The sequence below is a fragment of the Pelodiscus sinensis genome, chromosome 9 (genome assembly GCF_049634645.1).
Source record: "Pelodiscus sinensis isolate JC-2024 chromosome 9, ASM4963464v1, whole genome shotgun sequence".
In the NCBI taxonomy this organism is placed as follows: Eukaryota; Metazoa; Chordata; order Testudines; family Trionychidae; genus Pelodiscus; species Pelodiscus sinensis.
In genome coordinates, this window is record NC_134719.1 from 63,823,720 (window position 1) to 63,939,363 (window position 115,644).

General features: G+C 51.8%; 3 protein-coding genes across 11 annotated transcripts; all 3 read left to right on the top strand.

The window, feature by feature from the left end:
* Nucleotides 1-10,242: 10,242 nt before the first annotated feature.
* LOC102445713 (flavin-containing monooxygenase 5) lies at nt 10,243-71,345 on the top strand. Of its 8 annotated transcripts, none has more exons than XM_075937039.1 (12): nt 10,243-12,556; nt 13,135-13,448; nt 38,960-39,065; nt 43,430-43,567; nt 47,236-47,424; nt 49,866-50,028; nt 54,792-54,934; nt 55,346-55,545; nt 57,379-57,734; nt 58,516-58,588; nt 70,581-70,821; nt 70,980-71,345. In XM_075937039.1, exons 4-12 carry the CDS (start codon nt 43,436-43,438, stop codon nt 71,022-71,024), a joined length of 1,542 nt encoding a protein of 513 aa, XP_075793154.1. In that variant the 5' UTR covers nt 10,243-12,556; nt 13,135-13,448; nt 38,960-39,065; nt 43,430-43,435; the 3' UTR covers nt 71,025-71,345. The 8 variants fall into 8 exon arrangements, with proteins under 8 accessions (XP_075793154.1, XP_075793156.1, XP_075793155.1 ...); XM_075937041.1 differs by having other exon boundaries at nt 70,632-70,821; XM_075937040.1 differs by having other exon boundaries at nt 10,244-12,556; nt 71,040-71,345.
* Nucleotides 71,346-75,540: 4,195 nt separating this feature from the next.
* Nucleotides 75,541-92,504, top strand: LOC142818180 (flavin-containing monooxygenase 3-like). Of its 2 annotated transcripts, XM_075937042.1 has the most exons (9): nt 75,541-75,912; nt 76,263-76,400; nt 83,088-83,276; nt 85,082-85,244; nt 86,771-86,913; nt 88,181-88,380; nt 89,239-89,597; nt 89,882-89,954; nt 90,841-92,504. In XM_075937042.1, the coding sequence occupies exons 2-9, from the start codon at nt 76,269-76,271 to the stop codon at nt 91,178-91,180; spliced, it is 1,599 nt and encodes a 532-aa protein (XP_075793157.1). In that variant the 5' UTR covers nt 75,541-75,912; nt 76,263-76,268; the 3' UTR covers nt 91,181-92,504. The 2 variants fall into 2 exon arrangements, with proteins under 2 accessions (XP_075793157.1, XP_075793158.1); XM_075937043.1 differs by lacking the exon at nt 75,541-75,912 and having other exon boundaries at nt 76,151-76,400.
* Nucleotides 92,505-97,872: 5,368 nt separating this feature from the next.
* LOC102455575 (dimethylaniline monooxygenase [N-oxide-forming] 2) lies at nt 97,873-113,501 on the top strand. Its single transcript, XM_006128795.4, has 8 exons — nt 97,873-98,007; nt 101,292-101,480; nt 102,858-103,020; nt 104,877-105,019; nt 105,696-105,895; nt 107,740-108,095; nt 109,919-109,991; nt 110,441-113,501. Exons 1-8 carry the CDS (start codon nt 97,876-97,878, stop codon nt 110,787-110,789), a joined length of 1,605 nt encoding a protein of 534 aa, XP_006128857.2. The 5' UTR covers nt 97,873-97,875; the 3' UTR covers nt 110,790-113,501.
* The last annotated feature ends 2,143 nt before the right edge of the window (nt 113,502-115,644 follow it).

Genomic DNA, 115,644 nt, shown 5'->3' on the forward strand with positions numbered 1-115,644 from the left:
CCAGCACAAGTCTGCAGATACAGCATCAAAGGGGAATGGAGCAAATGTACAAGAAAGCATCAATACTGGAAAGCATTTCATGTTGTCGACCACTTTCAGGAGTTTTAGCAGAGCACTGCGAGTCACGACGCCTGGGTTGCGTTGCTGCTCCGCCACCGGCTCACTGTGTGTCCCTGGTCCTGTTATTTCACCTCTCCGTACCTGGCTCTCCTCCACAGAGCGATGGGGTGACTTGTACTTACCCACCTCTCCCTGGGGATGTAAGGCGTCATTGATGGAGCTGTTCAGACGAAAGGAGGTGGTGCTTTAAGCAATGAATTTGGAGTTGCCTTTCCCAGCAGAGAGATTGCTTCCAAGCAGAGCAGGAGGGACTCCCCGTCTAAATTAGAACCAAGAGCCATAGCTTCTGAGGCTGTACACTGGCATGAGTTGGAGGAAGTCACCAGAGGACAAATGCTAGCTGAGAATCAGGACCAAAGTTTTCAGCCAATGAAGGCTGCATGTTGGGGGCTTCCTTGCCCTTCCCCGCTTTTTGATACACCACGAGGCAGTGCTGGCAGGCAGAACCCGCCCAGAGTGTCAGGTTGGCTATGCCAGCAAAGGGATCCATTTCTCACGCGGGCAGGAAAACAGCGTAGAAAGGAGGAATGCGCCGACTCCTGGAACCAGTTTCCCACTTGGAGCTTCCTGAATTGTTGTGACTTTTTAACTGAAATATGCCTGTGAATCCTGGAACCTAACGAAGGCCCCGATCCTGCAAACTCTTATGCACATGCTTAACTTCACTCATGACATTGCATTACATGCCAGTGACGTTATGCACGTGTGTTAGTATATGAGGTAATGGAGCCACAGAAACGTCTCCACAGCCGGCGTCTTTATTCAGGTTGCGACCGATTGGTAAATTTCCATCGCTTCAGCATGGGAATATCCCAACAAGGACCAGACGCAAAACCACCACCTCCTAAAAACACACCCAGCACCCTCCACCTTTCGTAATAAGAGCCCAGGGACAAAGCTTACCGACTGCAGGTTTGCATTGCTGACGACCTCAGCCATCGAGCAAGTTTCTATTCCTCCATGCAACAAAAGCACAATCGTCTGAGCACACGTGTTTATTCTGCATTTCATACAATTGTGGCACCTTCCAGCGTAACAGATTGATTTGGGTATAAGCTTTTAGGAGTAAAAAACACTTCGTCAGATGCATGAGAGGAAAACAAAAACACTTTGGCTGCGTCTAGATTGGCATGATTTTGCGCATCTTGTCGCCTGTCTACACTGGCCGCGAGTATTTGTGCAAGAACACTGACTTTGTAATGTACAAAATCAGTGGTTCTTGCACAAATACTCTGACGCTTCCGCTCAGGGATAAGCCCTCTTGCACAAGTATTCTTGCGCAAGAGGGCCAGTGTAGACAGCCATGTTAATTTCTTGCGCAAGAAAGCCCGATGGCTAAAATGGCCATCGGAGCTTTCTTGCGCAAGAGAACGTCTACACTGGCACGGATGTTTTTGCGCAAAAGCAAATCTTTTGCACAAAGGCTCATACCCGTATAGACACTCTCCTGCGCAAATACTTTTAACGGAAAATCTTTTCCGTTAAAAGTATTTGCGCAAAATCGTGCCAGTCTAGACGCAGCCTTTGTCCGATGCATGAGGGGGGAAAAAACACTTTGTCAGACGTGTGAGGGGAAAACAAAAACACTTCATCAGATGCACGAGGGGTAAAAACCCACTTCGGCAGACGCATGCATCCGACAAAGTGGTTTTTACCCACGAAAGCTTCTGCCCAAACAAATCTGTTAGTCCCTAAGGTGCCGCAGGATTCCTCATTATTTTTGCAGATACAGACTAACCCAGAGACCTGTATGAGACATCGAAATATATATGCACATGGAGGGCCTGATTGTGAAGCCATGAAACACTCCAAAGCTTTCGTAGAAGTTCCAGGTGCCGGGAGTAGATGTCGGGTGTTTCCTGGTTAAATCTTTGGGGTCACAAAGTTTGGGGACCCTTAAGGTAGAACTTGTTCCTGCAGCTTCTCCTGCTGTTTGCTGTGCAAATCCCCATCTTTGGTCTGTCCAGAAACAGGGTGCTCGTGGACTATACAGAATTTTAAAGGGGGAAGGGATAAATCACGTGGGGAAGCCGATGAATTTGCTACAAACCAGGGGTCTGAGATCTTGGGGGGATCTGTTCTGCACAGAGTGTCTTGCTTTGTGATGTAACCTAGACGATCGGTGCGCTGGCCTCGAAATGGTCATTTCCCCACGCCCTACCCGCCGGTGGTCGGGCATCTTTGTCTGGAGAGAGCAGCGGGGCCGGGGTGCTGCGGGCGCGGCTGCCACACCAGCGTCCAGTGTCGCTTGTCTTCCCTGCTGGAGTCTGCAGCCTGCTCTAGTTTTACACACTGGATTGGCCGAGGGACATTGGCAGCAGGGCCGACAGCCTTGCTGGGTCCCTGGGCAAGAGGGAGGGGGCTGCTCTGTGGCCCCAGAGAGGGCGGGGCCTTGGGCAGAAGGGGCGGGGCTCAGTGTTGCCCGGGGTGCCACACTGCCATTTAAAAGGCCTGAAGCTCCAGGCTGCTGTCCCCGTAGTGGTGGCGTCCAGGAAGGCCGGGCCCCTGTGTAGGGCCGGGCCTCGGACTGTTGCCCCTTTTGCCCCCCGCCCCCCGTCAGTGGGCCTGCACCTCCGTCAGGGCAGTGCAAAGGCCGTGCCTGAGGGCCCGTGTAGACGCGGCGAGGCCAAAGCAAGCGCTCCTGTAGGCGCAGTGGCTTAGCTACAGCAAGAGAAGCAACTTCTCCTGTGGGCGGAGGAGTCCTCTTGGCCCAGACTGGCCGGCCCTCTGAGGCAAGCTGGGCTCAGCCTTCGGCCTGCCCTCGCAGCCCTCAGCCATGGCCAGGAGCTGGCTCATGAGTGACCCCAGCTGGGGGTGATGAGGCCTAGGGAGAGAGACCCCCCTCCCAGCTGTGGGAGGCAGCAGGGAGCAGCTACTTCAACAGAGCCAGGACGTCAGAGAGGGGGAGCCCCGGAGGGAGGAACAAGGGGAGACACACACAGCCCGGGGGCAGCGCGAGGAAGTCAGGAGCAAGAGGCCCCCGGGGTGCACAGCCGGCTGGTGGGGGGAGCCCGGAGCTAGGGCCTGTGGCAGGAGCAAGAGGCCCCCGGGGTGCACAGCCGGCTGGTGGGGGGGAGCCCAGAGCTAGGGCCCGTGGCAGGAGCAAGAGGCCCCCGGGGTGCACAGCCGGCTGGTGGGGGGAGCCCGGAGCTAGGGCCTGTGGCAGGAGCAAGAGGCCCCCGGGGTGCACAGCCGGCTGGTGGGGGGAGCCCAGAGCTAGGGCCCGTGGCAGGAGCAAGAGGCCCCCGGGGTGCACAGCCGGCTGGTGGGGGGGAGCCCAGAGCTAGGGCCCGTGGCAGGAGCAAGAGGCCCCCGGGGTGCACAGCCGGCTGGTGGGGGGAGCCCGGAGCTAGGGCCTGTGGCAGGAGCAAGAGGCCCCCGGGGTGCACAGCCGGCTGCTGGGGGGAGCCCGGAGCTAGGGCCTGTGGCAGGAGCAAGAGGCCCCCGGGGTGCACAGCCGGCTGGTGGGGGGGAGCCCAGAGCTAGGGCCTGTGGCAGGAGCAAGAGGCCCCCGGGGTGCACAGCCGGCTGGTGGGGGGGAGCCCAGAGCTAGGGCCCGTGGCAGGAGCAAGAGGCCCCCGGGGTGCACAGCCGGCTGGTGGGGGGGAGCCCGGAGCTAGGGCCTGTGGCAGGAGCAAGAGGCCCCCGGGGTGCACAGCCGGCTGCTGGGGGGGAGCCCAGAGCTAGGGCCCGTGGCAGGAGCAAGAGGCCCCCGGGGTGCACAGCCGGCTGGTGGGGGGGAGCCCGGAGCTAGGGCCTGTGGCAGGAGCAAGAGGCCCCCGGGGTGCACAGCCGGCTGGTGGGGGGAGCCCGGAGCTAGGGCCTGTGGCAGGAGCAAGAGGCCCCCGGGGTGCACAGCCGGCTGGTGGGGGGGAGCCCAGAGCTAGGGCCTGTGGCAGGAGCAAGAGGCCCCCGGGGTGCACAGCCGGCTGGTGGGGGGGAGCCCAGAGCTAGGGCCCGTGGCAGGAGCAAGAGGCCCCCGGGGTGCACAGCCGGCTGGTGGGGGGGAGCCCGGAGCTAGGGCCTGTGGCAGGAGCAAGAGGCCCCCGGGGTGCACAGCCGGCTGCTGGGGGGGAGCCCAGAGCTAGGGCCCGTGGCAGGAGCAAGAGGCCCCCGGGGTGCACAGCCGGCTGGTGGGGGGGAGCCCGGAGCTAGGGCCTGTGGCAGGAGCAAGAGGCCCCCGGGGTGCACAGCCGGCTGGTGGGGGGGAGCCCGGAGCTAGGGCCTGTGGCAGGAGCAAGAGGCCCCCGGGGTGCACAGCTGGCTGGTGGGGGGAGCCCGGAGCTAGGGCCTGTGGCAGGAGCAAGAGGCCCCCGGGGTGCACAGCTGGCTGGTGGGGGGAGCCCGGAGCTAGGGCCTGTGGCAGGAGCAAGAGGCCCCCGGGGTGCACAGCTGGCTGGTGGGGGGAGCCCGGAGCTAGGGCCCGTGGCAGGCACTGGGGGAGCCCCAGAATGAACCTGCTGGAGGCCTGGCTGACGGGAAGCCCCGGGGGAAGCAGCAGGAGAAGAGAAGCTCTGTGGGGGCTAAAAAGTGGGGGGCAAGTGGGGGGGAAGCCTCCAGCCAGCACTTTGCTGCTCTGCTGTTTCCCCAAAAGTAGGGGGGGCAGGTGGAGGGGCAGTGGCAATGCATGGAGTTACTTCCTCCGCCCTTCTCCCCCGAGAGAGTCCTTGGGTCGGATCCAGCCCCAGGTTTGCCTGACTTGGGTCCCCCCCCACTCCAGCCCCGTGAGGGAAGGGTTCGGGGGGCTACAGGGCTGGAGCACCAGCATTGGCTCCCCGACACTGAGCCTTTCCACAGCAGCCCATTGGAGGTAGGTGCTCGAATCTGATTGGCTCGGAGCGCGTCTCTAACTCCCTGAGGCCACTTTGAAAAGCCTCAGACCAGGAAAAGCGAGTGTGGAAAGGCACGTCCAGAGCCTGAGGCACATTCAATGGGGCAGAGTTAATCTGGGGAAGGGGGGGGGGTGACATTTTCTCAGGCTCCTGCAGGGCTAAATCCAGGCCTTTAATTCAGCGTTACCAGGCGTCAGCGGGGTTTCAATGGGAACGCTTAATCGGAAACACATGTGCACATGTACCGGGAGGCGGCAACATGAGACTTTTGCTTATGCAGCCTCTGCCCAGTAAGAGAATCCGACAGTCCCGGAAACACTCCGGAGAAACGTGCAAACAGAGCCCCTCCCGGACAAGGCGTTCTGATTACACAGGTAAAACCTACGCAACGGGCCGAGGGAGTCCCCACACACAGGGCAGATGCTACACAACAGGGCTGAACGGCACATCTGTCCCGAGAGGGGGCGTTTCACCACATGCTCCTCCCATCTGATCCCCTCGAACTTTTGGCTTCTCCCGGAAAAGGGGGAAAAAACGGAGACAGATCCGTGTGTTGCCTGTTCAGGCACATGACGCCACTTTGTGACACGGGGCATAAGCACGGCCAGACGGGGTCAGACCAAAGGTCCACCCAGCCCAGTGTCCTGTCTGCCAATCATCAAGCGTTCCCTCCCCTGTCACCCATTCCCAACTTCTAGCAAACAGGCGAGGAACACCATCCCTACCCATCCTGTCTCATAGCCGTTAATGGACCTGCCCTCCATGAATTTATCCAGCTCTCTTTTGAACCCTGATACAGTCTTGGCCTCACAACATCCTCTGGCAAGGAGTTCCACAGGTTGATTGTGTGCTGGGTGAAGAAATATTGTTACGGCCAATGACTTCCCCGGGCAGGTCATGTTTTAGAAAGCCAAGAGGCCACATTGCTAGCTAGTATAATTCCTCTGGCGTTGGTGGCGTTACTCCAACGGAGAACTTAGCCCCAAGGCACCTCCATATCTGGCTTGCTCTGGCAGACCCCTGGAATGCATGTGAGAGCGCCAGTGTTTCTGGGCGGGCCATGTGTAGCAGGGGGTGGGGAGAATGTCACCTTCTCCAATTTCCTGGCACTACCACTGGCTTCCAGGAAAGCTTTGAAGAGCTGCAGCTGCGTTCAGCAGTTCTCTGCCAGCTCCTCTTGGCTGGGAGGCGCCCTGTCCCGGCCTGTCCCACAGATGGTATTTCCCTCTGATCGTGGTGCACGCAGGCGGGCTGGGAAGAGGCCGGTCTTGGTTTCCCAGAACTGGTCGCCTGCCAGGTTCACAAAAGACAGTGGGTGGCACTTTCAAAAGTCGGATCCGTACACCTTAGTCATCAGAGGAACGGCTGCCTGGCATCCGGTCGCTGGATACCCCACGAGAACCCGCCGCTTGGCTGCAGCTAGAATTCCCCCCATGCACACACTTATCTTGGAAAGAGGGGGAGGCGCGGAGGACGTCTCCTCTGGCGTCTCCTGCTTGGCTTCTCTCCTTCCAGGTGGAGATTCAAGCCAAAGGAGGCACTTTTGCGTTTGGAGGCAGGGGAAAGCGTTACAGACCTGTCCTGGTTTCTCCCTAGACGGGGTGTGTGGCAAAAGGGCTCCTTTCTGAACCCCATCCTGACCGCCCAAGAAGTCAGAAGGGGACCCCAAGATGTCCCTCTCCACGGGAGGAACAAGCAACACAGTGGCCCATTGGGGAGGACTCTGATTGGGGTTGGAGAAGCCGACGAGCAAGGAGCTGGCAAGGTCATTCTGGCGGGCACATCGGGCCTGTCTGTGACGGAGACGCTGGCCCCGTGGATGTAAGACAGCGGCCGCTGCTTCGGGATTCCTGTTAAGGCGGGCAGGCCTGGGAAGAACGAGAGCAAAGGAGAAACAGACCCGTTCCAGACTCAGAGGAGGGTCGGTGTGTTTGGAGGCTCGGCGCGGTGGTTGGGTTTTGTAGCCCGGCGGCTGGCGCGTGGCCGTACTCTGCAGTGACGCTGTGCTGGTGGGAAAGCACAGCCCTCTGAAAACAGCCATCAAGGAGCTCGAAAGCCCTATTAGCTTAGGAAAACACTAAGCAAACATGCCCAGGGTCGCTTGACGTTGGGCTGAGCTTGCCGTCAGCTGCGCGGCGCTCTGCTGTGGACATGAAGGAGGCCTCAGCCGCAGCTTGGTTTCCGAAGGGGTTTTCGGCGGACGCCACAGGATTTGAACTCCGGGTGTGGGGGGTTTGAAAGTCGGTCACAGGGTCGCTGGGCCTCTCAGGGGAGCCAGGGCCAGCCCCGGGCGTGGCACCGGTAGCTCACCTCCCCAGGTGGAGAAAACACGCCAAGTCACACGACTGGGAGGCCTTCCCGGGTGGAGTTTAGGCCGACGCTTGTGAGGAGCTAAGAGAGCCTGCAGGCCGGACGCCTGGAGTTGCGGGGAGCCCTTTGAAGGAGCTGAGGAGAGATTCTCCGAAAGGAGGGGTGAGGCCGACCTTGGACTCCGCTGTGTCTGGTTTGGACGTGGAAGGGTTGGACTGGAACCACTTCGGCAGAGAGTCACATCCGGCCGCTACCCAGCAGCCAGCTCGCGTGAGGGGAAAATGGCGCCAGGCCTAACCTGACGCAGACCAGGTCGGCGGCGCGGCTCCTGGCTCCTCAGGGCACGTCCACACGGCACTACCAGACCTGCCACTGGCCTGCGTCAAGGGGGATGGGGTGGGTCTCAGGGCCCAGGGTCCCGACCAAGCCCTAACATCTATGCTGCAGTTTTTAACCCCTCAACCCCAGTTGTGGCTCTGAGACTCGGTGTCCGGGTTTTTTATTGCCGCGTAGCCTCCACCCTGTGCGTCTAAGCCACTTGTGCCATGAGGATTTAGGCTTCTAAATCAGATAGGTGCTTTGGGGAGTTTTAGCTGCGCAGAGACTGCTGGAAAAACCCGTCCTAGGCTTTGCCACGGAAGTAGCCCAAGGGCTGAGCTCTTCTGCCATCCAGACACCGCAGGTCAGATCTCCTTCATACTGCGTCTGCTTCCCTGTGCTTGGTCTCCAGAGCGGTAGCCCGGTCTACAGCCCCGCATGCCTCCATCCCCCTTGGATGCAACCCTGCGGTTCAATCACGAGTCCCCCTCGCTCTTCGTACCGCGGCAGCTCCTGCCCAGGGAGTGTTTGAGCAACAGAGCAGCACGGGAGGTGCTTTCTGGACCCGAGGAAGGAGTTCTCCCACTGAGGTCCCACACCGCGCCGGTCAGGGAAGAGCTGCCCAGAAATCCCGCCTGCCTGGAGAACTCTCGCCCACACGCGCCCGACCCCATTCGCGAGCCGCCGGCGCAGCGAGCACGCTCTGACCTTCCATAGCTTTGAGCGTCGCCCCTACGCTGGCACAATGCCTCGTGTATCTTCAGCGCCCTGAAGGAGCCGCCGTCTTCCAAGGGCTGCGTCTTTCCCTGTGTCTATTTAGGGCTTGCTCACTTCTCTTACGAGGCATCATTTTTGCCTGGTCCGAATCTTAGATGCTTGTCTCACCCCCATTCCCAGAGTATCACAGTTGATTCAGCTGTAGCTTGTGGCCTGCTACGACCCCTCGCTCTGTTTGTGCAGGGCCCCTTCCTAGACGGTCGCTTCCCAATCTGTGTGTGTGACACGGTTTGTTCCTTCCTAAGCGGAACACTTAGCACTTGTCCTTATTGACCGTCCTCCTACTGACCTCAGGCCACGGCTGGGTTTGAATTATGACCCATCCTCCCAAAGCGCTTGCAACCCCTCCCAGCGTGGTAGTATCTGCAAGCTTCAGACATGGACTCGATGCCACTATCTAAATCCATGGGGCTCAGACTTTCTGGCTCATGGCCCCCGCCCCCCGCTCAAGGCAAACCTTTCCACAGACCACCAGCCAACCGCCCATGATTGGGGGTTCTGTCCAGGCGGCTGGCTCCAGGAGAAGGCTGAGGGTTGGGGGGAGGAGGTGATTACAGGGGTGATGGGGCTGGGAGGAAGGGATGGTACAGAAGCGGGGAGGGGGGAGTTGGGAGGACTAGGAGTCTGGACATGAGGAGGATGGGGGGGTGTTTACCAGGCTCTGTGCCTCCCATGTCCCAGGCTCCGCTGCCCTGCTGCTCCCATTGGCCATGATTCCGGCCAATAGGAGCAGTGGGGAAAGCCCCCGGTCGACAGGTTCCTGGGCTGCTGTTCCCGCAGCGGGAGGCAGGGGGAGTAGCAGTGCACAGAGCCACCTCCTTCCCCGCAAGCTGGGCCCGGCCCACGCGACTCAAATTTCCTCCCCAGCAGCGGAAATCCCAACCTCATGGGGGAGGGGGGGTGTCGCAGGCGGAAGGGGGAGCCCTGAGCCCACCTGCAAGATGGTCGTGGACCACTAGAGCTCCAGAGACCACACTCTGAGAGCCACGGACCGACATCGTGGATGAAGATAGTGAGCAGAACCAGACCCAGAACTGACTCCGTGGATCATGACTCTTGGGGGAGGGTCTCCTGGAAGCCCCAGCTCCCGGATTCAGGTGATTCTTCCCTTCTCCACTTTCTTGTCAGAAGAAATTGAGTTTCTAGGACGAACGGTTGTGAGGCACAGTGTGAAAACGGGACCCCCCTAGAGAACCAGACACAAGAAGGCAAAAAAAGGATCCCACAAGTGACTGACATGGAAATCTCAGGCTATTTAAACCCATGTTATGATCTGGGAGGGGGGCAGGGACCCCTGACTCAGGATATTCGAATGCCTGAGGATTGTCAACCTGTGGAACTCCTTGCCAGAGGAGGCTGTGAAGGCTAGGACTAGAACAGAGTTTATAGAGAAGCTAGATAATTTCCTAGTGGTTAGGTCCATAAAAGGCTATTAGCCAGGGGATAGAAATGGTGCCCTTGGCCTCTGTTTGTCAGAGGCTGGAGAGGGATGGCAGGAGACAAATCGCTTGATCATTGTCTTCGGTCCACCCTCTCTGGGGCACCTGGTACTGGCCACTGTTGGCAGACAGGATACTGGGCTAGATGGACCTTTGGTCTGACCCAGTACGGCCGTTCTTATGTTCTTATGTACCATAAAGCCGTCTCCTAGCATGTGTCCTTGTACAGAGATTGTGAAATGCGGGAAGCTCTGCGCTATGACTCACTCACCCCCTGCCATCCCTGGCTGGCAAACCTGCTGCTTTTGGGGGGCAGCATTTATGGGGACCGCTGATTGTCATTCCCTCGTCTTGCCGGGGAGAGTTCGGCTCTGCAGACTTGGCAGCTTCAAACAGAAAAAGAATCTGTCTTTAATTTTCCACGTTGGGGGGGGGGGGGTGTTTCTTGCGCGACAAATAGATCCATTTCCAAAGGACTGGCGGAGAAGCCAGTGGGAGCAGGGGGGGCTCTGCAGTGGTTTATGGGTTTAATCGTGGCATAAGCAGAAGAGACAGCCCAGAGAGGAGCTATCCGCCGACAGGCAATCTTCCCGTGGTGCCACGCAGCTTACGGCCTATGAGGAATGTATTTTGGTTGGACTCAAAGGAGCAATAGCTCAGTCCACTCCATGCTCATTTACTTTTAAATGCATCGCTGACAGTGGTCATGTGATTGGAGTGTTAATTTCGCCAGTGTCGCTCTCATAACAGCCTGGAATCCCCTTTGGCGTCACTCAAGGGCCCCAGGGTGCTCTGGAAATGGGAGTGAGGGGAAGTCGATGGTGTGAGTGTCGTTCTCCTCTTTGGAAATGGAGACGGGTGCAGGGTTCTGCGCCCGCCAACGGGGAGTGAAAGGCAGGGACAGCAGAGGGACGCGGAGATGAAGAAGGGCCAACCCGTTACAGGCAAAGAGCCAGAATAGTTGCGCATATAGCGCAAAGAGCCAGGGAGGAAAAGTTGTCAAAAAAAAAAAAAAGGACTGTCCCTTTAAGAAACAGGATTAAAGGCTTTTTGGCCACATCAGGCTCCCGTCAGCCGCCGCTATCTTGAAGATGCCATTTTGAATGGCCGTGCCGAACAGCACAGAGAGCCACACTTTCGGGGGGGGAAGAGCCGCATGCGGCTCACGAGCTGCGGGTTGGCCACGGCTGGCATAGGCCAAAGACCTGGAGCTCCGCCAGTGATTCCCAGCATGCTTTGCACAAGTCTCATCTGGGCTGATCCTGCTAAGTGCATGGAGGAGATAGACCAGCCCTGGGCAACCTAGGCCAGAGAGTGGGCTGCATGAATGGCCCTTCTTCATCTCCGCGGGCCTCGAGATTACCATCACCAAGACGGTTTTCGTGCAGGTCACTTTTGGAATAGAAAAAAAATGACGCAGATGGAAACCAGCAGAATCTGGCAACCCTGCACCCGGGCAACAGTTAACATCTCGTGGCTCCCACAGAGAACCCTGATGGGCCACGGGGTGCCCACCACTGAAATAGACACAAGGAGACGCGTCTCGTAAATATCACTACGCCTGGGCGATCCGAATGCAAAGAGCTCCTGCAATGCCGAAATAGCAACACGTGGTGTTTTGCAAAGTCCTCCTTGCAAGCTACTGCGGGCCAGTGTTTAAACTGCCACATCATTCCCCCAAGGTCCTCCCAACACCATCAACGTGCGGGAGAACAGTTTAAAATAGCAGCATGCGTGTGCCTGAAAATATGCTCTCATGTGTGACTCTGGCTTCGGCCACTGTAGTGAAACAAAATTTTTCCCAGCGAGAGTCAGTAGCATCCAAGTGTGGCTCAGGATGTACCGTGGGTTGCAATAGAAGCCAGGATGCACCACGGAAGAGAAAAGTCAGCAGCGTGATTATTTTTTTAATTAAAAGAAAATATATTTGAATATTAGTAATACCCGTGCACTGTTTGCTTTCATTCCAACAAATTAGCTCCTCTTTTAACAGACCAGTGCTTATCCAGGACACGCATCTCCCCACTCCATACTCTCACACAACTGCATGCCCAGAACAGTGTTCCCTCTAATTTGTTTCCCATTCATGTGCGGAATAAATTTTGTTACCTGCACAGAGGCATGTATGGCTGTGCACCATCTGCTAATCAGCTGGTCAGAACCAAAATCTCTCCTGGGTTGCCATCTAAGTGCTCAGCTTGCTGGGAATGCTGGTACAGTCACACATGTGCAAAGGCCACCACTAAAACAACCACACATGCATGTGCATTCACACACACACACACACACACACACACACAAAATCTTACACATATACATAAACACACATCCTGACTGAGGAAAAGCATCACTGTTTAAGACCGGGGCAGGCAATAATTTTTGATGGGGAACCGCCCCAAGATTTTGGTAAGTGGTCAAAGGCAGCACTTTTCTAGGGAGGGGATACGGGGTCTGGGATGGAGCGTGCTGGTTTTTCCATGTGGTTCTCCACCCTGCAGGGATGGGGGAGGCTTCCAGGTTTTGGCCAATAGGAGCCTCCCCCATTCCCCCCACAATGCAGAGAGCCACAAGGAGCAACTAGCCACTTTGAGAAGTGCTGTTCTGTGCCATAGGAGAGGGCGGGCTGGATTGAAAGGCTTGGTGGGTGAGATCTAGCCTGTGGGCCGGATGCTGCCTGCCTCTGGTTTAAGGACAGCATTTGATTATATGCTTAACTTTCAACTTGTGTTTGTCTCATTAAACCAGAGCACGGGCGAAGAGGTAAGCATGGATTTACGTTCTTTCCTAAGCAGAGATGCACTTAAGCATGTGCTTAAGCGCTTTTGTGCATTATGGCCTTATTTTGTAAATGCAAGAATCAAAAACAAAGAAATAAAACTCCGTTTTGTTCTGCGTAAATCTCTATCCATACAAAAGCAGGTAACATTTTCAAACGCACATATGGCCCAATTTAAAAAATGGCTTCAGTACTCAGGAGTAAAGCTGGAAAAAAATCAGGCAAAATTTTTTTTTTTTTTTGGACTGAAAAATGTAGACTCGGCCTCACCAAACATTTCATGAATCCAAATTGTTTCAGCTGGGGAAAAAAAGATCTCTAAGAAAATCAGAGAAAATCAAAAGATTTGGATTTGGATTTTTTTGTTTCAAACTTTCTTTGAAGTGTATGAAAACACTCACAAATGGTTTTAAATGGACAAAACCAAAATGAAACATCTAGATTTTGTCCAAACAAAATGATTCATCCGACACATTTTTTTTTTTAACATTTTGAGTTACTGAAAAAAATGTAAGAAATTGCTTTATGGTTTGACCCAAAATGTTTTCCCCTTCTCCCATAGACAATCCTGGAACTGCTAGCAAACCAAATAATCCATCATTTGCCTGGATAGGTGTTGATAGTGGGTAGCTGGGCCTCTCAAGGATTCACCTGAGAGTGGTTAACTGGGATGCAGCTAATGAGGCAGGGAGGAACCTGACCATGATCAAAGGCTAAGGAGCTCAGTTAGTAGGAGAAGCCTGAGAAGGAAAGCAGCTGTCAGAGAGATAGGATTCCTCCAGCAGACAGCATCAAAACTGCCTGAAAAGCCAGCACTCCAAAGAGGGAGAAGAGATAAGAGGAGATCACCCAAAGAGCAGGAAGACACTGAAAAAGGTTGGTTCTGTCTGTTCCAAACAAGGACTCTGAGCTGGAACCTAGCTCTCTGCCAACACTTCTCCTTCCTTCTCCCAGACATGTCCTATTCCTTCTAGGGTGTAATGAGTATTTACAGTGAAAGCCAACAAAAGCCTGAACCTTCTCCATGGAGAGGTTGGTACTTCCTGCATGTTTTGTACAGCAGCACTTCACTTTACTTAGGACTTACAATGGCGCAAGGGACGCTTTCCACAAGGCAAACAGCTGTGTGGATTCACAGATCTTCACAGTGGAACTTGGTGGGGGAAGGTTGTGAAGGCTCAAACTATAACTGAGTTCAAAAAAGAATTCGAGAAGTTCCTGAGGACAGGTCTATCAGTGGCTATTAGCCAAGCTGAGCTCTCGCAATGCTCAGGGCGTCCTTTCTTTGCCAGCAGCACCTGGCGCCAGAGCACTGGGCTAGCAGGTGTGGGAGAAAAATCAAATAACTCCAATTGTGTCTAAAGGGGGGACTGTGCAGGAAATCAAAACTCTCTAAAAGAAAACTGTTGTAAGGGTTAAAAAGTTTTCCAGGCCTCTCTCCCTGTAACAGAGAGAAATCAAATTAACTCTAATCAAGACCCTTACAATGCCTCCTATCTCAAGTTCAGAGATACTCCTAGTCTGTCACAATTTGTCATGTAAACCCTTATCTTTGTTACAGTTTGCCTTGTAAACTTCTCCACTCAAGTTCTCATATGGCTTTGTTCTGTAAAACTTACTTCTAGCACTCCTGGGGTGAACAGAAACATCTCAGAGTACTTCTGCTGAGACTTTGATATGTTAAAGAAAACAATCAACAACTGAACTGTCTAAGCATTCTGTATAAAGGATCCCTAAACCTGTATCTCAGGGCTGCTTTCACTCTTGGAAGTGACAGCCTGCATTCATCATAAAGTTTTTCCTTCTAGATTTCTCTCCTGCCTCACTGATTTGACCTCCGGCCTCGGACCCTTCTGGGGGCTCTTTACCCCAGGGGAATGAGATTTGCCCCACACAGGCTCAATGGACCTTTGATCTGAAAACATAGACCACAGGGGGAGAAAACACTGGGATTGGACTTCTTGCGGTACCAGTGACCTTCCACCTGGCAGCCATGTTTGCAGTCTGTTTAACTTGCTTCTTCCTACCCAGCTCCTTTTGCGCCCCTCCGTGTGTGATGAGCCACCGTGCAAACAAAGCAGGCTGTGACTCGTGTTTGGTAACTTGGAATGGTTTAGCTAACTTTGGTGGGGAGGGAGAAAGTGGTTTATACATAGGCAAAGGATCCTAGAACTGGAAGGGACCTCGAGAGGTCATCAAGACCAGTCCCCTGCCCTCATGGCAGGACCCAGCACCAATTAGATCATCCCTGACGGATGTCTGTCCAACCTGTTCTTCAATATCTCCAGAGATGGGGATTCCACAACCTCCCTGGGCAATTTATTCCAGTGTTTTACCACCCTGACAGTTAGGAAGTTTTTCCTAACGTCCAACTAAACCTCCCTGGCTGAAGTTTAGGCCCATTGCTTCTTGTTCTATCATTAGGAGTTAAGGAAAATATTTTCCCCCTCCTCGTAACAACCTTTTGGGTACTTGAAAAGCTGCTAGCATGGCCCCTCTTACTTTTTTCTTTTCCAAACTAAACAAACTCAGTTCTTTGAGTCTTTCCTCCTAGGTCAGGCTTTCTAGATCTTTAATCATTTTTTGTAATTTGTCTCTGGACCTTCTCCAATTTGTCCACGAGATTCTTGCCTAGACAGTTGTAGTTTCTGCAGCTGGGAAGGGGAATGCCTGACCTTCCCTGAGCCATGGGGCCTTCGCCAAATAACGTCTATGATGTGCATTGTTTTCTTCTTGTCTTCGTAGGTGGAGCCTATTTTGGGATCAAGAGAAGTGGGATGGCTTTGAGGGCAATACGGTCTCATTGGTTATTAATCCGTTAAGGCATATCAGCCCATGTATTCCTTACAAGAAATTGGGATTGAATCCCAGACTTCGAAATCTAAAACCTCCTCTGACCAAAAAGTCCTCACGCGAGGCTCTAACTCAGCCACTAGGTGGGGCCAGAGAACCACACTGGGTAAGTGGGAGGTGCACAAACACGAAAGAATCGATTGTCTGTCTCCGATTTGTAGTTCTCAATCTGCTCAACAGTTTTGGCTTTGGCAAACTAGCCTGTCAAACTCACAGAAACGGAAGACAGAAGGAGAGGGAAGCCTTTGAAAATGCAAGTGTGAATCTGCTGGATTTTTTTCCCCCAGTCCTGTCCAGCTCTAGCCGTAGGCAATATAAAAGAGGCTGTGTTGGGGTGGTGTGTTTTTATGGGAGGAGGCAAATCATGTGTGTGTGGCCCTCAACTGATTTTTTTTTTTCTGTGGATCAGTGGCCCCCAGCCCAAAAAAAGGTCCCCTACCCCTGTTGTAAAGGATACTGTAAATAAGGAGGGGAAAGACACAACCATTCCTTTTCCTCGTGGCCACGGCCTTTTTGAGCCTATGACTGTTTTCTTCAAAAAGTTTCGGTTCAACTGGCCTTTTTCACTCTTTGATCACAATGTTCATTTGGGGTGGATTTTTTTTCCTTCCTCTCTTTTTTTTTTAAATTCAGCTTCTCCCCTTTTTCCAAAGGAAAACAATCTGAAAAAGCAAGAGCAAATGACGCTTCCCTCCCCCCCCCCCCCCCCCCGCACGCAAACTGAAATCATTCACCGCAAAAGTGAAAACTTGAAAAGCCAGGGGGAGAAAAATCCCCAACTTTTTTCATTAAATCCGCTCACTTCTTTTCCACCTGCTCGAAGCGGCAGTTTTATTTTAGATTGTGCAAATGTGTAGTTACGCTGTCCTGAACGAGCATGGTGTGTCCTTAGAGAAATGCTTCTTGAGACTAGGAACCAAGGGCAGTTCTCCAACTTGCCCCCTTGCTAAGCATCCTATGACTTACGCCAGCTGGCAATCTGACCTGTGTTCATACAACAGACAGAGTTTTTCCTTCTACCCATACAGACCTTGTCTGACAACTCCTGGGCTTCGCTTGGTTCAGAGGTGTCTATGCTATAAAACGGCTCTGAATAATCTTGCACAGGTCAGCTCTGAAGGGATTAGTGAAGCCAGGGGAGCATCTGAGTGCCCCTTTTAATCAGGCTGGACAAAACATGTTTAAAGTCCATGTAAGGGTTGCCAGATACCTTTACAAAAAATCCTGAACAGGCAGGAAAAAATTGGTTGAGCAGAAAAAAAAAAAAAAAGAGGTCACTGCGCCTTTAAATTACCTTGCTCCTCGCTCCCTCCATCCTCGCAGATGCTGCCGGCCTTCTGTCTGAGGAAAACAAAAAATACCAGACATTTTACATGTCCGGTATTCTCTGTTGTTTTTCTTTACCGGACGGAAGGCCAAAATACTGAACTGTCCAGGCGAAAACCAGACACCTGGCAACCCTAGTCCATGTTGTTGTGAAAGGTGAAATATTGGGGGTGCCGTGCTCTGGATCGTGGGGTACCCACTGCCTTTCAGGAGAAACAGTTTTTCCCCTGCCATGAATCAGCCCTGACGTGACACGAGAAGAGACACCTTTGTCTTAAGTGTGTGCCAAACTCAGCAGACAAAATAGCTGCCTGACAATGCCTGTTTTTTTCCATGAGAGAGGCTGAAGAAGACCACGGTGTGCCTTGAGGTAGGTTTGACCACAGTGGGTTCTCTCCCCCATGATGTAGGTGAGGCAGGACTTGACCTGGGGGAGGCAGGACTTGAACCAAGGACCCTGTCCCCCCTAAGTCCCTGCCAAAATGTTAATTGCTGAATGGGGTGTCCCCTCGTGCCTCCTCTCTGCCCCCTCCCAGGCACCAGTCCTCTCCGCCCTGTCTCCTTCTTCTCTTTCTGCTCATTAACAAAGTGGCTCCCGCGAATCGGGAAGGATGGCGACACGTTGCAAAGCCAAGCCCCTATTTCAATCCTTGTGTTTATTTTTATTAATGAAAAACATTAGCAGGGCGATACGTTAGCAAGTCGAAAATGTTCCAACGCTCCGTGGGCCACCTCCCCTGCCAGCAATAACAAATGCGTCTCCAAGCGTCTCTCCGGCAGCGTCTCCTGGAAGTCTACCTCTGATGGGCGGGATAACTTGGTCTTGGATGGCTGGCAACTGCAGGCATGGCTCTGGGTGCAGCCTCGCTGCTCACCCAGCGTTATTGCATTAGTGCGGCATAAAACCCACGCCCGCGCCGAGAAATGTCTGCGGCTGTTGATTCAACCAAGTCAAGGCAGATACTTCAACTAGTCCCAAACATCTGTTTATTAAAATATGGACATGAAGCATGCAAACGGCACCCCTCGGAGATGGAATAGGAGCAGCCGTTTGCATAGCAGGGTGCTGGTTCTGCTTTGGGAGACCAGAGATGTTTCAGGTATTGACAGGGAAGAGGGGACTTTGGAGGTGTCATTTTGCACCACACCCCAACGTTCAGCTGCCAACCTAGCTGTAATGCAATTGCCAACTTCCCCATGAGAAGGCAGCGTAGTTCTGTGACCCGCATCAGGAGGTGTGCCTGGCTCTGGGAGATCTAGGAACGTGTGGGCCCCAAAATCACGAGCCACTATGAAAAACGTCACCACCACATCGTGTGTGATTCAGTCGCAAAGCGTCCGCTGTGATCTGACATGTTCACATTCTATGCAAGGCTTCTTCCCATCCCACGGCGCAGGCCTCGCCGTTGGCAATCCGTTTCTGCCGTCGGAAGCCAACTCAAAGGGGGTTAATAACAGAGTCGGGCTATGGAGCTAGAGCCATTCGAGGGGGGCATGGGACCTGTGGCAACCCCCTCACCTCACTTCCATGCCACTGTTTCCCCAAGCTCCAGCCCCTCCCTATGCAACTGTGTGCCTTTTTAATATAAACATCTCGCAGCATTTGAAAAAGGCCTATTTCCCCATTGGGAAACTGAGGCACAAAAGTCATTTGCTCAATGAATCAACAGCTGAGCTCCAGACAGAGTCTTGGACTCATTCTCTAGGATTAGGCTATTAACTAGTCCAGACATTTATTTATTAAATGACTATTGAAGAAATGCTATTGAAGGAAGTCCAGTGAAATTGTAAGGGGGAAAGCTTAAAGAAAAAAGCTCCTGGAAACAAATGGGAAGGATGGCAGAAGAGAGAAACATGAGCTGAAGAAAGCATAATGCTAAAAGGAGAAGTGATCGTAGAATAGCATTGTAGGACTGGAAGAGCTCATGGTAGGTCTAAATAGGATGTTGACCATCCCTAACAGGAATTTGGAGACATGTTGTCTCTGTTTCTCAGCAGACCCCCAAAGCTGGCTTCCTGTAGGCTGTTTCCTGGGGCCATGAACAAGGGGCACCCCAAACTTTGTGACCCCAAGCTCCTAGGAGCCCCCCGTGCCAAACCTGAAACTCAGAGCCACCGTCCATCTTGCCGCGTCCAGGGCAGAGAGGCGAGAGGCACTGAAGTCGAGAGGCTGCCTTTCTGGGTGAGGAGTCGCCTTTCTGCCCTTTCTCTACCTCGGGGGGCCTGCGGAAGACGGGCTGTCAACTCAACGAGTCACCGTCTTCCTTCTCCATCAGTGGTGAACCTCTGCCCCAGCCCACAGATTCATGGCGCTGGAGGAAGCAGCAGTACCATTGAGCTCCTGATTGGCTGCCATTGCCGAAGACTCCTTGGAATCTTTCGCAAGACCCAGGGAGCTCTCCCTGAATTCTAGCTGCGGTGGTTATTATTTTCCCCTCCGCACTTCCTTTGTCATTCCCGATGGATGGCGCATTCTTCACCACTTCTCCTAGGCACTGTTGTGTGTTTTGGGGCGAGGAGGCTAATTCTAGGCAGCATACAAGAACTTCTTCCTGCTCTATCAACTGCAGTTCTTCACCTCTTCCACATAGCCTGATGTTAGGTCAGCAAGCACCTGATGATGTTTAGCATGGTGCCTCTACAAGAAGGGACTTGCTCTTCCATATACTCCTAGAGACCTTTTCTGAAAAGTTCTCTCGGTCTTCGGACCCAACTGGCTACACAAACATGCCTTTCCAGCGGTCTAGAATCCACAGAAACGTCTACGAATGTAGCCCTTTGACTTTCTCTCTCAAACAAATGCCGGAGCTGGTGCTATGGCTCCCTCACGCTGAGAGGCAGAGCTGCCAAAAAAAACATCTGGCCATACTTGGTCCTTGATGTCTTGCATTATAGCTCCCAGCTCCACTCCCCAGCCCGTCCTTTACTCCCAAGACGGATGCGTACTTCTCGCTCTCCATGAGAAACATCCTTTTTGTGGTATTTCCAAAAGGAAACTATGTCCTTTTGGCTTTTGTAAATAGCACAAAGAAATCTTTTCTCATGGCCTTCTGGCTAGAACTGGTGGCATCCACCACTGCGACATGGAGGGTTTGTAAGCCAGACTTCTGTGGGGAATCACCCTTCAGACTTACAGAGCAGAACAATTCCTTCCCAGGTTGTCACTGAGCTTAGGGAAAGATTTTAAGGCCCCACGTGAAATCCGAGCCCTGTTATGCCAGATGCGGTACGTGGTTATGCTGAACAGAGCTGGTGACTTATGGGAATCAAGGGGTGTACTAAAAAGCTCCCTTTCAGGCTAAATGACAGAACCATTAAACAACACGTTGCTAGTGAGAACTAGAACCAGTGGCTACATCATGTTGGCTCAGGGATTTCCATGGAGGCTAATAATAAGCATAGCGATTGGGGCAGCTGTACGTGACAAAGACAGAAGTGGCCACAAAAACCAAGGATACGGCAGGGGACTGGCCTTGATGAGGTCCCTTCCTGCCCTACTGTTCTGTGAGTCTAGACAAGGCGAGCATGGGGCATGTGCTCCTGAGGGAGAGCTTTTGGGCTAAGTACTGATGAGGAAGGGGCTTGGGACAAAATTCTGTCTCTTGTTTTATTGCTCCTGGGCTCAGGAAAACAGGCGGCTGGGCGCTGTTTGTTTGTAACTACCCAGCGCTCTACCAAAAGGAGCGCAGTCCAATTTCTGCTCCGACCTCGACTGACCCCGCTTTGCGGCCCAGCCGTGGGACACTGCAGTGACTGACCCCATTGGCCCCGCTGCGTTCACAGACCGGGTAGCCAAAGGGAAGGGTCTCCGCTCAGCTTTACCGCTGGGAAGTGGTGCACGAGAGAGGCAGGCAGGGACCCCTTTAGGCGAGCAAGTTCCGTACAAAGTCAACGTGCTTGGAACTCTCTTGGGGGAGCTTAAACACCGGCTGTCCGGCCCAAAGTTACGTACAACATCTAGAGCCGGACAGGAGGCCGGGGGCCGGTCCTTGACCTTTAGCCTATTCCTCCTCCCATGAGGGTTGTCTCTTGGTCAAAGAACCTGGTCATCGTGAGGGAGAAGAGCGTGCCGCGCTGGCCCCCGGAGGGGTATTTTTATACTGACGTAAGGAAGGCCAGGCCCTTTGGGTATCTCTGCACCACTCCCCTGACTACAGGCGGTGTTAAATGAAGGCAGAATGTCGTCTTCATGCTGCATGTCTCCTACCGACACGGGAAGGGCGACTTGGATTGTGAGCGTGCCTGGATTTAGCCTAGGTGACACGGGTTGTATTAACAGATGATCAGAACCGGTGACCTCTGTCTTATCAGAACGCCAACACCCCAGCTGCTTTGCTTCAAATTGCCAGCTGGTTGGTTCCAGCTGTTCTGCTTCTCTCGTGGCCAGTCGTTTTACCGTAGCGTGTGGAGTTGGGGGTCTTCTGCATCTCCCAGGCAATCGGAGTCCGGGCCACACATCTCACTGATGTGTGTACGCTTCCTCCCTTATCCCCCTGCTGCAGAGGTGACAGTAACTCCCCCATAGGTTTGAAGAGCAGGTGGGATAGACGGACGTCTGTCAGGGATGATCTAGAAGGTCCTGCTGTGAGGACTTGAGGGCCACTCGACATCCCTTCCCATGCGAGTGTACAACAAATATGGGCACTGTGAGCCTTCCCACCCCCTCCTCCGCTCCTGGCCCTGGCTGTGGGCCCACACCTGGTACCCGGCTCTGATGCCCGGCATCCCAGCTGTGGCCCCTGGCTCTATTCCCTGTCCCTCTCGCCGTGTCCCACAGCCTGGTGGCTCGGGGAGGGGAGGGAGCACGGGGGAAAGGGAGGGGTGGAAGATGAAAAGTGGGGTGACCCCTGCTGGATGTCACTGCATGGCCACGTGCACCCTGATCTCACAGCACTCTGACCATCCGACAGCTTAAAGTATTTGCCAGGCATGGACCACGTCTGCAGGTGCTGCCACATCGGGGTCCTTCGGTTTGTTCCCCTTTGTTGCCCACCAGTGGGTATGTCCACAGCCCCGAGGGACGGGTCTGTTCCCACTTGTACGGGAGGCAGGCAGGAGCTCACACACAGATGCCCCGATGTCTATGAAAACAAGCGGGTTTCTCATGGCTGTGATACAATCTCCTGATTCAGTTCCAAGCCGATGCGCTGAGAAACCTGGCCGGGGAGAGAAGTAGGGTGTTTCCCACACGAAAATCAGTCCTTATATAGGAAGTTCTGCTCTTAAGTCCATTGCCGCATTGACTCACCGTCTTCCCCACCAATCAGGGCTGTGCCGTGAAAGCCGCCGGCCGGTGGAAATTTCAGCCCTGACGTCCGATGCCATTTCAAAGTTGATGACAAACAACATCTATTTTTTGCCGGGGTCTTGTTTAAAATATTTCCCCTTCGTACTCTGGAAATGGTCCTAATTGAAACCAGGACTCCTGAAATGCGTCTTTCGTTCGAGCCTGCGCCGTCTGGTTGCAGTGAGCGGCCTGATGAAAACCAGGCTGGTACCCAGGGAGACAGAGACCGAAAAGAGAAAATATTTTCCCTTCCGAGGCCAGTTAGCTTGAATCATGGCAGAAATCTCCTTGTAAAATTTATTTCCCATGGGAGGGCCCATCTGGGTCCAGACCGGCCCGGGTGGAGAAGCGACAGTGGGCAGAGGAAGCAACTGTATTTTCTAAGTTCATGGCAGAGCCGGGCATCACATCCAGGTCTCCCAGTCTCCCTGTCCAGTGCCCCAGACCATCCACTCGCTTTATATTTACATCAACAAAACCTGACAGCATGTCTTGAATTTGGGGGGGAACTATTTCCATTTTGAAATTTAAAAAAACCCACATTTTGCTTCATGTGTATTTACTGGCTTTTTTTTTTTTTTTTTACCAACTCTACTCTTCTTCCATTTTGGGGTCAACCCTCACACCTGCCCAGCATATGTGGGCCTCATTCGCTCTGGAGAAATATCCCCAGGACAGAAGATACCGCTGTGGGAGCCGTTGAGCAACCAGTTCGGTTACTTACAGTCGTGCCTCCCACAGAGTTCCGGATGGTTCCAGGCCTTTGGTGGAACCCGTCTTAATGTTGGTTAGCTTCTGGGAAGCGTGGCCTAGTCTAGACATGGTCGATGGCTCGTCCATGTGGTGTTTCCTTCTGCTCTTTCCCTGAAAAAGGCAGATGGTGACAGAAGAGCCCGGATACAATTTGTGGCCTCCCTGCATGGCAGAAGAGGACAGAGGAAGGCAGCGTGGTGAGGGCTGGCTCTCCCTGGGCTGTTGAACGCCGTCAACCAGACGGACCCTCTCTATGAAGCAGGCTTCTTGTCCTAACTTCAGAAGCTTTTCTGCTCATCTGTCCTAGTTTAGTGCCTCGCTGCCGCCCTACTCCGGGGGCTCTGGCAGTCCTGCTTTGTACAGCTCTCTCCCAGTGGGAGGATCTCGGTCGGACTCTCTACCAGTGGTCTCCAACTTTTTGAAGCGCGAGATCACTTTTTTAATTCACGTACATTCCGAGATCTACTTCGAACCCAAATACCCTGACCCGCCTCCTTTGTGCCCCTTCTCTGAGGCTCCGCCCCCTGCTCACTCCATCCTCCTTCCCCCCCTTACTCCCTCACTTTCATCAGGCAGGGGCAGCGGGTTGGATTGCAGGCTCTGGTCTTGGATTAAGGGATTTGGGGTGTGAGAGGGGCTCGGAGCTGAGCTTAGAGCAGGCAGTTGGGGTGCTGGAGGGGGTTCTAGGTGCAGGCTCTGGAAAGGTGTTTGGATGCAGGGGGGCTCAGGGCTAGGGCCGGGGTTTGGAGTGCAAGAGGGAGTTCGTGACTGGGGTAGGGTTTCAGGATGTGGGCTCTGACTGCACCCTGTTTACATCAGGTGGCTCTTGGGTGGCGGTGCAGTGGGGCTAAGGCAGGCTGGCCCTGCACCGCTCCCAAAGGCATCCAGCAAATTCCCTCCCAAGTCCTGTTGGGTCCCCACTCTGCTCTGTGGAAATAGTATAGAGGCTGGGAGAGGGGGCACTTGACATCAGCACCCTTCCTCTTCCTCCCCTATCCTGCACAGCAAGCGGGAGGCTCCCTGGGGTGGGGGAGGCAAGTCCAAGGCGAAGGGCAGGAGATGCGCAGCAATGGGAGGAGGGGCAGCTGAAGTGCCGGCACTTGACAGCCTCTTGGCCAAACCCATCAGGATCACCTGCCAGAGGCTCCAAGATCGACCGGTAGATCCCGATCGACTGGTTGGTGACTACAGCTTTATACTCCCATGTACAGTCTCCCCCCACCCCTTAATTGGACCACCTAGGAGTATCTGTTCTTGTCCTCTGTGGCACACCTCCTGCTTCTTTTCAAAGAGAACCCAGCCTCTTTCCCGGGCCAGCTCTTTCTGCCCCTTGGAGGCCGCTGTCACCTCACCCCCAAACCAAAACCCCAGAGAAGCACCCACGTACAGACTCCTGCCCTGCACTGTCCCCTTTCTCCTCCACATCTGCTTCCAAACTCAGATTCTTCCTGGTGTCCTGTCCACCCCACTTCCTCCTTTCCAGGGCATGGAGGTCTCTGCAGGCAGAATCTCTCCTTCCCCCTCACATTCGCTGACCAGAGGATCAGGCAACCTCCCTTCCTGCCTGGCCAGATGGTCTGCAGCAAGATCCCTTTTCTCACGGCATCCACTGTGTCTTGGGTTCTGCGGCCACTGGCTGCTCTGGCCACTCCCCGGTCTGTGTAGCGGAACCTGTGCAACAGGACCTCTATCTCGCCTCCCGCAGAGGGACACGGCCTGTTCCCCCGGCCCCTTGCCTTAGCCTGGGCCTGCAGGTGAGGTAGTGTCTGTGTCCCCATGCACCTGGATCCGACTCCATCAGTCTGTTCCCCTGCCCCCTTCTCTACCTGGAGCTCGGCCATCTCCCACTCCAGCCTCACTTTTCTGCCAGGTGCCGTCCACAGCTAACAAGCGGCCCACAGGATGAGCACAGTTTGCCAGGCCCCCCCGCTTCCCGCAGCTACCACTGGCCGAGAACAGCAAACTGCGGCCAACGGGTGCGGCAGGTGGGCGTTCATGTGGACACGTGGGTCCAGAGAGTGTCCGATGGCCCACGAGGGGCTGACTCTGGTGAACGGCGGCTGCTGATGACCCACCCTGGGCTAAGGAGAGGTTCCATAGCTAGGGGTTCCTCTACCAACTCAAAACAGAAGGGCCTCGTGCCATCACCTGGAAATCTACGGCTATTAAACTTCACCCTGGGCACGTGTTTCTTAGGGGAAACACCACAACCATGATGCAAAGGTCTGCCAACAATCAGTAAAACACCTGTCCTCCCAGTATCCAAGGCAATGGTCCCTTTGCCTCAGTTTCCCACCTTGGCATGTTTCTTCAACTTTTTAAGACTGAGGAACACCGAACAATAATATTTTTTATGCAGAACACCAAGGATTTTTTTTGTTGAGCAAAAAGGAAAAAAAAGTCACCTGCCCTTTTAAGGGAGGCCATTTTGAACTCTGTTCTGCCATGGAACACCGTTTACGAAACACTGCTTTAGTACATCACTCCCCTTTTTCGTCTGCTTTCGCCCACCTAGTGGGTGGTCAGATGTTATCAGGATCCAGGGGTATCCTCTCGTTCCCTGGGGTGGGATGGCAGGGTGATGTAGCTGCTGCCATCATTAGTTGCAATACCACGTCCCGAGGTTCCACCCTTAGGGTATGTCTACACAGCAGCGTTAGTTCGGAGTAAATGACATTAGTTTGAAATAACCAAATGCGCGTCTATGCTACAAATCTTTGTTCCTAAACAACGTTGAGCTGGAGGTTTTCTTCCTCAGACTCATGGGAACCCTCATTTTGGCTATGTTTATACTGCAGCACTATTTTGGGATACCGGAAGTATCTCAAAATAGCTATTCCACGTCTTTTGAGCACGCCCGTTATTTCGAATTATAACAAGCTCCCTATTCCAATGTCCCTGTAAACCTCGTTCCACAAGGAGTAAGGGATGTTTCGGAATAGCGACTTCTTTCTAAATAAGCGCTGTGTAGGCAGCGTCAAATTTCAAAATAAGCTCTTTCGAAATTGACTCGAAATAAGCTATCCAATTTGTGTCGCTTATTTCTAGCTTCGGGTGCAGTGTAGACACATTATGAGGAGTAAGGGAGAGTGCTCTTCCTTTGACTTCTTGCTGTGTAGACAGCGCCAGAAGCCGAAATAAACCCTTTCGGCTTAAGCTACGCCATTGATGTAGCTGAAGTTGCGTCGCTTATTCCGTCTTTAGCCCTGCTGTGTAGATAAGCCCTTAGTGATTTCACTGGGGAATGTGGAAACCTCACTGCTGCTACCTCTTCTGCACTGTCACTGGGTAACTCTCCCCCGACCCAAGGTAAATCTCTGTAGACCAGCTTAGCAGTGACTTCAGCTCTAGTGATCGCTGGGCAGAAACAAGGTCTCTTGGCTGAGTCTAACCCCTCTGCCTTTAAACGTGAAGAGGCGGGGGGCACACAGGTGTAGCTTGGCAGGGACGTTTTATCGGTGTCCAGCCCCGTCCTCCACATTCCACCGAAGGGGATTGTGCAAAAGCAAAGGTCTAGCCAATTGTCATGGGTCTTGCACGATGTTTACCACTTGTAGGCCTCTATGCTCCAGGTCTGAAACCACGTGAGGAGGGGAACCGGCGGCCGACTGAGTCACCGTAAGAACAACCAGCGCCCACAACGACAGCCTTGGTTTGCTGGCTGGAGGACCCCATGAGCGCTCCTAGACAAAGGCGGCCTTGGGCGAATAGACAGTAGCTGAGGATTGTACACAAAAGGTCAGCTCTAGTGGCTTACCTGTTACGGGGGGGATTATGTCAGCATGCGTGTCACACGAACAGTGGGTCCACCCTACAAAACCTCAGACCCTGTCTCAGAGCCTGCTGTGAGGCAACCAGTGGATTGTGGTGACCACAGCGGCAGCAGCTCGGGGTGCGTTCTGGATGCCCAGAAGAGTGCGGACTGGGCGCTGGAGTGTACCAAAGCGGGGGGGAGTGTTAAAGATTAGGCTGCCTCAGAACCTGGCCTGGTGTTGCCAAGTGGTTGGGGAGAGTTTCACCAGGTGGGCACACAGGGCTCCCTCCCATGGCCAGCAGGGAGCAGAAATTCACCCCCAACATCTCAGGTGATCCTCAGAATTATCTCTGAGGTGCAGATGGCGTCTAAGAGCCTTTAAACCCAAGTCCTCATCACCACGTAGGAACGTCTGTCATCGCTCAGTGGACTGTCACTTGGGCTCAGCCTGGCTACCCCGTCTGGCGAGTGAAGTTAAACTTGAGGTGACACTTTCCAGCACCACGAGGTACCGCTGAGCATCCGGGAGTCCTGTCCGTGCCTGTGGTGAGCCATCTCCCTGAAACCGCCCGGCTCCAGCAACGCAAACGCTGCCTGCCAGCTCTCCATGCAGGCTAGCTAGAGGCACGCCCCAGCCCTCGAGTCCCCCAAAACAGTGTGTGTTATCAAAGAGCGGCGTTTCAAAGAGGAGTATTGGGAATAGATGGTCACAAACAGAACAACATACTAGGATTTTTGGAGCCTGGCCTTGCCTCACAAGGCACTTCCCTTTCTCCTACAGGCTACCTTACCCAAGTCCCTGCTCCAGTATTTTCAACCACACTGGCTAAGATGCACCCCCACGTCCCGCCACACGCCCACGCTTTCATAAACGCCAACCTGGTCCTCACTGAGAGAATGATGCCCGAGAGGTTCTTCTGCACCCCAGAGGTACCAGACTTGCCTGCTAACGCCCAACTGCAAAGGAGGTCCTCTCCTTCCTGTTCCTTTCTTTCTGAGGTCGCTGCAAGCTCTTTGCTCGCGTTCAACTCGGTATGTCGGTAGCCTTAGGATAGACAATGGTCCACCAGGATGCTAAATCTCTCCCACTGTCAGTTTGGAGAAGTTGGTCCCCGGATGCATTGCCCCTGAGTGACCTGTCTTTAAGTACAAGGCCTTGACAACCTGACTCTTCATGTGTACATACACAACACCGTTCTGTAAGTACATCTCCTGCAGTGTGATGGTAAGAACATAAGTACAGGCAGTCCCTGGGTTACATACAAGATAGGGACGGTAGGTTTGTTCTTAAGTTGAATTTGTATGTAAGTCGGAACTGGCACATATTGTAGGGGAAACTCTAGCCAAACATTTCTCCAGAGCTCAGTTTTATTCTCCCACACCTCACTTCCCTCAGTCCTTTATTCTCAAGCTGAGGTGTCTGCTGAGAAAAGCCGCTCCACGTCTCCCTGGTCTGCTGGGGGGAAGCAGCTAGTGCGGGGTTGCCTCACCCTGTTTGGAAGTAGGGATCCGATGTAAGTCGGATCCATGTAACCCGGGAACTGCCTGTATGACTATACTGGGTCAGACCAAAGGTCCATCTAGCCCAGCATCCTGTCTACCAACAGTGGCCAGTGCCAGATGCCCCAGAGAGAGGGAACAGAGCAGGTAATCCTCACGTGAACCCTCTCCTGTCACCCATTTACGGACAAACAGAGGCTAAGGACACCATTCCTACCGATCCTGGCTAATAGCCATTGATGGACCTAACCTCCATGAATCTATCTAGCTCTTTTTGGAACTCTGTTAAAGTCCTGGTCTTCACCACATCCTCTGGCAAGGAGTTCCACAGGTTGTGTGTGCACTGAGTGAAGACAAACTTCCTTTTGTTTGTTTTAAACCTGCTGCCTATTCATTTCATTTGGTGACCCCTCATTCTTATATTGTGGGAATAAGTAAATAACTTTTCCTTATTCACTTTTTCCTCAACAGTCATGATTTCATAGACCTCTATCATATCCCCCCTTAATCTCCTATTTTCTGAAATGAAAAGTTCAAGGCGTTTTAATCTCACTTCATATGGGACCTGTTCCAAACCCCTAATGATTATCATTTTTGTTGCCGTTTTCTGAACCTTTTCCAAGATCTCTCTTTTGAGTAGTTGTAGCTAAATTAGTCCTCATCATATTCTATGTCTAGTTGGAATTATTTTTTTCCAATGTACATTACTTTACACTTATCAACATTAAATTTCATTTGCCATTTTGTTGCCCGGTCACTTAGTTTGGGGAGATCTTTTTGAAGCTCTTCACAGTCTGCTCTGGTCTTAACTATCTTGAGCAGTTTGGTATCATCTGTAGATTTTTCCAGCTCACTGTTTACCCCTTACTCTAGATAACTTATAAATAAATTGAATAGGATTGTTCCCAGGACAGACCCTTGAAGGACCCCACTAGTTACCTCTCTCCACTGGGAAAACTGACCATTTATTCCTACCCTTTGTTTCCTGTCTTTTAACCAGTTATCAATCCACGAAAGGATCTTCTCTCTTATCCCATGACAACTTACTTTACTTAAGAGCCTTTGGTGAGAGACCTTGTCAAAGGCTTTCTGGAAACCTAAGTGTACTATATCTACCAGATCCCCCTTGTCCACATGTTTGTTGAATCCCTCAAAGAATTCTAGCAGATTAGTAAGGCATGATTTCCATTTACAGAAACCATGTTGACTTTCCTTCACCAAATTACGTTTGTCTATGTGTCTGACAATTTTATTCTTTCCTATAGTTTCAACTAATTTGCCCAGTACTGACATTAGACTTACCGGTCTGTAATTGCCAGGATCAACTCTAGAGCCCTTTTTAAATATTGGCATCACGTTAGCTATCTTCCAGCCATTAGGTATGGAAGCTGATTTAAAGGATAGGTTACAAACCACAGTTAACAGTTCCGCAATTTCCCATTTGAGTTCTTTCAGAACTCTTGGGTAAATGCCATCTGGTCCCCAGTGACTTGTTACTGTTAAGTTTATCAATTTGTTCCAAAAACCTCCTCTAATGACACCTCAGTCTGCGACAGTTCTTCATATTTGTCACCTAAAAAGAATGGCTCAGGTTTGGGAATCTCCCCAATACCCTCAGCTGTGAAGACTGAAGCAAAGAATTCATTTAGCTTCTCCGCAATGACTTTATCATCTTTGAGTGCTCCTTTAGCATTTCGATCCTCCAAGGGCCCCACTGGTTGGTTAGCCGGCTTCCTGCTTCTGATGTACTTAAAAAACATTTTTCCATTACTTTTTGAGTTTTTGGCTAGCTGCTCTTCAAACTCCTCTTTGGCTTTTCTTCTTATAATTTTACACTTAATGTGACAAATGTTATGCTCCTTTCTATTTTCCTCACTAGGATTTGACTTCCACTTTTTAAAAGAAGTCTGTTTATCTGTCACTGCTTCTTTTACTTGGTTATTAAGCCACAGTGGCACTTCTTTGTTTCTCCTTCTGTGTTTTTTAATTTGCAGTATACATTTCAATTAGGCCTCTATTATGGTATCTGTGAAAAGTTTCCATGCAGCCTGAAGAGGTTTTACTTTTGTCACTGTACCTTTTAATTTCTGTTGAACTAACTTCCTCATTTTTGTGCAGTTCCCTTTTCTGAAGCTAAATGCTACAGTGTTGGGCTGCTGAGGTGTTTTTCCCATCACAGGGATGTTAAATTTTATTACATTATTGTCACTATTTCCAAGAAGTCCAGTTATATTTACCTCTTGAACCAGATTTTGTGCTCCACTTAGAACTAAATCAAGAATTGCCTCTCCTCTTGTGGGTTCCAGAACCAGCTGCTCCAAGAAGCAGTCATTTAAGGTATCCAAAAATTTTATCTCTGCATCCCATCCTGAGGTGATGTGTATTCAGTCAATATGGGGATAGCTGAAATTCCCCACTATTATTGAGGTTTTTTATTTTGATAGCCTCTCTAATCTCACTTAGCATTTCATAGCCACTATCACTGTCCTGATCAGGTGGTTGATAATATATCCCTACTGCTATATTCTTATTATTGGAGCATGGAATTACTGTCCATAGAGATTCTATAGAGCATTTTGGCTCATTTAGGATTTTTACTTCATTTGATTCTACATTTTCTTTCATGTATAATGCCACTCCCCCACCAACTCGACCTGTTCTGACCTTCCGATATACTTTGTCCCCGGTTACGACTATGTCCCATTGATTGTCCTCATTCCACCAAGTTTCCACTATGCCTATTATATCAATATCTTCCTTTAGTATGAGGCATTCTAGTTCACCTATCTTATTATTTAGACTTCTAGTGTTTGTGTATAAGCACTTTAAAAATGTCTCACTATTTATCTGTCTGCCATTTCCTGATGCTTCAGGGGGTAGCCGAGTTAGTCTGTATAGAAAAAAAACAACAAATGGTCTGGTATCACTTTATAGGTTAACAAAACATGCAGATGATATCATGAGCTTTCATGAACACAGCCCACTTCTTCAGATGACCAGAGTTTTAAGTTTAAGATGTGCAAACCCAAAATAAATAGAAGAGAAGGGGGGGGGGGGACAGGTAGCAGAGGGTATAGAAAATCAGGAAGGTAGAGGGAGTCAGAAAGTATCTGAAGATTGGATAGTTAAAACGAAGCAGATAAGAATCAAAGTCAATTGATAGTATACTTCCTGACATGTTAGACTCTTTTTCATTTGATTGCGTCTCATCTGATCTAACTCATACTTACCCCAAGGGTAACATTCATTTACCCCTGCATGCAGGTCTCCAGTGAACAGTAACCCACGCGGCCATATTTTAATAAGCATGTTCACGGCTTTAACTCAGTTTGCTTCTGCGTGTTGATAGCGAAAGCACCTTTCATGTACTTCCCCAGTTTTTCCAGGCACGGTGACAGTTCTGTAATTGCTTACTGTGGTCTCGTAGCCCTTGAGAAAGAGAGAGCAATCGTTCTAAGTCACGGGGCAATGGGTCATGAGTTATGATATGGAAAAATACTAGGCCCTACTAATCAAGAAGCCATTTAGGAGCCTTGACTGCTGACCCAAATAAGGGAGGTTGAGATTTTTGGCCAAGTCATGATGACCTCCTGTTATTCCCCTAAGATTGCTTGCTTGGGGAAAAAACGATGGCCTTGTGAACGTGACAAAGAACCAGTACATTCCGAAGGAGGGCCCCATGGGTGGACCAGAAGTCAGGATTGGATGAAGCCGTCAGGGTGCAAAACCTGAGAGCCCCTGATTCGGTGAGAAGATGGCTAGGGAGGTCTTGTAGGATGATACTAGCCTGAGGTTCATCCATAAAAGACCCAGCAAATGAGACAGCAAGCTTGCTCCTCCCAAGGTCACCTGGATAACAGCCAGATGCCAGGCTCCTACTTTCCCCTCCCATGGATAGTAGAGGCACAGACAGCATAGGCCGGCCAGTTGACTAGAGGCCAATCCGCTCTGGCATGATGGTACCAGAACACATCATCTGGTGCTCTGGACAGCTGTTCGTGACCATCGCTGAAGTGCCCCAGAGCCAGCAAGCTAAAGAGTAGAAACTTTTTCTAAGTAACTTCTTTTTGTTTCCTTGACAGGACCATTACCTACCTGTACTGGAACGCTGATCGGAAAAGACCTGTCTGAGCCTTTTGGGGGCAAGAGCTGTGCATGTGTGTGTGGCACTAATAGTGATATCTACACGCAAACCTATATATGAGTTGCCCTTTAGCATTGCTTAACCTAGGTGCCAAACAAACCTTGCCACAGCTCACTAAGGGTACGTCTAAACTACATGCCTCTGTCGGCAGAGGCAGGTAGATTTGTTTTTTTGGCAAAGGCAAATGAAGCCACGATTTAAATGATCACGGCTTCATTTACATTTACATGGCTGCCGCGCTGAGCCGACAAACAGCTGATCAACTGTTTGTCGGCTCGCGCGCTAGTCTGGATGTTCCCCCTGTCGAAATCAAAGCCCTTTGTCGGCAGCCTCGGTAAACCTCATTCCACGAGGAATAACGGGGCTGCCGACAAACGGCTTTGATGTCGACAGGGGGAACGTCCAGACTAGCGCGCGAGCCGACAAACAGCTGATCAGCTGTTTGTCGGCTCAGCGCGGCAGCCATGTAAATGTAAATGAAGCCGCGCTCATTTAAATCGCGGCTTCATTTGCCTTTGCCTATGTGTCAATCTACATGCCTCTGCCGACAGAGGCATGTAGTCTAGACACAGCCTAAAGGTCCAATCCTTACCGCTTGTTTCCACAAGGGAAAGTATAACCTGCTAAACTAAGGGCATAGAGATTGGATATCGTCCTTAGAGTCTATCATTGGCTCATGTTCACTTCTGTGATTTGATTACTGATCATTCTCATACAATGATTTGACTCATTGTCGGTCTCAAATGGTCCTCACTGGATAATTCTCATGTGTCTTGTTATCTCCTTGGATTGATGTTGTGATTTCAGCTGAATTTTCATTTTGTTTAGCACTTGAGAGAAGTGTAAGAAATTAGCTACCATTCTAGTTGTTTATGCTCGTGAATAAAAGTTATAAAAATAACCCAGATTGGTTTTCTCTGCTCTGGTAACTAGGTACAAACTAACGTAATTAACGGGAATTTTACATTAAATAATCAAATATTTGACGCAGGTCCTGAAAGCCCTGTTATACAGAGCCACACTGGCGATCTTGCGTAAGGCTGTATGTGGAGTGGGCACAATGATGATGAAGTCCAGGAAACAGAATCCACAACCTCGTTCAAAGAGCTGCGAAGTTTTCTGAGCGTCTCTTGGGGAATTCTTGGAAATTGTACCGCTGCTTCTTGGCCTGGTATAGGAAGTTTCGCCGCGCAGGTGGGGACAAGGACAGAAAGACCCAAGAATGGAGTTTAAAAGAAAAGCATAATCCCAGGCTTGCCTGGTGTATGGCAAGGGAAGGAATCCCTTTCCTGAAGTTGGATAGCACTAACTGCTGTGTCCGTACGGTGGTGTGCCGAAGGCATGAAATCGAAGACAGAGCAATGATGTACACCAGCAGGATCAGCTGAGTCATCGAGAGGAAGGATTTGGATTGTGAGATCCCTCCAACTTTTTCAGGAATATTTTCAGGGGCATCATTTCAGAAAAACCCAAGAGGAGAGGGGGGCAGAGGTATATTGGCATTGCCACTTCTGCCTGTTCAGCAAGGCTGTAGCTGCTGGTGGGAGTTGGCGGGAGAAGCCCATCCCAGGACAGAGCTGGGGAGGTGGCAGGACCATCCTTTCCAAAGAAGAGAAGGCCACAGATCTACATGTCTCATTAATGGCTGGTCAAGCACAGGGGTTAGGGCCACACTCGGCTCCTGCTCAAGTTACTGCTGCTGACTCCTGGCAGGGAGGTAGGGTCCCAGTACCAAGAACACAACCGTTCGGAAGACCCCTCAGAACCAACTGGCAAGGAGCTCTGAAAGTCGGGGAGAGGCCAAGCGAGGTCTGAGGGGAAGGCAACTAATTTCCTTCCCCATCCCATAGCAAATGCAGCCTCTGGGGAAGTTGGAGAACAAGTTGTGGTGGGGTCCTGTCACCGGCCTACTGGATTTTTGGTAAGTGATAAGAATGGAAAGGTTCCCAGATGTCTCCTTGGAACCTGGACATTAAACCTTCTGCATCCACTGCACCAGAAGCAAGGACCAGTGAGCAGCAGAGGGGTGAGCTGAAGTTCACGATTGCGAACAGGACAGGGTGAGCTGAGGTTCTTGCCTGCACAGCTGCAGAGGAGACCTTCTGAGGAGAGGAAGTAACCCTCAGGTCTGGCCGGCCTGCAGTGCTGACCAGGCACTTCCATTATGATAAGGAATGCGTGAGAAGTTCCCCATGGCTTGTGTAGAAAATGATTCATACCAACATGGTGATGAACCCGTTGCACCCTCCCGGCTCCCAGTACGTGCTGGGGCCAATCAGCATGGAGCGATGGTTGGAGTTCGAACTCCACTGTAGTTCGTTGCAAGTCACCCCCTTTAGCAGCCTACTTGTCTGTGCTAATTTCTCCTACACCAGCCAGGAATATTAAGCATAATTAGCTGATTGGAAAAGGTCATAGAATCCTAGGGCTGAAAGAGACCTCAGGAGGTCATCAAGTCCAGCCCCCTGCCCAAAGCAGGACCAACCCCAACTCGATCATAACATGGGAGAGGCTCATGTATGTTGAGTTAACGGAAACCAAGAGAAGTTTTTATGCAAGAAGCCAAACTATCAATGTCTTGGGGAAGGTCATTCTAAAACACAGGACCCCGATATGCAAGGAAATAATCCAGCTGACCAATTGCGCAGGCAACGGACCCTGCCGACTCTGGCTGATGCTGCCAACCCAAATCTTATTTGACTCGCCTTCCCATGCAAACCCAGCAACGTTGACTAGAAGGTGCACCGTCCATTCTTGGTGGCACCCTATTTCCTCCAGAATGCCTCATCTTTCATACCCAATGTCTTGATGTCCTTGCACCGTCAAACCCATTCTTCCTTTGCTTTCACTCTTGACAAAAGTCTCTCTACTGTCCAACAAGAGAAAACGAACATCTGCCGTTCTATGATCACGTTGCGGTCGTTTTTCTCAGCTATGCACTTGGGAATAACAACTTCATTATGAAGTGTCGGACCAGTTGCTAGTTTAAGAATGGGAAATTAATCATGCAATTTGAAATGCTAATGTGTTGTGTTTTGAAATGTATCTTGTGTAAGGATCCTCTGATGTAATGAGAGATTGTCAAAGTAGACTCCTCATTCCATCAATGAAGGTGGGGGAAGATGTAGGACAGAGAGGCCTATGGTAAGACAGACATTAAACATACATTTTGCCACGTTTTTAATTTCTGTTAATAGATGTTACAAGCAGTTTTGAAGCAACTTGGCTTTGAGCTTCAATAGAGAGAAACAACCTTTCATGCAGTTCCCAGGTTTGCAGAGAGAGTGGTAGTTCCGTAATTTTCTGACTGTGGTCATGAAGTCTCATAGGCCTTGAGAAAAATGTGAACATGAGAAGTGTGAATGGGTAGGGAACAATCTTTCTTCATGAAAGGACAATGGGTCATAAGTTTATAACCAGAAAAGCAGCAGACCCTAACAGTCAAGAAGCCCTGTGGAAGCTTGAGCATTCACCAACATAAGAGTGGGATGAGGTCAGTTTGGAGTCATGACCTCCGCTTATACCCCTAATATTGCGTGCTTGACAAAAACACTTGGATCGTGCACGTGACAAAGAGCCAGTATGCTAGGAAGGAGGGTCTCAAGAGTGGACCAAAAGTCATCCTGACATCACTTGGTCAGGATTGGACGCCGCAGTTCGGGTGTGAAACTTGTGATCCCCCGATTCGATGAGAAGAACCCAAGAGGGGTCTTGTGGGACGGTACCAGCCTGAGGTTCATCCATAAAAGACCCGATACACAAGGAAGAACGTGTGCTCCTCCCCGAGGTCACCACGACAACGGCCAGGCGGTTGATACTCTGCCTTTCTCTCCCAGGGAAAGGCAAGCCAAAGGCATCGCAGGCCAGACAGTGGACCAGAAGACCGTGTGTGACGGTACCTCAGGCAGAAGACGTCGCTCGGTTCCTGACCGACTCTGAGGCGCCCAAGCCAAGCAGGCTGAAAAGCAGATCGGTTTTCTCTTTCGAAGTAAATTTCTTCTTTTGGTTTCTTTAGCAGATTATTTGAATTTCTGACAAGAAAGACTGGTCAGGGTAGAGATTCCTGTCAGAGTAGAGATTCCTGGCAGGAATGACAGGTCTGAGACTTTTTGGGAAGATGGGAGGGGGCATGATAGCATATCCACATAAGCCCATAGTATGAATTCCCATAAGGTATTAATTAATCTAAATGCAAATTGTCACCGATAAGTTGATTGGGGGGACTGTAAACCAAACCTTAATCTGTAGTTATCATGGGGGAAAGTAGAAGTAGACAGACTGAGCGTAGGTCCATGGTTGTGGTGGCGCATAGAGTAGAGGCAATGCATGTTCCTGTCCCCTATAGAGCCGTGTAGACTGGCACTGTTTTAGTGTGTAGAAAGATGCCAGGATCCTGGGGTATATACCCTTCTTATCCTTCTACATGCCCAAGCAGTGCCAACCACGTCTACGTGGCTACTTTTAGCAGTGAGGTGTCCTACTGCCACAGCCTTTGACCACAGCATGTAGCCATGTGTACGTGTCCATGCAAATGCCAATGCAAATGTCCATGAGGCCTCGTTAGCATTGTATCATTGGAGCCTGTTAGCTTCATGACGTGATTGTGTTCATGGCCGGACTCTAGGGGCCCATTACTGAGAGGGTACGTGGAGTGCTCTGGATTTCGCTATTTATTAAATAACTTTCGAGGTGCCCAAAGGCTAATTAGATGTCCTGGAAGATCTTGGCTTGTAAGAGTCAGTATTTTGCTGTGATTTATCATGTATATAAAGGATGCACATTGTGCCCATTTTTTTAGCCTTTCTGACGATAATTTACGGGTGACAATATATCGTCTCCTCCACCCCCCGGTAGCTCGCGGTCTTAGCTCATGCAGTGATTTCACCCTTTACTGGTGTTACATTGTCCTCTCTTGAGCTAAGCTGTTCTAATTTGTATTCTTCTTAACTCCTTGATTTGACTAATTTGATATACATGGTCACTTCCATCTAATGCGCATATTCTTTAGTACTTCAGGGAAGTACAAGAAAATAGCTAACCTTCTAATGGTTTATGCTCTCAAATCAAAGTTATAAAAACCACCGCAAACTTGGTTTTCTCTGCTCATAATGATGACAGGCAAAAATCACCTGAGTTAGAGACTTTTTATATTCAATAGTAATAAACCATTTGATTAAAGTTGTGAAACCGCTCTTTTTACACATTGGAACCGTTGATAGGATGTCGTGTCCGTCATTAGGAGACACATCCTTGCAAAGTGCCTTTGATCAGCCTATCTGTGACGGGGCTGGATTAAAGTCTTTGTAGGCCCTAAGAACTCTCATAATTCTAGGCCTTGAAATTATATATAATCTATAAGGAAGAAATGCCCTATTGCCTGTACGCCTAATATGTTATTGTATGTTATACCTGTATATTGCTTGTTGACTAAAAATAGCAAATGTAGTAGTTTTCTTATTTTCAAGTCCATTCAAAAATTTTTTTAGGCCTTAAACTTTTCGTAGGCCCAAACATTTTTCGTAGGCCCCAGGCACTGTACCTCATGGATAATCTGGCCCTGATCAGTGACCTCTCTCGGCTGTCTGGTAAAGAGTTAATAAGTTCCGAGGGGAAGGTTGGTCAGTGAGTGAGAAAAGAAGAAGTTGCCTTCTGATGACTGGGTTCCTAAAGCGCACCCAGCGAGGAAGTGAAACTTCCTGGTGAGGGTGCCGGGAGAGGGCAGAGGTACACGTTTCACTCCCGCCAGACGCAGGTTGGGAATAGAGGATTCCCTAAGGCTACGTCTACACTGGCATGATTTTCCGCAAATGCTTTTAACAGAAAAGTTTTCCGTTAAAAGCATTTTCGGAACAGAGCGTCTAGATTGGCACGGACGCTTTTCTGCAAAAGCACTTTTTGCGGAAAAGAGTCCGTGGCCAATCTAAACGTGCTTTTCCGCAAAAAAGCCCCGATCGCCATTTTCACGATCGGGGCTTCTTTACGGAAAACAAATCTCAGCTGTCTACACTGGCCCTTTTGCCCAAAAGGGAGCAGCATAGTATTTCTGCAAAAAGCTCTGATTTCTTACAGTAGGAAGTCAGTGCTTTTGCAGAAATTCAAGCAGCCAGTGTAGATAGCTGGCAAGTTTTTCCGGAAAAGCGACTGATTTTCCGGAAAAACTGGCCAGTCTAGACACATAAGAACATAAGAGTTTTGAGAAAGTTGTGAGATGAAAAGCTTCCTGATGTATTTTCATAGAATCATAGAGCTGGAAGAGACCTCAGAAGGCCATCAATCCAGCCCCCTGCCCAAGGCAGGACCAATCCCAACTAAATCAACCCGGCCAGGTCTGTGTCAAGCCAAGACTTAAACACCTCTAGGGATGGAGACTCCACTACTTCCCTAGGGAACCCAGCCCAGTGCTTCACCACCCTCCTAGTGAAATAGTTTTTCCTAATATCCAACCTGGACCTCTCCCACCACAACTTGAGCCCATTGCTCCTTGTTCTACCATCCATTCACTACTGTGAACAGCCTTTCTCCAGCTTCTCTGGAACCCCCCTTCAGGAAGTTGAAGGCTGCTCTCAAATCTCCCCTCACTCTTCTCTTCTGCAGACTAAACAAACCCAACTCCCTCAGCCTCTCCTCGTAGGTAATATGCTCCAGCCCCCTAATCATTTTGGTTGTCCTCCGCTGGACCCTTTCCAATGCGTCCACATCCTTCCTGTAATTGGGGGCCCAGAACTAGACACACAATTTTTGCCTTTTCTATAGGAAAGCTATTGTTTCAGGTTGCGGAGAAGCTGAGCTGCCTACCCCTCTCCTCAGAAGAAGCCCTGTCACCTGAAGCCACACCGGAAGAAGGGCTGTGGTCACCACACCTGGCAGAATCAAACGGTGAGTGACGTTTCTTTCCATTCTCCTTCCACTCCTACATCCAACACCGCATTGTGATAACGCAAACAAATTCCAATCCATCAAGGTGAGTCCACCAATTCATTTGGAACATGAAGCTGAGGTAACGTCCTACATTCTAGGCCATCTAGCTCGGGAGATGGGGACAAGGGGGAAGTTGGCGTCCCACAATGGAAGAGACAATATTGCAATCAATTGACAAAAGAGGGATCACGTGATGGTTCCCTGTTGGGTTCCCTCCTTCTGGGGCATCTGGTATTGGCCACTGTTGGCAGACCGAACATTGGGGTGGACGGACCTTTGGTCTGACCCAGTATAGCCATTCTTATGTTGAAAAAGCCCCTTAGCCGAATCCTCGAGATACAGTGGCAAGTACTATATTCTAGAAAGAACCTAAGCAGACTGAGACCCTAGATCCCCTAAGAAAGGAGCTTGAGGTCACACATAGTTAAGACGTCCCAAGCAAACGCTGAAGGAGTTTCCGTAAATCAGATGAGGAAGTTTCTGAAAGGGGACTTCAACCACAACAATAGCTCTGGAAAAGTACTCCTGGGGTGGTTCATTTGGAACCAGCGCCAGCCTACGTCAGAGAAAGGAGAGGGCCTAATATAACCACCATGCGGCAAATTGTCCTGCTAGCCCAGGAGGTGTTGGTGACCAGAGGCATGGTTCAGGGAGGCAGAGAAAAGACCTCTAATTGGCAGGTGCAACCCTTCTGATCCCATTCTTCTGGGACCCGTTTGGGAAGATCTGACCATAGAGTAGCGATGTAGGCAGTCCTCCGCCATTGGCCTTTGAGCAATAAGTCAGGGGAAAGGTACAACGGGCAGAGGCTCTAGAGCAGGGGTTGGCATATACTGGCCCACGGATCTGATCTGGTTTGCCAGGGTTAGCCCTGCACTGGCAGCTGCTGCATGGTCCCGGTCCATGCCACTTCCCACCGCTCCCATTGGCTAGGAACAGCAATTCCCGGCCAATGGGAGCTGCAGTCGCCCGTACCATGGGAAAAGCAGGTAAATATAGGAATTAGAGACACCACATGTGATTTTCCTTTCTGAAGGTATGTCTTGACTACATCCCTCTTTCGACAGAGGGATGTAAATGAGACCCTTTGAAATTGCAAATGAAGCTGGGATTTGAATTTCCTGTGCTTCATTTGCATAATCACGTCGTGGCACTCTTTTGAAAGTAAAACCAAAGTCTAGACGCAGCCCTTTCGAAAAGGGAAGGCTTTTTTGAAAGATCCTGTAAACCTCAAAAAATGGTCTTTTGACAGAGGGATGTAGTCTAGACACACCCGAAGAGCGCAGTTCTACAGGTAATAGCCTAGTCTGGCCTGTTGCAAAACCCACTGGGACTTGGCAGCTCAAGGAAGCCTCTAGCCAACTGAATACATGACGAGCATTAGCCCAGGGACCAATGGGGAAAGCTTTCATCTCCAAGGCAAAACCTCTACTCTGGGCCGAGCAAATGGGTTGGGAGCGGCAAAAACAGAGCCAGGAGATTTTGTTGCCTAGAGAGCAAGGATGCAGGAAAAGGTTGGGATACCCTGGAGTAGAGTCCAGAAGGTATTTAGCCACCAGTCAATGGGGACACAGACAACTCAGAAAATAAAATCCCCAGCCCCTTACATAGAACCAAGAAGTCTCATGGGCATCTGTGATTGCCCTAGGCAGTAGATTAGTGAGTACATGGAACTTGTCCAGCCGCTTGCAGAAAGACACCGTGCACCACCTGACAGTGAAGTTCTTGAGAAGATTGCTCCAGGCTCCGTGCCTCGCTTATCCCAAGGGAGGGGAAACCCTTTCCCTTTGCAGTGGGTCCCACTAACCAGTCCGGCACCCAAGGACAGAATCCGATCTGGGGGTGGCTTGCGACTGTCAGCGCCGTCCAAAAACGTCAGGACCGCACTGGTGGCGAAAGAGTTCTGGCAGTGACGTTCCCGCTAGATTTCTGGTTCGTGACATGGCCGCGTGGAAAGATTTCCAGGCCCTGGACTTTCGCTCTGAGAAAGCGACTGCACCCGAAGCAAGACATTCCGAGGTGCACAGGGGCTAGTGACGTTTAGGGCGTTCCTAGTACGGTCAGGAACGTGTGAGATGTTCCCCATGGCTTAGGTGGGCGGCTGTCCGTAGCAGCCCAGCGGTGGATCAGGTGCAGGAGTAGGCCTTGTATGGGCAAAACGGGACATCACCCCCTTGCAAGTCACCTTAGTGACCCTCTTTTCTGCACCGATTCCACGTGCCCAAGACCAACGATTCTTTGCCATAAAAGCACATGCATCTGCGCCAGTGGTGGGCAACCTGCGGCCCTCTGGGGCTTCCACTGCAGCCCACAGGCCCCCTGGCTGTCGCCTCCCCCATGCGCCTCGCATTCAAACTTCCTGCTCCTCCCCCCCACCCTCCTAACACTTTTGGAGGAGTCACCTGATTCGGGCTCCGCCCCTGCTCTGGGGGGGGGGGGGGGAGTGCAAATCAGGTGATTCACGGGCTCCGACGGTGTTGAGAGGGAGGAGAAGGGACAGGTAAAAGTGCGGGTCCGGGGCCCAGGTGTGCGAGAGGCACATGGGGGGGGGGGAAGGAGGGCAGATGGGGGCCACTGGTAGAACCCCAGTGGGTCGTGAGCTGCTGTGGCCCACTGAGGTGAAGGAAGGCCACCCACCATTCCTGGTTGCCCGTCCCAGATCTAAGCCCATCATATCAGGTCCCTTATGTTCCAAGCAAATCTGGCCACAGACCCTTAGACACCCTGGAAAAATCCAAACTTTACCAGACGTTTTCCCCCAAGGGAATGTACAGGCTGCTAATTAAGGTGCCCGGAATAGAGAGACCAGGTAAGCCATTCCATCGTTGGGGTACATTCCCTTTGGGGTGTGCTTAGTCAAGACAGAAGCAGACTGTGAGGGACTCCAAGAAGATCTCACCAAACTGAGTGATTGGGCAACAAAATGGCAAATGAAATTTAATGCGGATAAGTGTAAAGTAATGCACATCGGGGAAAAATAGCCCCAACTACACATACAGTATGATGGGGGCTAATTTGGCTACGATAAATCAGGAAAGAGATCTTGGAGTTATTGTGGACAGTTCTCTGAAAACTTCCACACAGTGTGCAGCGGCCGTCAAAAAGGCAAATAGGATGCTAGGAATTATTGGGAAAGGGATAGAAAATAAGACCCAGAATATCTTACTGCCCCTGTATAAAACTATGGTACGCCCACATCTTGAATACTGTATACAGATGTGGTCTCCTCACCTCAAAAAAGATATTTTGGCCTTGGAAAGGGTTCAGAAAAGGGCAACTAAAATGATTAGGGGTTTGGAACGGGTCCCATATGAAGAGAGGCTAAAGAGACTGGGACTTTTCAGTTTAGAAAAGAGGAGACTGGGGGGAGGAAGGGATATGATAAAGGTCTATAAAATCATGAGTGGTGTGGAGAGGGTGAATAAAGAAAAGTTATTTATTAATTCTCATAATAGATGAACTAGAGGACACCAAATGGAATTAATGGGTAGCAGGTATAAAACTAATAAAAGAAAATAGTTCTTCACACAGCACGTAGTCAACCTGTGGAACTCCTTGCCAGAGGAGGCTAGGACTATAATAGAGTTTAAAGAGAAGCTAGATAATTTCATGGAGGTTAGGTCCATAAAAGGCTATTAGCCAGAGGATAGAAATGGTGTCCCTGAACTCTGTTTGTCAGAGGCTGGAGAAGGATGGCAGGAGACAAATCGCTTGATCATTGTCTTCGGTCCATCCCCTCCGGGGCGCTGGCCACTGTCGGCAGACAGGATACTGGGCTAGATGGACCTTTGGTCTGACCCAGTACGGCCGTTCTTATGTTCTTATGTACCAATTCAAGAGCCAAGCCGGGAGAAGTAATATCCTCTATTGGACCAACTTCTGTTGGCTGAGAGAGCCAAACTTTCGAGCTACACCGAGCTTTTCGTCCAGCCGGGGAAAGCGGCTTGGTGCACCTCAGAGAAATGCCGAATCGAACAGCGTCAGGTCAGTCTGATTTTCAGGCTGTGCAATACGTCCAGGAAGCCTAAGAAATGAGTTAACCTTCTAGCTATTTGTGGTCTCGAATCCGAGTATTATACAAAACCAACCAAACAACCCACGCAAATTGTTTTTGTCTGTTCAAGTGGCGCTGAGGTAAAAAAACAACCTTAATTAAAGGCACTTGAATGAAGTAGGAATGAAAACATCCGGGAGGCCTGAAAAGCCTGTTGTTGCTACTGCCCCCTGTTGGCAAGCTCAGGTATGGCAGTGTGAAGAACGGGTTGGAGTGAGGAGAAGGGAGGCAGAACCGGTTTGACTCTGCTTTACCCTTCCACGCGCAGAAGGCCATGGCAAAAAGAGTTGCCGTCATTGGAGCAGGGGCCAGCGGCCTCACAGCCCTTAAATGCTGCTTAGACGAAGGACTCCAGGCAACCTGCTTTGAGAGAAGCGAAGACATCGGAGGGCTGTGGCGGTTCCAGGTGAGTTATTTGCCTCCGTGGTCTTGTATTATAGAAGCCACAGGGTCCCCAACGCTCCAGCTTTTCCTGCCCCCTAGAGCTGTCCCTTCTCCAAGAGAAACGAGCAGAGGTTGCTGGTTACGCTAGAAAACACCTGTTCCCCCAGGGCGATATTCGCAGAAGTGTCGTTCTCCAAATCCGAGTGGACACTGATTTGCTGCTTGACTTTTCTCTGCATATACCTCTTTAGGGTCAGAGATGGGGGAGGGAAGAGAAGATGGTGAGGATAAGTGAGATCCACCAATGCCCGAGAACTGTGCCATTCAGGGGAGTCAGTCAACCTGTGGAACTCCTTGCCAGAGGATGTTGTGAAGACCAGGACTTTAACGGGGTTCAAAAAAGAACTAGATAGATTCATGGAGGTTAGGTCCAGCAATGGCTATTAGCCAGAAGGGGCAGGGATGGTTTTCTTAGTTTCTGTTTGTCAGAGTCTGGGAATGGGTAACAGGGGAGGGATCGTGTGAGGATTCCCTGTTCTGTTCACTCCCTCTGGGGCATCTGGCATTGGCCACTGTGGGCAGACAGGACACTGGGCTTGATGGACCTTTGGTCTGACCCCGTGTGGCCATTCGTCTGTTCTTATGAGTGAGGTCTGCCCCCTAGCGCTAGCCAAATGTCTGCTAGCAATATGGATTTTCAAAGGAAAATTGGGAGTTTGTATGTTGCGGAGCTCAACAGTGAAGACAAAGCAGCGAGATGCTGTTCGGAGGGGTTTAAAAAATACCAAGGCGGTTTTGAAATTAAAAAGGGCAGGGGGAGGGAATCACCAACCAGGATTAACAACTCCGCAGGCCCTGTGTCCTCCAAGAGACCTGTCCCCCTGCAATTCTGACCGCCATCTGGAAGACAGAGAATTTTATAGCTGGCCTGCAAAGGATTCTGGGAAATTCTCACCCTGTCTCTCTGGGTGATTGACAGCCCATCCAACCAATCAGGTCTTCCCCTCACTGCTGGCTCTCTAGGCACTTCACATCATCACGTTGACGCCACGATTTTTTGTGTGTGTGAAAAGTGCTAAGGGAGGCAGGGAAGGAAAAACACTTTCTCGCAAGCCCTTCTGCCTACTCTGTTGGCATTCACCGAGGAGGGAAATTTGCGTCATGTGACTGGTGCATAGCCATGGGAGTCAAGATGTTGACGTTTGGATCCCTGCACCCCCGCACATTTCCTGTGAGGCTAAGCCATGCCTCAGTTTCCCCTCCAATTACAATGATAGAATCGTGGCAATGTCAGGCCGGAAAAGCCCATGACATGTCATCAAGTCCAGCAGAACCACGTAAACCTAGACCATTCCTGACCGGGCTTTGATGCTTTCTTAAAAGCCTTCAATTATAGGGATTCCCAAACCTTCATTGGTAGACTATTCCAGCGCTGAAGGACCCTCATAGTTAGCGAGTTTTTCCTAACAGCTAGCCTAAATTTCTCTTGCAGCAGATTAAGTCCAATACTACTAAGGTGCCACAAGCCTACTCGTTATATCTAAGCACGTCTTTTGTACCCAGAGATATTGATTCCCACTAAGTAACAGGCTCTCTCTCCATTTTGCCCCGATTTGGGAGAGCTGCAAATGACTTTGCCAATCTAGAAAACTCAAGCTAAAACACAGCATCGGTCTGGCTCTCTTTCTCCAGGGGATCCCTTTACGGCTACGTCTAGACTGTATTGCTTTTGGGGGATACCGGAAGTATCCCAAAAAAGCAACAGTGCGTAAAGGAACACGTCTGCTTTTTCAAAAAAATTTTCGAAAGAATGGACACGCTCTTTCACCATCCCTACAAACCTTGTTCTACAAGGAATAAGCCACGGCTCGAAAGAGCACTTTTTTCCGAAATTTGGTGCCGTGGAAACATGCCACGTTTTCAAAAAGCCTCCTTTGAAATTAAATCGAAAAAATATATGCAATTCGCACAAATTGCGTATCTCTTTGAAATTGAAGAGTGAAGTCTAGAGATGTACCCTCAGTCCACTCCGCATGAGATCTACTCACTGCCAACGGGCTGACTAAGGTGTCCGAGGCAGTAATGTAGCACGGCCAAATTGTTTGGGACATTTAATATCTATCAACTGGGAACCCGAATGAACAACATTGCTCTTAGCTTTCTGGAAAGCAAAGTCTTGAGGAGAATTTCTAATCCGACAGAAAATTCCTCATAAGACAGGCCTGCACAACATACGGCCCACGAGCCGAATAGGGCTCACTGTGCGGCCCATGATGACTACGGGCAGCGTGGCCCCATCCGATCCGCCGGCCAGGCGGAGGAGCGGAGCGCCGCCAGGGAGGGGGAAGTGTGGCTATTCTCGCCATCGGGCTGCCTGCGTGCAGCTCCAGCATGAGGAGGTGGGGCATGAGCCAGAGGGCGGGACGCCGGCAGACGCCAGGACGCTGGTGTGATGTGAGGTCGTGACATCACAGCTGGCGACCACCGGATTCAAAAAGACTCCGGCAGCCCCGCAAACTTGAAGGCAGAGGCCAGGTAGGGGAGGGGAAAGGGCTTGTACTGAGGGGAGGGGTGGCAGGTCAGGAGAAAGGGGAAGGCACCAAGGGACAGGGTGGAGGAGAGACAAATGCCAGGGGGCCAAGTGCAGACAATGAGGAAAAGGGCAGGAGGGGAGATGTCAGTGGGAGGGGGGACAGGGTGATGCTGGGAGAGGAGAGGGGAAGGGCATTGGGAGCCGTATGTTGTGCAGGTCTGATTTAATTGCATGCCCGACACGTGTGGGTTTTTGTTTTTTTTTTGCCCGACAAAACTTTTTAGCCCACGTGTTCGGTATTTTTTGGGAGAGCATCGGGCAGCCCTACTTGTGGCCTGCAGCTGTTTTCTTTGGAGTAATATGGCCCTCGCCCCTTTCCGAGTTGAGCAGGCCTGTCATATTACTTCACCTGCAGGGGAGGCCTGTCGAGTACTTCTGCTCTAAGGTTCGCTTTGGAGGTGGAGCGTTTGAATGACTATTTTTGTCAGGAATGACATTAGGTTGGTGCAGGTGGAATTGAACCTGGGACTTCTAGAACTTTCTGCATGAGCGTCTACTGTTTGAACTAAAGGCCAGCTGGCTCCCAGCTAAGGTTGTAGAACAGACTCATTCTCTCTCTCTGAAAGTGGTCTAGGTGCCACGGTGCCCTGCACCTAGAAGGAGTGTTGACTAGACGTGCCTAGATTCCCGTTGAGCTATTGACAAATTCCACAAATTACATCAATGCTTCCCCTCTATTTTAAAAATGTGATGTCCACAGTCTTGATTGAAATCTTCCGATTTCACTCCCTTTCCGAGGATAATATTCACAGCGAAAGGTGAACAGCATCCATTGAAACAAACCTCCCATTCCCTCTCCGATTTCACCCAGAACTCAAATCACACCCAGACAGGTAGAGAAATGTTGGTTCTGTTGCTTCTTCCCTCATGGGTCCCAGCTGCGCTGTAATTGGGAGCGGCGAAATGTTGTCAGTCTGTCAGTCCTCGTAAAAGGTACAGCCTAGATTTTTCAAGCTCGCAAGCTTTGAAGGTGGTTTAGTTAAGCGCCCCAACTTTTGAACGCTTTCCATCATACAAACTTGAAGGCTGAACCTTTTTTGCATTGTCCTCGGACAAATGATCTGAAACTCCTCTCCTGGTTTGGTGGTTTCCTGTAGGAGCGCGATACGGATTGGAAAGCCAGCATCTATAAATCTGTGACCATTAACACTTCCAAGGAAATGATGGGTTACAGCGACTTCCCCATCCCAGAGGACTACCCCAACTACATGCACAACAGCAAAGTCATGGAGTACTTCAAGATGTACACCAGGCGTTTTGACCTTCTGCGACACATACGCTTCCAGGTAAGAAATGGCGTCTCTTTGCAGGTGTGGAAGTCAAGTGCAGTTCTGCTCTCACAATCCAACAAAATACCAGCCGTTGGGTGACATTGCTGTGATATTCTGACACGTGACGTGACATGACACCATCACCAAAGGACGTCTTGTGCGGAGATATTCCAGCAAAGCTTAATTGCATCAGCTCTCTTGGAAGGTTGGCATGTAGTAATAGCATGCCTCGTGCTACTCAAAAACACTCTTTTGCCCTGCTTCTCTTCCAAGCTATCCTGCAGAGGTTCATGAGCATGAATACCAACCTCAGCGCAACTGTTAAGGAGCCAGGCACAAACCCCAAACTGGCTGTGAGTTCTATACTTAGCCCAGGAATACACTGGGGACAAAATTCAGTGTAAGATACGCAACTCCAGCCACATTAATTGATGTGCCTTACGTCGATTTTTCTGGGGCAGCCACACAGTTGGAGGTTGACGGGAGAAACTCTTCCATCCAATTCCCTTACTCCTTGTGACTCTGAGGAATACCAGGGTTGTCTTGGCACCATCAGCATTTGATTTAGTGGGTCCTTACTAGACCCGTTAAATCAAACCCCAGAAGATCGATCTCCAGAGCGTCGATTGTCCAATAAGTAAAGACAAGGCCTTAGATTTGACCAACCATGTATCAAATGTCCTCAGCCTTAACATGGGGCTACAGACCGTCAGCTCGGGTACTCCAACTCATCTTCTCACCTCAGCAAGCTTGCCTCTGTGATACAGTCCAAAAATCACAACAATAGTCATGTAATTCCCTGGATCAGGCTTTTACCCCAGGTTATTGCCTCTTGAAACTCACGGGCATGCCAATGCTTGTAGCCAATCCCAAAATAAACTACCTAAAGATCTATTAACTAGGGAAAAGAAAGAGTTTTACGTATGAGGTTAAAGAATGCTTCGTAATCCTTGCCCTTTAGAATCCAAAAATCATAGATGATACAGTTCCTCCTTGTGCAGGAATTTGATTCCTTCCCTCTTCTCCAATGAATTGCTAATTCAACAGTTGGAAGAAACTCGATTGCCCATCTCCTCTTCATTAGGAAAAGTAATTAACAACATCTTTTTGTCCTCTGATGTTCCACAGTGATTTGTCTGGTGCTGATGGGCCTTCGTTTGATGGGCAGCACATAACACTTCCTGTTGGAAACATGCATTTCAGTCTCTTTAATAGTTCTCTCCTGTCGGGTGATCGACAGTTACAGAGCAAACACTTAAATGTTACCTTATGACATGGGATACAGATGTTGTAAATGAGATGAATGCAGGCAGCAATCTGCAAGCATCCGATAAAATCTAAACACATGCCTGTAATTCTAATACCTCTTGTAACCGAGCTAAGACACAGGACAGTCCAACTGATTTTTACCTCTGCATTTATCAGTATTTAACAATATCTGCTCTGGCACGGACATGAGCTTTCCACTGGCCTGCCAGCATCCCACCCCCAAGCAAAAGTTTAATGACAAATAACTTCTCTGACGAGAGTTGAAAACAGCCCCAGACCAGCCGTAGTTGTCGGCCGTTCCGTGGCACAGTCCCCCAAGAGGAAGCCGGTAGCTTTGACACCCTGAATTGCTCCCATTCTCCTTATCCTTCTGTAATTGCCATTTTAATTGGCGGCTTCGCTTCTTAACTGTCGTCTCACTTTTGGCGTGTGCGGTGTTATATGGGACCTGTCCTACGGGGCTCACACCAGGACCCCGGTATGCAGGGCCAGCAGCTGAACCCCCCAGGAGCAGTATCTTGGGGAACTATTGTGTTACTTTCCTGCATGGTGTCTAAGCCAGGGACGGTCTGCTGGCAGATGGGGCAGAGCTACCGAACTCTGGCCAGGGACTAGACTCAAGGGATGGGAGGGGAATAAGTATGAAGGGACTGGTGAGCATGCGCTGGTCATGGCCCCTGGAGTCAGAGCAAATCGTGGGGCTGGACCGCCGGCAGTCCTGGTGCAATAAGTACAGGGAACTGCAGCTGGGCTGTGTAGCCGAAAATTCATGGTCAGAAGGAAGGACACAGGGCTCTGCCCAGAGCCAGGTGACACTGGGGCTAATGGGACATTCCCTGGAGCAGGGACCATGAAGCAGGGAGGGGGAGTCGAAGGTGCCGTTCCCCCAAAACGGGGACAGCTGGTAGCCAGTATGCGAGTATGTTTTCTGGTCTCCCCCATGCGTTTCTCCATGCCGCCAGCTACTCCAGCATCAAGTGGGGTGCCTCGTGACACAGCTAAGAGGAGGACATTAATGACCTGCCAGGAACCTCGTGGTGCCACTGTGGCTGGAAGGGGGGGGGGCACTATATATTTCCCCGCCCCCGCGTGGCCAGCTCTGGGGACGTGGGTTCTCGTTCCGCGCGAATGGAGGGGCTAAAGGAACCGAGCCCACGTAAGGGGTGGCATCTCCACTTTTCTTCCAGACAAGCGTGCTCAGCGTAAGAAAATGCTCCGATTTTTCCACCACGGGCCAGTGGGACGTTGTCACGGAGACCGACGGGAAGCAGAACTCGGCCGTCTTCGATGCCGTTTTGGTTTGCACCGGCCACCACATAGACCCATACCTGCCCCTGGAATGCTTCCCAGGTGAGTGGGGTGCCAAGTCTTGAGTCCCACTGGGATGGGACCCGCTCTAGCTGGGCACGACTGGACGGCAGTGGGTCGAGATACAGGTGGAAGGGTGTAGTCAGAGTCCTAGAGCTTGTGAATGTTTTCTAAGGCATTTAACTCGTTGACTGTAAGGCCAAAAGGGACCATTGTGATCATCTAGTCTGACCTCCTGCCCCTCGCCGGCCCCAGAACCTCCAGCCCCAATAGACCCTAAACTCTGTTAAGCTAGAAGAGTCCTTACACCATGGCGTAAAGAACGTAAGAACGGCCGTACTGGGTCACACCAAAGGTCCATCTAGCCCAGTAGCCTGTCTGCCGACAGTGGCCCAGAGAGGGTGGACCGAAGACAATGATCAAGCGATTTGTCTCCTGCCATCCCTCTCCAGCCTCTGACAAACAGAGGCCAGGGACACCATTTTATCCCCTGGCTAATAGCCTTTTATGGACCTAACCTCCATGAAATTATCTAGCTTCTCTTTAAACTCTATTATAGTACTAGCCTTCACAGCCTCCTCTGGCAAGGAGTTCCACAGGTTGACTACACGCTGTGTGAAGAAGAACTTTCTTTTATTAGTTCTAAACCTGCTACCCATTAATTTCATTTGGTGTCCTCTAGTTCTTCTATTTAGGGAACTAATAAATAACTTTTCTTTATCAGCCCACTCCACACCACTCATGATTTTATAGACCTCTATCATATTCCCCCTCAGTCTCCTCTTTTCTAAACTGAAAAGTCTCAGTCGCTTTAGCCTCTCCTCATATGGGACCCGTTCCAAACCCCTAATCATTTTAGTTGCTCTTTTCTGAACCCTTTCCAAGGCCAAAATATCTTTTTTGAGGTGAGGAGACCACATCTGTACACAGTATTCAAGATGTGGGCATACCATAGTTTTATACAGGGGCAGTAAGATATTCTGGGTTTTATTTTCTATCCCTTTCTTAATAATTCCTAGCATCCTATTTGCCTTTTTGACTGCCGCTGCACACTGTGTGGAAGTTTTCAGAGAACTGTCCACGATAATTCCAAGATCTCTTTCCTGATTTGTTGTAGCCAAATTAGCCCCCATCATACCATATGGATAGTTGGGGTTATTTTTCCCGGTGTGCATTACTTTACACTTATCCACATTAAATTTCATTTGCCATTTTGTTGCCCAATCACTCAGTTTGGTGAGATCTTCTTGGAGTCCCTCACAGTCTGCTTCTGTCTTGACTATCCTAAACAGTTTGGTATCATCTGCAAATTTTACTACCTCACTGCTTACCCCTTTCTCCAGATCATTTATGAATAAGTTGAAAAGGATTGGTCCCAGGACTGACCCTTGGGAGACACCACTAGTTACCCCTGTCCAATTTGAAAATTTACCATTTATTCCTCCCCTTTGTTTCCTGTCTTTTAACCAGTTCTCAATCCAAGAAAGGACCGTCCCTCTTATCCCATGGCCATGTAATTAACACAAGAGCCTTTGGTGAGGGACCTTGTCAAAGGCTTTCTGAAAATCCAAGTATACTATATCTACTGGATCCCCCTTGTCCGCATGTTTGTTAACCCCTTCAAAGAACTCTAATAGATTAGTAAGACAGGATTTCCCTTTACAGAAACCATGTTGACTTTTGTCCAGCAAATTATGTTCTTCTACATGCTTCACAATTTTATTCTTTACTATTGTTTCAACTAATTTGTCCGATACTGAAGTTAGACTTACCGGTCTGTAATTGCTAGGATCGCCTCTAGAGCCCTTCTTAAATATTGGTGTCACGTTGGCTACCTTCCAGTCATTTGGTACGGAAGCCGATTTAAAGGATAGGTTACAAACCACAGATAATAGCTCAGCAATTTCCCATTTGAGTTCTTTTAGAACCCTTGGATGAATGCCATCCGGTCCCCGGAGATTTGTTAACATTAAGTTTTTCTATTTGTTCCAAAACCTCCTCTAATGACACTTTAATCCGGGACAGTTCCTCAGATTCATCACCCACAAGGGATGGTGCAGATTCGGGAATCTCCCCAACGTCCTCAGCCGTGAAGACTGAAGCAAAGAAATCATTTTGTTTCTCTGCAATGGCTTTATCGTCCTTGATTGCTCCTTTTATAGCTCGATCATCTAGGGGACCCACAGGTTTTTTAGCAGACTTCCTGCTTCTAATGTACTTAAAAACCATTTTGTTATTTCTTTTTGAGTTTTTGGCTAGCTGTTCCTCAAAATCTTTTTTTGCTTTTCTTATTACATTATTACACTTGATTTGACAGTGTTTATGTTCCTTTCTATTTATCTCACTAGGATTGGACTTCCACTTCTTAAAAGATACCTTTTTGTCCCTCACTGCTTCTTTTACATGGTGGTTAAGCCACGGTGACTCTTTTTTAGGTCTCTTGCTATGTTTTTTAATTTGGGGTACACATTTAAGTTGGGTCTTTAAAAAGTTTCCATGCAGCTTTCAGGGATTTGGCTCTAGTCACTGTGCCTTTTCATTTGTTTAACTAACCTCCTCATTTTTGTGTAATTCCCCTTTTTGAAATTAAATGCCAGGGTGCTGGACTGCTGAGGTGTTCTTCCCACCACAGGAATGTTGAATGTCATTATATTATGGTCACTATTCCCAAGCGGTCCTGTAACGGTTATTTCCTGGACCTGATCCTGCTCTCCACTCAGGACTAAATCAAGAATTGCTTCTCCCCTTGTGGGTTCCTGCACCAGCTGCTCCAAGAAGCAGTCATTTAAGCCATTGAGAAATTTTATCTCTGCTTCTCTTTCTGAGGTGACATGTATCCAGTCAATATGGGGGTAATTAAAATCCCCCATTATTATAGAGTTCTTTATTTTGGTAGCCTCCCTAATCTCCCTCAGCATTTCAATGTCAGTATCACTGTCCTGGTCAGTTGGTCGGTAATATATCCTACTGCTAATTTCTTATTATCGGAGCATGGAATTACTATCCATAGCGATTCTATTGAACATGTTGATTCACTTAATATTTTTATTTCATTTGATTCTACATTATCTTTCACATACAGTGCCACTCCGCCACCCACCCGGCCTGCTCTATCCTTTCGATATATTTTATATCCCGGTATGATTGCGTCCCACAGATTTTCCTCATTCCACCAGGTTTCAGTGATGCCTATTATGTCAATCTCCTCATTTAATACGTGGTACTCTAGTTCACCCATCTTATTAGTCAGACTCCTAGCATTTGTGTACAAGCACTTTAAAAATTTGCCACTGCTTATTTGTCTGCCCTTCCCTGATGCATTGGATTCCTTTGTATGCGGTTGTTTGTCTGCTCTGGCCCATGGTTTGCCCTCTCCCCTCCTCTCTTTCCGACTACAGCTTAGAGAATCTCTATCAATGGATTCTCCTCTAAGAGAAGTCTCCCTCCGATTTACATGCATCTCCGCACCGATTGGCTTTCCCCCATCTCTTAGTTTAAAAACAGCTCTACGGCCTTTTTACTGTTTAGTGCCAGCAGTCTGGTTCCACCCTGGTTTAGGTGGAGCCCATCCTTCCTGTATAGGCTCCCCCTCTCCCAAAAGTGTCCCCAGTTCCTAATAAATCCAAACCCCTCTTCCCTACACCATCGTCTCATCCACGCATTGAGACTCTGAAACTCTGCCTGCCTACCTGGCCCTGCGCGTGGAACTGGAAGCATTTGCGAGAATGCCACCATAGAGGTCCTGGATTTCAGTCTCTTTCCTAGAAGCCTAAATTTGGCCTCCAGGACATCTCTCCTACCCTTCCCTACGTCATTGGTACCTATATGTACCACGACCACAGGCTCCTCCCCAGCACTACACATAAGTCTATCTAGATGCCTCGAGAGATCCGCAACCTTCACAGCAGGCAGGCAAGTGACCATACGGTTCTCCCAGTCATCACAAACCCAACTATCTATGTTTCTAACAATCGAATCACCCACTACTAACACCTGCCTCTTCCTAACTGGCATTCCCTCCCCCTCAGAGGTATCCTCAGTGCGAGAGAATACTGCAACATCCTCTGGGAGATTTTGGGTCACAGAGAATCCACCATTTACGGTCGCTCAAGCCTGTAAAGGACCCATGCCCCATGCTGCAGAGGAAGGTGGAAAACCCCCAGGGTCTCTGCTAATCCCCACCCCCAAACTGTCGGTTAGTTAGACCCTGAACATGTGGCCAGGACCCACCAAGCCGATAACTGGGATAGAATTCTCTGTAGTAACTCCAAGCCCTCCCCATCCAGCGCCCGGTCTCCAGTCGTTGGGGATTTTTGTTGCTGTCTGTCACCGATGGGACACGAGCCGTTGCAGGCCGTCCCATCAGACCATCCCCTCCATGCGCTCCTCCAGCTCAGTCTTGAAGCCAATTAGGTTTGTGGGGTTTTTTTTTTACCTCCACTGCTCCCCTGGGAAGGCTGCTCCAGAACTCCCTTCCTCTGAGGGACAGACACCTTCACCTCATACTGAGCCTCCTCAAACCATAGAGAGAGGCAGGATGGGCAGCAACTCACCCAGCTCATGTCTGTCACCATTCCTGAGGTCTTGTCCCCAAAATCCTGGAGTTCTCAGGCCTGTGGGGCCTGCTTGCGTGTAGACCGAAAAGCCACACGTACCCCCTTGTAGCCTCTGTCCTCCCCCTCTGTGGACTTTTTCTCACCCTCCCCAGACTCTGGAGACACGTCTTGGTCAGGTGAAGAAGCTCCCTTTTTATAGCTCCACTTTGTGGCTGAGGTTTCACCTTCTGCTTCCTTCTCCTCTCGCAGGCATAGAGAAGTTTAAAGGACGCATAATGCACAGCCGGGAGTACAAGTATCCGGAAGACTTTCGGGAGAAGAGAATGGTGGTGGTTGGCTTGGGGAATTCTGGTGTCGACATCAGTTTGGACCTCAGTCACACAGCCAAACAGGTACTGTGGGCTATCGCCCTCCAGTGATAGTAGCCTCAGAGGATGGCTCGCGCTGGGTCGTCTTGTTTAGCTACCGGGGATAAGTAAAACGTGTTCTTCGCGGAGTCTCTGCTCAAGACTTTTCTTCCTCTCCGGCCTCTGATTCGATGCCACATGCTCCCTTCGTGCTGAATCGTCACCGGGCAAGGACAGAGCAGTAGGGTGAGGGCCCAGCAAGATAACTCATCTCACTTTACAAATGCGTCTTGGCCGAAAAGCATAACACAGCAGCCTCAATCCCATTCAAGTCACTGAAGGGACTCCCACATACTTCAGTGCGCCTCACAGCAGGACCAAGCACCGTCTAGATCATCCCTGATAGGTCCCTTCCAGTCCTAGTAACTTCTGGCTTGTCTGCGTCTCTTCCGGCAGGTATTTCTCAGCACCAGGACCGGTGCTTGGGTGGTGAATCGCGTCTCTGACAACGGCTTCCCCCTTGACGTGACCCACTTCACGCGCTTCAGAAACCTGCTGCGCCACGTCCTCCCTTTGTACCTGCTGAACCGGTGGGGTGAGAACAAACTGAACGCGAGGTTTAACCACGAGAACTATGGACTGAAGCCTCAGTTCAGGTACCGTCTCTTTCAGCTCTCGTACAGCCCAGGGGCGTGTTGTGGGTAAAAATTTCGAAAATACTCCTAGGTGACTGGGCAATTGTGTCCCAATTTCCGAACTGACTCAGGCACTTCAGTCTCATGGAAAGCCAATGGGTTTCAGGCACTAGGGTGCCTGGGGTTCATATTTTCCAGCTTTTGCTCACAACCGCAAGGGCTAGAAATGGGGTTTTCATCGGGAAAGCTGAGAGTCCGGCCTGTTCGTTTAACTCCTGCCGCTGAGTGTAGAAAAGCCTCTACTGTTGGAGATGTGCAATAAAATCGCAAGAGGGGACAACACTGCGTGTACCGATGCACTTCATGCTGGGGAGGTAGCTCCCAGAGCAAGTAGATGCACCGGCACTAGCTCTGATGGACTTTTAAATGAACCATCGACTTCTAGAATGCTAAAACTGGAAGGGACCTCAAGAGAAGGACCAAGCGCCATCTAGATCATCCCTGACAGGTGTCTGTCTAACCTGCCCTTGGAGATCTCCAGTGAGGGAGATTCCACAACCTCCCTGGGCAATTTATTCCAGCGTTTCATCACCCTGAGAGGCAGGAACCTCATGTCCAACCTACGCCTCCCTCGCTGCAATTTAAGCCCATTGCTTCTTGTCCTAGGTGACTTGCCCAAGATCACACAGAAAGGAGCAAAAACCAGGAGGGCCCCTCTCTAATTTCCCCTCACTAAGCGCTAGGCAACCAGCATGGCTACGAGAACTCGGGCAGAGAAATTCAAAGCCCACCAAGAGGGTTAGGCACGTGTCCCCTTTCAATGAGATTTGGGTGTGGCCAGCCCTTGTAAGTGAAGTGGGGCCACTCCTTGGATGACTGAGGCTGGGCCTTAATGCCAGGCCAGGTGACACCGGAGTCAAAAAGCTGCAAAGAGGCAGCCTGGGCAGGAAGAATGTGCCAAAAGAGCAGTTCCAGAAAGAGTCTAGGTGAGGTCCTGGGGCCAGGCCAGGTCCCTAGGAGGTGGCCAAGGGCTTGTGTCCAGAAATAAAGAACCATAAGTAGCAGGAGGAAACCGCTTGCCCCCTGTTGGCAAGGTGGTAGCGCCACGGAGGGGCAGTTATGGGCGGCCATTTTGGTTGACTGTTTCATTGGGTCTTGGCGCAGGAAGAGGGAGCTGAGTCTCTGAAGAGCTGGGTGCAGAGAAGAGGGACTTTAAGATTTGCTTGATGATTGTGGAGAGTTATTTGGAAAACTAGTAAATAAACCCATGTGTGGGTGTTTCTGTGCTCAAAAGGGGTTGGAGTAAGATGTGCTGGGACCCTCAACCAGCAGCCAGGTGCCCAGAGAGCTGCCGCCTGTGACAGGGTGTCCAATAAATCTAGGGCCCTGTGTCCGTTCTAGCGTTGGCCAACGTCTACACTGCCCGTGCAGGTGTGACTGCAGGCCAGGCACACCCTGCAAGCAATGGGAGGAAAGAAGACAAGCGGCAAGAGCGGTGTTGCCATGGCAGTGGGCCCTGTGGCCTAGGCTAGGCTTCCAAGTACCACCCCCATCCCAGGAGCCCTGGTGCATACTTGGGTTGCCTGTACCACTATGGTGATTGGCGGCCAACAGGAGCTGTGAGTAGCTGTACTTGTGGACACGCAGGTAAACAAAACGCCGGAGGCCTGCCGGGGTAACCATGGCGACCCGTGTCCAGGCCGACAGCCGCTCACTGCCCACTCCTATAGCGGATTAAAACTAGGATGCGTATAGATACCCACACTGCAATCCAACCTTCACTTGAGTCTTTACCTTTCTCCCCAAGCACTGCCCATCGCACGCTCAGTTCTCTCCTCCTCCCTGACTTGGCAGGTTCCTCAGCAAGTACCCGATCGTAGGGGACGACCTGCCCAATGCCATCGTCTCCGGCCGGGTGCTGATGAAGCCCAACGTGAAGGAGCTCACCGAAACGGCTGTGATCTTTGAGGACGGGAGCCGGGTGGAGGACATCGATGTCCTGCTCTTCGCCACGGGCTACAACTTCTCTTTCCCCTTCCTGGAGGAGGACGTCCTCAAAATCAACAACAACCACGCGCCCCTGTATAAGTTCGTCTTCCCGCCGCACCTGGAGAAGCCCACGCTGGCGGTCATCGGCCTCCTCCAGCCCCTGGGCGCCATCATGCCCATCGCAGAACTTCAAACGCGCTGGGCCACCCAGGTCTTCAAGGGTAAGGAGAATGGGCAGCAGAGCGTCTACGTTTACCCCTCTGCTACTGCTTCTCCGGAGGAGCCCCCGCATAACTCGGCATCTCCACATGCTTACGGGGACAGGCACAGCTCAAGGACTTCTAGAGAACGGGGCAGACCTAACACCGGGGCTAGAGTGGGAGGCTGATGTGCAAGAGAGGGCTGACCTCCCTGCTTGATAGTGAGCCATGGGCCCGGTCATCATCGCAAGAGAGGTAGCATGGCCTAGTGGCTAGACTGGTGGTCTGGGTTCCATCCCAGCAGCCTTTACTCAGAACTTAATGTTCAGTGACTTTATTACCATGTTCTTCACTCAGGCAAGCTGTCTCCTCGTAGGCCACTGATACTCTTGTTCTCTCCCCTTTCCTGTCTCTCTTCTGTTCTTTCCTCTGCACGGTCTTTCCTGAAGCAAATCTCAAGTCCCCAGCTTCACCCGTCTGTTTAGCTTGATACTTTTGTGCTGCCAGCCCTCACTCTGCTATAAAACAGATGGGCCGTAGCATGGTTCCTAGTCAATGCCATGGAATCTCTGGTCCATTGTCTTGTTCGGTTTAGAGGAAGCTCAGTGTAGGGACAGCTGCACTGCTGCTTCGCTGTGTTACCTTGTGATGGTCCTTGAACTGCCCCCCACTTTGTTTTGCCCATCTGTAAAGGGCACGTAGAAATAAACACAACAACGTTCCTTTATCGGAGGGTGTAAAGCGCTTGGTGGCTTCCCCCGAGAGTCACCCCATCTAAGCGCAAACTATTCTGCCTTCTCAGGTCTGCTTAAGTTACCTTCCGCAGATGACATGATGGCCGACATCGCCAAGAAGATAAAGGAGAATGAGAAACGGTAGGAGACCACTCGATAGCATTGATAAAACGTTGATCGTGATGAGCAATGGTGACCAACACGACCGTTACTACTTTTGCGTAACTTAGTCGTGTGTCTCTGCCTCCCCCTAGTGGCTGGACTGTCTAAGGAGGCTGGAGTTTGTTCCAAGCAGGCACTTTTGTTTTCGGTTCCCTCGTACAATCCCTACAGACAAACCTGCCCAGCGGTGCTGTGTGGATCTCGCTATTGTTGCTCTTCTCCAGCACCTATGTAGAATCCCTACGGCTTCTGCCCGATATCAGAGTTTGGGTTTTTATTGCCCATGACTGGCTTTGGGGCTGGTATTAGCTATCAAGTACCAAACAGGGACAAATTTGCTTCAGCTGGGTCATACGCCAGGGCAAATCGAGGAGGATTATACTGAGATTTCTTTTTCTGTGTGCTCCAGGAAGTACATTTAGAAATGCTATGGAGTGTGTTTAGCTTCTGGGGACTCAGGGCCCAGTGACTGGTTGACAAAGGTCTGGAGCCTGATGCTTGTCTTGCTTACACCGTTTTTACTCCAGGGCCATTCCATTGACCTCGCTGGGGTTACTCCCGATTCACCCCAGAGAAAATAAGAACCGACTGGGCCTGAGGCTTCTATGTGCTGATGTAAAGAGCTGCCCATTGGAAGCCATTTCCAGGCTCAGTGCGTTTTACTGAGCCTACAAAACGTAGGAGCCCTTCTGCATATTCTTGAGTGCCACCTAGTGGTCCCCCATGGTACAAGAGCTGGTCGGGAATCTTTTGACAAAGCAGATCTTCCTCCGCAAACGCAGATTGGCCCAAACTGAAACTTTGCCGAAACGTAGCCGTTTGAGCCAAACAGTCAGCAGGAAGGTTTCTCAGGTCCAGACTGGCCAGTTGCCCAGTAGTCTCCTAACTGGAGACGTGAGCCACTCAGGTTCAATCACCTGCTCCATCTGCTCCCAAGCAGGGAGTCGAACGTGGCTAACTGTCACCTCTTTATCTCCCGTAGAACGCAATCCCTTCACCACCGCTTTCCGTCTTTGGCACTCCTGCTCCACGCCTACCTTCTTCCCGTGCCGTTTGGTGCCTCTCTACTCTGCTCTTATTATGTGTTTCCAAGTTGTCCCTAGATAGCTCTTTGCCAGGGAATCCCAATCCAGTGCCTATCTCATTATTTCATTTCGTCCTTTCCTCCATATGCGTCAGAGGCTTTGGTACCCTAATTTCCTATCCTATCAGTCTGTTTCTTCTCCTCCAAAGCTCTTCATCTGTGGTTGTTTTCTGGACGTCAGATATTGAGGATTTGTCTACGGCTGCTGTTTATAAACATTTGGAGTTTAGCTAGTAGGGTCTTGCTAAGTTCCCGATTTCTGAAGGCGGGCTTTATAGATATTCAAAGCTGAGCTCAGGGAGCCAGGTTTCTCTTTCTCCACATGGGCCGTGGGCTTTATCTGGAATAGTTTGATGTCTTTTTCAGTTTCATCTGGTTTGCTTACAATGCTGCCAAGATATGTGACATGTCAGATCCCACTGCCCCCCACTTTAATCCCAGAAAATTATTGCTGTTGTGTGTCGATTCTCATGGCTTCTGTTTTCTCAGTGATGATTTTCAGCCCTCCTCACTGCGCATAGGACCGATGAGCGTTGATTTAAGCTTGCGTATCTCTGTGGGCACAGGATAGCAAGTCGATCGTGCCTGCAGAAGTCAAGAGGCTTCTAGCTTCTGGGTGAAAGTCCATAGCACACCTCGGAGGTGACGGGTGTTCTTACTGCCCGAGCTCTTATCAAGAGGGTCATGGGTGATGCCAGACATCTTTGGGTGATGCTGGTAGTTACGTTGAATGCTGTGGCCAATTTGCTGCTGTGGATTACCTGACTCGTCTTATTTTCCTAGCCGCATTGATATTCACAATAGAGGCAGAGAGCCTTCTATAAAACAGGTCTATCCACTGTGCCAAAGACTTTTTGGAAATGTATTAAATTCGCATAGAGCAGTAACTGCCATTCACTCGACAGTTGTAGGTTGAGTCATAGGATTACTGTTGGATCTATCTATGCCTGTTGTTGCCATATCCTTAAATCTGCTGCCTTCTTCAGTTTGTCTACGATACTGTGTGTCAGCCAGTTTGGGGACTGACTGAGGTTTTTGGCAGCTTCACTCTAGGATTATTCTCCTGCTCGTTGGGTAATTTTTTTCCCTCTTCCCACATCTTTTATAAGAAACCATAACAAGACACAAAGCAGGCTGCTCCCAAAGACCAAGTGGCATAATTCAGCCACCTGGTTGTCGTCTGGTTCTTTGCAGACTAACTCTGATCTCATGCGTCTCTCTGAGTTGATCCCAAGAAACAGCCCTGACATTCCAAGGGGTAGATCAGTGTTTCTTAAACTTTTTAAGTCTGAGGAACGCCAACAATCTTTTTTTTTTTCATGGGGAACACCAAGGATTTTTGGTTAAGCAAAAAAAAATTCAGGGGAAAAATTATTGAGGGGAAAAAAAAAAGGACGCCTACCCCTTTAGGGATTGCCATTTTGAATTTTGTTGTTCTCCGCAGCACACCTCCGACTGCCTTGCAGCACACCGGTGTGCCACAGAACACAGTTTAAGAAACACTGTGGTAGATAAATATAGTTTTCAATATGCCGCCGATTTCAACATCTTTACTTCTGGGGAAGGTGAGAGCGGAAGCTCACCCTCTTAGGCTCAGCCGTGTCCGAGTCAACATTCAACCTCAAACCAGTGTGGGTCCATGTGGTTTTTCTCTTTTGTCTCAAGGTATGTCCCAAGCCAGCACATCACGCTGCAGGTGCAGTACATCGATCATGTGGACGAACTCGCCTCCCTCTTGGGTGTGAAGCCCAATCTGCCGTTCCTCTTCCTGACGGACCCAAAGCTGGCCCTGGAGGTGCTGTTTGGCCCCTGCACGCCGGCCCAGTTCCGTCTGACTGGGCCAGGGAAGTGGGATGGGGCTAGGAAGAGCATCCTGACCCAGAGACAGCGCATCTTACAGGCCACCAAAACTCGGGTTCTGAAACCCAGCGCTGGCAATGACCCCTGCCTGATCTGCTCGCTGGGCGTTAAAATAATGGGCTTCTTTGTTCTTTTCGCTGCCATTTTTGCTTATTTGTAAATATCCCTGTGTGACTCTCCCAAGCCACCATACCGCGACAGCGCGAGAAGAGCCCTAATGTTAAACCGGCCTTTGCTTTGTGTCGCTCGCTCTCCGGGGCTTGCTGCTTCCTTCCTGCCCACGCTCTGCGTGGAGGTGTCATCGTGGCATCTGCTAGGAGCTCTGTGAGAGTCACTGCGTTCTCCTCCAGGCTCACCACTCCCCTTGCTCCCTGTGCGTCTGGACTTGGGAGAGGTTCTCTACCTTCTCTCCACTGCACCGTGGCTTCCCTTACTCCACTTGACTTCCAGCAGTACCGGCGTGGACCGGAGCCACCCTCGGCGTTCGATTTAGCGGGTCTTAACTAGACCCACTAAATTGAATGCCGGAAGATTGATCTTCAGCACAGAGAGGGAAGGCATGGCCTTAGAAAACTAGTGTGACGTCTAGTCTTAGCAAACTAGGGAACCTCCCCAAAATAATTCCTAGCATGTACTTTTAACATCCAGTCTTGATGTAATGCTTGTAATGTAGGACACAATTGCTTACAGGCGCAGAACTGTAGTCAAACTGTTGATTATTTCCACGTTTTCTATCTGCTGCCTAAGTGTCTCTAAGTGCTTTTGCAATCATAAGTAAAAAGCTCAGTTCTGTATAACTCAGCTGTTTGTATTCCGGAGTGAAATTGGACGTACGATGGCCCGGGCAGGGGATTGGCCTTTAATAGGTAATAAAAGAAATCGTGGAGTTCCCTTAATAGTTTCTTCATGAGCAGGCTATTGTGAGCAGCGTGTGTGGCCTACCCTTCTTGACTTCCCATGCTGTCGGTACCAACCTGCATAGAATATCTGCACTGAGCCGGCAGGCTCGCCTCGTGTGTCTGAAAATACATATCTCCTAAACCAAATTCTTCCTTCTGACCAATTATTGTATACGCCAACGTCAGAGAAAAAAGTGGAGAATTCACTGAAGCCAGATGCCTTTTTGGAGTCCTCCAAACGGCACATGAATCTTGGCTGACAATGGTTTATGAGGAGGGTTCAGCTTTGCCCCAAAGGCCCCACCCTCAGGGGCGATGGCTAACCCTGACTCAAGGAAGAAGCAGCTCTGAGTTTCAGCTTCTTACTTTGTATCCCGGTAGTGCCTAGGTGCCCCGAGATTGGGTCCCGTGCCGTGCGGAGCAACAACAGCCGGCTGCCCCTGTATCCGTTCATCCTCCCTCCGCACCAGGCTGACCCATGCTGGCTACGACTGGCCTCTTGCTGGGCCTCCAGGCTCGTTAAGGGTCTGTCTACAGTGCAGTAGGGAGAGAGTCTCCAATCCAGGCATTGCACATAGCACCTTGAAAATACAGGTTGAACCCCTCTAGTCAGCACCCTCGGGACCTGACCGGTGCTGAACCAGAGAATTTACCAGACCACGGGAGGTCAATGTTGTCTAGCAGCATTGCCAACACTTCCCCTGCTTGCTGGGCTCTTGGACGACATCGAGGGGTAAATTAGAGCTAAAGACCAGCACTGAACACTGAGCGCCAGGACTGGTGTCTGTAAACAAACTTTTAGGGGACCGCAGGAATCTCGGCCACACCCAACATCACAAGAACGGCCAGACTGGGTCAGATCAAAGGTCCATCTAGCCCAGTGTCCTGTCTGATCACAGTGGCCAATTCCAGATGCCCCAGAGGGAGGGAACACAACAGGAAATCCTCATGTGATCCCTCCCCTGTCACCCATTTCCAGACAAACAGAGGCGAGGGACACCATTCCTACCCATCCTAATAGCCATTGCTGGACCTAACCTCCAGGAATTTATCTTGCTCTTTTTTGAACCCTGTTAAAATCCTGGTTTTCACAACATCCCCCGGCAAGGAGTTCCACAGGTTGACGTGAAGAAGTACTTCCTTTTGTTTGATGTAAACCTGCTACCAATTAAAATCTGCTATCCATGGTAAGTGGACTTCCAGCTAACTAAAACCATGCTGGACCATGGAGAGTACTGGGCCACAGAAGTTCAACCTGTAAGACTACGGGTGCTGTGGCTCTCAAGCTCACCTTAGCCCAGACCAATCGGTTCCAGAGCATCCTTCCCCATGTTTAGCCTGCTAATTCAGGCTCCACTAGTACAAGGCTGTCCCCAGGCAGGGAGGTTTGCTCCCAGCTGCAGTGTAGACCCATACTAAGGGGAAGAGAAATGGGCAGGAATCTAGAAATTTCTGAGCACATCAGCTACTCTGGTGCGCAGCACAGCCGAGGAACCTGTGTAGAACAGAGCAGAGTCAGGCGCTGGAGAAGGGCTGCCTGGCTCATTGGGAGGAAGGGGCCGGATTCCATGCACGACAGTGACTCATGGGGAGGAGGCGCTGCAGGAAAGGTGGTGTGACCTGGGGCTGGGGGCCTGTGTTTGGTTCCTACTTTGCTCCCTGGCTGGTCCTGGGCAAGTCACTTCACCCCCACCCCTGCCGTGCTTGTCCAGGGGGATAGCGAGGGGCTGAGGTGAATTGATAGGCAGTGTGTATGAGCGGTCGTATCGGTGCTGCATTCTACCCATGATTTGCAGCAGCACGTCCACACCCGTCACAGAGGGGCTGGCCCATCTAGGGCAGAATACGACCCCTACAGTACATGAACCGTCAGTGAATTCCAGCCCCTTATCTGCACGTGAACCACACCAGGAATAATCTACTTCCTGCGAGACCACCGTTACCACTGCTGTTGTTCCTCTTCCCTCCTCACCCTCCCTTAGCCGGCTCTTTCCTTTCCCCATTTCTTCTCCGTTCTGCCCTCAGCATGGCCTTCCCTCCCTGCTTGGCTTCTCACATACAGAGCAGGGTCGCTGTTGGGTTTCAGAGCTGACCTGATTAAGAGATTAACAAGGAACAGAGGCCTTCTCTCCTCTAAGGCCACGTCGCCACTTGCCAGACAATCGATTCCCCGGGAATCGATTTAGTGGGTCTAGTGAAGACCCGATAAATCAAACACTGATGGCACCCCCATCGGCACTGGTACTTCCCGCTGTTGTGAGGAGTAAGGGAAGTCAATGGGCGCATTTCTCCCATCAACCTCCGTCTGTGGGACCACTCCAGAAAAATGGTGCAAGGTACATTGACTCCAGTTACACTATTCACCTAGCTGGAGTTGCGTATCTTACATCGATGGAAGTCATTGGCCCACCTGGCAGCAGGCTAAGGAAACTACTGCTGCCCTGAGTATATTCAGGTTATGAGTGGAAAGTATCTCTTCAGCCACCAGGGCTAGAAACTTACTTTTTTATTTTGCAATCTGGATATTCCAGCTCAGCAACATAAACACCCCCTGTCATTCAAGCCCTGGATTCCTCTCTGCTGTGTGTAGCGGGTAGAGAGATGGGGCCATAGCGGAGCTCTTCTCTTAGCAGGCTCTGAGCACATCGAAATCAGGAGACGACGTGGCCGAGTGGGTTTTATACCCTGCTGAAGGATGCTTTGGACTCGGGCACATTTGCCTAACTTACTACACCCAGGATTGTTCTATCTACTTCCCAAGATCCATAAACCTGGGCACCCCGGACGTCCCATCATCTCTGGTATTGGCACGCTCACTACTGGTCTATCCAGCTATGTAGACACTCTTCTCAAACCCTTCGTAACCAATACCCCCAGCTATCTCCGAGACACTACTGACTTCCTAAGGAAACTACAAAACATCGATAACCTCCCCAATAATACCATCCTTGCCACCATGGATGTAGAAGCTCTATATACCAACATCCCACATGAAGACGGATTACAAGCAATTAGAAACACTATCCCAGAGGACACTACTGCCAACCTGATAGCAGACCTATGTAACTTTGTTCTCACCCACAATTATTTCCGGTTTGAGAACAACTTATACCTCCAGATCAGCGGCACAGCCATGGGTACACGCATGGCCCCACAGTATGCTAACATCTTTATGGCTGACCTAGAACAACGTTTCCTCAACTCCCGTCCCCTTTCACCTCTCCTCTACCTACGGTACATCGATGACATCTTCATGATCTGGACACATGGCCAAGAAACACTGGAGATATTCCACAGAGATTTCAACAACCTACACCCCACCATCAACCTCAGCCTGGACCATTCTACACGAGAGATCCACTTCCTGGACACCACCGTACAAATCAACAATGGAAAATTAGACACCACTCTCTACAGAAAACCCACTGACTCATACAGTTACCTACATGCATCCAGCTCCCATCCAGAACACACCACACGATCCATCGTCTATAGCCAAGCCCTTCGATACAACCGCATCTGCTCTAACCCCACTGACAGAGACCAGAAGCTTCAGGATCTCTACCAAGCATTTATAAATCTCAACTACCCACCCAGAGAAACAAAAAAGCAAATTGAAAGAGCCAGACGAATACCTAGAAACCATCTACTTCAAGACAGACCCAAGAAAACCAACAATAGAACACCACTTGTCATCACCTACAACCCCCAACTTAAACCTGTCCAACACATTATCAATAAACTACAGCCTATATTGGAACAGGATACCATACTCAAAGAGGCTCTGGGAGACAGACCCATAGTCTCCTATAGACAACCACCTAACCTCAAGATGATTCTTACCAACCACCACAGGACATACCACACTAATACCAACCCTGGTACCTTCCCTTGCAACAAACCCCGTTGCCAGCTTTGTCCACATATTCATTCTGCTGATACCATTATTGGACCTAACCAAGTGAGTTATAAGATCAAGAACACATATTCCTGCGCATCCAGAAATATAATCTACGCTATCATGTGCCGAAAGTGTCCGTCTGCTATGTACATTGGACAAACATCTCAGACACTTCGCCAAAGGATTAATGCCCACAAAACAGATATCAGACAAGATCACAAAGAGAAAACAGTTTCTTGCCACTTTAACCAGAAAGGACACTCTCTAAATGACTTAGCCACCTGCATTCTGCTACAAAGACCTTTTACATCTGCACTTGAAAGGGAATCCTCTGAACTGTCATTCATGTTAAAATTCGACACTTACCAACGAGGACTTAACAAGTCTTTGAACTTTCTCACCCATTACCAAGACAGTTTCCCCAATTATCACCTGTAATACCATTAACTCACAAACATCCCACTCTCCCTACCTTTAATATCAGCAATTCACAGACACTTACCTTCCTTCCTCCCCCTTCCCACCCCCCCGCATCCCCCTTCTGTTCTGCAATGTGATTTGTCCTTTTCATATTTGTTCATTTTTTTAAATTGTATCCTTTGGTATATATGGTTGTGACTACTTTCTTCCACTATTTGATCTGAGGAAGTGGGTCTGGCCCACGAAAGCTCATCATCTAATAAACCATCTTGTTAGTCTTTAAAGTGCTACATTGTCCTGCATTTTGCTTACTACACCCAGGATGGGAAGAGGCCACTGACCAACTTCATCCACTAGGTGGCAGCGATGAGTCACGGGAGAATTTATTCCGTTTTCTTCCAGACTCCAAGTCACTTCCCGGGTCTGAAGGCCGGATGCTTCATTTAGCACTGCTGGTTTCCAGCACCTGTCTAGGAATGGCTCTGCTTCCTGGGCCGGCAACCTCTCTGTAGCGAGAGGCTGGATTTTACAGCCTTGATCAGGACAGCACAATCCAAAACTAGGCCACAAAGTACCACCAGAAATATTCCAGCGGCTCTCCCAGGTGCACCAGAAACACCACCTGGCTCCCCAGTGGCAGAGAAGGAAAGTTCCCGTGAGCAGCCATGCACGGCAGCCAAGGGCAATCCCCATCCTGAGCCGACGTGCTCGCGCCCGCAAGAGCAAAGGGGCAGGGTGTGTACTGTCGCCAGCCTGGAGGAGGTGGGCCAATAGGTTTGCAGTGGCTTTGGGAATTGATAATGGACCACAGGGTGGAAGGAGTGGGAAAACTAGGGTGCAAGGGGTGGGGTGGGCGGAGAACTTCCATTTTTTTGGCCAAAACGTACAATTTGGGCCCCGACCAAACTCTGGACAGCACCTCCCTTTTGAGCGCAGCCGTCCATCCAAGTCCACCTCCGAGAAGAAAAAGGGGATGGGAGGCCGGAGGGGGTCGGTGGATGTAAAATCCAGTCTCTCCCTACAGAGAGGTTGCCGGCCCTTACCACGAAACAGAGCCATTCCTAGACAGGCGCTGGAAGCCAGCAGTGCTAAATGAACTTCCCAGGAGGCACCGCAAATGGAAACGCTTCTGGGGTTTTGCCTGAAAAAAATTCCTTCAGTCAACAACCCGATTGTCCTTGAAAACAAAGTTTCGATGGAAAATTATTTGCCCGGTCCTAGGGCAGAAGCTTTCACCCCACGGTGCTTGGATCCGGCACAGCTCAGTGGTTCGGAACGGCGTTACAATGAGGAGCGTGTGTCATGGAGCAGTCATCCCCGGAAGCATGCTTGTTACTTGGAGGGGCTTCTTCCGCCTCCTCCGATGGGTGGGGTAGTGGTGTGACGCTGCACAGAATGTGGGGGATATTGTAGGATATTCTGAATATCGATACTGCGTTCTGCCTGATTTGCCATGCCAGAGAGCTGCAAGAATGTCATCCTCTACCAACGCTGGTGGTCTCGTTTATTTTTGTATCACCTTGGAAATGTTATTTACTTAATCCCACAATATAAGAACGAGGGGTCAGCAAATGCAATGAATAGGCAGCAGGTTTCAAACAAACCAAAGGACGTTTGTCTTCACTCTGCGCACAGTCAACCTGTGGAACTCCTTGCCAGAGGATGTGGTGAAGGCTAGGACTTTAACAGGGTTCCAAAAAGAGCCAGATAGATTCATGGAGGTTAAGTTCATCAATGGCTGTTAGCCAGGATGGGTAGGGATGGTGTTCCTAACCTCTGTGTGTCTGGAAATGGGTAACAGAGGAGGGATAATGTGAGGATTAGCTGTTGTGTTCACTTCCTCTGGGGTATCTGGAATGGGCCACTGTTGGCAGACCGGACACTCAGATGGCCGGACCTTTGGTCTGACCCAGTATAGCCGTTTTTATGTTCTTATGTATTTTGGGTGCTGGATATGTCTGTGCTACAAAACGTGGGCTATGCCTCTGAGTGACACCCACAGGCAGTTTTAAAAGCACCGCCTAGCTGGTTTGATGAACTATCAGCTACATCAGTGGTTTTCAAACGAGGGTCACGGCTAGGAACCCGATGGACGCTGAAGTCTCTGTATATACGGGACAGCGTGACTATTTCGCCGCTCTCCTCTCGCTTGCTTGTTTGTTTATACTAACCTGATGGTTTGAGACAGCCTAGGACTAGCTAGCACCGTGGTATTTCGGGTGAGATCCAGGCCTTAGACCAGTGTTTCTTAAACTTTTTAAGACCGAGGGACACCAAACAATCATATTTTTTTTTTATGAGGAACACCAAGGGTTTTTTGTTGAGGGGGGGGAAAAAAAAGGTTGGGGGGAAAGTTAAGAAAAAAAAAGGTTGCCTGCCCCTTTAAGGGGGGCCATTTTGAATTCTGTTGTTCTCCGTGGCACACCTCCAACTGCCTTGCGGCACACTGGTATGCCACAGGACACAGTTTAAGAAACACTGACCTAGACTGACCTTGCAACATGTCGCCCCTTTTGGACTGAAATTATGCTCTCCCCTGGTAGAGCCAGACCAGAGCTGATCCATGCACATCCGAGCATACAGCCCAAACAGACGTGACAGGCAGCATGCAGGAAGGGAAACCGAGGCACAGAGCTGAGGTCACACAGCAGGCCAGAGGAAGCACCGAGTAGGACCCAGGCTTACTGGAGTCCCAGCCCTGCCCCTGGCCCACTCGCTCATAAGGCGCGTCACGTGGGGGGTGGGTTTAACGCGTTCTAGGCCAGCTCTTCGGCTGAGGCCAATTGGCATCAGGCCTGCACGGCCGGAGGCTTTACTGGAGCCCCTCCCCCCCCCCAGTCCCTTGCATGTTACCCCACAACGCTGCTTTTGCCGGGCCATAGCAGAGCCCTCTGCCCTAGAGGTCTGTGGGGCCTAAGAGCCAGTGACGGGCCATGGATCCTGCTGGTGTCAATCTTGGGGGGGGGGGGGTGGAGAAGGCTGTGTAAGGAGTGGGACAGAGGGCAGGCCACGGTAAATACCACACGTGGTTTGCATTGCAGGAGTGGGGGGGGGCGGGGGGAGATCCCACTTGAGTTTGTAACCGAATTCTTTACACCCCCGTGCTTCCCGGCTGCGGCCTCCTCCAGCAGGGGGACTGATTGGGACCCGGGATAAGGGATTCTTAAAAATCTGGCGCCAAGGGCGGATCCCAGCGCTTGTGTCCCGGCTTGGCCTATCTCGGGGTGCTCAGCGGGTTCCTGGACAATGGGGGAATGGGAGGGACTAGCCACAGGCAGGCCAGGCCAGGTCTGCAGGGCCGGGAAAGGACCGTAGGTGCGACCTAGCACCGAGGGTGGAATGAGGGGCACCTCTCCGCTGGGGCATATGGGCGGATGGAAGTGCACGTCCCACGTAGTCCCATGGAACGACGGCCCTTGTATCAGGCCTGATCCTTGTGCAGCAGGCTCCCCCACAGACGTGGGGAGGACAGGGGGCTGTTGTCCAAGGCTTCAGGCTTGGTACAGAGCCACGTCACCCCGGGAGGGGTCGGCTGAAGCCGTACAGAGGACGAGAGCACACACGTGGCCCCTGTAGGAGTCAGGAGGGAAATGGCCCCCTTCCGCAGTCCGTAGCGTGGAACCACTGCGGGACGCTGGCTTCCTAGGACGCACCAGCTTTTGGCCTCCGCCGGAGAAAGAACGTAGGACCGGATGTCCCAAATCCGAGTCCCTCGGTGTCTTCTATTGGAAAGGCTGCCCCACTCCTGGGCCTCGCTAGTCGGGACCAGCGTTCGTTCCTGTGCGGATCCTTTCTCTTGTCCTGCAGGTGTGTCGTTCTGACCTCAGCAAACACTGACGCCACCCGTGTGCTTGGCAGGGCCGGATCACCTTCACCGCAGGCGGCTCGGGCGCCGGAGATGGCTCTGAACAAGAGACACCCGTCTTCCCGGCACACGTTTCAAGTTTCCAGCGTTCATCTCCTGCAGCACGGACGCACACATGGAGAAAGGCCCTCCCAGAAAGCCAAGGCCCGTCGGTACAATGGAGCAAACTCATGCTGGGCATCGGTAGGTTGACCTCCGGGGATTGCTCGTTGCGATGCATTTCTCCGATGTGTGTTAGAATAACCCACTCGGAGCAACTCCAGCTCTTCTGGGCCTGTCCGCGTCTTGCTGTCTCGGGCCTTTCTGCTGATACGCTCTGTTTCCTACGCTTCTTTTCAAAGGAGGGCCAGGAGCAGACCATCCCCGCATGCAGATTTGAAACGTGATTTTTTTCCCCCCAGGGAGCGTCATTCCAATAATACCATTGCTCACCTTTCATCCGTCGGTTTCAAGCCACTTTACAAAGCAGATCAGCGTCTGATCCCCATTTCACAGGCGAGAAATTCACAAGACTCCCCTTTAAAGCCTTACAAACCACTGTTAGTTGGACGGGCTTCTGCCTCCTCCAATGGGTGGGGTGTTCGTGGACAACGGAAATAAAACTCGGGGATGGGCAATGCCGGAGCAGCTTTTGATCTATCCTGTCCATGATGTGCCCTTGGGATGGCATCCAGGCTAATAAACATTTGCCAGGCCTACCCGTAGCTAATCACACCACATGCTGTGACACACGGGCTGTGTCTACACTGGCATGAATTTCCGGAAATGCTTAAAACGGAATACTATTCCATTTTCAGTTTTTCCGGAAAAGGAGCGTCTACATTGGCAGGCTGCTTTTCCGGAAAAGCCCTTTTTCCGGAAAAGCGTCTGTGGCCAATGCAGACGCGCTTTTCCGGAAAAGAGCCCCGATCGCCATTTTCGCGATCGGGGCTTTTTTCCGGAAAAGACTACTGGGCTGTCTACACTGGCCCTTTTCCGGAACAGTATTCCGGAATAAGGACTTATGCCCGAGCGGGAGCAGAATAGTTTTTCTGGAATAGCGGCTGATTTTGTACAGTAGAGCGTCGTTGCTTTTCCGGAAATTCAAGGGCCAGTGTAGACAGCTCGCAGCTTATTCTGGAAAAGCGGCTGATTTTCCGGAATAAGTAGCCCAGTGTAGACACAGCCACGGGGTTTTTCCTGCTAAAAACTCTCTGAAGGGAACAAGACTAGACGTCCTGGCTTAATGCACCATATTTCCAACCCTTTTACAACTGTTTTGCCTCCCCTCTGTGTCCCTAACGAAAGGTTAACGGGTTTTTAATGGCATTGTTGGCGTGATGCGGAACAGGTGGAAATGTCTGTATTTCAAAACCTGAGGCTTGTTTCACTCTGATTTATGCTGGGCAGTGAGTTGCTTACGCTCAGAATTTTGGCCGATATTGACCATCGAAATTAACACGGCAAGCCTGACAGAGTCCAGGTGTGGGTAAGGCGCTGGTAGGAGAAGGAACGTTACGTTTTAACGACTGCTTACACTGGGGTGAGACGTGGGCTGTCTGTCTAGAACGTCGGTGATGAACTTTTTTGGACACACGGTTTTATAAGAAGCCAGCCCCACGCCGGGCACTGTGCAAAGTGAGCCTGAGATAAAGTTATGGAGAAACCCGCTTGCCAGGGGTCGAGTACGAGCTGAGTTAAAACGCAGGCCTGGGTCCCGAATTACTGGCATGAAATCGGGGGCAGGGAGGCTGCCGCGGTGCTGGCGCTGTTGCAACCGTTCTCTGACTCCTGCATGTCAAACGTGAACGTCGCGCGCACCCTTGGGGCCCGGTGCCAGAGCTGTGAGGGCCATGACCCCGGAGGTCGGCGCCCTCTTTGCTGAGTCGCTAAGATCACACACCGGGCTGTGGGAGCGGCAGCGTAGCGTTCTGGAACGGCGCGGGAGGGGGGCCGGGCCGCTGCCCCGCGGTTCTGGCTCGCCGCCGCCTCGGTACCTCGCTGTTTTTCACGGCTAGTCGAAAACCGTTTTTTGTGGGCATTTTTTTTAAAAGGCTGGGATGTCTCATTCCAAGCTCCCCAAGCAGCCTATGTGTTTCCCTGCCCATTGCCTGATGTGACTAGATCGGGATGGGCAATCATTTCTGCCCGGGGGCCACTTCAAAAATTTGTGAAGTCACCCCAGGCCACCCTGGAAGGGGCGGGGCCTAAACAGGAAGGGGCAGAGCTACCCCACCCCCAGACCACGATTGGTCTGGGGGTGGGGGAGCCCCTTTGCCCCCCCTTCCCACTAGACACCCATGCCCTAGAAGAGGCTTGGCATGCTCCCCCACCCCCAGGCCAATCAGAGCCTGGGGGCGGGCAAACACAGGAAACCTCCTCCCACCCTGCAAGGAGCACGTGATACTTTGAAGTGCCGCGGGCTCCTTGCAGGGGCGGGGCAGGGCAAAGGAAGCATCACCCAGCTCCCCCGCCCCCAGGCCCTGATTGGCCTGGGGTGGGGGAGGAGCATGTGAAGCCTCCTCCACTCTCCCCCCCGCCCTGCAAGTAGCCTGGCGGGGGCAGAGCAGAGAAGGGCTTTGGGCGCTCCCCTACCCCCAGGCCCTAATTGGCCTGGCGGCAGAGGAACAGCAGGGCCTCCAGGGGCCGGATCCAGCTGGACTAGATGGTAAACTCTTGGGCTGTCGCTCACTTTGGGTTTGTACAGCACCTAGCACACATGGGGCCCAGTCTGGGTTGGGTCCTCTACTAATAGCACAGCAGGGTCGTGTTGTTCCAGATGGCCGGCGAAGCTAGTTCCAAAGGCCGGATGACCCGGGTCCGCAGAGCCCCCCAGAAAGCAGGGTCCGGAGCTGCCGCTCCTCTTTGCCAGACCTAGTAGTGTAGAAGAAATGAGACAGCTGACTCAGGCTGACCATAGTGATGAAACAACCGGCTGCAAGGTCTCCTTTCTGAACTTCAGCCTGAATCAGCCAACGGACGCGGGGGATTAAAGCTTTTCAGGTCAAGAGTCAGCCTGCAAATAAGCTGAGTTGTTTGCTTAGCCGATGGCATTTGCAGGACTCTATGGAACGGGGCCAAACCAACGTGGTGCCCATTCGGACGGCCCCAAGCTTCTCCTGGGGCCAGCCGGCCACTGCAGCGCCTTAGTCCCTTTGGCTGCGAGGTTTGAGTCGACTTCCTTCCGTGTGCCATGTGGGATTTTCATCGTGGGCCGGAAAGTGGGGCTGGCAGGGCCCGCCCGAGCTGTGTCCTCGCATGCACAGAGGCTGCCGGCCAAGATCTTGTGTCCGGAATCCAAAAGCAATGTGTCCCTTTAATTGTAACCCCGCGACCACACCCCTTTGGAAACGGCCCATTTCGTCCGAGGCGCAGCAGGGCGGGGGTTGTATCATGGCATTTCAAACTGCTGGGTTACACAACATTCTGCTCTCTGCCACTGCCTGGCGGTATGACCTTGGGTAAATCACTTTGCTTCACTGTGCCTCAGTTTCCCCCCACTCTTTTTTTCTCAGGCTGTAAGTTTTGTGGGATAAGGACTGCCTGTGAGGAAGTGGGGGGGTTGGGGGGCTCAAAGGGGGGGGTGTTACATACAAGGGGGCACTCAGTGCCCAGCAGTTACTGGTTTAATATGACAAAGGCGGGGAGTTTGTTGTTTCAGAGAACAGCCCAGAGTTGGAGCCATGGTGTCTGGTACCCTGATGAGCCCAACCCTCCTTGGAGGACACAGCTAGTTCTGGCCAGATGACAGACAAGGGGCTGCAGAGAGGGACCCGGGCAACCAAGGGAGAACATTGGACAGAGGAGAAGAGGGGCCCCAGCGACTCTCTTACCTGAGGAGACAATGGACGAGGAGGGGCTGTTGCTGGGGGTGTTGGAGGCTCTGCTGGGGCCTGAGGGCAGAGCGGGCAGAGCGGCTAGCTCAGGGGAGACTAATGTGTGGGCTGAGGGCCCAGGAGACCCGTTGCTGTTCAGAGCTCAATACACCCTTCTGTTTGGTGCTGGCTGACAGCCGCTCTGGTCTAGAGAACGGGGGGCGCTGTTCCTCCTGGGAGTGGAGGCCCCAGGGGTCCAGAGGGAGGGGACCCCCCAAAGGGGCTCATGGCAGAGGCAGGCGGCTGGAGGCCCTGAGAGGCACCACCTGGAGGCGGAGGGGCGGACCCCCCAGATGAGAGTGGGCCCCCCGAGAGAGGGTCGCCGTACTGGAGTGGACTCCCTGAGAGAGGCTGTCTCACGGCCGCTGGAGGGGGGGGCTCCCCGAGAAGGGGCTGCCGCACTGGAGGGGGGGGGTCCGCCCAGGAGCCGAGGGCCAAGTGTGGGCACGACCTGTGAGCCGTGACGCTGCCTAACGGCGGCCATGTCGGTGCCGTGTGCCGCTGGCGGTGCATGTCAGGGAGACTTAGCTGCGGGCCGTGGTGAAAGCTGAAGTCTGTGGCCACGAGTGTCGGTGGCAGGGGGCGGCGAGGGGGCTCTGGGCCTCGCTTGCGGCGGGTGAAAAGGCTTTTGTGCGGCGTGCAAACCGGACCTAGAATCGCCGCCCGCTTGTGTCCCCACCGCCCCCTCTCGCCGCTCCTCGTGTCGGACCGAGCCCTGCCTGAGCGGCTCCCCGAACTCCTCCTCCGGACCCCGACAGCGAGTGCGCTGCTGTGTACCGATGCGTGGCAAGAGCTGAGGAGGCCCCACCCTTCTGGGAAGGCCAGGCAGCTTCTGGGACGGGACGGGGGACCAGCCAGCCTGCCGGCAGGTACAAAACCACCTCAAGGCCAGTGCTGGGGTGAATGGGGGGTAGGTCCCCAGAGCTGTCTGGGAAGGACCAGATAGCTCCATCCTTGTTCCTCCGCGCTCCCTGGCCTTCTCCTCCCGGCCGTAGCCTGTGGCCAGGATCTGTGGCTTCTTGGTGGCGCTGGAAAGGGGCAGCCGAGCCAAGTGGGGAATGGCTCAGTCATGCAAGCTCTGCGCAGGAACCCGTTTTGGTCACGACTGGCCAATGACCCTCGGTGCTTGTCCCACACAACGTATTCCCGGTAGCGGCAAATCTCCCAGCTCCTTCACACCTTCCACTCCACCACGCCGAGGAGCAAACCCGCCAGCGCCACTCGTACAGACGCCGCGCAACCCGCCTGCCAGGGGACGGCATGGCAACGGGGATTCCTCTTTAAGGGAGACTCCTCCCACCTTTCAGCTGCTGGCCTCAAAATAAAATACGTGCACGGCAAAGCATTTTGCTTCCTCCCCGCCTGCCTGAAGCCCACGCGCCAGCCTCTGGGACCGGGCGGGAGAAGAGACGGAGCAAAGGTAACGGGGCAAGCGGGCTGGCGCTTAGGGGAGGCTGAGGAGAGAGAACTGGCGACATGCTTGTGAAACCGAAGCGTGGAGGCGACAGCCAACAGTGCTGAGGTTCACAGTCCGGCAGGTCTTGGGCAATCCAGCCGCTCGCCTCCCTCCCTTCTTGCCGCTGGCTGTTTCGCAGCCCCGAGTGGGAACAGGCTACGCTGGAGGGAGAGCAGGCCTGGGGCGTGAGGTTTCGCGTCATAATTTGGCCTCATCCTCTCTTGCGAGGTTCTCAGCCGGCCTGCGGAAAAGCCGAGGTCGCTGCTCACCGGCAGCTCCGTGCCCTGAAGAGCTCTGGTCCTTTTTTGCCGTAGGCGGCCATGGTGCACAAAGTGGCGATCATTGGGGCCGGCGTGAGCGGGCTGGCCTCCATCAAGGGCTGCCTGGACGAAGGGCTGGAGCCCACCTGCTTCGAGAGGAGCGACGACATCGGGGGGCTCTGGAAATTCACGGTAAGCGGGCAGCGCGTTGGCCGAGGAGGAAACAGTCTGGTGGCGGCCTGGCCGTCGCTCCGTTCCGCACACGCCCGGCCTGGCGCCTTCCTTTCCCCAGCGCCGATAGACGGGTGAGCTCGTCAGGACATGCGCCTGATGATTGTTTAGCGCAGATCACGGCAAATCAGGCCGCAGGTGCCTGTACCAATTCCTCCGTGCTCATCCCAAGGGGCCGCGGTGTTAGAACGGGGGCTTTGTGGCGCAATGGACGGGCATGTTGGACTTCTGGGAACTGTTCCCGGGGGTGGGTAGGAGAAGTCATTCAAAGGTTGCGGGTTCAAATCCCTCCAGCGTGACTTGATGGCCTCTTGAGTCCTAGTGTTCTATGATTCTATTAAGCACTGGAATAAATTGCCTGGGGAGGTTGTGGAATCTCCATCGCTGGAGATATGTAAGAGCAGGCTGCTAGACGCCTATCAGGGATGGTCTAGACGGTGCTCGGTCCGGCCATGAGGGCAGGGGACTGGACTTGATGCCCTCTCGAGGTCCCTTCCAGTCCTAGGAGTCTGTAATTCTATTAAACAGCCAGAAATAGACACACACCCCCTCCCCTCTGGGGGCTTGTGTTGACATTTCACCGCTTGAGCTAATAGGCCGTCCTAACAAGAAAGCAAACGCTCGGTCCGGTCTGGGGCTCTTAACAGCGAGGCTGAGTGCTCGTTCTGGGGCCTGCCATGTCGCAGCCCCGCAGACTCCGCTCGGACGCGTCTCCTTGGGCAGGGAAGGGGCCGCCACGCCCGGTCCTTCTGGGGCTTTGTGCTCCGGCCGGCCGGCGTGCAGGGAACGAGTTTGGGTTTGCTTCCCCCTAGCCCCGAAAGCTCCGCTCCTTGCGGGGTTCCTCCACCCCGAAGGGAAAGAACTTTTCAGTAGCCCCCCACGTCCCCTCCTGCGTGTGCGTTGAGCAGGCTTGGGGAGGAGGTGGTCGCCAACAGCATCACTCGTGAGCCGTGACAGGGGCTTGTTTGTGGGACGCTGGGCCTTAGCCCCAACGGCCTGGCCAAACGCCAAACTGGCAGGTCTGCTCTGCCCAAGGGAGAGTCGTTCCCTCCCTGTCCAGTGTGCTCACAAACAACTGCCAGGGGACCTTTGATCATTAACCCCCTCCTAGGGCCCTGCACATCCGGCACCCAGAGCTTCCCAATGGTCTTATAAGATGACATTTGGTCTCTAAAACAGACAAAAGGACGTTTTTCTTCACTCCGCGCACAGTTAACCTGTGGAACTCCTCGCCAGAGGATGTGGTGAAGGCCAAGACTTAAACAGGATTCAAAAAAGAGCTAGATAGATGCATGGAGGTTAGGTCCATCAGTGGCTATTAGCCAGGATGGGTAGGAATGGTGTTCCTAGCCTCCGTTTGTCTGGAAATGGGAGTCAGAGGAGGGATCAGATGAGGATTACCTGTTATGTTCTCTCCCTCTGGCACACCTGGCATTGGCCACTGTCGGCAGACTGGACCCTGGGCTAGAGGGACCTTTGATCTGACCCAGACTGGCCGTTTTTATGTTCTCCAGCCAGTGTCTGTCTGTTCCAAACTGGTGCTGGACAGGCCAAGGCTGTGTGGCCACCTACTCTGGCTGCTCCACGTGCTGGGGCAGCCAGGACCCACCTGGGGGCAGACTGGAGGAAATGGTGCCATGTTGGTATCTCCCAGCCTCTCTTCCATGGCTCCAGCCCCCCGGCCCTTTCCTCCTGCCTGTGTCTCATGTTTCACTTGGAGAGGGTTGTCAGGCGTGACCCGCCAGTTGAAGAGGGACCGTGGAGGCTCCAGGCAGCACCATGGAGGGGGCCGTGAGAAGTCCGGCCAGTGGCACAGTGGGGCTAAGGCAGGCTCCACCAGGAGTCTGAGGCAGCCGGAGTGGAGGGAGCTGAAGAGGGAAATCAACCTTTCCCCATCCTGGGCTCAGGGAACGCTGTTCCCACACCCCTGCCAGATGCCACGCGTGGCCTGCAGGCCTGGCTTCCTGCTCCTCCAGCCCTGCCTCTCGTTGCTTCCACGAGCCCTGCGGCGTGGCAACACAGAGCTGAAGGGGAGGTTGCTTGGGCAGGAGCAGAGATCAGAGCCGGTCCCAAAAGTGGGAGGAAGAGGCCAGGGGAGGGAATGTTCCCCATCTTACACCATATCTGGGGTGGCAGACAGCGCCCCCTGGATTTCCGTGGCCCCTTGATTTCTGTGGGAAGAAGTATTTTAAACCTGCAGGGAAGACATTAGATAGCTGTCCCTTTCTCCACCCCTGCTGGCTGAATAGAGCTGTCCCGGTGTCCTGGCTGCCCCCTGTGGTCATTCTGCAGTATAACAGTCCCTCCTACCAGACCCCTCCCTTTCCATTTTATGAGAAACAATCGAATTCCAGGCACATCCCCTTGTCCTGGCACAACCAAACCCCTGTCCTTGCTTTAAGTTATGATTAAAGGAAACTGCCTACCCAGTTTGGTGTCCCTTGCTCTTAGCGTCTAGGGGGAGTTCTTGAACAAACAGACTCTCAGACACACGTTTCTAAAATAATATAAGATCCTCATTGAAGACCAGGAATTCAAGTTCTAACTTTTGTATGCAAGTACTTCTAAAACCCGTCAGTACTTAGTTGTGTGCCTCCACGGGAGGTAATTCATCTGGACTCTTTTCCATTTGACTGTTTCTCGTCAGTGCTCGCCTGTACTGTATCAACTTCTATCCCTTCCTCTTCAATAAGATCTAGAGAATCCCTTTTAATAAATCCTCTTGTAAGAGATGTGTCAGTCTAAACCACAAGCATCTCCGCACTTGTTGGCTTTCCCCCCAGCCCTTTGTTTAAAATCTCCTCTACGATCCTTTTAATTTTACATGTCGCAATTCGGTTCCTTGAACAGCCACCTACTTTCCTGAAAGGTTCGCCAGTTCCTAAGATGCCTAAATCCTTCCTTCCAACATGAGCTTCTCATCCTCGCATTGAGCCCTGCTGTTCTGCCTAACTGGCCCGGAGCATGGAACGGGAAGCATTTCAGAGCTCCTGGATTACGATTGCCTATATTGGCCCACCAGGACCTCTCTCCTCCCTTTCCCTATGTCTCTGGCTCCTCTCCCCGCACTGCACAGAAGTCTGCCCAGACATCTCGAGATGCCCCATGGAGTTCTCCCGGCCATCGCTTGTCCCAGCTTGCTGAAAGTGACCTTGTGTTTAAACAACGGGGCTGTGGTTTCTCTGCCTCTCACCAAATGGCCGTACAAAAAGTCTTGAATGTGTTTGCACCTGAGACAAAACAGCAGGGAGAAGGGAGTTCCTGTATTTCTTCAATCGGTTAGACTGAGTGTGGTGGCTAAAAGCAGAACAAATCCTGGATGTTTCTAAAGTTTCCTCTCTCACCTGGTAACGATACTTGTGTTTGCAGGCGAAATCCTGCCCTTGACAAAGGTTCACATGGCCCTCTCTTGCCCATTGTTGCCTCTTAATTGGGAGCTGCGTTTTGTTCTGTTTCCATTGCATAACCCTTCTTACCTCATATTCCCATTTGCAGAGCACGAGTACAAATGCACCCATATCAGGTAACTTTACATAATCTGCATGAATTGGCAACCAGCTACTTTAACCCATAGGTCACTGGCAACTTCCCAACTATCGATCAAATTAATGTGACCTCCGAAATGTCAAGGGAAGAGCTATCTACTGAACCTCATCTTGCCAATGCCAGATTCTTTCCACTCATTTTATTTCTCAATGCCTTGCGCAAATTTTCAATGTCCCAGGAGATTGCTGCTTGCCCTGCAGTATGTTTCAGTATGATCTTCAGCTATTCGCTGTCTCTGGGTATGCCTACACCATGAAAAATAAACCCACTGCAGCGAATTTCACAGCTTCAACTACAGTACTAGAAGTAGCCACATCGATGTTCTGGCTTGGGCTGGAGCACTGTCTTTGGAACCCATCCCTCCCCTGGTGAACGGAAGAGACAAAACTGGAACTCAAGCTGTGTTGAAGGCTGTTTATTTTTTGTAACATGTAGCTGTTTTCTTTAATCGTTGCCTTCCCAGTGAAGACAGTCAGCAAATCCAGATGTGCCTCTTCCCCCCGGGAGCTTCGTCCACAATAAAATAGGTCGGTCAGGGTGTTTTGTCCAGCTCTTTTTTCTAAGTGCCATACTATTGCTCCAAGCTAGTTCCCCTTGCACCATCCCAACTAGCTGTTTTCTTTAATCGTTGCCTTCCCAGTGAAGACAGTCAGCAAATCCAGATGTGCCTCTTCCCCCCGGGAGCTTCGTCCACAATAAAATAGGTCGGTCAGGGTGTTTTGTCCAGCTCTTTTTTCTAAGTGCCATACTATTGCTCCAAGCTAGTTCCCCTTGCACCATCCCAACTAAGTCCAGCCACATCCTGGTCCCACTATCGGATTTTTGGCACTGATTTCAATAGGATCCCATTCACCCTTTGCATTTCACTAGCAGACAGCCAGATAACGACACGGTTCTCTGCATTTTCCACATGCAGAAATTTCATATTCTTACTTAAAGGGAGGGCGATTAAGGCATTGAGCTCACATCCTGCCTCGGATCACAACCAAGACTCGTATGTGGTTGTGTCATGTGAGCTCCCAGCAAGGGCAAATCTGCACACTGCTGTTGTTTGGGGTAGCACCGGGAATACTCTAGGTGCCTTGCAGACCTTTAAGACAGGACAAAAGGCAGGATGGGAGGTTGGAGAGGGGAACAATATGGCAAAACCTGTATGTGCATTGGTCAGACTTATCAGTGGTAGCACAGTAGGGTCTTTAAATAGGGACAGGGAGGGGCCTTCAGAGGAGCACAGAGAGATTGAGCGAGGCATGGGGGGGATGCAAAGAAGGAGGGGGATTGTGCAAAACTCTGACATACAGGTAGACACGGAGGTGGACCCTGGTGGAGCAGTGGAAGGGAGCGCTGAGCATTGGTTTTTTGTTTTGTTTTTGCTTTTTTTGTTAGCAGATCTCTGCAGCAAAGAAACCACAGCTCTCCTGGGGTGCATCTACCCAGTAGGGCTTAACTTGAAATAAGTGATGCAAATTGAGCTACGTCAATTGCGTAGCGTATTTCGAAACAGGGAGTGTCTACACAGCACTTATTTCGAAACAGAACACTCTTCCTCCGACTTGCCTTACTCCTCGTGCAATGAGGGTTACAGGAGTCGGAGTAAGAAGACCTCCAGCTTGACAGTATTTTGACATTATTTCAAAATAACTGCCTGCTGCGTAGACACGGGCTAAGTTATTTTGGAATAGAGCTAATTATTTCGATATAGTGTTGCAGTGAAGACATACCCCTGAAGTCCTGGATGGTGGTTTCGGCAGGGAAATGGAGGCGGCGTTGAGTATGCTGATCTGTTTAGCACCTTTCATCGGAGGATCTCGGGGTGATCGTAATTAATGTCACATTATCTCCCTTTTAGACATGGCCAAATGGCATCATGGCCTTATCTCACTCAGCAACAAGTGACTTTCCCAAAGTCCCACAGCAGATCTGTGGCAGAGCTGAGGAATTTATTTCAAATCCTGGTTCTTGGCCACCTCCTCTAACCTCTAGTACGGCCTTCCCCAAAATGTGCTCCTTGGAACCCTGGGGCTCCGCGCGATGGGTCCGGGGCACCCCAAAAATATTAATGGCAGTTGTATGCCCCTGTTACTTTGTTACTCATTTTCTGAAACTTTTCTCGGAGGGAAAACAAAAGTTTATAAGGAATATGCAAGAATTAAAAATAGAATCCCAAAACTTTGTCTAGTTTGGGTACCTAGTGAATTAAAAATCACAATATTTTAAGGGTGCCGCCAAAATTTCAGGACCGTGTAAGCCAAAAAAGTTCGGGAAACTCTGCTGAAGACCACACTTGCTCCTAATTTTAATTTTAAAGAGGATTGATTAGAAGTTTCTTCCCAGCTCTAGTAGGCACTAGGAAAGGATAACAGTTGGAGAAGGCAGCGGTTCTTTTGTACAGCTATCGTGTTGAATGAAATCCCCGTTCTTGGCCGGATTTATTTTTGTCCCAAACGTTTGTCCCTCCTTAGCTGGATTTAACTGGCGAGTTCTGTCCTCAGTAGCCACGTGGTAAAAAACACGGGCCCTGATTCTGGAGAGCTCTGAAACGCACACTTAACTGTAATCCCATTGAAGTTGGGACTTAAGCAGCTGCTTCAATTTGAAGCACCTACTCAAGTCCATCCCTCTTCAGCCAAATGTGCGAAAGGGTGGAATGGGGGCTAAGGAACCTGATCCTCTTCCCATCGAAGTCCATGGGAGTGTAGACCTGGGCTTCGGCAGAGGCAGGAATGGAACCTTCTTCTTGCCGCGTATTTCTCTGCTACTGTGGGATGGTCGCTGTCTCTGCTGGCGCGCTGGTGTTCCAACCACGGAGCGCTCCGCTATGTGTCCATAGCTGGCGCTGAAAAGCCCTATCAGACTGGCCCCGACTGAGAGAAGACCGGATGCCCACTGAGCACGGGCTACAAGGGCATCTCCATGTAGTTCAGCATCAACTCCCGCGTCTCGCTTTCTACCCACGTGAATCCTGAACGGAGCCTCCCAGGTGAGTGGATTAGGGCTACTCCTTTAGCGAGGGAACCTCCACCATGCCACAGCCGGTCCGGCGGCCCCCTTCTGGGCGGAGGTCGGTGCTGGTTGGTGAATTGACATTGTTGCTCTCTGCAGGAACACGCAGAAGAAGGCAGAGCCAGCATTTACCGCTCCGTGTTCACCAACTCCTGCAAAGAAATGATGTGTTTCCCAGACTTCCCGTTCCCTGACGACTTTCCAAATTACATGCACAATTCGAAGGTCCAAGAGTACATCAGGATGTTTGCCAAGCACTTCGATCTTTTAAAATACATAAAGTTCAAGGTAAGACTTAGAGCTGCAAAGGCGAGGGGCGGAGCTCTACCTACTTCCTGTCATCTACTTCCTGTTTCCTAGTGGAGTAACTCACTCTCAGCCCCTTATTCCTTTGACAGCGAAGGTTGTTGAAGGGAGTTCTATCCCCGCTAGCCTCATCTTAAAAAAAAGAGCAAAAAAAGCAAACATGATTTTGGGCTGCATTAACAGGTGTGTTGTGAGCAAGACATGAGAAGTCATTCTTCCGCTCTACTCTGCGCTGGTTAGGCCTTAGTTGGAGTATTGTGTCCAGTTCCGGGCACCACATTTCAAGAGGGATGTGGAGAAATTGGAGAGGGTCCAGAGAAGAGCAACGAGAATGATTAAAGGTCTAGAGAACACGAGCTGTGAGGGAAGGCTGAAAGAATTGGGCTTGTTTAGTTTAGAAAAGAGAAGATCGAGGGGGGACATAATAGCAGTTTTCAGGTAGCTAAAAGGGTGTCATAAGAAGGAGGGAGAAAATTTGTTCATCTTGGCCTCTGAGGATAGAACAGGAAGCAATGGGCTTAAACTGCAGCAAGGGAGGTTTAGGTTGGACATTAGGAAAAAGTTCCTAACTGTCAGGGTGGTCAAACACTGGAATAAATTGCCCAGGGAGGTTGTGGAATCCCCATCTCTGGAGATATTGAAGAGCAGGTTAGATAAATGTCTATCAGGGATGGTCTAGACAGTATTTGTTCCTGCCATGAGGGCAGGGGACTGGACTCGATGACTCTCGAGGTCCCTTCCAGTCCTAGTATTCTATAATTAAATGGTCTCAATCAGACGGTAACTGACTCATTCCGAGAAACCAACAAACGTCGCCATCAATCTGTGGGTAATTCACAACGGCAAATAGGTCACATCACACAGCTCAAAGCAACCCCCCGGAGTCTGTCTTCTATTCACACCATGTTTTGGTCTTGTCCTACTTGACAGGAGATGCACCGGGATTTAAATATGAGTTAAGCCTTCCTCCTGGTTCTAAAATAAGCGTTTCAATCATCCAATCAGAACAGTCCCATGTGGCTCATGTGACATCATACAACAAGAACTGGGAATTAGGAACCAGCAAAGAAGTGGTCAGGTGTAACCCATCCACGGGCTGAAATTTGCCAGGAGCGTTAATTGAAGGAATCGCCTAGCTCAAAGGGGATGATTTTTATTTATCTTTCCTACAATAGCACCTGGCATGACCCATGAGCCCACTGTGCAAGGCCCTGTAGAAACACAGAACAGAGAGACAGTCCCTGCCTGCCCCAAGGCGCCTTCCATCGAAGAACGGTACCTCCCTGAAAACACATCTCTGGAACCGGCTTCCATTGTGGCAAGGCATTGCAAAGAAGAATCAAAATAATTCGGCACGTTGTGATTGGGCATCAAAGCCAGCTCGCTAGCTCTGATGCCTGTACCCCAGCATGAAATCGTGGCCCCAGTAAAGTCAAGGGCCAAATTCCTGTGGACTTCAGTGGAGCCAAAATTTCACCCCGTTCTCTACTGTGAATTCTGAGGGACCCATAGGGCCGTCCCTACCAATATGCAGACTACGCCGTTGCCTAGGGCACCATGAAACGTCGGGTACCAAATTGCCCCACATTTTCTGGTGCCCCAGGCATCTGCATGGCATCCCCCAGCCAACCCCTTCCCAGCTTCTACTCCTGTGTCCCCACATCCCAGGGTTCGTGCTGTGAATTGGTGGGGTTGGACCCGAAGACGGAGGACACTTCCAAAGCTCTTAGCCTGCAGAACTGTGTGCCGAGGAAAGCAAACCGACTCGCGTGCTTGTTTCTTTTCAGACGATGGTCATCAGCATTCAAAAACGCCCCGATTTCTCTGTCACCGGCCAGTGGGAGGTTCTTACCAAACGGGATGGGAAGGAGGAGTCAGCTGTCTTTGATGCGGTTATGGTTTGCTCGGGGCATCATGTATATCCACATTTCCCAGTGGATAGCTTCCCAGGTGAGGGGTGGGTGGGTGGGTGGGTGTGTGTGTGTGTGTGTGTGTGTGTGTGTGTGTAGCGCATTTTCATCAGCACACTGGGGCAGTTTTTAAATGGGAAAAACCAGAAACTACAAAAAAAAAATCAATTTTTGAAAACGTCATCCCAATGTGACACGTTGTACTAAAAATGATTTTTTTGTAAATGAAATCATTTCAGTTTCTCGTCTTTCACAGGCACTTCAAATCAAGAGTGCAGAAAATGGTGGGACAGGCTTTTAACGTGTCACACACACACATGCTGTATGCAGCATTGTTGTCCCAAGATATATGAGAGGCAGTATCTGCACCGTATCCCCACCCTAATGGTGGGCTGGGGGCGTATCTTTTATTGGACCGATTTCTGGTGTAAAAGACACGCTTCCAAGCCACCCGGACTTGACACCTCTGTGTGGCCCAAAAGCTTGTCTCTCTCACCAGCAGAAGTTGTTCCTATAAAAGATATCACCTCCCCCACCTTGTCTACCACAAAAATAAGCGTTCTTTCAACTTGTTCTAATTCTAGCTTTACAAACTTGCCAAACTTTCTTCACTGTTTAGTTCAGAACAATACGCAGTAATAAATATCACGGCCGTATAACCATCAAATACAATGTTAGCAACGATATAAACACTAGCTTTTTGTTAAGAGAAACGTTATGCAATGGTGTAGTCATTCAATTTTACTATTTGATCCTGTGCCGTGGTAATAGCCCGCCAATCTCCTCACAACAACGAGGAGAGGTTGTTTCTGGGGATTTTGCTCTGCCCTTTGTTTGTGTTAACAATCCCAATTCTCTCAAATGACGGAGGCCAATTTTCAAATGCCTATTTTTTTTTTTTTTTTTTTTGGTTTATGCGAGCAAGTGTTCTCTCGCCTTGAGTCTTAGCAAAAAGGTCAGCAAAATATTCAAGGCGAGTTTCTGCTCTCAGTGACCTGAGAGGGCTTGTGTTATCTGCAGTTTCATTAAAGTACTGTGAATTCATAACGTGGCTCCCAAATACCAAGGCAGAACCATTAGGCCTGGTGCAAAGGATGCTATTTTGCATCTACGTCCAAGCATCTCCAAATTCTTTACTGGTGTCCATGAATTTGGCCTCTGCACGCACAATTTGACAGCTGGAAGACTGAATCCCAGAGAAGTCACGAGTCGGGTTTTCATAGCTGCGGGTCGCCCACCATGCCTTCTGCAGGTGCCTCGGGACTTCAAAAAACTAGAAAAACTAGACAAAGCAGAAGAGCTGGGCGCACAACCCCGCACTATCTCCTGCTTCCGCGCCTTCAGCGTTTCCTGAGGTAAAAAGAACCCCCTGGAATGATCAGATTCTAGAAGCAGCTTGAACAATTTTCCTTGCGTTGTGAAATGGGCAAATCTGCTGCAGAAAGCAGAGGGAATAAATGCCGAACTCCACAAACGTATGGCAAAGGAGACGTGCCACCAGGGGGCAAAACCTCCCCTCTTGAATCGCCAGATGAACTCATTTTACTTTCCACTTTTTTCTCTCAGGGCTAAGCAAGTTTAAAGGTAGCTACTTCCACAGCCGGGACTACAAGGAGCCGGAACAATTCAAGGGGAAGAGAGTGCTTGTGATTGGCTTGGGCAACTCCGGCTCGGACATCGCGGTGGAGCTGAGTCACATAGCCTCACAGGTACACCTGGAATGGTTACGTGGTGGAGAAATATGGTAGAAAGGGATCTAGGGGTCACCGTGCACCACAATCTAAACACGAGACAAAGGTGCGACGCTGTTGCAAAAAAAGCAAACATCGTTCTGAGCTGTATTAACAGGAGTGTTGTGAGCAAGACATGAGAAGTCTTTCTTCCACTGTACCTGCACTGATTAGGCCTCAGTTGGAGTCTTGTGTCCAATTCTGGGCACCACATTTCAGGAAAGATGTGGAGAAATGGGAGAAGGTCCAGAGAAGAGCTACAAAACTGATTAAAAATCTAGAAAACATGAGCTATAAGGGAAGACTGAAAGAACTGGGCTTGTGTAGTTTGCAAAAGAGAAGACTGAGAGGAGACATAGCAGTTTTCATGTACCTAAAAGGGTGTTACAAGGAGGTGGGAGAAAAATTGTTCTCTTTGACCTCTGATGATAGGACAAGAAGCAATGGGCCTCAACTGCAGCAAGGGAGGTTGAGGTTGGACATTAGGAAAAACTTCCTGTCAGGGTGGTGAAACCCTGGAATAAATTGCCCAGGGAGGTTGTGGAATCTCCATCTCTGGAGATATTTAAGAGCAGTTTAGACAAACATTTGTCAGGGTTGGTCTAGATCAGTGTTTCTCAACCTTTTTTTGCTCATGGCCCCCTTCTGAGCCTCGTTTACCTCTGTGGCCCCCCTCATAGCTGCTGTTAGTTGGAAAAAACGGTAAATAATGTATCTAATGTTCCGTTTTTTCCCATGTGGCCCCCAGAGGTAGGGTGTGGCCCCTGGCCTCAGTCTTATCTTTCGCAAATGACACAAACCCAGTTCTTTCGGCCCATGGTTGAGAACCGCTGGTCTAGATGGTGGTTGGTCCTGCGATGAGGGCAGGGGACTGGACTCGATGACCTCTCAAGGTCCCTTCCGGTTCTAGCGTTCTACGATTCTACGGTACACTGCACAGAGCAAAACCAAGAGCAGGCCAAGCATGTAGCATTGTCGGTGTCACGCGCCCCCCGCTAACGTATGCTACTTCGCGACGTGTCTTCCCGCCACTACTGGGGTGGAGCTGGAGGAACGCAAAGTGGGCCTGTTTCACCACGGCTCTCCGCCAGTGCCACCCCCACGCGAGTGCAGTGAAGTCACTGAGGTGACGCTGGTGTAAAACCGTAGCGATGAATCAGGCCTGCTATTTAGAAAGGCCTCTACCCTCAGCTGCCTCTCTAGAGTGGTAATGGCCACCCCCTGCTTTGCCCATTTTGTGGGGTAGGTTTACCTCAGCTCCAGAAGCGGCTCCTGGGTGATGAGTCGCGTTTGGGACGACGGCTACCCCTGGGACATGCTGGTTGTGACGCGCTTTGAAACCTTCCTCCGGGACGTCCTTCCCAGCTCCCTCAGCGACTGGCTGTACGTGCGGCGGATGAACAGCCGGTTTAAACACGAGAACTACGGCCTGGTGCCTCTGGACAGGTAATTTCCTGCCACTCGCCCGGCAGACACTTTGAGGAGGAAGCCAGTGCCTTGCGCACCTTTGAAAAGGCATCGATATACTTTCTTCTCCTCGGGTAGCAGGTTTTAGTAGGCAGAGGGGTCCGGGAAGGGGTGTGGCCTTGGATGGAAGGGGCGGGGCCAAGGACAGCCAGCCCTCAGCACCACCCAGGGGACACCATACTGCCTCTCCCAGCCCTCAGAGCTGCCCTGAGCGCACCACATGGGCCCCAGACCAGTTGTCCCCTTCCCCTCCCCCATCAAAAGGTCCGATCGCAGGTTAGCTTAAAAATACCAAGGCAGGGTAAGGGAATGAAATCTCCTGTTCAGGATCCTTAAGAAGGAAAGGAACCCTCTGTACGTCTCACCCATCCGTGGTCAGGATTATACTATTTTGTTATGCTCTTTTGCATCGCTGTTGGAGACAGGACCCCAAACTAGCAGGGCTAAGTCTGGCCCAGCAGTGCCTTCCTTAAGCAGGTAGGGAAGGCAGTGTCTCTTATTGGAAAGACCGTTAGAGAGAGAGAGACCAGCTTTTGAATTTACACAGAAGAGCCCTGAGTAGCTCGAAAGCCACCAGCCGAAGTTGACGCAATAAAGGATTTTACCTCCCCTACCTTGTCTCTCTAATATCCTGGGACCGACACGTCCACCTCTTGGCCTAAAAGAAACGAACAAAACCCATCACTCCCGTTAGTAGCTAGTTCAAGGGTTAACGTCCCTCAGAGATGCCCCATGGGTAGGTAGGGACGTCAGCCCCCCAACGAAGTCCATTTTGAACGGACTGGAGACAGGCAGCACTTTATACCCCAGGCCTCATGTGTTTTTCTGTCGTCACAGAACCAGCCGTAAGGAGCCGGTCTTCAACGACGACCTCCCAAGCCGCATCACCTGTGGAACGGTGGTGGTGAAACCCAACGTGAAGGAATTCACGGAAACCTCCGCTATCTTTCAGGACGGGACTGTGCAGGAAAACATCGATGCTGTCATCTTTGCGACGGGCTATAGCTACTCCTACCCCTTCATGAAAGACGACTCCATCATCAAATGCAGAGACAACGAGGTCACCTTGTACAAGGGCATCCTTCCTCCTCGACTGGAGAAGCCAACCTTGGTTGTCATCGGCCTGGTCCAGTCCCTTGGTGCAATTATCCCAACGTCCGATCTCCAGTCTCGTTGGGCTGTGCGAGTGTTTAAGGGTGGGTGAAAGGAAATTTGGTACAAGGGGGAAACTCTTGGAGAAGAGCTTGCGCGTGGGAACTAGCATGGCTGTGCAACCTATAGTTCCTTGCAGATTCAAGCTAGGTCTGAAAAAAGAAGCAGGTCATAGATTTATGTACCTACCAGCCTCTTGGGATTCGCTATACCTCCTCATCCTATAAATTGCACATCAGTGGAAACACAACCTAATTGAGAGGATGGGTGAGGGGATGGAAGAGTATCTTCTTACTTAGGAATAAACTATAGATCTGTTCTTTTCTAGGGCTGTGTAAACTTCCCCCCGTGTCTGACATGATGGAAGATATTGACGAAAAAATGGGGAAAAAGCTCAAATGGTACGTGCAGGATGAAGTTCTCAGGAGCACACGAGGAAGGCTAACATCACGTCCTGTCTCTTTTGCTCTACCTCTTCACTGATCGGACACCGAACCCCCTCCACTAAGCCAGTTACACTGACCACTTTAGGGACCCAGCTGCAGAGCAGCAGAGGATAAGAACAAAACACCTTCCCACCCTTACTACGGGCCCGCCAGCTCTCAGATGAAGCACGTCAACGGGGGGTTTTGTGAGAGAAACCTGCACTGTAATTGTCTGCATTGCACGTCTTCTGCTAACCAGTATAAGGGTTCACTCTCCCGCAGTGTCAGACTGGCCATTCACAGCTCAGTAATGGAGATCAAACACATGATAGTGCCCCTACTAAATCTACACTGAGGGAAAAATTCAATTTAAGAGACACAACTCCAGCAATGAGACTAGTGTAGCTGGAGTCGACGTACCTTAAATCAAATTTTCTCCGGCAACCCCACCTCAGGAGGTCAATGGGACAAATTCTCCCGTCAACCTCTCTTTCTACTCCTGACACCATGGAGTACTGGAGTCCACTATGGCGCCATCAGCGTTTGATTAGTAGGTCCTTGCTAGGCCCACTAAATCGAACCCCGGAAGATCGATCTCTGGAGCGTTGATCTCCGGGTGAGTAGAAACAAGGCCTGAGAAGTCAGACGGCAGTGAGTTCAATGTGTTTGCCACAGGATTTCTGTGCAACGATAGCGTCCCACGTCATGGCAAGTGTAGCTGCTCCGTGGTGTATCTGTCCCTTCTTCCACCCTAGGGAAGTGCAGAGTTAACCATGTGTCCGTTCATCAGAGGCTTTGTTTCTGCATCTTTCTTGTGCCCTGTTCTCAACAACCTATTGTATCTTCTCCCTTCCCACTGTAGGTATGGGCAGAGCAACACCCTGCAGACCGATTATATTTCGTACATGGATGAACTCGCCTCTGCTATAGGAGTGAAGCCCAGTTTTCCATGGCTGCTCCTGACGGATCCAAGGCTGGCCCTGGCAGTATACTTTGGCCCATGCACTCCATACCAGTTTCGTCTGACGGGCCCGGGGAAGTGGGACGGAGCCAGAAAATCCATCCTGACCCAGTGGGACCGCACGCTGAAGGCCACGAGGTCCCGCGTCGTGCACGGCTCTCCTGAATTCCCCCTCCTGAATTTGCTCTGTATACTTGCCCTTCCTCTTCTCCTGCTTGCTGTTGTCCTGATCTTTAACTAACCCACCATTTTAAGGTGCTCAATGAAATTAGCGAATAGAATCTTTCTGAGGGAGAAGAGCAAAGAGAATTCTACCACTTCACGCCATTTCTGACCTCTCCTGTGTGCAGATCCATAGATGGTAGGGATGTGCATGGGTATCCGGTAACCCTCACCCTTACCGAGTAATGCTTACCGGGTAATGGTTAACCAGTGCCCCACAGGTGGAGTTGGCAGCCAGCCTTGCATGGGGCTGTGAGCGGGAGCCCCATGGGTTGCTCCAGTCGGGCTTAGTCGCTTAGCTGGTTAAATGTTAAGTTAACCTAACGTTTAACCGGTTAATTGCGTAATTGGGATTTTACATCCCTAATAGATGGATGGATGGGTACACCACACATGTACGTAACAACTCAACGGGCCAGATCCGGAGCTGTGTAAATGGCCATAAAACTCAGTGCCCGTTTTGCTTTGGGTGTAAATTAGCATTACCCGATTTTCGCTGCTCTGTTTGTATCCTAGGAACTACTGAAAGAACAGACCTGTTCTAAGGGGAATATTGAGAGAAATAAGTTGGGTTTTTTTTCCATGCTTTTTAAACTGCAAGCCCTCATAGCTTCAGTATTCAATAGTGCGATCACTAGAATTGGTCAAAAATGGCAATTATTTTTCGTGGGAAATTCTTTTTCTTTTTCAGTTGGTTTTATTGTTTTCTGTTTCCCTGATGAAATGTTTTGGACTCACATTGAAAAACTGAAACCAAACATTTCTCAGGCTTCAAAACCATTTTCAGTTAAAAAATATGTTGAGTTTTCCATCAAAGGTTGGTTTTTCAAAACCCAGCTGTGTTTTGTGAGAACCTGGTTTGCAGACTTGAGTGGGACAGGACGTTTTGTGCTCCGCCTCTCCCCCGATTTTTAAAAAAAAAATTCTTTAAGAAACTGATTTCAACTGAAGAGCTACTTGCGTGTGTCTTGGGTTGTATCAGTCAAGCAAGGCTGCCTTTCTGCTTTGCATCTGCTGGGTGAAAAGCACCATAGCAACCCAAAACAACGTGATTACTCAGCATCCCCTGCTTCTGACTGCACACTGTGGGCACAGCCGCCCTCTCTCACTGAGGGTTCATGCCCGTAAACCAAAGCAGTTTGTGCCTGCCCAGATGTTCTATGGTGGGAATCCATCCGCTGCATCTCTTCTCCCTTCCCTTGCAGCCTAAGCTAATGACCACAGGTCTCAATGGAAAAACACCTCGCCCCGCACTGAATTCAATTGGATCAGGCCCCGTTGCACAATGCACCAAGGTTTTTTTAAAGTCAATGACAATATTCAAATAAATACATTGGACTCTCTTCACCGGCTTCCTGAGTCTCTCTCAACTAGGAAACAAACAAATCAATTATTATTATTATTTATTCCGGAGGGGAGGGGGATGTATTTAGCTGGCAGCTGGAGTATTGTGTAAAGTGAGGGATGAGGATTTTGATTGGAGTGATTTTTGCGAGGGCAAGAGGATGTTGATTTATACCAAGAGAATGGAACATCCTAAAGGTACGTTGGATGGGAAAACCTCCCAGGGTGGTGAGAGGCCACTGTGCAGTTAGGGTCTGACCTGTTGAAGCGAGGGTTGCTAACCCACCTGCCTTGTCCTGGAGGCTCCAGAAATTACAGATTAATCCTTCATTAAAGCTTAGATCAGAGGATGAAATCTCCAGGAATACGTCCTACCAAAACTGGCAACCCTAGTTGAAGTCAATGGAAAGTTTCCCATTGACTTTACTCGGCTTAGGGTTGTCTTGCAAGGTCTGCGAAATTGTTAGCAACATCAGAGTCATAGCTTCATAGCCCACTAGAACTGGAAGGGATCTTAAGAAGTCATCAAGTCCGTTCCCCTGCCCTCACGGCAGGACCAAGCGTGATAGGTCTCTGACCATCTCTGATAGGTGTTTATCCAACCTGCTCTTCAATATCTCCAGAGACGGAGATTCCACAACTTCCCTGGGCAATTTATTCCAGGTAGGATTTTTTTCCTATTTCCAACCTAAACCTCCCTTTCTGCAAGTTAAGTCCTCAGAGGCCGAGGAGAAGAATTTGTCTCCCTCCTCCTTGTAACACCCGTTTAAATAGTTGAAAACCACTTTCATGCCCCCTCTCAGTCTTCTCTTTTCTAAAACAAAATACAGGACTATGTAGCACTTTAAAGATTAAGTCTTTAAAGTCTTTAAAGTGCTACATAGTCCTGTATTTTGTTTCAGCTACACCAGACTAACACGGCTACATTTCTATCACTATTCTCTTTTCTAGACCTTTGTTTTTGTTGCTCTTCCCTGGACCGTCTCCAGTTTCTCCACAATGTCTGGGGCCTTACGCAGTACTATTAAACTATGCCTTCCAATAGCCAAGGGGAGGATGACTTTTCAGAGAGGTGATTTTTCTTTATAATCTTCAGCAACACACTAATATAATATTTTTCAAGCACATTTTAAACGAAGCTCCTGTTGATTATCACAGTACAGTCAAAAACTGACAGCATGCACCTCTGCGTTGCAAACACCCGTTAATTGGTTTTATTACCATGTCAATGGCTCTTTCACAAGTTCTATGTTCTGCTAAAAGTTCTGGCAGGCCTTTTCCCTTGGAAATGAACCAGATCCTCTCTGGAGGAAGCAGAGCCATAGAACGGGGGTAGGAAGAGGCAGGTGGGTGGACACTAAGACCCAACAGTGCCCCAAATTTTCAGGTGCCCCATGCAACTGCATATTCCGCATCTGGCTAAGGACAGTGTGTCAGCTCTAGCTGCTGTTCTCTTTCTTCCTAGACACGGACAGGCCTCTTTTTGCTTCTCATTCGACTCTTGGCCTCAGTTACATCTTTTAGCAGAGTTGCAGGGATTTACAACGTACTGGATACAACGCCATTACCAGCCAAGAACGCTGAGGTACAGAGGCCTCAGGCCTCTCTTGCGTTTTAGATTGCTTTTCTTTTATCCAATGCCAGCTTTATGCAGCATGGGGACCTCGCTGCTGGGGTACTTCTGACGGTGGGCAAGGTCCAAACCAAACCCCTGACCCTGTTTGAATGGGCAATTTTCCCTGCTGATTTTATTTAAAGCCATTTGGATGCACGGCCACTGTAAAAAGTTGATTGATTCCTTCAGTCCTGCCCCCAAATACTCTTGCAGCCAGGGCCAGCTTCTCCAGCCCATCACGGCTGTTCAGTCCGTCCCCGACGCTGTGTGGGGGCAGGATGCTGGGGATGGAGAGGAGCCCTGGGCCCAGGGAGCACTACAGTCCAGACGGCCGGCCGAAATGGTAGCTGGAGCCAGGAGACTAGTGCAGGTTCCCCCAGCAGCACTTGGGCGTGACAGGAAAGCGGGCGGCGTAGGGATGGGGTGAGTGAGGGGCCGGGTCAGAAACTTGGAATTCATAGAACGAACTTGGCGGCACGGCCACTGCTCTGTGCACATCATGGCGGGGGAGGAGGATGCAGGATTGGTCCTCCCCAGTCCTCCCCATCCCCGCTGCTCAGTGTGCACACAACTCTGGGGAGTGAAAAGAAGGTGAGACGTGACCACAGACAGCGCTAGACAGCTAATGAAATCCGGTTCACGTGGGATCTTCATTAACCCGGGAAACTTCCCCGGCTTGCTTGGATCCGGCCCCCGAGGCTCTTCCCAGACCCCACACCCCAAGCCTGTTTCCCGGCAGCCCCCTCCCACACATTGAACCCCTCCTTTTTGACCCCACCCCCAGGGCCGAGGGGGGCCCACAAAATCTTCTAGCCAGAGCCCCTCCCCCCAGGCTCAGTGTGTGAGGGGAATGTGGGGAGATTCCCTTTTTTTTGCTTCTCTCTGCTTCTTACTTTTGGGCCCCCCCCCGCCAACTGATTTTTCTGTGGGTCAGCAGCTCCTGACCCAAAAAGGTTCCCCACCCCACTGCCTCCTCTCGTCCTCCCTGGGCTTCCACCCACCCCCTGTCGTCCCCTGGCCACCCACCCCTCCCCACCCATCCCCCTGGCCTCTGCTGCTCCCCAGGGCCACCCCATCCCCCTGGCCCCACTGTCCCCCCCCACGCACACTGCCGCCTGGACTCTAGCCCCCGGCCCAAGCCGCAGCAGCTCGCTCGCCTCAGCGTCCGGGCGAGGCCGGTATGAGAGGAATGCAGGGGAGTGCGAGCCGTGTGCAATGTGGAGATCCAGGCCATGCGACCCAGGTAGGGGCCGGGCGGGTCACGGACGCTGCTTGGGAAAGGGGACGATGGAGCCAAATCTTGTGGCTCAAGCGCCTACCCAGTGGCCCTGAAGTTTGGTTGTTGGGGGACGCAGGGCAGCGGGGCTCTCAGCCGCCCTATGGATGGGACCCGCCGGGGCCCAGGGTGGCCTGAGGGATTACCTCGGGCCATGGTGCGGGGCAGCAACAGGGGCCGGGCCCCCCGGCACTCACCACAGCGGGGGGAGCCCCGGCAGCCTGCTCCGCTGCAGCACCCGTCTCCCAGCCCCCCGCTTCTCCAGGCGGCGGCGAGAGGAGCCACCGGCCCCGGGCCCAGCCCGCTGCACCCGACCGACGCCGGGCTGAGGGGAGCAGGCTGGGGCCGGGGCCCTGGTTCCTGCCATTGTGCTGAGTGTGGGGAGGCCACACGGCCACCCCACGCCAGGCATCCCAGGTAATGCCCCAGCTCACATAGCTCAGGGGAGGGGGAGGAGCGGGGGTGGGAGTGGAGCAAGGGGGGCTTGGGGAAGGGGTGGATGGGGACTGAGGTGCAGGGGGGCTGCCCCCAGTGCTTGGGGCTCAGGGGTGTGTTGCCCCAGGCCTCTCGCGCCCCTCGGGAGGGCCCTGGGGTGAGCCAGGTATTTCGACTTGCCTCGCTATCGCTGCCAGGCGCCTGACCGCAGCCGGCCTGCTGGAGCCCGAACCACCCGGGCTGGCTCCCCGATGAGCCCTGCCAGCCCCCCGCGGCCAAACCGGAGAGACTCTCCCCCTCGGGGGTCGCAGCCCTGAGGGCACATGGGGGCGCGCGGTTCCCAGCTTCCCCGCGAGGGGATCTCCCCCCGCCTCCCAGGACTCCAGGCGCAAAGCCCCACGCCCCGTCCTGGGTCCAACGTCCCCCCAGACGTTCCGTCGAGACCCACTAACTGAATCGGAGCCTCCGCCCGACGGGCTTGAAGGGTTCGTATCCGCCAGGCAAAATGACCCCTGGCAGAGCAGGCGGCCCACCCTGGCCCCATCCCCCCGGCTCCCGGCCCCGGTTGGCTCGCGCGTCGGGCTGTGCAGCCTCTGAAGCCCAAACTCCCAGGGACTGGGGGGGCATCTCCCCCAGGGAGCAGGCCGGGCACATGTCTGAGCAGTGAGATAAAGGCTGGGGAAGGGAAAGGTTAGCTCCTCCCATGTATAAAGCCCCTTGCTGCTGTCGGGCGTGTTCATCTCCTCCTGGCCGGGGAAGAGGCAGCGTGTCTGCTCCGGGGGAAGGGAAAGCACAGGTAAGCCCTGGGAAGGCGCGCAAGGAGGGGGAGGACCCGGGCGGAGGAGGAGGATGTCCCCCTCCAAGCTGCTGCCTCTAACGCGAGGGAGAGCGGGACGCTGGTGACAGCACAAGGTTGGGCTGTGGGGCAGGTAGGGGGTGGCATGTGGGGCAGAGGGGCAAGCCGATGGGGTGGGAGCAGTCGGGTGGGATCGTGACGAGGGGCTGGGGGGCGGGGAGACGTCCCGAGTATATAGAGCAAACCGGGTTTGCATGTTGTTTTTTGCAAGCTTTCTCCAACTCCCCGGCGCTCTGGTTTCACAGCAGAGAGTGTGGGGGCGGGAGGAGAGAGGGTGGCCCTCCCGGGCCCTCCCTCCAAACTGCAAGCCTCAGGCAGCTGTGGTATGCCCCCCGCCCGCATGTGTTGGACTGCCCGGTGCTCCCCCCCCTAGAAACCAAAGGAGGCATGTGGTTTCACTCTTCCTTGGCTCCGCTCTTCCGTTCCCTTTGCCTCTTTCTCTCCTTGGCTGCCAAACCTGGCACCCGAGTCGTTTCCGTAGCTCTGAATCAGAGCGCTGGAGAATCCTGCGGTTTCCCCCTTGCACTGGTCTCTTTGCTGCCCTCGGTTCTCTTCAGACCGTTTCCTGATGGGCCACGTTCTCATTTTCCCTCTCACCCTCTTCCCTCGCTTTCCTGGGGTCCCCTTTACCTCCTGCCCTCCCCCAGGGCTCCTTCAGCCTTCCTCCCAATATCTCCTCAGATCCAGCCTTCGCCTCACCCCTCACTCCCCCTTGTTCTTCCCCAACACCCAGGGGAAGGGCTCAGGAGATCTGGGCACTCATTTGGCCTGCCTCAGTTTCCCCCTCTCTCATCTGATGCTATTCTTGCAGGGGTGGGGTCAGTCACATGTTTAAGGAGAGCGCTGTGGGAGCACACAGAATAGTTGGTATAGCTCGCCCCTTTCCTGCGTCCTCGCTACATTATTTCCTGTCTCCCATCTCCCAAATTGCTTGCTGTCATCGGTCAGCCCGCCTAACCACGCCCTGGCCTTGTACCCCTAGACAGCCGCCTCCCCAGCACATCCAAAGCCTCCTTCTCTTACGCCCTCTTCAGCGGACACTCCCAGCCACGCCGGCGTTCCTCAGCACTCACCTGAACACGCCAGACTCCGTTCCGTCCCTCCCCGCGGCACAGCCCTCTGAGGTTCGGCGGAAGCCAGGAGGCGCTCAGTCCCCGGTGGTGCGTGGCGTGAGCTCTCCCGGACGCGATGGCCAAGAGAGTCGCGGTGATCGGCTCGGGCGTGAGCGGCCTGACCTCCATCAAGGGCTGCCTGGACGAGGGGCTGGAACCCACCTGCTTCGAGAGGAGCGACGACATCGGGGGGCTCTGGCGATTCAAAGTAAGTGGCCGGCGCGTTGCTTGGGGAGTCGGCACGCTGGCCGGTTCTGAAAACTGGACCCTCCCCTCTTCTGTCCTTGATCCCCTGCGGGGTCAGGCATGGAGAGACGCCAAGAAGGGACACCAAAGGGAGGGGGAGAAACGTGGTAGCACCCTCCACACTAAGGGCGCTGGGACATGTCGTGTGCGCAGTGGAACTGGAGAAAGAGGGTCGCGTTTCGGGAGGAACCTAGATCGGTGTGACATCAGGGGCTCTGCTTGCAGGCCCCCCCAGAGTCTCCGTATATATCCCCGGCCGGCACAATATAGATCTCTTTCCTACAGCTCTGCCGGCCTGCCCGGGCCCTGGGCACTAATGGTGCAGGGCTGCACAGCTGCAATGGGAGGCGGTTGTGGGCCAGTCATGTGGGGTGGCCGGGTTTGGTTGGACGTATTCCCGGAGGGGTCCTCGTATCGCATCAACTTCAGAGAATCATCTGCCATTCCTGGAGATTGCCGACGACCCGGGGGGGCTGGCAACCGTAGCTCCGTGGCCTGCTCTGTGACACACCCCTGGAAAAATCACAGAGAAGTCCAGGTTCTTTAACGCCGTCTCTGCGATGCTCCTGACCCGCCCTGTTCTCCTCCCTTGTGACGAGGGCCCCTGATCACCGTCTGGCTCCGGAACTTGCCCCGGAGCCTCGAAAGGGACGAGCAGAGGGATTTCGGGACAAGCACGTCTCTCTTGTGCTGCTTCTTGCAGCAGGTTCAAAGCCTGGGCGTGGCAGGCTGTTTGAGAAAGGGGGTTTGGTTGGGTTTTACTGTATAAATATCAGGCAGGACCCAACTGCTCTTCCTTGGCTTTGCAGGGGGGCTCATGGGGCGTGGGGAACGTTGCATTATGTTCGTTTGCAGCAGATGGCCAATGCGAGCTCTACTGGAAAGAGGTTTTCAGCCTTTACCAAAGGCATCCTTCCGCCGCGTCCAGTAAACGCTCAATAGGTGGGACCCAAAACACTCAAAGGGCAACTATTTTTGATGGGGGGGGGGACACTCCCAAATTTTGATAAATGGTCAACAACGTGGAAAACTTCCATTCCCCTGGATGGCTCATTTATTTCATTGTGATGCCAAAGTCCCACCGGTTCTCCAGCTGTCCCGATTCTGTAGACAAGATGAGTTTCCAAATGTCAAATAAAAAGCTCTTAAAATAGACACAGACCCTTTCAGGGTGCTGGTTTCACCCATCGTAAAGAAAGACGAGGCCAGCACCTCATTACTTTTTCCATTGCATTCCTCCCAACGGCAGCCTCTCCCTTTGCATGTTGCGGAAAACAGCTCTTTTCCCAGGGCTTCCGGTTGTCCTGGCACCACCAAGCCCTGGCATTGCTTTAAGTTAGGAGAAGAGGAAGCCGCCTGCTGAATTTGGTGATCCTCGCTCTTCCGGTTTAGGAGGAGTTCTTGAACAAACGGACTCGCAGACAGACCCAAACTGAAGAGATGTCCAGCTAGCTGGCTGTACACTGTGCTGGGTGTGAGAGAGGCCCTCTCCACCGTGTAATGCCAGGGAGGAATTTTTGCCCTAGAAGAATAATTTCATTAGGCAGCAGCCGTGAATGGTAAATTACAGGGTTGCCCCAGTTAGAAATGTGGCTGATTATGGTACTAGTGAAAGCAGCAATTCTGTGCAAATGAGCGGACGCGATGATCACGTCTCCGGCGTGGCTGCCAAAGGAGGAATAAGCCCGAAGGACACAAGGGAGTCTTGCCACATGGCAGAGCCGGTAAATGATTTACAATGGTCCTGAAACAGTGACCTGGCTGCAGCAGCGTGACCCAAGTGTGCAAAGTCAGCTCACAGGTCGTCAGAGCTGCTCCGCTTGCAGTTGGTCCCAGCGGGCCTGGGCAGATGCTGCAATTTCAGTAGGGCTCCAAAGGCAACAATTGCAACATCCCCCCACGGCTGGCACGTGCTAGCCACCCCACAAGGCCCCAGTGGGTTCATCCATGACACGCCCCAAGTCAGACATCCTCAAAGAACGTGAACATCTAAAAAAAAATCTTTAAATACAGGAGAAGGGAATAATGCCACTTCCTAAAACATGAGCATGGCCACATTGGGTCAGACCAAAGGTCCATCTCGCCCACTGGCCTGTCTGCTGACAGCAGCCAATGCCACATGTCCCAGAGGGAGTGAACAGAACAGGGAATCCTCACGTAATCCCTCCCCTGTCGTCCGTCTAGGGACGCCATTCCTACCCATCCTGGCAAGCAGCCATTGCTGGACCTAACCTCTATGAGTTTATCTAGCTCTTTTTTGAACCCTGTTAAAGTCCTGGTCGTCATAACATCCTCCAGCAAGGAGTTCCACAGGTTGCCTGTGTGCTGCGTGATGAGCAGATAAGAACCAGAGGCCCATAGAGATCCTTCATGGTTTTTAGGCTCCTAACTTCCATTGGATCTGGGCCTTAGTGACGTCTCCAAGGTGTGATAGTGAGTCTGTAGCCAGGGCTCTCCTGAAGGAGGTGGGAGGCCTGGGGCAACCCCTCCACCCAAGGCCTAGGCCCTGGGCCTGGGGCAGACCCCTGGCTGCAGGCCCCGCCCCTTCCCCAAGCCCTGCCCTTGCTCCGCCCCCACTCCACCCCTGCCCCTAGCAACGTGGCCTGGGGAATTATGGGGAGCCTTGTGCAGCAGGAAGTTGGGGAAGTGCTCGGGCCCCTGACCCTCTTATCACAGCAGCGGGAGCTGGAGCCTTCTCCATGCCACCACGCCACAGTGCCCTCCCAGCCCGCTGCGGCCCGCGTCTCCTCGGTAGCGGGAACCGGAGCGCCCTGGGCCGGGGCGCTCTGCGTCCCCTGCCACTGAGACGCGGAGCCCAGCGAGCTGGGAGGGTGAGGCAGGGCAGTGGAGAAGGCTGCCAGGTTGCTCCTGCTCCCGCCACCGTGGTGAGTGTGGGCTGCGCCAGCCCCCCACCGTAGGTAATCCCATGGGGCCCGTCCATAGGGTGGTTGGGGTGGCTGCAACAGATCCCCTGAAAGCGCATGGTCGGGGACGGACGCCCCGGCCCATCCTATGGCTGGACGGGCTCTGTCTGTAGCGCACGTGCTGAGTTCCAGCCCACACCCTCAATGACAAGAGCATCTTCCCGAAGGAGAGTATCTGTGCAAAGGAACCGGCGTGGTTCGGACGTGGGACGCGAGCGCACCAGGCCACCGCGAACCCGCCTCAACGAGCGGCCCACAGCGCCACGGAAAACCTGGCCGGGTGGCACTCCCTAGAAACCTTTTCTTGCCTGGTCCTTTCCAGGACAAGGTCGAGGACGGCCGAGCCAGCATCTACCAGTCCGTCTTCACCAACTCCTCTAAGGAGATGTCCTGCTTCAGTGACTTCCCCATGCCTGAGCACTTCCCCAACTTCCTGCACAACACCCGCTTCCTGGAGTACCTGCGACTCTACGCCAAGCGCTTTGACCTGGGGAGACACATCCGGTTCAAGGTAGGTCCCAGGCCGATTCTCCGGCCCCTTTGGGTCTCCTGTACAAGGTGTCTTGTTTCTAAGGGGACAGGTCCGTGGTGAAGCCAGTCCGCAGGTGTCCTGTATATTCAGGCCCCCTTCCATCAGTAGTGTCGGGTCCTGCTGCTGACCGGATCCCAGCTCGCCAGCTGCCCGCCCGCCAGCAGCGACGGGTGAGTCCACTAGCCGATGATGGGGCCAGCCACAGCCCACGGGGCCGGCCGTTCCCCCTGCTGGGCCATCAGCAGAGCCCCATTGCATGCTGGTTCTTGGCCAGCAGGGCCCCGTCCTAATTCCGACTGCCCGGTTGGAGTGGCTGGCGAGCGTCAAGTAGCTACCTGCCACCTCTACTGCCCACCCATCAGCCCCTTGTGTGCTCCCGCTCTTGTTATCCTCTCCCTGCGTTACCCCTTTGACCACCCCCCCCCCGAGCCCCGCTACTCCTCCGTATCTCCCGCCCTGGCGTGTCCTGCTCCCAGCACGGTAACTGAAGGTACAAAAAGCAGCATCGTTGTCACCTAAGTGATCTGAAAACCTTCCCCTTTCAGACTCCGCGTGATGAGCTATGGCTGGCAGGGGATGTTTTTACCGCCCTCTCACCCAGGCCTGGCAGTTACGGGCCCAGTTGCTTAGCACAGCTAGGCAACGGGGACTAAACGCCCATCACAACAGGAACCTGCCTCTGCTAGGGCTGCTGTCCTTTCACTAAGCACGCTCAGGCTTGTCCTACGGACTCAGCAAATTGTGCCAATTTGGTGATCAAAGACACTAACCGAGAGGTCTCACTTGTAAGGACAATGGGTGGAATCGAACCTGGTACCTCTGGAGCGTAGAACGGGAGCTAAAAACCAGCTGGCCGGTAGCTTGTGTGAGACTCATGAGCTAAGCTCCGGAGGTCGTGGGTTTGATTCTGCCCACAGATGGCTGGGATCTGTCAGTGATACCCTGACCCCAACGGAGCAGGAAACATTTGGCATGAAAGCCTAGTGGAGACACAGCCAAAATGTCACCATTAGACATAAGAGTGAACGCCTTGTTAAAATGAACTGGCTTAGTTCTCTTGTCTCTTAGCTGTCTCCGGCTTCATTCCAGTCACAGCTGGAAGGTTTTGTTTGCAGGCGACAATCTTGCTTTTAAGTCAAATGAAAGCTTGCGTTCTGGAAAGGCGAGATCTGTCCAGCGGGCTGGAGAAATGAGCCCGTTTCTGGCTGGCAGACTGCTTGGTCGGCATTCCTGCTTTAAGTCAAACCAGAATACGGCGTCCGGCTCCCCTCTAGTCCCCGAGTGCCTCCGAGTCCCAGCAGGTCTGTTTGACCTCTAATATGGTGCGGGGCTGTGTTTTCTCGGGTTTGCTTTCAGACCACCGTCGTCAGTGTGAGAAAGTGCCACGATTTTCCGACCACCGGCCAGTGGACTGTTGTCACTGAGAGCGACGGGAAGCAAGAATCCGCCACGTTTGATGCCATTATGGTTTGCATGGGTCACCACATAGAATCCCACATCCCGCTGCAGTCTTTTCCTGGTAAGATCTGGGGGGCACGTGGGGTCCAGGCTAACCAGCTGCAGAAGCAGGAAGAGCGAGTAACAAAGGTTTTCATCCCTGCATTGGAGTGTGAGTGTTTGCCTCACTGCCCGACCCGTTAACGACGTGCCTGGATCGGATTATTCCTGCTTGTCTCTCTTGAGACGTTTGTGCTTTAAGCCAGGGGAGGGAACCTATGGCCCCAGCCCTCCTGCAACCGATTCTTCTTTTCTCTGCTTGCTCTCCTGTTCTGTCGCTTCTCTTCGCCTTGACAAATCGCCGTCCCACTGTTTACATCGCACACATTCTCATCCTCGCCAATCTTTTCAGACCTTCCCGGGAAAGCACAGGGTGGGACGTGTTTCTTGTGGACCAGGGCCTGGTTCTGTATCTACTGTAGCTAAATGGTTTTCTCCTGGGACCCAAGTAAAATTCATCATCGGTCATCGGGAGGTAGCTAGACCGTGGAGTGGCTTGGTCAAACATACCAGGCATGCTCACATGTTTGCTCCATTCTTAACACTTGGCACGGGCCAGCTGGCATCCCAATTAACTCTCTGAGAGTGAGACATGACTGCAGACAAAGGACTCAGACATCTACCGCAATGAGGGTATGTTTGGTGCAGCTATGGCGTTGGGGGGCACCTTTCTGTTCCCCCAGTTCTGGACCAAATGAGGAGCATCACAGCTCTGGGGGTAACTTAGAGCCGCTGTGTTATGTCACCCACACTCGGTGCTCTGTCCTGCCCCAGACGGCCCGCCCCCACCTCCAAAGAATGCTGTGGAGCGTGGGAGGGAGATATTCAGTCTTTCCGATCAACATTCATCCTCCTCGCTGTAGGAACTACACTCAGCCCACTGTGTCCATGAGCGAAAGATCCTGCTCCCCACTGAAAACCTACCTCAAGTTTTGTTTCTAGACAAATCTACGTGTTTCTAGATCTAGATGGTTGTTTCTCGCGTTTCTTTCTAGACTTATCTAGAAGTTTGTTTCTAGGTCTATATGTTTGTGTCTCGTTGTTTCTGGACATACCTAGATGTTTCTAGAGCTAGATGGTTGTTTCTAGACTTATCTAGAAGTTTGTTTCTAGGTCTATATGTTTGTGTCTCGTTGTTTCTGGACATACCTAGATGTTTCTAGAGCTAGATGGTTGTTTCTAGACCTATCTAGATGCCTTCTGAAGCTGAACACCCTACATCTCAATGTCTCTAAACTGTGGGAGGGGGCAAGAGAGTTGCAATGCACTCTTGGAGCTGAATTTTTCTGCATAAGCCTCCAAATCAACTGACATCCCCACAAAATGTGCAGCCGCACGCCCCAGAACTGGAAGATGCTCCCAATCTGGAGCTGAGGGTACGTCTACACTACAACCAGGGCACAGCATGTGTAGACGGACTCCAGTTAGCTCAAAGCTAGATGGAGTAACTCTCACCGTGACACCCTGGTGACCCCAGGGGTAAGCCCTGCCCCACTTAGGCTGCTGGGTACAATCACGTAGGGTGTGTCTAGACTACAGGGTTTTTTCGAAAAAACTTCCCCTGAATCTAGACTGCTGCTGCGTTCTTTCGAAAGTAAATGGAAAGAACGCAGCAGTCTTTTTGACTGCCGAGAACCTCGTTTTACGAGGAAGAATGCCGTTTTCGAAAGTGCTCTTTTGAAAAAAGGCGCTGTGTAATGCAAACCGCTTTTTAGAAAGAGAGCATCTGGACTGCCTGGGTGCTCTCTTTCGAAAAAGCGGCTTGCTTTTTCGAAAGTACTGCTTGTAGTCTCGACGCGCTTTTTCGAAAGAGGCTTGCAGTCTAGACGTAGCCTTGCTGTCTCTCTGCGCTGATTCCCATCCTTCCTTCTCTCCTAGGCATCGAAAAGTTCAAGGGCCAGTATTTCCACAGCCGGGAGTACAAGACGCCGGAAGGGTTTCAAGGCAAGACCGTGGTGGTGATAGGCATGGGGAACTCTGCGTCGGATATTGCTGTGGAGCTCTGTCAGACAGCCAAACGGGTAGGGTGACTCTTCCGGCTGCCTTTGTGCCTCGGGGGGAGGGCTGTGGAAAGCAGGAGTCCATATACTGCATCCATAACGGACCCGGATGCAGTACAGAGACTTGTTAAATGGAGCCAACGCCCAGAATACACCCCATCCCCGGTACTGACGCCCAAACCTTTGCTTCTCTGGAGCAGGAAAAAAGGCCTCTAAAGACTGATTGTGATTATTGTGATTGGTGGTTTGTTCCCTGTATTTCAGTACCGCAGTCGTGGTCCCATTGTGCTAGGCGCTGTACACACCAAACAGTAGTGCATTCCTAACCAGCCGGCAGTTGAAAAAGACAAGCTGGACAAAGGGTGGGGAAAAAGAACTACCCATTGTGTGGATGGGAAGAAAGCCCCTGTTTATCCCCATTGTACAGATGGGGAAACTGAGGCACACACAGGTTAAGTAATTTGCCCACCGTCACAAAGGGAGCCAAACCCAGCTGTCCCGAGTTATACAAGATCTCCCTTCCTTTGAGCCCGGTACGTCTGGGATCAGCCTCCAAAAGCAGTCTCAGGAGGGTGTCTTTTCCCACCACTCACCCCCGCCTCTGTTCTGAGACACTGGCTGGGATTTGCAATGCAAACATTGTGCACGCAGTGGCAGACGGTTCCTGTTTCAAGTGGAATTCTCCGATGCCCTGTAGGTGACCCTCAGCACCCGAGGAGGCTCGTGGGTTATGAGCCGGGTGTACGATGACGGCTACCCCTGGGACACCATATTTCACACCCGCTTTAGCAATCTGATCAGAAGCGTCCTGCCGTGGCCCCTTTTGAAACGGGTGTACGAGCGGAAGATGAACACGTGGTTTAACCATGAAAACTATGGCTTGGTGCCACTGAACAGGTACACGCTTGTCCCGGGCTGCTGGTCTGTGGGTAGCTGGGGAGGGAACAGACACGGAGCCGTGCCATTATGACGGAGGGCAGAGGTTGTCCTCACCCACCCCTTACTCGGGCTAAACTCTGACTGAAGACAGGCCTGGCCAGACTAGATCAGACCCAAGGTTCCTCTGCCCCAGTCTCTCTCTGACACTGGCCAGGACCTTGTGCTCCAGGGGAAGTGGCAAGAAACTCTGTAGCGAGCAATTGCAGAACACATTGCGTACGGACGCATTTCTTCCTGTCCTCCAGCACGTCGTGGTTAGATTGTGCCCTGAAGCATGCGGGTTTAGAACCCTTAATGTATTGTATCCCGCACATCCGGGTCTTCTCCTAATCCACATGCACATCATTCTTTTTATAACGCTGCAGAAGATCAACCCCCCCAATCTTTAACCCCTCCACGCCCCAAAAAACAAACAAACCTGGGACGGTTTGAAGTGTGGCTCCAGCGAGGACAAGTCGGGCCCATCTCTGCTTAAAATGCCAGGAAAGGACCCAAGATCAAAACATGTTCATTCTCCAGTCAAAGAAACGCTGGGAGCAGAGAGGAGGAGGGAGTGGTAAAGACGGGTGGTCTATTTTATATGAAATCAGTTCTCTCCTTGGCAGGTTTTCAAGGCCGTCTTTAACTATGTGGAAAATGCTCTTGGGAAGCCAAGTCCTGCCAGGAAAGCGCAAATATTTATTCTGATTTCATAAAACAGTTGATTAAAATATTTCGATGTGGGTAAGAGTTTGGCACGCCCAGGAGAAGAGTGCAATGGGTTAGATCCGTAGCATTCATTTCCTCTGAGCGCCGGAGGAAATGCAGCCATTTAAACAGAAATGGTCAAAAAAGTCTCCCTTGGATTGCCTTAGTTTTGGGGAGCAGGTCGGCCTACAATGCCTCCGTCCTGGCTTTCAGGCCTGTAAACTCATTTCCCTCAGAACTGTGGGTGCTCTGCCCCCCCTAGAAATCAGAATACGTCACATTTGTGGCGGCTTGAAACTTTTGAAGAGAGCACAATTCGGTGACACTCTAGTACTGGGCCCAGCTGCCCTATGACAACAGGGATGACAGTGTGAAAGGCGTATTACTAATGTGCTGTTTCTACCCCACACTTCTTGGCTAAGCGCCATTGATGGACCTAACCTCCATGAATTTATCTAGTTCTTTCTTGAACCCCGGTAAAGTCCTGGTCTTCACAACATCCTCTGGCGAGGAGTTCCACAGGTTGACTGTGGCTTAGTGAAGAAAAATTTCCTTTTGTTTGTTTTAAACCTGCTACCTATTGATTTCATTTGGTGACCCCTAGTTCTTATGGTATGCGAACAAGTAAATATTTTTTCCTGATTCATTTCATCCATATCTGTCATGATTTTATAGACTTATATCATATCACCTCTTAGCCGTTTCTTTTCTAAGCTGAAAAGTCCCAGTCTTTTTAATCTCTCTTCACTGAGCACCCATTCCAAACTCTGCATCATTTTTTCTTGCCCTTTTCTGAATCTTTTCCAATGCCAATATATCTTTTTTGAGATGAGGCAACCACATCTGCATGTGGTATTCAAGATGTGGGCGTATCATGGATTTATACAGAGGCTATAAGGTATTTTCTGTCTTCTTCTCTAACTCTTTTTTAATGACTCCTAACATTCAATATGCCAGATCTAGCGAAAGGACTAACAGCTTCGCTACAGCTGGCACACTGCAGGACCTGTGGCACTTGGTCCTGGCACCCCTCTGGTTGTTTAGGAGAGCGAGGATGTACCAACGTTGCCCGGCAACCCCCAACCAGAGGCCTCCACCATCTTGTTTCCTCCCAGAGCCCTGATGAAAGAGCCTGTGTTCAACGATGACCTTCCAAGCCGCATCCTGTGTGGCAGCGTAGCGGTGAGGCCCATCGTGAAGGAGTTCACCGAGACCGCCGCCATCTTCGAAGACGGGACGGTGGAGGAGAACGTGGACGTTGTCATCTTTGCCACCGGTTACGGCTTCTCGTTCCCTTTCCTGGAGGAGTCCGTCATCAAAGTGGAAAATAACGAGGCCCCGCTCTACAAACACGTCTTCCCCCCGAAGCTGGAGAAGCCAACACTGGCGGTCATCGGCCTCATCCAGCCGCTTGGGCCCATCATGCCCAATGCAGAATTGCAGGCTCGCTGGGCTACACGAGTCTTTAAGGGTAAGTGGGCAGGCTTCTTATGATACCTGCATGCATGGGGGCCAACGGCTTCTATGGGCCCCCGGGCAAGGTGTGGGGGCGGAGACTTGAGCAGAAGGGGTGGAGACTTGAGTGGACAGGGCGGGGACTTGGGCGGAAGGGGCGGAGACTTGAGCCAAAGGACAGGGCCAGGACATCAACCCGGACCATGGTATTGGAGCTCCCATAGCAAAGTCCGATGGCAATTTAAAGCGGCCCAAGGCTCCGGCCACTACCACAGTAGACCGGAAGCACCAAGCCCCTTTCAATCATCAGTTGCCCCATTTACAGGCCTGCATGCATACTAATCGCCAGCAGGGTGAACATGTAAAGTCATGTGACCAGAGTTAGCCTTAAGTGGGCCCCACTGCCACTACAATCAGTAGGACTGCCCGTTGCATCGGGGTTCAACTGAGCATCTGGCTTCTGCGGCAAGGCGTTTTGTGCTTGATTTTGGAGAGGAAAGCTCCATGGGCGTGGAGGACGGGGAGAGAGTGGTGAAGGCGCCCCAGGCAGGTTCAAAAGACAAAGGTTCCACTGCTCAGTGAGCCAGACACCTTAACGTCCCTCGTTACACGTTCACTCTGCCGCTTTGGGTTTATTTTGTTTAACAGTGAGGGTGACGAATAGCTCTGGTCTAGCTCAACCACAAGCTATGGGCTGGAGACCAGAATCAGAAAGCGACATTCTCCGGTCAGGGTGACGAAGGAGACGTGACAAGATATCATGGGGATCCTGTCAGCCGTAACATGTTTTCCTCTCTAATGTAGCTTGCTGCCAGAGATCTGAAAGCAGGGCTGGTGATCTTACCCCAGAGTCTCAGCGGGGGAGCCGTGTTAGTCTGTATTTTTAAAAAAGGATGCATTCTGTGGCCCCTGAGAAACTAACAAATGTATTAGATCATGTGCTTTCATAGGTAAAACCCACCTCATCAGATGAGTTGGAGCGGAAAATGCACAATCCAAGGTATACATATATAATGCTGCTAAGCTACATTGACCTTCCGTGGTTCAGCAAATTCTCTGGTTGTGAACCAGTCAGGTCCTCAGGGTGCCAGCCTAGAGAGGTTCAACCTGTAGAATTCCTCCTTATTGGGATGGTCTCTGTAAACTTACAAGGACTTCTCTGGAAAGTATCCTGCATTTTCAAGGTGCTACCTAAACAAAAGCTGACAGCAGCGCACTACAGAGCATGTCTTATCCTTTTCATCTAACATTGGAAGGGAAAGGTGGAATTAGAGGAGCAGAAAAAGCTTTTCTTCCTCTCCGGAACGTTTAATAATTTAAACCCAATGCCTCACGGAGGAGGTCAGCTGAAAAAAACACATTGTCTTGGATTTCAGCCATCCGTAAGCTAGGATTTGCTATTTACATGTAACACAAGCTTCTGGTCGAACAGGACGGCTCTGTTGTCATGTTTAATGAACATTTCTGAATGCACAGAAGCCTGGATCCACCAAGGTACTGCCCTGGAGTGAAGGGAAGTTAGGAGCTTACATACCCAGGGGGAAGGGCCTCAGAGACCCCAAGCTGAATTGAAGCCAGATGCCACAGGGGCAGATTAAGTGAATTTCTCGTGTCATGGTCCCCATGGAAAAACTGGAGCAGCATGATGGAGAATTGAGTCCTCTTCCCTGTTGAGGCCGTGGCAAAGCAACACTTCCACGCGTTTGTCGTAGAACGTGAAAATGACTTTGATGTAACAGACCAGGGCAGGAAACTTCCCAACCCCAGATCTGAACTTGGACGCCTGGGTCCCCCTGTAATTCTCAATACTCAGTCATAACAGCTGCTTTCACTTTCTAGGGCTGACCGAGCTGCCCTCGGAGAGCACCATGATGGCCGACATTGTCAAGAGGCGAGAGAAGAGAATCAAGTGGTATGAACCATCCCTTGATTAATATTACGAGTCTCCCCTCGACTTGGGAGCCACTGCTGCGTAGAGAGGAATTGGTGTTTCTCCTCCTCTTCGCACTCTGCACGGGGTCATACGGGAAGTCAAAGGGAGAGTTTCTTCCATCAACCTCCTGCTGTGAGGACACCACAGAAATCTGGCTTAAGGTACATTGACTCCAGCTACGCAATTCTCGTAGCTGGAGTTGTGTATCGTAAGTTGACTTTCTCCTTAAGTGTGGACCTTGGCGCAGGCTTGCCAAATGCTTTGGGCAGGATGTGTGCGGCTGCAGAAACAGTTCGTAACCAGCTGGCGCCATGGTTCAGTACATGGGCCTTGTTCTCTGCAAAGCTGGGTCTGCAGGCTTTGGGGCATACAATGGACGTGGCTCACCAACCCGTTACAACAGACCCCTTTTCGTTCTTTCTCCTCAGGTTCGGCACCAGCCGCAGCCAGACGTTGCAGACGGATCACATCGAATATCTGGATGAGCTCGCCGAGGGCGCGGGGGCGAGACCCCGAATCCTTCCGTTGCTCCTGAAGGATCCCAGACTGGCCCTGACCATGTACTTCGGCCCCTGCAGCCCCTTCCAGTTCCGCTTGACCGGCCCGGGGAAGTGGGACGGAGCCCGAAATGCCATCTTGACCCAGAAGGCGCGGATCATCAAGCCCACAAGAACCCGGGAGGTGCGCGGTTCCTCAGACCATGCCCTGGTTTCCTACTGGCTGGCCGTCCTTGGTCTCCTTGCTCTCTTGGCTGCTGTCTTTGTCTGTCTCCAGTAGGCCGCGCTCTGCGATGTATCAGGTCCTCTGAGATGTGATGTGATGCTCCCTAGAGAAGCCTTTCCCTTGAAAATAGCAACCTCCTGGCCATACACCAGACCGGGGGTCCCATCCAGACAGGGGCTGAGCACCTGCAGCTCCTGACTGGCGCTAACACACCCTGTGGGTGCGCATCATCACTCTTTAAAATCAGCCCCTTTGATTGGCGCTCGTTAGCAAAGCTGTGGGTTACGATTTTTCAAAGCAGGGTCAGACGGATAGTCAGATGGTCTTCTCTGGGCCTTCTCTCCGGTCCGGAAGCTCCTGTTTCAACTCACAGGAAGTTGTGTTGCTAAATGTCTGAGTCTGCTTTACTTTGAGCTGCGGACATGGGCTCTGTCTAGTGCTGAGGGCTTGTCTAGGCACATAAATGGTGCCCTTTTGCAGTGCAGACACCGCAATCTCAGGACAACCCTCAGCACAGACGCGCTTTAATGGAGTAAGCCACCTCTATGCCTCTATTGCTGCTTCATATATATAGGAAGGGGGATAATCAATATTGTTATCCCCACACTGGGGGTTGTGCTGTTATCGCTGTTTTAATCGGCAATTGCTCCGGTACCAACGCCGTTCTACGGGTACAAAAGCTGTGAGGAGACTGATTCCCACAACCTCCCCATTTCCTGTTTGAAAGGCAGAAAGACAGACCAGACCGTTTTTATAAGCCAGCAACTACAGGCCAGGCCCTGTCAAGACCCAAGATGTGTCTGTGTCCTGCTCCGCCGAATATATGAAAGTGAGGCCTACCCTGTAACGTTTCTAGCTGCCCATTTAGCTCGGGCCTACAGTTGGACCTGAGGTGGAGCCTCAGTCAACCCTACTCAGCCTCAATCAACCCCAGTTCAGAAATCTCAACACTGAGAGAGGTAGAAAGAGAAGGGGCCGGGAGGAGATTTCGAAAGCCCTTGGCATTGGCCTAACTCTTCCCGCCGAGGTCAAGGCTAAAACTTCCATCCCGCACAAGGTGACTGCTCAAAGGCCTCACAATCCAGGGCGGACGTCCTGGGAGTTCTAAGACCCAGCCGAAGCTCACCTTCCATTGAACCCCCATTAGCTTTGTCAGTCAAGAAACACCTCGTTGACCTACCTACGGGGCTGCCCCCATCTCTGCAGAGACACATTCGTGGGAATGACAGGCGTAGGATAAGTCTTGCAGTCGGTTCTCGCCTTTCCATGACTCATGCGCAACGTTGCCAGCTGCTCGGCCTGCTGGGTAACTTGCTTCTTGTTTACTGAGAAAAGAGACAACAGCTTGAGTCAGTCATCGACTAGCTCGTTCAGAAAGGAGGTCAGATTCTCGGGTGATAGAAACGCCTGGTGTAGCTCCTTTGAAGTCAATGGAGTCTCTGGCCCACAGCTTTCACAAAAGCAATATTTTTGTTCGCGTTGCGTTAGGCACGCTACAACCGAGACGGAGGGGGAGGATTTTTCAGTGCAAATTTCTCTCTCTGGTGGCTCGTAATGAATTGTTTACAGGCTGAAACCTGGCAAACTCCCGGCTCAGTTTGGAAACATGCTTTTGGCGAGCTTGGAAACTGTCGGTTTGCCCCCGCACCACCACCTACTTTTTTTTAAACACAAGTTCATCGGTGTTCAAGAGGCATTTGAGGAGCACTTTGTTTTTAAGTGTAAAGGGAGGTGTACTTAGTGGCTGGGGGGGAGGGGCGGAATTATTTCGATTCTTAAAAAATACGCACATTTTCAAATGGACTGCTGACACCTACTGACCGATGTGTGTGATTTTTTTGCCATATTCACCCGCTTGCCAATAACACTTTCAGAGTGCCAACAAAACACTGCTTTCCAAACAGCTGCTCTTTGCCATTATATGCTTAGAGCCACCATCTTGCGTATAATGCTTATCGGCTTTGAAGGGAGCTTTTTACGCTGTTTTTAAAAGAGGGAGCTCATGATACCATCTACATGTTTTAAAGTGCTACTAGGCTATTTGGTGTTTTTGTCTGAAAAGGTGTTAGATTAGGAGAGAGAATGGGAGACCTTCACAACTGAAGGTTGCTTGCATAACTTTCATGTATCTTTTTCTGCACCCTGGTGCGAAGGGCCTGAATCTTATGAAACAGCCATTTGATCATGGCTTTTTTTTCCCCCCTTTGTGTTGAAAGAATAGAGGGCTAAAAACTCTATATTTGAGATTTTAAAACTCCATTTCAGCAAGTTAAGAACGACAGTCCCCATAGAAACGCCGGCCTTAGCCACGCAGCGGGTTACCCCGAATGTAACGAACAGCGTGCGTTTAAACGGACCGAGCCACACGGGAAGGAGTGGCTCCGTTTGGTTCAGCTGAAATGGATTAGGCAAATGCTAACGTGAGGAAGCAAAACCAAAGTGAGCCCTTTTCGAGCCCGAGGGGCGTGGGGTGGGCTCATCAAACCGGTTTAATTAAGCCCTTTCCAGGCTGTGGTAAACAAGGCCTTTCGCTCCGCCCCCTCGAGCAATGCAGAAAAGTCGAAAGTTTCATGATCACAGGATACTACTTGCATTACTAGCACCGACGAGGGAAGGCCTGCGCCGCGAGCTTTAGCAAACACAAACCTGCTTCTCCTAGTCCCGCTGGGACCGATGGCCGTCAATGGTGCACCTGGCCCGTTGCAAGCTGCCAGCTCTGTCCCGAGGTACCGAATGCACAAGCAATAAAGTGAATTCCTCTGCCCACCGCGCATGTTGCTCTTTATTACAAGGGTTGCATGAAATATTTGCCATCCAATGTGGGGCAAAGCATCTATCTCTACGGGACTTTCAGGGAGTGCAGCTCTCACAGACCGGGAAGGGGTGAAGGCACCCGGGGAGGCCTAGAAACTGCCCAGGTAGTTCCTGGAGGGCGAGCGGGGAACAGGCAGGAAGGGGCAGGCCTGTCTAGCTGGCTGCTGGGGTATTCCAGCCATTCCGGGAAGGGGGAGCAGGGTTGGAGCTGCTCTGCCCAGAGCAAGGAGGGAAGCCAGGAAGACGGGAGGCGGCCGGCCCAGGGAGGCAGGGTCGGATTGACCTTCTGTGGGCTGGTGCCAAAGACATTTCAGGCTCCCACCGACACCGTCACGGCCCCTCAGGAGCGGCACAGTCAGCCGGGCCAAAGCAGGAGTGGGGCCTGCCCAGGCTGGACTCCATCAGGACCCACTTGCCTAGGGGGCCTGGCTACCTGCCCACACACAGACCTGAGACCAGCCCGGCCTCTGCTCCTGGGCTGGGCCCGGGCAGAACTCCATGGGCGGGGGGAAGCAGAGCCAGAGCTATGCTGGGGAGCAAGGCAGACCCCGGGATGTGACCCCCCCAAGGGCCCAACCAGCCACGCCCAGCAGCCCTGCTCAGCCCACACGGGGGAGCCTGACTTCTAGGCAGCGGGACCCCGATGGCTGAGCCGACCTGCTGGCTGGGAGCTGCTCGTACCGCAATCCATGCGGGCTGGGCTGCCCTGGCCACGTGGACGGGCCCTTCCCAGCGTGGGCCCGGCCTGCTGGCACCGCTGGACCCCCAGTACTGCAGGGTGGGAGAGTAAATCCCAGCGCGGCTGAGGTGACAGTCCCCGGACTGGACCCTGCAGTGGGGGCGGGCCCGGTGCCCTTGCCAGCCGCCGAGGGCACGGCATTGACCGGCAGGGCACTGAACGGCAAGATGGCCGACAGCGAACCAAAGGGCTGTCCCCAGAGCGGGGGCCACACTAGGGACCATGAAGCAGCTCCCAAGAGCGGGGAGGGGGAGCTGCCTGCAGGAAAGGGCGTCCACCTCCCGTGCACCCCCCCAAGTGACTGGGAGGAGGCGCCAGACAAGCAATAGGCGCTGCCCCCCATAGGAGAGGCTGGAGCGAGATAGCTCCTTGCTGTTGCTTGGCCTCCCTCACTAGTTCACGCCTCTGCCCTCTTCTCTTTTCGCCACCCAGTCCTCCCCCTTTTCCCTCCCGCCGCCGGAGCAAACCTGAGGAGCTCCACCCAGGCCTGGAATGGAGCCTTCCCCCTCCCGAGGGAGGAGCAAGGAGGTGCCCCCGACCTCCCCTCCCTGCCCCGAGTGAGGGGAGGCGAGAGGCGAGGTGGTTCCCCGACACGGGGAACGCGCTCTGAGGAACAAGGAACGCGAGGCCTGGCCAGGAGTGCGAAGCCTGCGCGTTGCTACCTTCTGGTACGTGGTGCGTCTGAGAAAGCGGCCGGCGACTGGCCCAAGCTGAATATGTAGCTAGACCGCCTGAAGCCAGAGCCCTTCGGCCTGACACTGACGCCGACTGGTGGAAGACGCGGGCGGAGGTTTCCTCTGTACCCGCTCAAAAATAAACACTCTAGTCAGCTGGAGCCACGACCACAGAACCGCCTTCCTCCCTCACACAGTACCCCCCTCTCCGACCAGTTACAGCTATTCACCGCAGGAATGCACGTCGACCCGGGATCCACGGCCACGCACCACGGCGGAGAACGGTCCCGCCGAGTGCCGGATGGGACGCCGTCAAGCGAAGCGCTAACCGATTTTGCAGGGTTTTCAATCCTCCCAGGACAGGCCACCTTGCCTGACACGGCATTCCCTGCACAGGGCTCTGGAAGCTGCGGCGTAGTTATTTCTAGGCGCTGGCTCTCCCCCGCAGCAGCAAACGCCCCTCTCGCTGCTGCTGAAAAGGAGCCGTGCTCCAGATGGAAAAAGTTACTCCGGTGACCTGTGCTTAGCCCGCTAATGCTCAACAGACTGGCCAGCGGGAGGAATGCTGCTTCTAACCAGCTCTGCCTGCAGCGCCGTGCCACAGAGAAATAAAACATTTCCGTTTTTACCCTGCTCCTGCAATGAAAAGCAAGCAGTCAACTTAAAATCCAACCTGGGTTTT

Coding starts and splice junctions, on each gene's coding strand:
- LOC102445713 (XM_075937037.1), top strand. CDS start 43,436: ATGGCAAAAAGAGTTGCCGTCATTGGAGCAGGGGCCAGCGGCCTCACA. Junction 54,935..55,345: donor TCAGTCACACAGCCAAACAG/GTACTGTGGGCT, acceptor CTCTTCCGGCAG/GTATTTCTCAGCACCAGGAC. Junction 57,735..58,515: donor GGCCACCCAGGTCTTCAAGG/GTAAGGAGAATG, acceptor CTGCCTTCTCAG/GTCTGCTTAAGTTACCTTCC.
- LOC142818180 (XM_075937042.1), top strand. CDS start 76,269: ATGGTGCACAAAGTGGCGATCATTGGGGCCGGCGTGAGCGGGCTGGCC. Junction 76,401..83,087: donor GGGGGCTCTGGAAATTCACG/GTAAGCGGGCAG, acceptor TGCTCTCTGCAG/GAACACGCAGAAGAAGGCAG. Junction 86,914..88,180: donor TGAGTCACATAGCCTCACAG/GTACACCTGGAA, acceptor TTTGTGGGGTAG/GTTTACCTCAGCTCCAGAAG.
- LOC102455575 (XM_006128795.4), top strand. CDS start 97,876: ATGGCCAAGAGAGTCGCGGTGATCGGCTCGGGCGTGAGCGGCCTGACC. Junction 101,481..102,857: donor GGAGACACATCCGGTTCAAG/GTAGGTCCCAGG, acceptor GTTTGCTTTCAG/ACCACCGTCGTCAGTGTGAG. Junction 105,020..105,695: donor TCTGTCAGACAGCCAAACGG/GTAGGGTGACTC, acceptor GATGCCCTGTAG/GTGACCCTCAGCACCCGAGG.